General features: G+C 40.8%; 4 protein-coding genes, 3 long non-coding RNA genes and 1 pseudogene across 14 annotated transcripts; 4 read left to right on the top strand and 4 right to left on the bottom strand.

Annotated features, from left to right (window-relative positions):
- Positions 1–2,843: 2,843 nt before the first annotated feature.
- LOC146572808 (ubiquitin carboxyl-terminal hydrolase 12-like) lies at positions 2,844–10,098 on the bottom strand. The gene is made up of 19 exons (XM_085277231.1): positions 10,038–10,098; positions 7,813–7,893; positions 7,559–7,614; positions 7,175–7,247; positions 6,982–7,065; positions 6,436–6,491; positions 6,026–6,116; positions 5,878–5,940; positions 5,668–5,768; positions 5,488–5,544; positions 5,256–5,387; positions 5,040–5,163; positions 4,802–4,953; positions 4,597–4,696; positions 4,380–4,456; positions 4,091–4,199; positions 3,424–3,481; positions 3,097–3,254; positions 2,844–3,010 (listed from the first exon to the last, which is right to left on the bottom strand). The coding sequence occupies exons 2-19, from the start codon at positions 7,837–7,839 to the stop codon at positions 3,005–3,007; spliced, it is 1,524 nt and encodes a 507-aa protein (XP_085133357.1). The 5' UTR covers positions 7,840–7,893; positions 10,038–10,098; the 3' UTR covers positions 2,844–3,004.
- A 2,561-nt stretch (positions 10,099–12,659) lies between these two features.
- On the bottom strand, positions 12,660–19,970 carry LOC146572807 (uncharacterized). Of its 2 annotated transcripts, none has more exons than XM_085278687.1 (6): positions 19,560–19,970; positions 17,053–17,153; positions 16,484–16,816; positions 14,514–14,612; positions 13,787–13,917; positions 12,660–13,221 (listed from the first exon to the last, which is right to left on the bottom strand). In XM_085278687.1, exons 1-6 carry the CDS (start codon positions 19,574–19,576, stop codon positions 13,075–13,077), a joined length of 828 nt encoding a protein of 275 aa, XP_085134813.1. In that variant the 5' UTR covers positions 19,577–19,970; the 3' UTR covers positions 12,660–13,074. The 2 variants fall into 2 exon arrangements, with proteins under 2 accessions (XP_085134813.1, XP_085134815.1); XM_085278689.1 differs by having other exon boundaries at positions 19,709–19,970.
- Positions 19,971–27,582: 7,612 nt separating this feature from the next.
- LOC146572806 (uncharacterized) lies at positions 27,583–28,999 on the bottom strand (annotated as a pseudogene).
- A 51-nt stretch (positions 29,000–29,050) lies between these two features.
- On the bottom strand, positions 29,051–31,163 carry LOC146572805 (uncharacterized). The gene is made up of 4 exons (XR_014892932.1): positions 31,122–31,163; positions 29,734–29,859; positions 29,484–29,617; positions 29,051–29,377 (listed from the first exon to the last, which is right to left on the bottom strand). It is a non-coding gene; the product is annotated as an uncharacterized LOC146572805 (long non-coding RNA).
- A 235-nt stretch (positions 31,164–31,398) lies between these two features.
- On the top strand, positions 31,399–32,684 carry LOC146572804 (uncharacterized). The gene is made up of 3 exons (XR_014892933.1): positions 31,399–31,525; positions 31,972–32,108; positions 32,338–32,684. It is a non-coding gene; the product is annotated as an uncharacterized LOC146572804 (long non-coding RNA).
- A 5,872-nt stretch (positions 32,685–38,556) lies between these two features.
- LOC146572803 (uncharacterized) lies at positions 38,557–40,637 on the top strand. The gene is made up of 3 exons (XR_014892758.1): positions 38,557–38,994; positions 40,363–40,431; positions 40,531–40,637. It is a non-coding gene; the product is annotated as an uncharacterized LOC146572803 (long non-coding RNA).
- A 1,563-nt stretch (positions 40,638–42,200) lies between these two features.
- Positions 42,201–47,859, top strand: LOC146572802 (ubiquitin carboxyl-terminal hydrolase 12-like). Of its 2 annotated transcripts, none has more exons than XM_085277223.1 (18): positions 42,201–42,297; positions 42,496–42,551; positions 42,850–42,919; positions 43,029–43,112; positions 43,603–43,658; positions 43,978–44,068; positions 44,154–44,216; positions 44,326–44,426; positions 44,547–44,606; positions 44,707–44,838; positions 44,931–45,054; positions 45,141–45,292; positions 45,398–45,497; positions 45,638–45,714; positions 45,894–46,002; positions 46,612–46,669; positions 46,832–46,989; positions 47,076–47,859. In XM_085277223.1, exons 1-18 carry the CDS (start codon positions 42,271–42,273, stop codon positions 47,079–47,081), a joined length of 1,524 nt encoding a protein of 507 aa, XP_085133349.1. In that variant the 5' UTR covers positions 42,201–42,270; the 3' UTR covers positions 47,082–47,859. The 2 variants fall into 2 exon arrangements, with proteins under 2 accessions (XP_085133349.1, XP_085133350.1); XM_085277224.1 differs by having other exon boundaries at positions 44,550–44,606; positions 47,076–47,854.
- Positions 47,860–65,841: 17,982 nt separating this feature from the next.
- Positions 65,842–139,844, top strand: septin9b (septin 9b). Of its 6 annotated transcripts, none has more exons than XM_085277217.1 (11): positions 65,842–66,055; positions 98,015–98,692; positions 123,348–123,524; positions 127,104–127,232; positions 127,397–127,478; positions 127,947–128,084; positions 131,422–131,539; positions 133,582–133,677; positions 133,925–134,021; positions 137,361–137,412; positions 137,873–139,844. In XM_085277217.1, exons 1-11 carry the CDS (start codon positions 66,028–66,030, stop codon positions 138,087–138,089), a joined length of 1,812 nt encoding a protein of 603 aa, XP_085133343.1. In that variant the 5' UTR covers positions 65,842–66,027; the 3' UTR covers positions 138,090–139,844. The 6 variants fall into 6 exon arrangements, with proteins under 6 accessions (XP_085133343.1, XP_085133344.1, XP_085133342.1 ...); XM_085277218.1 differs by lacking the exon at positions 65,842–66,055 and adding an exon at positions 84,416–84,525; XM_085277216.1 differs by lacking the exon at positions 65,842–66,055 and adding an exon at positions 90,617–90,791.
- Positions 139,845–144,179: the final 4,335 nt, after the last annotated feature.

The raw sequence follows: 144,179 nt of genomic DNA, 5'->3' as shown, positions 1-144,179 counted from the left end.
ATTCTGGGGGAGTGGAAATCTGCCTCCCCTCCCTGCTTCAAGAGGTGGCTCGAGGAGATGGTCTCCTGTCTATACCTGGAAGAAATTCGGTTCTCTACGTCTGATTCCATGGAGAAGTTCAGGAAGATATGGGGGCCCTTTATAGACCACATTAAGAAGGACAGTCCACGCCCTGGGTCCTGACCACATTGTTTTAACTGCTTTCATTCTGAGCTGTTGCCCATAACTGTTTTTGCATGATTGTTATCAGCTCCTCCTAGCGATCTTTGGATTTGATCTTGTGGATTGGACTCACTAGATTGTGAGTTGTTTGACATGTATACCAGTTGCTTTGTTTGCTTCTCTGCTGTTTTTAATAAGTGCTGGCCTTGTACCCTGTTGTGTGGTTTGTTGCTCTGTTTTTTTTGTTTGTTTGTTTGTTTTTTTTGGTTGTTATTGTCTTTATTGTCTGTGTTCTTCTGTCCCGCTGTTTGTGAATGTGTAAAAAAATTTTGAAACTTGCATAAATAAATACATTAAAAAAAAAGAAAAAAAAAGAAAGAAGAAACGAGTCAGGGATGCATAGCAAGCACAACAAGACACCAGCAGCCCAGACCTTTCACCAACTGAAGACATTTGCAGCACCATAAAACATGACAGAGAAGAGCTGGGACTATGTGAAAGGGTGAAGTGCTGCAGTAAAGTTGCAATGGTCCTATCTTTTATACAGTCTATGGTTCACTCTATTCGATTACCCTTTTCTCATGTTTTTGTTAGTTAGGGAGATAAGACATTGTTATTTGGTTTTATTCTTTTCATAAATAAGTTTTGTACATCCTTTAGATACGGTCCCTTTTGTTTGTTGTTTTGGGGTCCACCCCGAAGCTGTAGTTCGCTCCTTTCCTTTGTTAGAATTCAATCACTGTGAAAAAAAATCACCATCAAAATTGTACTGGTTGTGTGATGTGCTGCTTGGGGTCAGACAGGGGTGGATCACCCTTATATTATGGTCTGGCCACCCTTAGACAGGCCATAACACTAACTAAAATGAAAATTAAAACTAGACTTATAACTGGCTGGCTGGTGTCCTTACCAGTGTCCTTGGGTCTGAACTGTGGGCTCCTCTTTCCAGGTGTTCGTACTGCCTGAGTGGCACCAAGGTGTGCTGTCTTGCCTCTTTTGGGTTTTCTCCATGTTTCTGGCTCAACATGCAAGTATCCACTTCTTGACGTTCGCTGTTGGTTGCAGCCACTTGAGGTTTTTGGGCTCATTTGGGTTCTCAACACTGGGCGACTTTGATGGGAGTGAAAGCATCCTCACAACATAAATCACCACACTACCTGCTTTTGTTTCAGGTTTTTTCTTTATCCTTGTTAACATGTTTGGGTACTGGGTTTACCTGTAATGCATTTTGTGCTCCAAAAGCTGTTATTTTGTGCAGCTGTGCTCCAAAAGCTGTAAGCATGACCTTTCTTATCATTAGATTGTGCCACACCAGCACCTGAGAGAAAAGCTTTGAGTTTGATTTTGTGTTTGTGTTTTGCAGGCACTCAGGAGAATAAGTCATGATGTTTCTTGTGTTTGTCATGTTAGTATCTCAGTGCTTGTCAATCACCAGTCAACAGTGTCACCACTGTGAACAACATCCTGCGACTGTTTGAGCCAAAACCTTCGAGAAGTCCCTGCAGCTGCTTCAAAACTCATCACTGAGCTCGATCTCTCTTTTAACACGCTGGAGACAACAATGAAAGATGACTTTCTTTCATATGCTGCTTTGAGGGCTTTGCTGATGAAGTTCAGCCAAAACAGGAAACATGCAGCAGGAGACAGTAACTTGTTAAAATGTTATAAAAGGTACAATTAAAGATTTTCACCCTACAGGGTTGTCAATGATCCAAGGATAAATGTCTAATTTGGTCAAAAGTTTATAAGCCATTTCTGGAGAGACTGCAGTGGAAATGTTGTCACTTTTGGACTTTGCTACCTGCAGCTAAACATTTGCAGCTAAATCATTTATTTAAAAGCAGAAGCTGCAACTGATCGAGTGAATGTTTGTCTGAAAACTTAAACTGAACTCCAAGCGTACCATTGCTCCAGCTTACCATCTTTACCTGAGTGAATCAGTTTGTTGAACAATCTAAATGATTCAGAAACTTCTGTGACATCAACTTAACTAAGGCTCATTACAAATTTCACAAAACACTGCTGAATACTTTTAATATTTTTTTTATTAGTTATTTTTGTTTTGTTGTTATTTTGATTTTAATAAAACAAAATAACATAAAGAATCAAATTGTTTCTTTGTTTTTTTAAATTTAATTTATTTTACAAATAAATTAATAATAATATTAATAATAATAACAACAAATTAGTGCTGTCAGCGTAAACGTCATTAGTTAAAATGACGTTAACGCTGACAGCACTAATTTGTTGTTCCAGAGAGCAAGCCAAACACTGGTCTAGAAAAGGACGATCTCTAGTAGTGCTGCACTACTAGTAGATTTTGTTTTAACCTCCTAGGACCTGGTGTCCACATATGTGGACATAACATTTATGAGACCAAAATACAAAATTTTGCTCTTCAAAAACCTGATATCCACTTATGAGGGAGGACATTACACTGCCCCTGTTCAATCGAACTTTAAAATGAATGTCCTCATATGTGGATCTCATTTTTTTGAGAAACAAAAAAAAGATAGTCCGAATCTGATGTCTTTGTTTTCACATTCATCAGGTCCCAATCAACCCAAATGGCACAGAGAAATTAAAAATGCATGCCATGAAAGAGTTCAGGTCTTAGGATGTTAAAAATGTCCCTGCTGATGAGACCAGTGAATGTGGGGCGACAGTGGCAAGAAAAAACTCCCTCCTGGAGGAAGAAATCTTGGGAGGACCAGGCTCTCTGGGAGGACCCTCCCTCCTGAGGGCAATACTTACCAGTACTTGTCCTCCAGTGTGCGATGGTGGGCTGGGACGAGTGTTGTTTCTTCTCAGCATGATGATGACCTTCCTTCCATTTCCTGTTTCAGAACTGAGAATGAAGACAAAACTGGTTAACAAGGTAACAGGACATTTAAAAATTCTCTCACTTCAGGATGAGATGCTGTGTCTTCTTACGTTTCTCTTGTAAAACAGCATGTAGGCCGAGTGCTGCTGTTCCTCACAAGCTGCCGATCCGGTTGTGTGGAGCACCTGTGCGTCATTATAGGTGAGCCAGCGATCTGATGTAGAGTGCTGACTCTCCTCAGGATGGACAGAACTACAGATGTAGTGTCCTGAAATCACATTAAGACAAATGAATCCAACTTCTGGAAGTCAGCTGATTCAAGCAAACAGTGATTTTGACTTAGTGCGTCTTAGAACATCAAAAGCTTTTGTGTGTGAGTCCTTCACTGAAAAGTAGAAAGTTTTCATTTTCTGTTTGTAACAAGTCTGTTGTTTTACCTGACTCTGTGCCTCCATAATGACTGATGATGCTGACAAGACTATAACAGCCACCACCCTGAGAAGGAACAAATCCAAAGAGTGTTAGTTTCACAAAGTCTCACATCAGAGCCATAATTAAGCTGATTTGCTGAGGCTACGTCCACACTAATGCGTTTTCGTTTGAAAACACATCGTTTTCTCTCCGCTTTGACCTCCCGTCCACACTGAGATGGCGTTTTCCTCAAGGAAAAACACAGCATCTTGAAAACGCTCTCGAAAACGCACACATTTCAAAACGGAGTTGTCCCGTCGCAGTGTGGACACTCGAAAACGCAGACTTTCTAAAACGATGACGCATTTTAGTCATGTGATGCAGTCATGTGAGCAATTAAACAAAGATAGCCGAGTGCATTATACAGCGGTTGTTTTGATTGCTCTCAACTTTGACAGCCCTAAAAAAGATTAATATCAGTTTGTACATGCTCCGGATAGCTTTTCTTCAAATTCTGTAATCCTCACTCACTTTTGCGCATGCGCAGGACTGGAACGTAAGCGTTTTCGGCCGTTTCAATGCAGACGCACAACTATTTGAAAATGACTGAAAACACTAGTGTGGACACGGAGTTTTCAAATCTATCAGGGCTAGTGTGGACGTAGCCTGAGACGTTCTGCAGTCTGTTTTTACCTGATTGGATGGCACCACCAAGTCCCTCTGCAGCCTGACGGGGTCATCCACCTTCTTAATGTTGTAGGTTTGTGTAAAGCCAAACCTCTTCAGATGCAAGATCAGGACTCTGGCAGAAAAGAAGAAAAAAAACACAAACAAGGTAGAAAATAAGAAGAATGAGTGTCAAACACAAACAGAAGATGGGAGAAAACGACTGCTCAAGTATTGTCTCGAAAAACTCTGATATTTGATGCGCCACAGTTTGGAAACCTGGTCAGTCGATCAATTCTGATGTGACCTTACTCACCTTGGCAGTGTATCAAAAGACGACTTCAGTTCTGAGGCCGTCCCTCCACAATCACAGCGAAATTCTATTTCTTGTTCCTGAACAACAGCACAGAGAAAACAGGCTTTATGGTAGAAAGAAATCTCAACATATGCACACACACATACGCACAAACACTAACAAAAAAGGTGTGTTAAGATCGCTGACACTACAACTCTATTGGAATTTGTGATCTTACCTTCAAGTATGTCTCTAACATGTTTATAATAGACCCCTCTGGAACAAGGTCAAGAGACAAGCTGGTGAAGTCCTCGTGCTGTGATGATTGGTGACCACAGCTACACATTTCAGGAGTAACGTAGTTAAAGTAAAGATCAGGTAGGTGGAAAAGAGGTATATGAAAATATTGCAACCAGCTCTGCGTTTCTGAAAGACAGGCTTACCTCTTGCATGTCCTCATGTTTTCCATTTTAAAAATGTGATGCTCTTCTACTGGGCAGGTATAACTTTGGCCCAGGAGAGCTGCGTTCCTCTCCAGGTGAGGTGCGAGCCTTTTGACCTCATTGAGGAACAATGTTAGGAATTCATGAGCGTCCTGAAAGAAAAGCAGAGAGATTTAAAACAGTACATCAAAATCAGAAGGTAAAGCAAAAAAACAAAATGTCCAAATAGCTGACGCACTTTCTGTGCACTGCCGGTGTATTCAGGAGCTTGACTGCTGAATGCCTTCTTAAAAGCTCTTAGGTGGTGATCTTTAAGGCCATAATCTGTTGACTCATGACAGTCCCTGACATCAATGAGCCTTCTGTAGAAAGGAAAGGGTAAACAGACATTTCTGCTGTTAGATCTCTTTGTTCTTCAGGTTTTTGAAGAAAGTAGAAGGTTGACGTAGCGCACCTTAAGAGCTGAGCTTCTGGATCTGTGCTCCACAAAACCTCCTGACGCCTGATGTCTCTTATGAACTCCTCAATGTTGAGGAGGCTCTGCAGGCAGGAGTTCATGTAGCAGGTGTTTCCGATGTTTGGAAACCTGACACACACGCACAACGTTTACAGTATCAGTGTAAAAGAATTCATTTTCTCCACTTTGACAAAGTGAGCTTTGGTCTTTGTGCACCACGTGTACTCACCCGAAGCAGTCTATAGTCCCAGTTTGACTTTCTATTATTTCTCCACCGCATGCTACACTGCTCCAAAAAGGTAAAAACACAAACACAAAATTAGGAAAGATGTCAGGATGCTGAGCAGTGTATGTGCATGGATGCATGAGCTTTGAAGTTGAAACATTTTGGAGGACGTCTTTCTCTTACCTGTTAAACACATGCTCCCATCCACTCTCTTGGTCCAGAAGCTCCATAATCCAAGTGTCCCAACTCAGGTCTGCTGGGATCGTTTCCGTGGTGCTTCTTACCTGATATAAATATATAGGACATAGCTGTGTGCCTCATTGCTCTTAATTGCTCTCATTTAACTGTGATGAGTAAATGCTTGATGACAGTGACTCTTTCCATAAAACATACCTTCCCGGATTTAAAAAGAGTCTTCACAGTGTTGCTCTCTGCCTCTGCATCGCTGTCAGTTTGCTGCAGAGGACGAACAAACATAAGTTTATTAAAAAGTACATTTTAAAGAGAATGTGTATTTCATATGTTTTGTGTAAAAGCAAACCGAGGAACAGCAGAAGATGTGTCTCCATTTTCTCTTCTTTTGGCCATTTTCAGGGTTAGCTGGTGTGGCAGCAACAGAAGCATCCGGGATGCTGATGAGGACAAAAGTGTAAATGTTGTGGAAATTTATAAGAAGGAGTACATTTTGCTAATACAGATTGCTAATAAAAGTGAATAACTGTAATGGAATACCAACATGAACAAAATCATGTATTTTATACATTTACACTCTACATTTTCAAACGCTAATCTCTGCATCCATATAAATAATAGACAAGACTAGAAGGAGTAAAAAAGATGTAAATACACAAGGTGGAAGAAAAATGCCAATAAAAGGGAAATAAAAGAGCTCCAACCAAACCACTGCTATAAATATCTCCAGCAGCATTAAAGAGTGGCGCATTTCTTTACCTCTGATGAGACGTAGAAGGAATTTCCTTCTCTGCCACGTTTTGTTTGTGTAATTTCTGTTTAGAAACAAGAAAAGCAACATCAGTAATGGCATAAAACAAACATACCAAGTGGGTCTCTCCATGAAAAGTGTCCAGTTAGAGAATTTGGTATTATTTCATATTATTTATCACTTTAGTGAGCTGTCAGCTCATGAAGCAGATATATAGGAATATCTTTAAATAAAATAAAAACAATTTATTCATGCCTTAAATTGAGTTTTAAAGTTTGTCCTATGAAATACAAAATCCTTCATTTGGTTCTGATCAAAATTCAGTTTTTACAGAAATCATCCATGAAGCTTCAAAAATGCTTATTCACCATAAAAAATATTTAGAGAAACATCCTGCAAGTCTCTTCGAACTTACCTTTCTGTGAAAAAAAAACGTTTAAACATCTTTGAACTTAATTTGAGGACATGGCTGTGTGCTAAATTGCTCTTAATTCTTCTCATTTAACTGTGATGAGTAAATGCTTGATGACAGTGACTCTTTCCATAAAACATACCTTCCAGAATTTAAAAAGAAACCAGCGACACTTTTTTTGTGTCTTCACAGTGTTGCTCTCTGCCTCTGCATCGCTGTCAGTTTGCTGCAGAGGACGAACAAACATACGTTTATTAAAAAAGTAAAGTCACTTTAAATTAACAAGTGCAATTTAAAGAGAATGTGCATTTCATATGTTTTGTGTAAAAGCAAACCGAGGAACAGCAGAGGTGTCTCCATTTTCTCTTCTTCTTTTGACCATTTTCAGTAACAGGAGCATCCGGGATGCTGATGAGGACAAAAGTGTAAATGTTATTTTTCAAAGTGCAAATTTTTAACAAGGAGTACATGCTGGAGATTGCAGATAAAAATTAATAACTGTAATGGAACAAAATCATGTATTTTGTACATTTACACTCTACATTTTCAAACGCTAATCTCTGAATCAATATAAATTATAGACAAGACTAGAAGTAGTAAAAAAGATGTAAATACACAAGGTGGAAGAAAAATGCCAATAAAAGGGAAATAAAAGAGCTCCAACCAAACCACTGCTATAAATATCTCCAGCAGCATTAAAGACTGGCGCATTTCTTTACCTCTGATGAGACGTAGAAGGAATTTCCTTCTCTGCCACGTTTTGTTTGTGTGATTTCTGTTTAGAAACAAGAAAACCAACATCAGTAATGGCATAAAACAAAGTATATGGTATGAAAATACAAAATCCTTCATTTGGATTCAAAATTCAGTTTTTACAGAAATCATCCAAGAAGCTTCCTTAAAAGTTTCAAAAATGCTTGTTTACCATAAGAAAATATTCATAGAAATGTGCTGCGAGTCTCTTCAAACTTACCTTTCTGTGAAAAAGAAGTTTAAACATCTTTGGACTTGATGTGATCGCAGCCAAAATCTCCTCAGCTTTGCAAAAGTTCAACTGAAAACAAGCAGTCAAAGGTTGTATATTTATAAACTTTCAGCATAGAACGTTCATACCCTGAACAGCAAACATCATCATTATGATGTATGGGGCAAATTTGCATATTTTGGAATGTATGCTCATTTGAACTGTATGGTGCTCGTCTCCAAGCAACTGCTACACAAAACAGGTCAAGTCAAGTGGCTTTTATTGTCATTTTAACCACGTGCAGAGGTGCTGTACAGAGTGAAACGAGACAGCGTTCCTCCGAGACCCTGGTGCTATATATGACATATACGGACAAACCCAGGACTACATAAAGTGCAGTGTGCATAAATTGCAAAAATAAACAAGACAAAACAGTGCAAAACGTGACAGAACAGGACGAAACAGACACAAGACAATGGAAATGTGCAAAATGCTGAGTATTGTGCAAAAGTAACTTGGTGTCTGTATGTATGTATATGAGTGTGAGATACTGCAGATAAGTGCTTGGTAGTGACATGTGTGAAGGTGTGCGTGTGCCAGTGCAGTCACTGAGTGTTCAGGGGTCTGACGGCTTGTGGGAAGAAACTTTTCCGTAGTTTGGTAGCGAGGGCCCGGATGTTGTGGGACCTCTTTCCAGAAGGCAGCAGGGTGAAGAGTGTGTTTGAAGGCTGTGTGGGGTCCTCCAGCAAGCGGGTGTTATAAGGAGGGGAGAGGGGCTCCAATGACCTTCTTAGCTGCTCTCACAATCCGTTGTAGGGTACTGCGATCCAATACGCTGCAGTTACCATACCAGACAGTGATGCAGCTACTTAGGATGCTCTCATTAGTCCCACTGTAAAAGGTGGTGAGAATGGATGGTGGGAGACGGGCTTTCCTCAGCTTCTGCATGAAGTAGAGACGCTGCTGGGCCTTCTTGGTTATGGAGCTGGTGTTGAGGGAGCAGGAGTGGTTCTCCGCCAGGTGGACACCAAGAAATCTGGTGCTCTTGACGACCTCCACAGAGGATCCATTCATGTTAAGTGGGCAGTGATCCCACTGTGCTCTCCTGAAGTCAACGATCTCTTTTGTTTTGTTTTGGTGTGCTGGGGGAGCAGCACAGCAAAGAAGGACTCATCCAGGCTGGAGAAACTGATCAGGAGGGCTAGCTCTGTGGTCGGCATGAAGCTGGACACTCTGGTGACAGTGGCAGAGAAAAGGACATTAAAGAAACTGATGGACATTATGAACAATGCTGGGCATCCTCTGCACATGGCCATTAACAACCAGAAGAGTCTGTTCAGTGACAGGTTGCTTCTCCCAAAGACAAGAACTAACAGACTTAAAAACTCCTTTGTCCCACACGCCATCAGACTGTTTAACTCCTCTCTGGAGGGGAGAGGGAGGGGAAACAGGAGGACAAAGGAGGGGGAACAACTAAGCTGTAGTGCCTCTTCACCTCACTGTGCAATACCTTTTGTGCAATACTTTTGTAAATAGTCAACAGTGCAATAGACTCAATACTTGAAATGTGCAATTCACTTGTATTTTTATTTTTTATTCCTATTTATTCTATTTATCCCCTTCGTATATTTTATTTATATTGTCTCTGTATTTATATATATGTGTGTGTGTGTGTGTGTGTGTGTGTGTGTGTGTGTGTGTGTGTGTGTGTGTGTGTGTGTGTATATATAATATTCAGTAACTCTGTAACTTCTGTCGGTGCTGTGCTTTTTTGGAAATCGAATTTCCCAGAGGAACCCACCCGAGGGATTAATAAAGTTCTATCTAATCTAATCTAATCTAATCTAATCTAAACATTCAGAGACAGGTTGTTGACTCTACACCTCTACAGATGGCCCGCAGTGCAACCCTTCAGCTTCCTAGTAAATGCACCTATATACAAATTTAAAGACCTAGGAGACTTACTTCTCGTCACAGAGTTGTAGCATTCACAACATTTTCAGAAAACTTGAACTCAAGGTCAAAGTCACTGATATTCAAACTGACCCCAGAACTTTAGTAAATGCACCAATGGCATCAATTCAAAATCCTGCCCCTCGTTCTCGACCAAGCTGAGTATACAATTATGAAACAATCATTTCCCATTTTATTTCACTATCTGTAACTAAGACAAATAAACAGTATTTGGGACACAAGTCACTATTAAAGTGGTTAGTGAGACTGTGTCTTCTTACGTTAATCTTGTAAAACAGGATGTAGGCTGAGTGCTGCTGTTCCTCACAAGCTGCAGATCCAGTTGTGTGCAGCACCTGTGCATCATTATAGGTGAGCCAAGGATCTGATGTAGAGTGTGGACTCTCCTCAGGATGGACAGAATTACAGATGCAGCAGCTGTTTCCGATGTATGGAAACCTGACACACAAACAACAGTTTACAGTATCAGTGTAAAAAAATGTCCTTTGACCTTTACTTTTGTCAAACAGCGGCCATATGGACTTGTACTGAACATCGACAGCACGAGAGGTAACGTGGCAAAGTAACAGAATAACCGATTAAACAAAGATGCGCCAATACAATACGAGGAATAAAATAAATGAAATGAAATACAAAAAACAAAAATACGGCAGTGGCCCCTGTCTGTGCAGAACAAAATACAAAGAACTAAATCACACAAGGCTCCTTTAAAAAATGTGGAAGTGTTACATACATTTTTATAAATACTTACATTCCACAGAAATCTCAGCTCACTTGCAATACTGCAGCACACAGACGATCTCGCAGCTTATCCCTTGCATGGAGAAAATGGCCGCTCCACACTGCACATACAGGTCCTTTGCATCATACATTTAAGAAATACATCATCTTGTTAAAATACTGACATTTTGCCACTGCACTACAATTATAACAATATGTTTCAATGAGTTATGTGCATATTTAACAATTCCCTACCAACAATTTAACTCCTTCACAACATTCCCGTTCCACATCCACAACAAAAAGAAAGGTAAACAGGAAGTCCCAAGATGCATTTCTTGTTAAGTTTTTTTGGAAAACTGCAGTTAACCCTTAAGCACTGCCCCCCCCCCCCCAGTGACCACAATATGCAACTACACAAACCTATAAAATTAACAGCTTCAAGTGCACACAACATGCAGATAACCCAAGAAATAGCACAAGCAATAACATTAAATTACCCAACAACATTCTTGTCTTACCATACATGGAAACAAAGAAAAACATTTTAAGACCCCTTTTTGAACCTTAAATGGATATTTGGTTAACTGAAATGGAAAATATTATTAATTTACCACTCGGCTACACTCTCCCCTGCAATCAGTCAATGCCCTCGGTGGCTACTAAACCTCGACTGAATGGAAGTGCTGCTCTCTTGTGGTTAAAAGTGAGACTATCAGTAGCCATGTGACTGGCTTTTACTCTGCAGGAGACTAAATAAATAAAACAAAACTAACTGATGAATGAATGAATAATCTAAGAGTTCAAATAGATCGTGGCTTTTATTGGTCATATTCTTTTTTTCACTCTGGGACTGCCATTAAAATGTATATTCACAAATTACACTGTTTGCCAAATTTGTGTCAGTAAAACCAAACCATAGCAGGTCTCACATTCACTCCTCATCCTATCCCTTTGTCACAAATCACCCTTCACAGTGGTCTTCACACACTCCAACCTGCCTGCATTATTTTCTTCACCTCTCTGCATTGCCCGTTGTTTTGAATGGCACGCACCAGATACATAACACAGCTACCTTCACTACTTATACTTCTGCAGCTCTGTTGTTACACCTTTCTCCCACTCATTCACAAGTATTCTGTCTTCCTTCTACTGACTTTTATACCTCTTCTCTCCAGAGCACACGTCCACCTGCTCCCTGCTCTCACAATGTCGCTTGCAAACATCAGTTCATGGAGACTCCAGCCTGACCCCATCAGTAAACCTACCCACCACTATTGCAAAGAAGAAGAAGCTCAGAGTCAATCACTGATGTAATTCCACCCTCACCTTAAACCCATCTGGGACTCGTACTGAAAATCTCACCACTCTATCAAGGTACAACTCCTGACAAAGTCTCCTCTCAAAGCAAACATTCCTCTCAGTGCAGGTGATATGAAGAAGACACTGCTGAAAATAGCCCAGTAACCTGAAAAAGTGGGGAAACAATGCCTAGGAAATATGCTCACAAAACCCTAAATCAAAACAAATTTCACTCTATGAAAGTGCAAGCACCACATAATGCAGGTTTTTATTGACAGCAATGACAAATGAGTTTAATCCAGAACATACTGTACACTCTCCCCTTTGAACAATAAAGATCTTGCAGCATTTACTTAAACCAGATATACTGTTTGTATGTGTGTGCGTGTGTGTGTTTGTGTGTGTGTGTGTTTCATTGAATATTTTTCATTGAATGTTTTTTTATTATATACCTCAGATTACTGTTCTTATATTCCAGAGCACAGAGCACAAATTATGGAGAAGGTTTGGAATTAACAATAATAAAGCATACAAGCCAAGAAACAAACAAACAAACAAACAAAACTACAACTGTTTCAAAACATGTCTGTTATTTCCATTCTAATAAATGACTGGGTGTGTAAAGCGCTTTGGGGTCCCTAGGGGGACTAGTAAAAGCGCTATACAAATACAGGCCATTTACCAATAAACAGTCTAACCAGTTATCATCCAGTCTCATCTCCACTTTCAGAACTCTAATTACATCAGTTATTTATATGCGACTGTTATCAAATCAACATTAATAAACCATGTGAGATATCTGCATGTAGAAATATAAACCACTCATCCCCATCCCCACCCTCCCACCCATCTTCGGTGGTTTTTGGCCACAAGTGTGTTTCACATGTCCTCGCATGCACCCTCCAAGTTATAATACATAAACAAGAAACACTCACCACGTGTTCATTTGTGCTAAACTAACAGATGAATAATCAGGCTGCTGATGTTTATTATGGTGTCTGAGGTCTAGGTCCACACAAGCAACAACCCAAACCTATCCCTATGATATCACAATATATATTTATGCTTTTTTCAAATGCCCTCTCAATTCTCGAATAATCAGGGAACAGAGGCAATGCAACACTATGAATGGTCACTTTGAGTGTATCATTGTGATTTATATCACTTCAAAAACAAAAATCAACCAAAAGCAGTGAAACAAAAGAAGAAGAAAAAACACCCCATCAACAGCTTCAAAAGAAACCCTCCAGAAGTGAATAATATTCGACTACATATCTAAACAAGCTCATAGGGGTTTTGTGTTGGCTGCTCTGGAGCTGCTGCTGGGCACCTGTTGGTCTTCATCATAACTTCATACACATAATCATTGGATCCTTGCAGGGAAGGTCTTGCTTTTCTTTCATGGCTTTTCATTTTTCTCGCCTGTCAATAGTAAAATACCACTGTATCAGTTTTCTGTATAAATAGTATGATGGTTTAAGCAGATTTCAAAAAAGTACATCCAGTTAACTTCTAGAAAGTTTTCATTTTTGACAAATGATTTGACACATGGTAAAACAATAAAACAGTGCTCACAGTGGGTACAAAGCCAAGTGGAGTTCTTAAGAAGTGGAGTTTACAGAGGACAGGTGTGTTAGTGTATTATTAACGTTGGGTTTTGTAACAAAGAAAAATTATTTTCATCTTGAGCTAACAGAGCGAAAGACGTGAACAGTGTGATGCACTTTCCAAGGAGCTGCAGCCCTTTCACAGCTGCACTTCAAGATCCAAACAGATAATTCAGTGGTTTCTGATATAATCAGCAAGTCAGCGCAAGAGCGTTTACAGTGTTTACAGCAGTCATACTTGGTTGCGGTGAGGCTAATAAATGTGTACATTTACATGTCTGCAGACAGAAGATAACCACTGCTGCACACCATAGCTGCAGGGCTGGATTACATAACAGTACCTTACATAGAAAGCTTTAAGTAGAAAGAACTGAACTCACCTTCTGGATCATCAGTAGGATTAAGATTATGATGAACAGCAGGATGATGGTGGAAATACTGATGATTAACACCAGAGGTAGATGTCTCTCCTCTGCAGTGGACAAGAGCGCTTTTTGTCTGGAACATGGTTCTGTGTGAAATACAGGGAAACACAAGTGATGTCTTCATTCAGCTACATAAGAAGTTTACCATCCTGGTGCACTCCTTTAATTACACTGTTCTAACTTTAAATTTGCAATGTAATACAGAATTCTCCAAAAGAAAACTCAAGAAGAGCTCATCTAAAAATAAAAGGAAGATTGCTCTTCTCTTTGTATATCATATAGGAAGAGGAAAAGTAATTAAAAGTAATTAAAATCTGTGTTGTCACTGTTTGTTTAAAAAAAACAATAGCCTTTTATATTACTTTTATTCAGCATTACTGTTGAGGGTGTCACCAAGCCCAAATGGCACATCAGTAATTGTGAATTATGGTCTATTGTGTTTTATATCTACTGTAAGTTGAGTTCAGCCCTACTGAAGACCACAACCATAAGAGATATCACAATTGTAAAACTTAACATAAAATCGTTTTCTTTGTTATTGCTACTTCTTTTTTTTATAGCTTCATAAAGTGTGCAAGCTAATTTGTGGCAATGGAAGCATCTGTATGCAGTGCACCTCACTTGGCTGATAACAGCACTGGGAGTTAACAGACAGGCTGTTAGTTGAGAGAATCAAACTGACCTTTGGGATGCTCGGTAGTATTATGCTCACGATTACCACCAGGTAGACGTCTCTTCTCTGTGGTCGTCTGGAGCTCTCTGTTAGGTTTGTTTGTTATTTCTGTATGGAAAAAAATGTAAATACAAATTTAGAATAGCTTTAACTGTACTTTAACAGCAAAAAAAATTTTGATACAAAACCCTTCATAGTCAGGAAGGACAACAGAAAATTGGTATTTTTTGTATATGTCACCTTGACAAGAAAAGTGGATTAGGTCACATCATTTACAAGCTGGAGTAATGAAACATATAGAAGACACATTAAACAGGAGCCCTGTGTTTGTATACGACCAAAGAAGTTGTGTAAAGTGTAAATTAAAACTGAATGTAATGATCTGCAAATCTCATAAACACAGAAAACATGTCAAATATTTAAATTGTGAAATTTTACTTTTTCATGAAAAATATTAAGTCATTTTTCATTTGATGGCAGCAGTTTGTCTCAAAATGATGGTGGAGGGCAAAAAAAGACTGTAAAATAAAGTAGTAGCAAAAACAAAGCCCTGCAGGAACACTTCACCTCTTGCTAATTAGGTTAATTGGCAGGAAGTCAGCGTTATAACAAAGTACAAAAAGAGCATTGTAGCGAGGCAGAGTTTCTAAGAAGTAAAGATGGGCAGAGGGCCATTAATTGGTAAAAACTATAATGTTCCTCAATGTAAAACCATTAAGACTGAATATCTCATCATCTGTATTACATAATATCAAAAGATTCAGAGAATTAGTATTGGATGCCAGTGATCTTTGGGCCTTCAGGTGGTAGTTCAGTAAAAACAGGTATGATTTTACCTTGGAAATCATTGCATGGTTTCAGGAACACAGCCATAAATCACTGCCTGTGTTAGTTGACCATGCCATCCTCAAAAGGAGGTTAAAGCTTTATCATGCAAAGAAGCCATATGTGTATGTGATCTAGAAACAGTGCCATCTTCTCTGGGCCAAAGTTAGTTTTAAATGAAGTCGAAAACTGTTCTGTGGACAAAAAACCCGAAATTTGAAATACTTCTTGGAAAACTTGGACTCTTTCAGACTAAAGAAGAGAGGGACCATTAGTGAGGATGCATTAGTGCCTGTGGAACTGAAAGCCTGTACATTTGGCACCATCGATTTTGAAAGGTATATGCAGGTTTTAGAGCAACAAACAGTAGGTTCCAATCTGGACAACACGGTGCCGAGCTCTTCAGCCTGTATTCCAAACTTTCACCAACTGAAAACATTTGGTGCATCATAAAAAGAAAAACATGGCAAGGAAGACCCTGGACTGTTGAGCAGCTAGAGTGCTATTGGACAAAAATGGGACATTACTTTCCTAAAAGTCCAGCAACTGATCTGTTGTTTAAAAAAAAGTAGGTATGCTGCACAGTACTAAATGTGACCCTGTCCTAATGTTTTGTAGATGTGTTGACCTAATTTTTTTCTTTAAATTGTATATATTTTCAGTTTAAATATTCTGTTATGAATAAAATGTGGGTTTATGAGATTTGCAAATCACTGTGTGCTGTTTTTAGTAACATTTTACAGTGAACTTTTTTTAAAAAATGAGGTTATATTTTACAGATTCAGAAGTGCAAAAGTATTAAACTGAAACAGTTGTTGCTGGTACAATAACTTTCTTAAATATATTTTTCAGCAACAGTGGTGTTTATAGAGTGCTATCCTGCCTAAATACTTCATAAAAATACTACATATTGGAGTTTAGGGTTATAAAAAGCTGACTTTCCTGGAGCCCAAATAACCACATCCATGTGTAATGTCACCACTGTGTAGGTAAATATAAACCAACTTCCTATACTGTTGCTACTTCGTAATGTAAAAATCACATCCTGAATTTGTAACTGTGTACTGTACATTTACAGTACACTGTCTTTAGCCCCTCTAAAGTCTTTTAGTTACTGGACAAGATTTTGGAGTTAAATGGAAGAAAACACTCACCTCTTACAAAAACTGTGTAGACTTTGCACTCAACACTTTTGTCTACTGATTCTTTGTAGACACAAGTGTAGACACCAGAATCATCCACAGTCAGATTGGTCATGGTGATGCTGTGGTTCATGGGAGCTCCGTTTGACTCAATCCTGCCTTTGTATCTCGATCGCACAGCGACTTTGCTGTTTACATGGTTTCTATAGTAATACACCTCATTCTGTTCAGTAAACCTATGATACAGATACATCCCAACATATCGACCATTGTTTTTGGGGCATTCTTCTGAGGAACACTTCAAAGTGATGCTCTCACCAGGCTCTGTGATGATTATAGTGCCTTCTGTTATAAAAGAGACAAAGTCTCTGATTAAAGACATGTCAAAGACACCTGCATTAACAGTGGCTGAATACCAGTTGTTCTGGAAGCACTTTAGACACATATCAAAATGTAATGTGACATTAATTTAAACCAGAAACAAATTAAGAAATGGTAAAAAAGTCCTCTCTCAGCTAGTGTTATTTCATGCAGACATAAACAAAATGAAAACCTCAGAATAGGAAAGTAAATGAACATACCTGAAGTGGAATAAGAAAAAATCAGTACTAGGGCCCAACACAGTCGCATCATCTCTGCAGCAGTGGCAGCATAAACTGCTTGTGTTTCTAATGCTCTCTCTCTATTTACACACACACACACAGACAAAAGAGACAGTGAGTAGTGTTTCCTGTATGTATGGTCTGGACTGATGATTAGCGCATCTTGTAGGATAAAATCACTGGTTTCAGTTTTAGATAGTGAAGTTGTGTTTAGCTTTTAAATCTCGATGCAAATGTGTTCATGAGAAAAAATACAGTACAAGTATGTCAATAACTTCTTTAAAATGACTCAGATTTACCATTTAAAAGCAAAAAGCAGATTGCCATGCGCAATCTGACAATGAAGAATAAGACAGCAATAAAAAAAAACCCAACTCATTTCTGTGCTTTACTAACAAAGACACAATGTCTGTTTTTTTAAAAATTACATTTTTTTAAAGCATATAACCTAGTTTACCTCAATATTTTGTAAATAATGTAGATGTAAATCAAATCACCTTTTACAAAAGTTGACAACAGACAATAGCAGTAGATTTTCAACTGGTCTCACGGTTCACATTCCTGCTCATCATCAGAGTATCATAAGTATTAAGGAATATATAACATACCGTAAGATGAAGAAATACTGTTAAGGTCAAGGTGCCTCAACCAGATGATCCACTATGAGTCTCTGATTGTTGGACTTAGACCTACACAAAAGCCAATTTTGGCTTCTGATAAATGAAGGCTGGGATGTATTAAAGAAGCATAGTTAATATGTAATGATTGGGAAGTATGGACAGTTATTTCATTCAGTTATTTTTTGGCTATATTACATAAATGTTTGGAGATGTTTCCCTTCCACACTGCAACATTTGAGAAGTGAAATGTTCACTTTAAGCAAGTCCGAATGTCTGTAAAACTTCTTTATTATTTTGGGGATTTCAGAACCATCTGTAACATCTGTGTGTTGCCATATTGTAGTTACTTCACGCAGGTAATGAAACGGCAGCTTTTTTTTCCAGCCACTCCATTTAGGAATCAACATAGTGGGACATCTGCCTCCATCTCACCCATCCTCCACTGTCACATCGCCCTTCTGCATGTCCTCCATCACAACAACCATGAAGGTTCTGTGTGTTCTTCCTTGCTTTAAAGCTGGTGTGCTCCAAATGGCAGCAAAACTATGACTTTGTGGAAAGGCTTAGGGTACTACTGTTGTTCCATGTGCATTAATGTGGAAAACTCTGATGCTTTGGGGATACTCCCAGAGATCTTGGGTCCGTATCCAAAGTTCTTGAGCTGCAGGGATTTATGACTTTCAGAAGAAATAATCTTAATTGAGAGCAGCCTAAGCTCACATGCAGTTGTATACAAACAAAAGCCATGTGCTGCTCAAACCCAGTCTGCCACAATACGCTAAGCAACAACTCAGGTTACTTCCTTCTTAGACAGGTGTGTAGCTTGGTACGGCTGTGGCTGCTCTGTGGTCTCTGTGTCTCAAAATTTCAGCCTGCTAAGTAAAAAGGAATGGCTGATTAGAAGATATGCAGCAGCTGTACCATTCAGCTCAAGCTGGCACTGCTCTCTGAAATGCTCTGCCCCACCTCTGCAGCTAAGCTAAAACCACAGTGTACATCTACAACATTTTGTGTGGTAGTGGGATGTGGCTGTCTTGTCAAAAGACAAAACACCAAATGTTCTTCTCACAGTCACAATCAGAGAAATAAAAGTTTTCCAGGTGTGTGAAAGCACACCAGTGGTTATGTGGGTGCACAAACTGCAATAAAGCTTTTATTTTTAATATTTCCCTGATGTCATTTAAGATGTGTGACATTATTGTATACAACACACACAGCAAAATGTATCGTGCCTACTGCATGTTACAGGCTGGGAGGATGCACAGTCATGCACATTAACCAGCTATGTGGTAACTAAGAGTTCTGTAAAAAAAAAAGAAAAGGGAAGTTAAATTTGATTTCAAATAATATTTGTTTGTTCTTCCTTCATCAGACAGTCTGTCGTTAACGAGCTAACTGCGCTAACGCACTAGTTCCCACCAATTGAGCATTGCGTGGCACATCCGACATACTGTTTTACTTTTGTCCATGACGCGCTTACCATCAGGGTCATGCTTCACATGAAAACCAAAATAGTTCCAAACGGCAGATCTGAATGAGGGTGGGGGCCGTTCAATTTCGGGTAGCGTTGAGGCAGTTGCCATGTTGCAATGAGCTTAGCTTCTGTCTTGCTAGCTTGTGCTGCGACAGTGCAGCCTAGGCGGAGTAGTTGAACGCAGATCCACTGAGCGCTCGACACAGACAGCATCGTCAGAAGAAAAGTTGATAAAATAAATAAAAAATGTGTATTGTTCAATACAAATGCATACCGAACCGAAAGCACTGTATCGAACGGTTCAATATCGATACGAGTATTGTTGCACCCCTAATATAATATATTAGCACAGGTATCAATAAAGGACTACCGTATTAAACACTTTTACTAACCGCAGGAAGACAGACATTGGTGTTTAGGCGGGCGATGCTGGGACCCACGCGGGACAGCAGCTCCTCAAACTGGGCAAGGGAAAGACGGTGGTACCGCTGAAAGCGGCCATCATCCATATGCAGCTCCTGGAGCAAGTGGTGAAACTCACCAAACTGCTCATGCTTCTAGAGGACCAGATGGACCCAGGTACGGCGAGGACATCCTTTACGCCGCTGCTCTGCTCTCCACAGTAAATAGAGAAGGAGACTCTCTCTTCAAACGCTAGATTAACAGCTGCCATCTTGCAAACATACCGTCTGGCACTACTTCCTCCCACATTTCCGCTTCACACGCGTGAAAATTGCATATTTTGAAGCGCGACCAATTCGTGTTGGTCCCGCGTCGAGGTGCAAATGTGCACGCGACCAGCTAGGGGCGCCATTAGGGCAAGCCATTAGAGCCAAAATTCGCCACTTTCCTAACCCGTTTGGTTAAGAAATGGCGTAAAAAACGCCGTTTAATTATTCAAAACGCCGAAAAAAACGGCGTTCTGTTCCGACAAACGCCGCTTTTCCCGCCACTCGGATGGCGCCCTGAACGCACCATCCGAGTGACGTAAAAAGCGGCGTTCAAAGACAGACGGAAACGTCGTTTTTACGCTACTCGGCACAAAACGCCGTTTTTATGCATCTTTGAACGGCGTTTTTTACGGCGTTCTCTGCCAGCTGTAACGGCGTTTAAAACGGCGTTTTGTTGAAATTATGCAGGGCACTCCCCATGGTTCCCTCATCCAATTACTTTCAACTCATTTCACCCAATCAAAGAAGAGGAAGTGCAGACCACACTAATGCATCACCGATTCACCTTGCTGCTAAGTGATTGCCTATTCAGTACCAGTGCTTGTCACAGTATTCACTTGTATTATAATCCCACTATGCATTTTGATGTGTTTAAGGCATGATCGAGCAAACAAACGACAGAATACTTTTTCTGAAACCTTAACTGTGTTACCTGTTATGGCAGCTAACAGGTAATGAGCTGAGCTTCTTTCTTATTTTCCTCTTTACTTCTCTTAACCTTAAACTTATGTCTTAGCAATCAGATCCTGCCATCTTGCATTACCGCTTCGTGCTAGTTATGTTGACTTTTCTCTTCTTTTTACTCCACTTTTTTCACCCGTGTTTGGACACTCGGGGCATGGCTCCTTTGTTTACATTAGGGATCAGCTGTTAGCGCTGCGCCCTGCAGCTGCGCTACCGGCAGACAGACCCTACATCCCCAGTGAGGGAAGAAACGGGGGTGATGTCTCCCGAGGACACCTCACACACCATCTCTCCTTCCTGTAATCACTTTAAATGTGAGATCGCTCCCTGATATGATTGAGGAGCTAATGACGCTAACCCGGTCACAGTGGCAGTATCCCGGCACTGCCCGGCACTCCCTCTGTGAGTAGGCTGCCCGGCTTCCAGCTGCTGCGGGCGGACAAGACGAGAGACAGCGGTGAGAGGAAAGGAGGGGGGCTGGCGGTGTTTGTTAAAGACGGTTGAGGTATCTCTGGGCACATCGCTGTGAAAGAACAACTCTGCAACACAGACATTGCCGTTAGCGTTAGCCGTTAGCATCCGTGGAGGTAGCCTGTGACTCTGTGGTCCGCAGACTGCAAACGCAATCTCCGAGAGCTCTTCTTCTAATATCAGGGGACTTTAATCATGTCTCGCTGGACTCCACACTGCCCACCTTCACCCAGTATGTGACCTGCCCCACCGTAGGTGTTATGTTGTGGCAAGGATTTGTCCACCAGGGGGCAACAGTGGTTGGGGAGCTTTCAGTCTGTGGGGGCGCATGCCCCGGTTCTCTTAATAAAGAAGCAACTGTGAGCTAAACATGGTCTCCGTGGTTCCTTGGTCTTAGGATATCACATATGGCGACGAGGGTAAAAGCCAGGTTTTGCTGTGAAGTTACACCGTGCTAAGTGACTTATGAACTGAGGTTGGCAAGTGGTACAGCGCTAGCATCTGTGGGAAGTGGAGCGTAACCCTCAGTGTGGAATAATGGCTACCACTTTGGGCTCGGTGGCACCGTTCGACAGCGAGCTGCAATCCTGGGAGGAATATTGTGAGATTTTGGATTACTTCTTTGTGGCGAATGATATTAAGGAGGAGGAGAAGAAGCGAGCGGTACTGTTGAGTTGCGTGGGCGCACAGACCTATGCCCTGATTAGGAACCTACTCAGTCCGGTCAAGCCAGGGGATCGTTCTTATGCTGAGTTGGTGGGATTGTTGAACAATCATTTTCACCCTAAGCCGAGTGAAATTGTGCAGCGGTGGAAGTTTAACACACGGAATAGAAGGCCGGAGGAAAGTGTGGGCGATTATGTAGCGGAGCTGAGGAAGCTCGCACAGGACTGTAACTTTGGTGACTCCCTGACGGTGATGCTGCGGGATCGTTTAGTATGTGGAATAAGCGACGACAGAATACAGCGCAGATTGTTAGCAGAGGATTCGCTAACATTTGAAAAGGCGCTGAAGTTTGCTCAAGCAATGGAGGCTGCTAACAGAGACATTGTGGATTTGAAGAGCATGACAGAACAGTCGCGATTCACTAAAGGATTAGGAGCCGTGAACAAGATGGAGGACGGCGGCTCGACGTCACAACAGGTTGTCAGGAAGTGCTACAGATGTGGAGGACTAAATCATGTGGCCAAGGACTGCAGGTTTGTTTCAGAAAAATGCCACAACTGTGGAAAGGTGGGACACATAAAAAGGGTTTGCCGAATGAAAATGGAACAAAAAGGAGGGCGTGGCAGACAAGGTAAACAAGCCCATTTCTTGGAAGAGGAGAATGTGGAGAGTGAGGAAGAAGGAGCTGAAATGCACCACATAAAGGCAAGTGTGACTATGTATAATGTGCATGAGGAGATTAGCATCCCAAGGGAAGAACCCATCAGACAGAAGCTAAAAGTAAATGGACAGAATGTGACATTTGAAGTAGACACAGGCTGTGGTTACACTATCATGTCGAAGGAGTCATTTAAAAAACTTTTTGAAGGCAGTAAGGCGCCCAAAGTAAGCAAGTGTGGAATCAAACTGAGAACGTATGGAGGCCACAAGGTACCCGTGTGGGGAGCAGCCCAAGTGCAGGTGGAATTCAGAGACAGTAAGAAAACACTGGATGTGGTGGTGGTTGAAGGGGCTGGAACTAGTTTGATGGGTCGGGGATGGATTAAGGCCCTCCAATTAGACTGGCAACCTGTACATAAGATCGAAGGCGGAGAGGATGCCTTACAGCGGATACTGGCCAGACATGAAACAGTGTTTAAGGATGAGTTGGGAACGCTGAAGGGGTTTGCGGCAAAGATACATGTAGCTAAGGATGCTAAACCGTGCTTCTATAAGCCCCGATCAGTTCCGTTTGCTATGAAAAAGAAAGTGGAGCAGGAACTGGAGAGACTGTTGGAGGAGAAAATCATCCAACCAGTGAAATTCTCAGAGTGGGCCGCACCCATTGTACCCATACCAAAGCCAGACTCCAGCGCCAGAATTTGTGGTGACTACAAACTGACTGTTAACAAGGTGTCGCCTGTAGAACAATACCCCATTCCACGAATGGAGGACATGATAGCGGGGCTGGCGGGAGGAGAAAAATACACCAAGTTAGATATGAGTCACGCATATCAACAGGTTGTACTTGATGAGGAATCTAGAAAGTATGTCACAGTGAACACACACAAGGGTTTGTTTACATACACCAGGTTGCCATTTGGTGTGAGTTCAAGTCCTGCCATTTTTCAGCGCACCATGGAGAGTGTGTTGCAAGGTCTGACCAATGTCGCAGTGTATCTGGATGACATCATCCTGACGGGAAAGAATGACAAAGAACATCTTCAAACACTGGAGGGAGTGCTGCAGCGCTTGGAGGAGGCGGGCCTGCGCTTAAAAAGGAGCAAATGTCAATTCATGGAGAAGGAAGTGACATTTTTAGGACATCGGGTGGATAAGACCGGTTTACATCCAGTGCCGGCAAAAGTGAAAGCAGTGCAGGAGGCGCCACCCCCAAAATCAGTGACAGAGCTCAAAGCTTATTTGGGGTTGTTGAACTTCTATAATAAGTTCTTGCCAAACTTGTCCACACTGTTGGCCCCACTGCACAAGCTTCTGAGAAAGGGGGAACCATGGTGTTGGGGACCAGCACAGGAGAAGGTTTTCGGCAAATCAAAGGAACTGTTGCAGTCAAGCAGTGTATTGGTACACTATGATGAGCAAAAGGATTTAATTCTTTCTTGCGATGCGTCCCCCTATGGAGTGGGAGCAGTACTAGCTCACCGCATGCCAGATGGTCAGGAAAAACCCATTGGGTTTGCATCGCGTACCCTGAATGCAGCAGAAAAGAACTACTCACAGCTGGATAAAGAAGGATTGGCTGTGATATTTGGTGTACAGTATTTTCATAAGTACCTGTACGGCAGGAAGTTCATGATTATCACGGATCATAAGCCATTGATAAGTTTGTTCCATGAGTTGAAGGCCGTCCCTCAGATGGCGTCACAGAGGATCATGCGATGGGCAGTGTTATTAAGAGCCTATGAGTATGTCATTAAATACAGAGAAGGCAAAAATAACAGTAATGCTGATGGTCTGAGTCGTCTCCCTCTTCCAGAGAACCTCCCTAAAGAGGTGGCAGCTGAGGACCAAGTGTTGATGGTAGATCAGGACCAGGAGGGCGTGATGACATCTGAGCAGCTGCAAAGATGGACAACCAAAGATCCCATACTCTCCAGAGTGCGTGAGTATGCTATGAGAGGATGGCCCACTACGCAGCATCCTAATTTTCAGCCCTACAGACAGAGACAACAGGAGCTGAGTGTGCAGGATGGGTGTGTGCTGTGGGGGGCGAGGGTGGTGATACCAGAACAAGGTCGACGCCCCCTTTTGGAACAGCTACATCAGTCACACCCAGGAATGAGCCGCATGAAGGGCCTGGCCAGAAGCTACATGTGGTGGCCGCATATGGAGAATGACATTGAAGACAAGGTGAGGTCCTGCAGTACATGTCAAGAACATAGACACAGGCCACAAGAGGCACCGCTACACCCCTGGGAGTGGCCAGAAAAGCCCTGGAGAAGGATACATATCGATTATGCGGGCCCGTTTTTGGGTAAAATGTTCTTAGTAATAGTGGACGCCCACTCCAGATGGTTAGATGTGTATACAGTTCCATCCGCTACAGCAGCTGCAACCATAGACTGCCTGAGAAATTGTTTCAGCACGCACGGCCTTCCTGAGATGGTGGTCTCAGATAATGCCCAGTGTTTTGTAAGTGCACAAACTAAAGAGTTCATGGCAAAGAACGGAATCACTCATGTCACCTCCGCTCCATATCACCCCGCCTCCAATGGGTTAGCAGAAAGAGCAGTGCAAACGTTCAAAGAACTCATGAAAAAGAGTACTGGAGACACACTGGCAACCAAGTTAAACAGGGCTCTGTTTAGTTACAGAATCACACCACAGTCCACAACAGGGAAGTCTCCCGCTGAGTTGATGATGGGCCGGAAGTTGAGGTGTACTCTTGATCTCATACACCCTGACTTGAAACAAAAAGTGACAGCAAAACAAGATAGCCAAAGACGGTATCATGATAGACATGCCAAGGAGCGCATGTTTGTTATTGGAGACACAGTATATACCAGAAACTATGGCAGAGGACCCAAATGGATACCAGGACTTATACAGGAGATGACGGGGCCTGTTTCCTACTTGGTGATGCTGGGCAATGGGACAGTGGTGAGGCGTCACGTCGATCAGCTGTTTGCCCGCCTGGAGCCGTACCTGGCAGCAGGAATGCCTGAAGGCCACCCAGGCGAGCCCCCAAAGGCAGCCCCAAACATCAGCGCTGAGACAGGAGACGAGGATGAGAGACACATAGAGGTGCAAGTTACACCAGTGGTGAAGCCACATATGGAGAGTAGTGATTCGCTGGAATCACCTGCCACTGGGTTACGGCGATCGCAAAGGACCAAGAGAAAGCCGGAGCACCTGAGAGACTTTGTGCCGTGATTACGGTGAACTGTTATAAGTTAACCTAAGACTGTTGGACTAAAGGTTCACTATTCCGGAGTGAAATTTCAATAAAGGCTGGGGACGGGGTTGTTGCATTTTTTTTATAAAGGTGAAGTTTTTGGTTATGGGTATTTTCTGTAGTGATTAAAACTACAGAGTAGTTCCAGTTTAAGGGGGGAGGAATGTTATGTTGTGGCAAGGATTTGTCCACCAGGGGGCAACAGTGGTTGGGGAGCTTTCAGTCTGTGGGGGCGCATGCCCCGGTTCTCTTAATAAAGAAGCAACTGTGAGCTAAACATGGTCTCCGTGGTTCCTTGGTCTTAGGATATCACAGTAGGCAATAAAACATTGTACTTAATGTATGCCAATGAAAAAGTGGCATACAGTTCATCACCTCCCCCTGCCCAGGGAAGATCCGATCGTAACCGAGTGCGTCTTGTCCCTGTGTGCAGCCCTTACTGTGCAGGGAGCCACTAATCACCCACGCAGTGCAGAGATGGTCCGCGGAGGGCATATAAATAAATAATAAAAGCAAGTAAATGACAGTATGCTCTTTCTGAAACAAATGGAGACCTTAACTTTTATCAAAATACCGTTTTACTCAGTTTAAAGTAATACCACTGTATAATAGCCTTCAAATTTAATAATGTTAACAGTATCTCAGGAATATTTTTGCCCTTTCAACATGCATTAAAAAAATAGATATACAGTTTTGAATCAGACCTGTATATACGTTTTCTCAAAAGTGATGTAAATAATCTCAAGAACCTGAAATAATAGTTTCCCATGTAAACTGGAGATGTCCTTGTCAATGTCATCAGAGTACTCTGGATGTCTTACACGAATTTGAAACATAAAACCAGAGTGGCACATGACAGTGTTGCACATAACATAACTAGTTTATATGACATGAAGTTATAAAAAAAAAAAGAATCCATGTAACATGGTAATGACATCTTTCTGATAACTGTCGGCTGCAGTGTGCATTATCTTGACAAAAGTATAAGATACTGAACCCACTGATATCATGTGGTGGAGGAGCACAAATACCTGGACACCCACATATATACATTTGCTGAACTGGAAGATCAAAACAGAAGCTGTACACAAGCAGTGTATGGGCAGGCTATATTTTGTGAGCAAGCTTGTGCAGTGCACTTTGATGTGTTCTTCTTGGATCAGGAGAGCAAGCTCTGTGATTGGCTGCACTTCGGAAGCTGTGGTGGAGAGGAAGTGAGTGAACAAACTGCCATGCATCATGGATATTCCTCTCAATCCACCTCACCAGGTACTTCTCTAAAAGTGTGACTCAGGTCTGTTGCCCCAAAGGATACAGGAAATGCACTGATTTCCATGACAGAATTCACAACAACACAGACACAGGTCGGTTCTTTGAAACGGGCGTTTATTACTTGGGCCTTCTCTCCTCGGCTTCACCATCACCAGTACGCCGATACACCATGAGAACTGGTCACAAGCGAACAGTACAAATCAATTAGCAACTTTAGAGTACACATATTAAGTCCAAACACAAATAACAACATTTCTCAAATGACAAATACCTCGTTGGCTGCTTGTCCTGAAAAGAGGTCCTTATGTCCTTGTGTTGCTTTTTCTTTTAGTAAACTTTTAACTTAAAATCGCTTCATGAGAGACATCTGCTCCCTCGCAGTCCATGCAAAGTCTCGTGTACTCTCGTTAAGGGTATTCTCACGAGACACTAGCTCTTACACTTTACACATGTACATTTCAAATAAAGACATTTCAACACAAACTATATATATTCATGATATTATGTAACTTATTATAAATCAGTCATCTACATCATGAAATCCACACAGAACATTTTAACAGCATTTACACCACTACTCAATGGTACATAGTAAACACGTATCATAACTTTTCACATTGTATGTATCCAGTCACCTAGTTATTTTGAAGTCTTTCCACTTGCTGCTATTATGTTTCAGTCATTAATTGAACTGTCTCAGTGATATGTGGAGTCCAGAAAGTATATTAAGCCAGTGATGAGCTCAATACCATGACTCCCTCTGGTGCCACTTAGTGGATTAAACAGTTCTACCACTTGCTCCATCACCATTCCGTCCAGAGTAAATTCAATGTCTGGCACAGTAATCCTCTCAGGCCAGTCGACCAGCAATCCCAGCTCATCTGTACCATGAGCAGCAGCACCACCACCAGAATCTGCACCTGAGCCCTGAGCAGCAGTCGTCTCACTCTCAGTGGCTGTCACACCACCATCAGCTGTCCCACCAATAGTCCCATCAGCAGCAGCTGCTCTGGTCTGAAAGATGTCCTGCATGGCAGTTGAGAATCGGCCCTGTTGCTGGAGGCTGCCTCGGACAAAAATCTGTAATGGGCTCAAGTGTCTCTCTGTCCGCAAGCCATGATTGTTCCACTGTTGAGTGAAGTCTTTCAAATCTCTGTTGATCCTTGGGAGATAGATGTAATGGAGAGCCCAAAGGTGCATTTCATTGTCAATGTCAATGATGCCTTCCTCCTCCAGGTGGTGAAATAAATCACAGTACACATTGGTCATTCCTCGCCACAGATCACCCCAGAGCCTCTCAATTCTCTGATTATGGGTACTCCTTCCTCTTAGGGCACTTCCACGATCAAAGCCTCTGAAAATGTTCATCATCAGGCAGACAGCATTGTTTTCCCCTCCTCTGTCTGTCCGGACCCTCGAGGGTACACCATAGGATACCACGGCTCTGATGAAACTTGATAAAACAGTACTGCTTGTTTGAGGCATGAAGGAAGACCACAAGACGACTGTATCCATCAATAGCCCCATGAATGACTATCCTCCACCTAAAACCGTGGTCCATAAGAAGAAAAATCTTATTTCTGCTTTGTTATTGAAACAATGGAAACACACACTCTTAATTGATTTACATGGCACTATTGCATGTCAAGTTTGTCTGTACGTTGCTTGCGATGTCTGTGTTCTCTCATTTTCCCCTTTAAACATAACCAGTTGTGTTAGAGGACTGCCCATCCCAGGGCCTGGCTCTATTGGATGTGTCTTACTGTTCAACAGTTATATTTGATGTAATGCTGAATTTCACTTTGGTCAAAATAGGTGTTCAACAAATCAGTGTGCTTGGTTACCTTATCAGCTTGTGATTTCCATCAATGTGCCACAATGAGTTTGGACCTGCAACCTGATATGTTCTTCGTTCTGGTCTCCGCAAAACTGCTCTTATGGCAGCTGCTCCAGGATTTATCCGTAGCATGCTTGCTCGAACCCTCCTTCGCTGTACACGTAGTCCACGTACTCGCAGGGAGGCTCTGACAGCCTCAGGACCAATTTGTTCATTGCCAGCGACAATGTCCTGCACATGTTCATCCAGCGCACTGTCAGTCAGTTCCGCATACATTGATGCACGGGTGAAATGATACTGTCTGAAATCAGACAAAAAGAACACGAGTATTTTATCACTGCCATAACAACACACATCATTACTTGACTAGTTAGTGCACATTCAAATATACTAATTTTTACAATTTCACAATACCATTTAATTTGAATAAACAGTGGGTGTGTGTCACAAAAGAACTGAAAGTCACACTGGTTTCAAAAGTCACTGACCGCAGACGTCTTCGAATTGTACGAAGTGAAACATTCAAAATATCAGCCATCTGAGGTGCAGTGAATCCACATGACTTCAGGAATGAAAGCTGTTCCCGAGTGATAAGGTAAAGGGATCTGCCTCTACCTCTGTTGAAAACCACTGGTGCCTGGTATCCAAAAGAGCCTGAAAATATATAAGCGTTTGGTGTATTTGGAAAATAGGTTAAGACAGAGTCATAATTTATTTCACACTTTTGATCAGTCAAGGAATCGACACAATATGTGCTTACCTTGTTGGCCATGCTGAGTAGACAGTTCGACCTCCTGAATCAATTCAGCCAAGTCACGCAGAAGTTGATCTGCTGCAGTTACACTGATCAGTCTTCCTCTTGCCCACCGAAGGCTTCTCTGCATTGTCTCCAACCTCAAAGACATCAAAAAATTACTTCTTAATTCATGTTATATTTTCAGGCCATATTCCCCTTAAACATTTTATGCAAGTTAAAATGTTAAATGTTTTCCATCATGCTTTCATCATACCTCCTTAACGCTAACTGTAGCACATCTGGCCCAACATCGTCCATCAGCAGCCGCCGTGTACAGTCATTATGAATGTTCTTGCACCTTGAGATGAAAATCCTCCAGGCCATACTTTGTACTGTGATTCTACAAAGACAAAAATTTAAATTATTGCTTTCAACAGGTTTATATATTTAAATAAATCAAAAAATTTCATGTTAGTCTTCTGAAAATTGTGACTGAGCACTTTTGGAAACACTCTGTCATCACTAAGTATTGGGACTGTGAACAGTTACAGAATGCATCTGAAATAAATGTCACATTCTAACAGGTTATAGTTCTGTTAATAGAGCTTTTGAATCTACGTTTCATACATATTCCTATCTTTAATAGCAGTATGTCAACGATGTCAACCAATATTTTCATATTTCAAACACACACCCAAGTTAAAAATTTGAATCTCCGCATCTTCTACTCAGCATATCTGAAAAATCATTTTTGATAATGTTCCAATTCCATTGTCAAATGTTCCCATCCATGTTATTCATCTTTGTTTATTTTAAATGCTGTCATTAGTTTTTTTTTTTCCAACTAATTACCAAAATGAACATGGTCTACATTGTTTTGCTCACTTAAATAAAACGACATTTTTGTATTGTACCCTGGGTTCATGAAGACCATGCTGTCTTTTAACTTTATTATTTATTTTCTGCATATACTGACTGTTCTTTATTCATTTCTTTACTTTCTCCTCTCTTCTTCTTCTTCAGTCAAGTTTAACGGCAGCTTGCATCCACTTTCTCCTCTCAATTCCGCTGAGATTAATTCCCGCTCTACTGTACAAGACTTGTGAATGGTTACCTGGAGGGATGTACCACTGTGAGAGGGGTGATACGGAACAGTCCAGGTGATCGCTGCTTTAATTTACCGGTCAGATATACCTAAATTGCACGTCGACATAGCTAGTGAACTGTAACTAGACCATAAATCAGTGATAACAAAAGAACATTCAATCTACTTTCTCCGGTACTTTATAGAAAAAATCAACATCAATTCAATGTCGTCTTGCTATCTGGGATGGCAGTGCAGTACCGTGTAGCCTAATCCGGCTAATGTAACAAGTGATATAAAACCGTATTTTAAATAATATAAAGTGGCTAAACGGAGTACCATATTAAAGACCTTATTAACATGCCTCACCTAAAATGGCATGTTGGCAACATTCCTAACGGACAAAGGTTAGCATGACTTGTCTGTGAAGGTTCTCAGCATGACTTTTTTTTCCGCCTACTACAATACAAAGCTAACATATAACATGTGCTTAAAAGGACAAAGCAATGTTTTTGAATCATCGCTTCGCTTTTAGTTAGCAAAGTCGAACAATAATTGAGATTAACTAGGGTACTTACGGTGTTTTTTGTTGGCGCAGAGATTTCGCATGCATTCATCTGTATGTAGTTTGTCGCACATAGCTTGATTGAGACAACACAAATATGAGGTTGACTGTGATTGGTTAACACAAATTCTGATCACAGGTTGTGGTAAGGGGTGGATTAAAAAAAAACACAACCTTCAGTCTTGCTGATCCAATCACAAACAATGTACCTTCTCCCGCCGTACTTTGAATTTTAGGGATGCTATATATATATATATATCTGCCCAGCCTTTTGGCGAACTTTTTGTGGACAGTCATGTCCGAACGGAGCGCTGCATTTCGACGGAGAGTCACTGATATCAGAGACAGAATGAATGCCCAATTTAACCGGCTACTGAATCAAGATGACAGTGAAGAGGGGACATCTCTTCTACAAAGGTGAAATGCTTTGGTGGTGGTTACTCTATTGGCAAGCTTTTAGCTTTGCGCCTTTTTTGTTTTTGCAAAAGGAAATAACTTTTACATTTTTAAATAATAAATGGCTCGTTTACTAATTATCTGTTACAATTCAACAACAAATTCTGTAATCATAAATGTCTATCCTAGATTGACGACTTCAAATGACAGTCATTTTAATCCCTGTTATGTGCATTTATGCATAAAGATTTTAGTTTATAAATGTAGCATATCCCATATTTTCAGGGAGCATTTAATTTGCGAGACAATCGAAAAATGCATGCAATAAACACCGATGTGTTGAACACTCATTCCTTACTCTGAGTGTGTTGGGTGGTTTTCTTTTTTTTTTCCTTTTTTTTTCTTGGGGGGGGGGGGGGTGTCTCTGTCATTAGTTTGACTAAAATTATCTCATGGTCTAATGATAGCTTTGGAGTTTTCCGCCAACAGCACGGAGGTGGGCCAGTGCGCAGACCAAGAGGCGGGAGAACCAGACATCGCCAGTTAACGTTTAAGGTGTCAGTACTAAGGAATCCCACACTGACACACTACCGATCTCATAGGGGTAATCAATATTTATATTAATATTAATTATTTGGAGTGATGGGTTTGAAAAATGAGAATTACATCATGGTGTCAGTTGTTTACAAATTGTAGAATTTGGCATTAGATTTTTAGCACCTTTGTAATCTTTATTTCCTTGCACCAATAAGTTGATGTTGAGACACTACAATGTGACAATTTACCCTTTTCCGTTTTTAGGGAAAGCTAATTTGGTTTAAATTTGATTACAGATGCCACTCCTGCTACTCGGGTGGTCGTTCCTGTAAACCTAAATGCAGCTGAATTCAGGCAGGCACTACGGGACAATATTGCAGACATACCCTTGCAGTTCGATCTATGCAAAGTGAATGGTCAGCGGCTCATTCTTCCTCTTTTTTTTTCTTTTTTTTTTTTTTTTTTGTGTCCCGTTTGGATCTATAGCCATGAGAATTGTTGTCTTGAGGCCAAGAAAGATGCCAAGCGGATTTATTTTACCAAGTGGATCATCATGGCCTTGCCATATTGGTCCATTTGATTGACCTTTATTATAATTATGAATTTATTTTATTTTCAGTTGCAAACGGGACAGACATAACTGTGGGATAGGACAGGGGGAAAGAATGAAAGAAAGAGGGGGAGAGAAAGAAAGAAAACCAAAGGGGAGAAGAGACGGTGAGAAGGGGGGGAAGAGAGAAAAAAAACAAAACAAAAAACTCCTGGGTCACCTGTATGGAGAAAAAAAAAACAGAGGAGACAGCAAACAACAAAGAGCAACATAATAATAGAAAAAAAAAAGCACCATCACAATAAACTAGCTAGCAGTAGATATCAATAGTTACTAAATAATAAACGATATTGTGCAACACGCAAGATGGACAGCGCACAATGTGCCAAGGCACTTGGCACTAATTTGTTGTTATTATTATTAATATTATTATTAATTTATTTGTAAAATAAATTAAATTTAAAAAAACAAAGAAATTATTTGATTCTTTATGTTATTTTGTTTTATTAAAATCAAAATAACAACAAAACAAAAATAACTAATAAAAAAAATATTAAAAGTATTCAGCAGTGTTTTGTGAAATTTGTAATGAGCCTTAGTTAAGTTGATGTCACAGAAGTTTCTGAATCATTTAGATTGTTCAACAAACTGATTCACTCAGGTAAAGATGGTAAGCTGGAGCAATGGTACGCTTGGAGTTCAGTTTAAGTTTTCAGACAAACATTCACTCGATCAGTTGCAGCTTCTGCTTTTAAATAAATGATTTAGCTGCAAATGTTTAGCTGCAGGTAGCAAAGTCCAAAAGTGACAACATTTCCACTGCAGTCTCTCCAGAAATGGCTTATAAACTTTTGACCAAATTAGACATTTATCCTTGGATCATTGACAACCCTGTAGGGTGAAAATCTTTAATTGTACCTTTTATAACATTTTAACAAGTTACTGTCTCCTGCTGCATGTTTCCTGTTTTGGCTGAACTTCATCAGCAAAGCCCTCAAAGCAGCATATGAAAGAAAGTCATCTTTCATTGTTGTCTCCAGCGTGTTAAAAGAGAGATCGAGCTCAGTGATGAGTTTTGAAGCAGCTGCAGGGACTTCTCGAAGGTTTTGGCTCAAACAGTCGCAGGATGTTGTTCACAGTGGTGACACTGTTGACTGGTGATTGACAAGCACTGAGATACTAACATGACAAACACAAGAAACATCATGACTTATTCTCCTGAGTGCCTGCAAAACACAAACACAAAATCAAACTCAAAGCTTTTCTCTCAGGTGCTGGTGTGGCACAATCTAATGATAAGAAAGGTCATGCTAACAGCTTTTGGAGCACAGCTGCACAAAATAACAGCTTTTGGAGCACAAAATGCATTACAGGTAAACCCAGTACCCAAACATGTTAACAAGGATAAAGAAAAAACCTGAAACAAAAGCAGGTAGTGTGGTGATTTATGTTGTGAGGATGCTTTCACTCCCATCAAAGTCGCCCAGTGTTGAGAACCCAAATGAGCCCAAAAACCTCAAGTGGCTGCAACCAACAGCGAACGTCAAGAAGTGGATACTTGCATGTTGAGCCAGAAACATGCAGAAAACCCAAAAGAGGCAAGACAGCACACCTTGGTGCCACTCAGGCAGTACGAACACCTGGAAAGAGGAGCCCACAGTTCAGACCCAAGGACACTGGTAAGGACACCAGCCAGCCAGTTATAAGTCTAGTTTTAATTTTCATTTTAGTTAGTGTTATGGCCTGTCTAAGGGTGGCCAGACCATAATATAAGGGTGATCCACCCCTGTCTGACCCCAAGCAGCACATCACACAACCAGTACAATTTTGATGGTGGTTTTTTTTCACAGTGATTGAATTCTAACAAAGGAAAGGAGCGAACTACAGCTTCGGGGTGGACCCCAAAACAACAAACAAAAGGGACCGTATCTAAAGGATGTACAAAACTTATTTATGAAAAGAATAAAACCAAATAACAATGTCTTATCTCCCTAACTAACAAAAACATGAGAAAAGGGTAATCGAATAGAGTGAACTATAGACTGTATAAAAGATAGGACCATTGCAACTTTACTGCAGCACTTCACCCTTTCACATAGTCCCAGCTCTTCTCTGTCATGTTTTATGGTGCTGCAAATGTCTTCAGTTGGTGAAAGGTCTGGGCTGCTGGTGTCTTGTTGTGCTTGCTATGCATCCCTGACTCGTTTCTTCTTTCTTTTTTTTTCTTTTTTTTTAATGTATTTATTTATGCAAGTTTCAAAATTTTTTTACACATTCACAAACAGCGGGACAGAAGAACACAGACAATAAAGACAATAACAACCAAAAAAAAACAAACAAACAAACAAAAAAAAACAGAGCAACAAACCACACAACAGGGTACAAGGCCAGCACTTATTAAAAACAGCAGAGAAGCAAACAAAGCAACTGGTATACATGTCAAACAACTCACAATCTAGTGAGTCCAATCCACAAGATCAAATCCAAAGATCGCTAGGAGGAGCTGATAACAATCATGCAAAAACAGTTATGGGCAACAGCTCAGAATGAAAGCAGTTAAAACAATGTGGTCAGGACCCAGGGCGTGGACTGTCCTTCTTAATGTGGTCTATAAAGGGCCCCCATATCTTCCTGAACTTCTCCATGGAATCAGACGTAGAGAACCGAATTTCTTCCAGGTATAGACAGGAGACCATCTCCTCGAGCCACCTCTTGAAGCAGGGAGGGGAGGCAGATTTCCACTCCCCCAGAATCAAACGTTTGGCAATCACCATACCAAACATGAGGGCCTGTTGAACAGCAAAGGGAAGTGCTAAGGAGTCGCCGGAGCAGCCCAGGATCACCATAAGACAGTCAAGATACAGTTGCCTATCATAAACAGTGCTATAGAAACTAAAAATACTAGTCCAAAAGGCTGTAAGCGTAGAACAGGACCAAAAAAGATGCCCAAGAGTACCGTCCACAAGTTTACATTTATCACATTTGGGGGAAACGTTAGGAAAAATCTTGTTCAATTTGGTTTTGGAATAGTGCAGTCTATGGACAACCTTAAATTGAATTAACTGAAGCCGGGCGTTAACAGAGCATAGTTTTATCCGACTTAACACTTCAGCCCATAGATCGTCAGAGATAACCAAACCAGTGTCCCTTGTCCAAGCCTCTTTAATATGGCAAGAGGGGGCTGCCGAAGAAAAAAGGTTGACAAGCCGAGAAATTAAGTGTTTTGAGGTGGGAGGTTCGTTCATCATATTGTAAAAGACATGCTGTATGGGGATGGTATCTAAATTTGAGAATGCTTGCTTGACATAATTCCTAATTTGTAAGTACCGAAAAAAATGACTTGTAGGGAGATTGTACTTTGTCTGAAGCTGAGCAAAAGAGGCAAAATGATTGTCAATATAAAGATCCTTTATAGCAATTAACCCTTTGACAGGCCATTGTTTGAAAGCAGCATCCATTGTACTAGGCGTAAAGCTAGGATTGTGGCAGATCGGGGCAAAAGTTGACACTACCGGGAGGTTCAAGATTCTCTTAATTTGATTCAATATTTTTACGGAGTTGCAAAGAATAAAGTCATCACATGCACTTTTAATAACCGATTTTGAAAATAAGATAGCTGGCAAGGATGCTCCAGTGTGCTCGATAGCAGTGCTAAGCTCCAATTCGAGCCATTTAGGGCTGGACCTGCATCCCACAGCATCACCAACTATAGGCAGATTCCAGAAGACCCAGGCTCTGGCATTACAGGCCCAGTAATAATGTCTGAAAACTGGAAGGCCCAGACCACCCTCGTCCGAGGGCTTTTGCAAGTGAGACTTCGAGATGCGGGGGGGCTTGTAGGCCCAAACGAAAGGCATGATAATGGCATCCAACGCTTTGAAAAAGGAAGACCTGAGAAAAATAGGAACGTTCTGGAATAGGTACATGAATTTAGGGAGCACAACCATTTTGATTATATTGATACGGCCAATCATTGAAAGTGGGAGAAGTTTCCACCTATCTATCATACACTTGAGCTCATCAGTTAGAACCGAATAATTAAGCCTGAAGAGGAGTTTTGAGTTCCTAGGGATGTTAATACCCAGGTATGAAAAGTAATCCTGGGAGACCTTAAAGGGCAAACTAGACAGGAAATCAGGGCCCAGACCAGACGACAGCGGCATAAGAACAGACTTCTTCCAATTTATGGTGAACCCTGATAGGTGGCCAAAGCTGTCAATCAGCTTAAGAAGTGGAGGAAGGGAGATCTTTAAATCTGAAAGAGCCAATATGATATCATCTGCATACAGACCGATGGTGTACTCTGACGTGCCACAATTTATACCAGAGATATGGGAATTGGCTCTGATGGCAATGGCCAACGGCTCAAGAGCTAAAGCAAAAAGCATTGGAGAGAGGCAACAACCCTGCCTTGTCCCACGGTGTAAGAGGAACGGGAGCGACCTCTCATGGTTGGTAAGGACCGAGGAACGAGGGCAAGCGTAAAGCAACTTAATCATATTCAAAAAATTCGACCCAAAACCAAATTTTTCAAGAGTAGCAAACAAATAACTCCATTCCACTTGGTCGAAAGCCTGCTGGGCATCGAGTGAAATCACCGCAGAATTGGGCAGTGTCGTTGAGTACATCGCATTTAAGAGACATCTAGTATTAGAAAAAGAGAATCTATTGGGGATAAAACCCGATTGGTCAGGATGAATTATAGAGCCTATGTGCTTATTTAACCGGTTGGTTAGGACTTTAGCAATTATCTTTTGGTCTGAGTTGAGAAGACTTAGGGGACGATAGGAAGAAACATTAGTTTCGTCTCTGTCTTTTTTCAGGAGGAGACATATATGGGCATCGTAGAAAGAATGAGGGAATGAGCCGTTTAACACTGCGCAATTTACCATCCGAAGTAGCAGGGGAGCGATAACGTCAATATGTGTCTTATAAAGCTCTATCCCGAAACCGTCCGGACCACATGCTTTTCCATTAGGAAAGGAGCAGATTGCATTTCTAATTTCCTCCAGCGTAAAGTCTGCATCGAGTAAGCCCCGTGCAGCCTCAGGAAGAGTCGGGATGTCTAAAGCATTAAGAAAATTAGTGATTTCAGCAACTGTGGCCGTAGTACTAGATGTGTATAACTGACAATAAAAACTGCGAAATCTGTCATTTATCTGCTTGTGATCGGACAGCAACTGGCCAGTTGCAGAGAGAATTCTGTGTATCGCCCTTTCAGCTTGAATGCCCTTCAGCTGTCTGGAAAGCACCTTGTCAGCCTTTTCACCAAGCTCAAAATGCTTCTGTTTTAATCGACGAATACAATTCATGACCTGCTCCCCCAACATGTGGTTGTAGTCATATTTCAATTTGAGAATGGTATTAAGTGTGTCAGCAGCCCCGGTATCGCGATACTTCTCCTCCAACACAGACAGCTCTGCCTCAATATTAGTACGCAGCCTGAGTTTGTCCCTCTTCTGAGAAGCTTGATAAGCAATAATATGGCCTCTAATAACGACTTTAAAGGACTCCCACAAAACAGAGTCTGAAACTACACCATTATCATTAAATTGTAAAAATTCTGCGATTTTAGTAGATAGGTAAACCGTAAAAGAGTCATTTAGATATAAAGAGGGGTTAAATTTCCAATTGTATTGGGGGGTATATAGGTTGAAGTCAATTACCGTTGAGAGAGGTGCGTGGTCCGAAACTAAAATACTGTGATAAGTGGAACTAACCACTTTCGAAATAAGCCTGGAATCAATAAGAAAATAGTCAATTCTACTGAAGCTGCCATGGACAGGGGAGAAGAAAGAGTATTGCTTTTCTAACGGATGCTGGTGCCTCCAAATGTCAACCAAGTCCAAAGATTTAGTAAGAGTATTGAGTACAGAAACAGCTCTCAAGGTTGGGGCCAGCGACGCAGAAGACCTATCCAACAATGGATCGAAATAACAATTAAAATCACCACCGATAATGATATTATGGTCATTGTATTGTGAGACAAGATTGAATATTTTACTAAAGAAGTCAGGGTTGTCAAAATTAGGGGCATAGATGTTCAAGAGGACTACAGGGGTGGAGTTGACTGTACCTGTAACAAGTATGAACCTCCCACCTGGATCACATATCTGAGTTTTGAATATAAAAGGAATAGTTCTGCGAACAAGAATGGCAACCCCTCTCGCCCTGGAAGAAAAGGCGGACTGGTACACCTGTGACACCCATACCGATCTTAATCGCCTCTGCTCTGAAGGTTGGATATGGACTCGTTTCTTCTTTCTGCATCAAGTAAGGAATGTAGTGAAAGTTCCCAAGAGGTTAAAAACACCACTGAAAAAATGCCATCAGACCTGAGTTGGGACACTTGGATTATGGAGCTTCTGGACCAAGAGAGTGGATGGGAGCATGTGTTTAATAAGTAAGAGAATAACGTCCCCCAAAATGTTTAAATTTCAAAGCTCATGCATACATTAGTGATGGGCAGATGAAGCACTGAAGCTTTTCATCCAATTGGTTCACCCCAGCGCAAAGCTTCTTGAAGCTTTATTTGCTCTAGTAGGACACCTACTGGACGTAAAAATATTAGTTGGCATGAATTTGAAGAGTGTGGCCTTTTGCACACAGCCTGTAAATGTCAACAACAAAAGGAGTGTGTAAAACATGTATATTGTAGTGATGCAGTATACTGTGTATATTTATACTGGCAGTATGGAAAATGATTATTTGGAAATGCTTAAAATGGAAATGATCATTTACTGTGAGGTGAGGTGTGGTTGGGGTGTGGACAGTGGTTGTGCTTTTGTAACGTTGAGGTATGGACAGCTACACACTGAGGCGTCAGTCCTGCCCATATTTTATTCAGTAAAAACTAAATTTTCACTGCTTTTATGACCTTTTTAGTGGGGAGAACATAGCTAGGATTTAATGATTTAACAAATCTTATAAATCCTTTGTCCTCCACAATGCTAAATGGCTGGGAGTCCTCAATCACCATGCTAACCAGGTCTTCATCTATTTGAGATTGTTCTCCTGAGGAAAGACAATAAAAACAAAGCACAAATATAAATATCACACACGTAACTTATTACAGTTGTATAATATTGTTATATCATTTAGTAACATTACGGCATGCTATTATTATCATGGCATTTGATGGCTCACCTGGTCTTGCTCAACAATCGCTGTTCCCCTTATTCTCATGCAAAGCTCTGTAGTGCCTAAGCATGGATGAGGTGTTGTTGTTATATCCCAGCTCCCTGGCACATAGCAAACACTTCACCTTGTACAAAAGTAAATACAGCTTAACATAAATTGTATTGCACCATCAGTATTATGAAAATACATCTTCTGTAGAAATACCTTGTTGGGAGGAATAAGATCAAAATGTTCCCACACAGGGGAGGACATCCTCCTCTTCTTAGCTGGCTCCATTCTCTCCTGAGTTTCTCTCCTCACTCTCATAAACCTCCAAACTGCCTCCCAGCTGTCTCCAACTCTCACTAACCGCAGCTCTCCATCAAACACCCACATTTTGATTGAAGTCTGAGGGGTTTGTATCGCTGTCACATCTCGCGGCAAAGTTCGAACCACTTCATGAACCAGTCACGTGGTACAGCCGGGCAGCGAGGCTTCGGACGTCATCATTTTCAGCTCCTCCCATAAATGAAGCAAGCCTCGATACGTGCATCGCGGAAACGCCCCCTCCATTACTCGACACATCACTAGCATACATGCACATCTAGTGCTCAGCGTCTAATTGTGTGTTTGTGTTTTTACCTTTTTGCAGTAGCGTAGTGAAACATTTGGGCGGTGGATAAATAATGGAAAATAAAATTCAGACTAGAGACGGCTTCAGGTGAGTACACGTGGTGCACAAGGACCAAAGCTCACCTTCTCAACCTGGACAAAATGAATTATTTTACACTGATACTGTAAACTTTTGTTTGTGTGTCAGGTTTCCATACATCGGAAACAGCTGCTGCATCTGTAATTCTGTCCATCCTGAGGAGAGTCCACACTCTACATCAGATCCTTGGCTCACCTATAATGATGCACAGGTGCTGCACACAACTGGATCTGCAGCTTGTGAGGAACAGCAGCATATACGAAGGGGATAAATAGAATAAATAGGAATAAAAAATAAAAATACAAGTGAATTGCACATTTCAAGTATTGAGTCTATTGCACTGTTGACTATTTACAAAAGTATTGCACAAAAGGTATTGCACAGTGAGGTGAAGAGGCACTACAGCTTAGTTGTTCCCCCCTCCTTTGTCCTCCTGTTTCCCCTCCCTCTCCCCTCCAGAGAGGAGTTAAACAGTCTGATGGCGTGTGGGACAAAGGAGTTTTTAAGTCTGTTAGTTCTTGTCTTTGGGAGAAGCAACCTGTCACTGAACAGACTCTTCTGGTTGTTAATGGCCATGTGCAGAGGATGCCCAGCATTGTTCATAATGTCCATCAGTTTCTTTAATGTCCTTTTCTCTGCCACTGTCACCAGAGTGTCCAGCTTCATGCCGACCACAGAGCTAGCCCTCCTGATCAGTTTCTCCAGCCTGGATGAGTCCTTCTTTGCTGTGCTGCTCCCCCAGCACACCAAAACAAAACAAAAGAGATCGTTGACTTCAGGAGACCACAGTGGGATCACTGCCCACTTAACATGAATGGATCCTCTGTGGAGGTCGTCAAGAGCACCAGATTTCTTGGTGTCCACCTGGCGGAGAACCACTCCTGCTCCCTCAACACCAGCTCCATAACCAAGAAGGCCCAGCAGCGTCTCTACTTCATGCAGAAGCTGAGGAAAGCCCATCTCCCACCATCCATTCTCACCACCTTTTACAGTGGGACTAATGAGAGCATCCTAAGTAGCTGCATCACTGTCTGGTATGGTAACTGCAGCGTATTGGATCGCAGTACCCTACAACGGATTGTGAGAGCAGCTAAGAAGGTCATTGGAGCCCCTCTCCCCTCCTTATAACACCCGCTTGCTGGAGGACCCCACACAGCCTTCAAACACACTCTTCACCCTGCTGCCTTCTGGAAAGAGGTCCCACAACATCCGGGCCCTCGCTACCAAACTACGGAAAAGTTTCTTCCCACAAGCCGTCAGACCCCTGAACACTCAGTGACTGCACTGGCACACGCACACCTTCACACATGTCACTACCAAGCACTTATCTGCAGTATCTCACACTCATATACATACATACAGACACCAAGTTACTTTTGCACAATACTCAGCATTTTGCACATTTCCATTGTCTTGTGTCTGTTTCGTCCTGTTCTGTCACGTTTTGCACTGTTTTGTCTTGTTTATTTTTGCAATTTATGCACACTGCACTTTATGTAGTCCTGGGTTTGTCCGTATATGTCATATATAGCACCAGGGTCTCGGAGGAACGCTGTCTCATTTCACTCTGTACAGCACCTCTGCACGTGGTTAAAATGACAATAAAAGCCACTTGACTTGACCTGTTTTGTGTAGCAGTTGCTTGGAGACGAGCACCATACAGTTCAAATGAGCATACATTCCAAAATATGCAAATTTGCCCCATACATCATAATGATGATGTTTGCTGTTCAGGGTATGAACGTTCTATGCTGAAAGTTTATAAATATACAACCTTTGACTGCTTGTTTTCAGTTGAACTTTTGCAAAGCTGAGGAGATTTTGGCTGCGATCACATCAAGTCCAAAGATGTTTAAACTTCTTTTTCACAGAAAGGTAAGTTTGAAGAGACTCGCAGCACATTTCTATGAATATTTTCTTATGGTAAACAAGCCTTTTTGAAACTTTTAAGGAAGCTTCTTGGATGATTTCTGTAAAAACTGAATTTTGAATCCAAATGAAGGATTTTGTATTTTCATACCATATACTTTGTTTTATGCCATTACTGATGTTGGTTTTCTTGTTTCTAAACAGAAATCACACAAACAAAACGTGGCAGAGAAGGAAATTCCTTCTACGTCTCATCAGAGGTAAAGAAATGCGCCAGTCTTTAATGCTGCTGGAGATATTTATAGCAGTGGTTGAGTTGGAGCTCTTTTATTTCCCTTTTATTGGTGTTTTGTATTTACATCTTTTTTACTACTTCTAGTCTTGTCTATAATTTATATTGATTCAGAGATTAGCGTTTGAAAATGTAGAGTGTAAATGTACAAAATACATGATTTTGTTCCATTACAGTTATTAATTTTTATCTGCAATCTCCAGCATGTACTCCTTGTTAAAAATTTGCACTTTGAAAAATAACATTTACACTTTTGTCCTCATCAGCATCCCGGATGCTCCTGTTACTGAAAATGGTCAAAAGAAGAGAAAATGGAGACACCTCTGCTGTTCCTCGGTTTGCTTTTACACAAAACATATGAAATGCACATTCTCTTTAAATTGCACTTGTTAATTTAAAGTGACTTTACTTTTTTAATAAACGTATGTTTGTTCGTCCTCTGCAGCAAACTGACAGCGATGCAGAGGCAGAGAGCAACACTGTGAAGACACAAAAAAAGTGTCGCTGGTTTCTTTTTAAATTCTGGAAGGTATGTTTTATGGAAAGAGTCACTGTCATCAAGCATTTACTCATCACAGTTAAATGAGAAGAATTAAGAGCAATTTAGCACACAGCCATGTCCTCAAATTAAGTTCAAAGATGTTTAAACGTTTTTTTTTTTCACAGAAAGGTAAGTTCGAAGAGACTTGCAGGATGTTTCTCTAAATATTTTTTATGGTGAATAAGCATTTTTGAAGCTTCATGGATGATTTCTGTAAAAACTGAATTTTGATCAGAACCAAATGAAGGATTTTGTATTTCATAGGACAAACTTTAAAACTCAATTTAAGGCATGAATAAATTGTTTTTATTTTATTTAAAGATATTCCTATATCTGCTTCATGAGCTGACAGCTCACTAAAGTGATAAATAATATGAAATAATACCAAATTCTCTAACTGGACACTTTTCATGGAGAGACCCACTTGGTATGTTTGTTTTATGCCATTACTGATGTTGCTTTTCTTGTTTCTAAACAGAAATTACACAAACAAAACGTGGCAGAGAAGGAAATTCCTTCTACGTCTCATCAGAGGTAAAGAAATGCGCCAGTCTTTAATGCTGCTGGAGATATTTATAGCAGTGGTTGAGTTGGAGCTCTTTTATTTCCCTTTTATTGGCATTTTTCTTCCACCTTGTGTATTTACATCTTTTTTACTCCTTCTAGTCTTGTCTATTATTTATATGGATGCAGAGATTAGCGTTTGAAAATGTAGAGTGTAAATGTATAAAATACATGATTTTGTTCATGTTGGTATTCCATTACAGTTATTCACTTTTATTAGCAATCTGTATTAGCAAAATGTACTCCTTCTTATAAATTTCCACAACATTTACACTTTTGTCCTCATCAGCATCCCGGATGCTTCTGTTGCTGCCACACCAGCTAACCCTGAAAATGGCCAAAAGAAGAGAAAATGGAGACACATCTTCTGCTGTTCCTCGGTTTGCTTTTACACAAAACATATGAAATACACATTCTCTTTAAAATGTACTTTTTAATAAACTTATGTTTGTTCGTCCTCTGCAGCAAACTGACAGCGATGCAGAGGCAGAGAGCAACACTGTGAAGACTCTTTTTAAATCCGGGAAGGTATGTTTTATGGAAAGAGTCACTGTCATCAAGCATTTACTCATCACAGTTAAATGAGAGCAATTAAGAGCAATGAGGCACACAGCTATGTCCTATATATTTATATCAGGTAAGAAGCACCACGGAAACGATCCCAGCAGACCTGAGTTGGGACACTTGGATTATGGAGCTTCTGGACCAAGAGAGTGGATGGGAGCATGTGTTTAACAGGTAAGAGAAAGACGTCCTCCAAAATGTTTCAACTTCAAAGCTCATGCATCCATGCACATACACTGCTCAGCATCCTGACATCTTTCCTAATTTTGTGTTTGTGTTTTTACCTTTTTGGAGCAGTGTAGCATGCGGTGGAGAAATAATAGAAAGTCAAACTGGGACTATAGACTGCTTCGGGTGAGTACACGTGGTGCACAAAGACCAAAGCTCACTTTGTCAAAGTGGAGAAAATGAATTCTTTTACACTGATACTGTAAACGTTGTGCGTGTGTGTCAGGTTTCCAAACATCGGAAACACCTGCTACATGAACTCCTGCCTGCAGAGCCTCCTCAACATTGAGGAGTTCATAAGAGACATCAGGCGTCAGGAGGTTTTGTGGAGCACAGATCCAGAAGCTCAGCTCTTAAGGTGCGCTACGTCAACCTTCTACTTTCTTCAAAAACCTGAAGAACAAAGAGATCTAACAGCAGAAATGTCTGTTTACCCTTTCCTTTCTACAGAAGGCTCATTGATGTCAGGGACTGTCATGAGTCAACAGATTATGGCCTTAAAGATCACCACCTAAGAGCTTTTAAGAAGGCATTCAGCAGTCAAGCTCCTGAATACACCGGCAGTGCACAGAAAGTGCGTCAGCTATTTGGACATTTTGTTTTTTTGCTTTACCTTCTGATTTTGATGTACTGTTTTAAATCTCTCTGCTTTTCTTTCAGGACGCTCATGAATTCCTAACATTGTTCCTCAATGAGGTCAAAAGGCTCGCACCTCACCTGGAGAGGAACGCAGCTCTCCTGGGCCAAAGTTATACCTGCCCAGTAGAAGAGCATCACATTTTTAAAATGGAAAACATGAGGACATGCAAGAGGTAAGCCTGTCTTTCAGAAACGCAGAGCTGGTTGCAATATTTTCATATACCTCTTTTCCACCTACCTGATCTTTACTTTAACTACGTTACTCCTGAAATGTGTAGCTGTGGTCACCAATCATCACAGCACGAGGACTTCACCAGCTTGTCTCTTGACCTTGTTCCAGAGGGGTCTATTATAAACATGTTAGAGACATACTTGAAGGTAAGATCACAAATTCCAATAGAGTTGTAGTGTCAGCGATCTTAACACACCTTTTTTGTTAGTGTTTGTGCGTATGTGTGTGTGCATATGTTGAGATTTCTTTCTACCATAAAGCCTGTTTTCTCTGTGCTGTTGTTCAGGAACAAGAAATAGAATTTCGCTGTGATTGTGGAGGGACGGCCTCAGAACTGAAGTCGTCTTTTGATACACTGCCAAGGTGAGTAAGGTCACATCAGAAGTGATCGACTGACCAGGTTTCCAAACTGTGGCGCATCAAATATCAGAGTTTTTCGAGACAATACTTGAGCAGTCGTTTTCTCCCATCTTCTGTTTGTGTTTGACACTCATTCTTCTTATTTTCTACCTTGTTTGTGTTTTTTTCTTCTTTTCTGCCAGAGTCCTGATCTTGCATCTGAAGAGGTTTGGCTTTACACAAACCTACAACATTAAGAAGGTGGATGACCCCGTCAGGCTGCAGAGGGACTTGGTGGTGCCATCCAATCAGGTAAAAACAGACTGCAGAACGTCTCAGGCTACGTCCACACTAGCCCTGATAGATTTGAAAACTCCGTGTCCACACTAGTGTTTTCAGTCATTTTCAAATAGTTGTGCGTCTGCATTGAAACGGCCGAAAACGCTTACGTTCCAGTCCTGCGCATGCGCAAAAGTGAGTGAGGATTACAGAATTTGAAGAAAAGCTATCCGGAGCATGTACAAACTGATATTAATCTTTTTTAGGGCTGTCAAAGTTGAGAGCAATCAAAACAACCGCTGTATAATGCACTCGGCTATCTTTGTTTAATTGCTCACATGACTGCATCACATGGCTAAAATGCGTCATCGTTTTAGAAAGTCTGCGTTTTCGAGTGTCCACACTGCGACGGGACAACTCCGTTTTGAAATGTGTGCGTTTTCGAGAGCGTTTTCAAGATGCTGTGTTTTTCCTTGAGGAAAACGCCATCTCAGTGTGGACGGGAGGTCAAAGCGGAGAGAAAACGATGTGTTTTCAAACGAAAACGCATTAGTGTGGACGTAGCCTCAGCAAATCAGCTTAATTATGGCTCTGATGTGAGACTTTGTGAAACTAACACTCTTTGGATTTGTTCCTTCTCAGGGTGGTGGCTGTTATAGTCTTGTCAGCATCATCAATCATTATGGAGGCACAGAGTCAGGTAAAACAACAGACTTGTTACAAACAGAAAATGAAAACTTTTCAGTGAAGGACTCACACACAAAAGCTTTTGATGTTCTAAGACGCACTAAGTCAAAATCACTGTTTGCTTGAATCAGCTGACTTCCAGAAGTTGGATTCATTTGTCTTAATGTGATTTCAGGACACTACATCTGTAGTTCTGTCCATCCTGAGGAGAGTCAGCACTCTACATCAGATCGCTGGCTCACCTATAATGACGCACAGGTGCTCCACACAACCGGATCGGCAGCTTGTGAGGAACAGCAGCACTCGGCCTACATGCTGTTTTACAAGAGAAACGTAAGAAGACACAGCATCTCATCCTGAAGTGAGAGAATTTTTAAATGTCCTGTTACCTTGTTAACCAGTTTTGTCTTCATTCTCAGTTCTGAAACAGGAAATGGAAGGAAGGTCATCATCATGCTGAGAAGAAACAACACTCGTCCCAGCCCACCATCGCACACTGGAGGACAAGTACTGGTAAGTATTGCCCTCAGGAGGAAGGGTCCTCCCAGAGAGCCTGGTCCTCCCAAGATTTCTTCCTCCAGGAGGGAGTTTTTTCTTGCCACCGTCGCCCCACATTCACTGGTCTCATCAGCAGGGACATTTTTAACATCCTAAGACCTGAACTCTTTCATGGCATGCATTTTTAATTTCTCTGTGCCATTTGGGTTGATTGGGACCTGATGAATGTGAAAACAAAGACATCAGATTCGGACTATCTTTTTTTTGTTTCTCAAAAAAATGAGATCCACATATGAGGACATTCATTTTAAAGTTCGATTGAACAGGGGCAGTGTAATGTCCTCCCTCATAAGTGGATATCAGGTTTTTGAAGAGCAAAATTTTGTATTTTGGTCTCATAAATGTTATGTCCACATATGTGGACACCAGGTCCTAGGAGGTTAAAACAAAATCTACTAGTAGTGCAGCACTACTAGAGATCGTCCTTTTCTAGACCAGTGTTTGGCTTGCTCTCTGGAACAACAAATTAGTGCTGTCAGCGTTAACGTCATTTTAACTAATGACGTTTACGCTGACAGCACTAATTTGTTGTTATTATTATTAATATTATTATTAATTTATTTGTAAAATAAATTAAATTTAAAAAAACAAAGAAACAATTTGATTCTTTATGTTATTTTGTTTTATTAAAATCAAAATAACAACAAAACAAAAATAACTAATAAAAAAAATATTAAAAGTATTCAGCAGTGTTTTGTGAAATTTGTAATGAGCCTTAGTTAAGTTGATGTCACAGAAGTTTCTGAATCATTTAGATTGTTCAACAAACTGATTCACTCAGGTAAAGATGGTAAGCTGGAGCAATGGTACGCTTGGAGTTCAGTTTAAGTTTTCAGACAAACATTCACTCGATCAGTTGCAGCTTGTGAGGAACAGCAGCACTCGGCCTACATGCTGTTTTACAAGAGAAACGTAAGAAGACACAGCATCTCATCCTGAAGTGAGAAAATTTTTAAATGTGCTATTTCCTTGTTAACCAGTTTTGTCTTCATTCTGAGTTCTAAAACAGGATACGGAAGGAAGTTAAGGTCATCATCATGCTGAGAAGGAAAAGCAGTCGTCTCAGTCCACCATCGCTGACTGGAGGACAAATATTAGTAAGTATTGCCCTTAGGAGGAAGGGTCCTCCCAGAGAGCCTGGTCCTCCCAAGATTTCTTCCTCCAGGAGGGAGTTTTTTCTTGCCACTGTCGCCCCACATTCACTGGTCTCATCAGCAGAGACATTTTCAACCTCCTAAGACCTGAGCTCTTTCATGGCATGGTTTTTCTCTGACGTGCCTTGCTTGTCTTTTGAGAGGGAACGCCCTGTGGGTTGATCACTGTGATTGACTCCTATACACTCAAATTCAAAACTCTGGTAATCTATCATTGCAGTAAGATATTTGAGATTTGAAGTTAAATAGGTGGAAAACTGTTGAGAAAGTTGAACTCACAAGTTTCTGCCAAACAGAATCTGTTCTAGCTGTTTGAAACTGCGTAAGACAATTAGTGTCTCAGTGAGATGGCTTTTTTGGTCAAGGAAAACAGAGTAGTGTAAAATAATCACTGAAAACAAAAAAAACAGCTCAACAGCAGTGAAACAAAGGCTACGTACACACGTATTTTTGAAAACGCAGCTTTTTCTATGCATTTGCACCTTTCATCCACATGTAAACTGCGTTTTCAATCACTGAAAACTGAGATTTTTAAGAACTCCTGCCACGGTGGAGATTTTCGAAAACTCAGTTTTTGCGAATGGATAAATTTAATTTTTTTAAATTAAAATGTATGCAGTAGCTGCTCTACCAGGCATAATAATTAAGTTTAAAATCCAGGCATCCGTGAAAACAGAACTTATCAAATTTAATGTAGTTAGAAGTTAGCATGCAGTTAGCTTACTAGTTTCCAGTTAAACATATACCATGTTCTGCCTGAGGGATTTCTGAAAAAATTAAAACATACAGCTCTGCTATCACTTGTGAAATAAATGAAGACAGAAAACTTGTCAGTTTGCCCCCTCCCCCTCCTTTAATATTGACAGTTATAGCACAAACAGCACTACTATATGGTACTATTCAAGGTACTCATTCATGCTAGTTATTTTATGTCTCCGTCAGACTCTCCCACATATATAATATTTCTTTGACACAGACTTGACAGGTCGATACTGCAGATGATTGAAAAAAAATGTATAACATTTTATTAATATCTAAAATATAAATTATATTTTCAAAAATATATAAATACTTTTGCATTATTAAATGTTATATTCTAAAGGTTCTTTTATGATATACATTTGGGTTGATTGGGACCTGATGAATGTGAAAACAAAGACATCAGATTCGGACTATCTTTTTTTTGTTTCTCAAAAAAATGAGATCCACATATGAGGACATTCATTTTAAAGTTCGATTGAACAGTGGCAGTGTAATGTCCTCCCTCATAAGTGGATATCAGGTTTTTGAAGAGCAAAATTTTGTATTTTGGTCTCATAAATGTTATGTCCACATATGTGGACACCAGGTCCTAGGAGGTTAAAACAAAATCTACTAGTAGTGCAGCACTACTAGAGATCGTCCTTTTCTAGACCAGTGTTTGGCTTGCTCTCTGGAACAACAAATTAGTGCTGTCAGCGTTAACGTCATTTTAACTAATGACGTTTACGCTGACAGCACTAATTTGTTGTTATTATTATTAATATTATTATTAATTTATTTGTAAAATAAATTAAATTTAAAAAAACAAAGAAACAATTTGATTCTTTATGTTATTTTGTTTTATTAAAATCAAAATAACAACAAAACAAAAATAACTAATAAAAAAAATATTAAAAGTATTCAGCAGTGTTTTGTGAAATTTGTAATGAGCCTTAGTTAAGTTGATGTCACAGAAGTTTCTGAATCATTTAGATTGTTCAACAAACTGATTCACTCAGGTAAAGATGGTAAGCTGGAGCAATGGTACGCTTGGAGTTCAGTTTAAGTTTTCAGACAAACATTCACTCGATCAGTTGCAGCTTCTGCTTTTAAATAAATGATTTAGCTGCAAATGTTTAGCTGCAGGTAGCAAAGTCCAAAAGTGACAACATTTCCACTGCAGTCTCTCCAGAAATGGCTTATAAACTTTTGACCAAATTAGACATTTATCCTTGGATCATTGACAACCCTGTAGGGTGAAAATCTTTAATTGTACCTTTTATAACATTTTAACAAGTTACTGTCTCCTGCTGCATGTTTCCTGTTTTGGCTGAACTTCATCAGCAAAGCCCTCAAAGCAGCATATGAAAGAAAGTCATCTTTCATTGTTGTCTCCAGCGTGTTAAAAGAGAGATCGAGCTCAGTGATGAGTTTTGAAGCAGCTGCAGGGACTTCTCGAAGGTTTTGGCTCAAACAGTCGCAGGATGTTGTTCACAGTGGTGACACTGTTGACTGGTGATTGACAAGCACTGAGATACTAACATGACAAACACAAGAAACATCATGACTTATTCTCCTGAGTGCCTGCAAAACACAAACACAAAATCAAACTCAAAGCTTTTCTCTCAGGTGCTGGTGTGGCACAATCTAATGATAAGAAAGGTCATGCTTACAGCTTTTGGAGCACAGCTGCACAAAATAACAGCTTTTGGAGCACAAAATGCATTACAGGTAAACCCAGTACCCAAACATGTTAACAAGGATAAAGAAAAAACCTGAAACAAAAGCAGGTAGTGTGGTGATTTATGTTGTGAGGATGCTTTCACTCCCATCAAAGTCGCCCAGTGTTGAGAACCCAAATGAGCCCAAAAACCTCAAGTGGCTGCAACCAACAGCGAACGTCAAGAAGTGGATACTTGCATGTTGAGCCAGAAACATGCAGAAAACCCAAAAGAGGCAAGACAGCACACCTTGGTGCCACTCAGGCAGTACGAACACCTGGAAAGAGGAGCCCACAGTTCAGACCCAAGGACACTGGTAAGGACACCAGCCAGCCAGTTATAAGTCTAGTTTTAATTTTCATTTTAGTTAGTGTTATGGCCTGTCTAAGGGTGGCCAGACCATAATATAAGGGTGATCCACTCCTGTCTGACCCCAAGCAGCACATCACACAACCAGTACAATTTTGATGGTGATTTTTTTTCACAGTGATTGAATTCTAACAAAGGAAAGGAGCGAACTACAGCTTCGGGGTGGACCCCAAAACAACAAACAAAAGGGACCGTATCTAAAGGATGTACAAAACTTATTTATGAAAAGAATAAAACCAAATAACAATGTCTTATCTCCCTAACTAACAAAAACATGAGAAAAGGGTGATCGAATAGAGTGAACCATAGACTGTATAAAAGATAGGACCATTGCAACTTTACTGCAGCACTTCACCCTTTCACATAGTCCCAGCTCTTCTCTGTCATGTTTTATGGTGCTGCAAATGTCTTCAGTTGGTGAAAGGTCTGGGCTGCTGCTGTCTTGTTGTGCTTGCTATGCATCCCTGACTCGTTTCTTCTTTCTGCATCAAGTAAGGAATGTAGTGAAAGTTCCCAAGAGGTTAAAAACACCACTGAAAAAATGCCATCAGACCTGAGTTGGGACACTTGGATTATGGAGCTTCTGGACCAAGAGAGTGGATGGGAGCATGTGTTTAACAAGTAAGAGTATAACGTCCCCCAAAATGTCCCTAACTAACAAAAACATGAGAAAAGGGTAATCAAATAAAAAGGCCGTCCACCCCTACATGCTCCTGTATAAAGAAACAAGTAACACAAAGCCTGCTGGTTGAGGTCCATGGCGGTGTCATCTTATATGTTGTCTCCAGGTCAAGCAGACAACATATAAGATGGATAGACAGACAGATTTCAAAATAGCCAGCTGGAATGTTAAGGGGTTGAATAACGGGATTAAGAGGAAGAAAATATTAACATATCTAAAGTTATCAAGAGTTTATATAGCCTTTATTCAAGAAATGCACATGTGCAAGTCAGAAGCCTTAAAACTTAAATGTTCCTGGGTAGGTAAAGTCTTTTACAGTCCTGGAACTGGTAAAAGTAGGGGAGTGTCGGTTCTGATTCATAAAGCAGTTAGCTTTGCTGAAACAAAAGTAATAACAGATAAGGGAGGTAGATTTATATTGGTTTATGGACAACTACTGGACACACCAATAATTTTATGTAATATCTATGCACCTAATGCGGACATACTCGCCTTTTTTCATAACCTGTCACAGTATCTTTTGGAATTAGAAGGTGCACAAATAGTGGTAGGAGGAGATTTTAATCAAATACTGGATCAAGACCTAGATAGATCACTTCCTAGGAGAGGCACAGAGAGTAAATCTGTAGTTGCCATAAGGCAGATGACCTCAGATTTAGGTCTGAATGATATTTGGTGGACAATGCATCCAGAAGGCAGGGAATATTCCTTTTACTCTCCGCCTCATAATGTTTATACTAGAATCGACTACTTTCTTATTTCTGAAGCCTTAGTGAATAACTCTATAGATTCTAGTATTGGTAATATAGTATTCTCGGACCATGTGCCAATTTTTCTATGTCTTGGAAATATTTTACAGATACCTCAAAGCCGCAGATGGCATTTAAATGTGTCCTTAATTAAAGACTCTGGGTTTATTAAATTGATAAGAGATGAAATACAATTTTACAAACAGACAAATAATCGAGAGGACACTACATTGGCTACTTGGTGGGATGCTATGAAGGCATACTTAAGGGGGAGGATAATTTCTTACGCTCCCTTTAAAAAGAAGGCAGCTAACAAGAATATCATTACGTTAGAAGCCAAATTAAAGGCACTTGAGGCAGTACATTCCCATACAAAAGACAGAGTTACGTTGAATAAAATTGTTAAAGTTAAATATAAGTTGAATGTACTGTACAACAGAAAGGCAGAATACGCTTTATTTCGCATTAATCAAGCATATTGGGAAATGGGAGAAAAGCCGAGTCGTTTATTAGCATACCGTCTTAAACAGAAAGACAGTATGAACCATATCCCAGGCATACGACAATCACATGGGGTTATTTCAGCTTCTATTAGACATATAAATGATGGATTCAGGGCCTTTTACAATAATCTTTATTCTACACAAGGTAGTTTAGATGAACAGAAATTCGAAGCATTCTTTACTGATTTAAACCTGCCACAGCTTTCTACTACTGACCAGCAGATTATAGATGCTCCAATTACAGTGGAGGAGATTACCCATGCAATTAACAGTATGCCACTTAATAAATAATAATAAATTCCTGGTATTGTATTGGCGCATCTTTGTTCAATCGGTTATTCTGTTACTTTGCCACGTTACCTCTCGTGCTGTCGATGTTCAGTACAAGTCCATATGGCCGCTGTTTGACAAAAGTAAAGGTCAAAGGACATTTTTTTGGTTTATTCAGTCGTCATTGACAATAAAACTGCACATTAAGAACCCCAGTAATTGTGTCCTGTGTGGCTAATCATTTCCCAGGCTACATAATTTTGGTACCAGGAGTGGGGTGTGCAGCAGAAGGAGAGTTTTAGTTCACTAACTTATAACTGGCAGCACAGTGGCATGTTATTTCCTTTTTATTAAAAATACAAAAAAATACGGCAGTGGTGAAGACTACAGGGACTAACCATCACTGCGGGAGGACGTGCGGAGGTGGTGATTCTGCAGAGTTGCTGGTGCGGCGCTTGGAACAGAACCCATCTGGACCTGGCAATCTGATAGCAGCAAACAAGATTTGTCTTGTTCCTTGAACTGGACTTTTCCCATAGTATCCTTATTATAGCTAAACTATACTTAAGCTTGGACTGTGGACTGAATTAGAAGCGCCATTTCAAGTGCTCCAGATGCTGGGGATAAGGCCAGTGGTGGGGATTTATCCAGTCAGGGCCCATTAGAGCCGGCAGGACCAAGTAGGGCTCCAGATGATGAGATACAAAACCAGCTTCAGGAGCTGACGAGGTTGAGGGATGACCTTATCAGATTAACTGATGAAACAAGGGCTCAAAGGGACAGTGCTGGTCGTGCCCTTAACCGTTCATACATTTGTGTTCCACGTGAACGCCAGGTCCAAGTCTTTACAGGGGAATTGGGAAAGGACGGGAGGTCTGTTGAAGAATTTATTGAAGAGGTTGAAAGAGTGACGAGGTCCAGAGAACAGAGCACCGAGGAACAGTGTGATTTTATACTCTCATTGTTGCGTGGACCAGCACTTGAGGAAGTGAGGTTATGTATGACCCAGACCCAGGACCCTGACACTGAGTGCTTCCAAAATAAATAAAAATGTTGTCACCGTTAATGCAAATGTATGTGTCTTATATTACACACACTCTTTTTTTTTAACAGAGGGCACTATAATTGTCAAAGAGCCTGCTGAGAGCATCACTTTGAAGTGTTAAACAGAAGGAAGTCCCCTGAGCAATGATGGATATGCTGGGATGTATCTGTATCATAATTTTACTGAACAGAATGAGGTGTACTTCAATAACAAAACTGTGGAGCGACCAAGACTCAAAGTCAGAATTTGGGTAAATGAAGCTTTCATGAATTACGAGATCACCATCATTAATCTGACCGTGGATGATTCTGGTGTTTACACTTCTGTCTACAAAGAATTGCTTGACAGGAGCGTTGACTCCAACGTCTACAGAGTTTTTGTGAGAGGTGTGTGTTTTTTTCTTCTATTTGTTAAAAACTCCACAATCTCATTGAGTAATTCACAATGCTTCAGAGTTGGCTAATTGCAGTGTACTGTATGCATGCATACAGTCCCATTTCCATCTTCAAGACATGATGCTTATCTTTTTCCTCAGCTAAGAAAGTGAAAAGTGCAGAAATGTCTAAGAATAGGAAGGAAACTTCCTTTATGCTTACCTACACAGTGATGATATTACACCTGAATGTGGTCATTTGATCTACAAGAAAGTCAGTTTCTCATAAGCCTAAACCTAAAGCTCACAACGTAGTCAATAATTATCCCCCTTGGAATGGGTTAAGGTCTATAAAAAGATTAAAAAGCATATAAAAAGTTACTGTATTAACACAAGTTTGGCACACCTACCCCTGTAGGTGTAGGACTCTTCATGTTAACATAATCTATTTATTTATTATTTTATTACTTTTTACAGTTTGTAAAATGATCTAAAAAGAGAATTTAACAGGTGGCATAGATAGAGGTGGATGGTATACACCCTTCTAGCTATCTGTATGACACATACAACGAGAATAGAAACATTTTTTTAGCTTTAGATGAGTTGTTCTTCAGTGCACATTGCATATTTATTGTTACAACATTCTAATAAAAGATGTACCCCAGAGTTATAGTGTAATTACAGGAAAACAACTAATTTGTTATAACCCATGTCTTCCTATATTTTCACAGGAAATGCATGTACAAACCGAGAAGAGCTCCAGACCACCGCAAAAAAGCGTTATCTACTACTGGTCTTAATCATCAGCACTGGTGTCCTCGGCATGCTGTTAGTCATAACATTCATCATATTCATCGTCCAGAGGGTAAGCTCATGTCCTTCTGCTTAAAATTAATCTTTTCTGGAATAAATCGTTTTGAAATCTGTTAAAATTGTTATACTACACACACACAATCACTGCAGTCTTGTTTTACTATTGACAGGTGAAACAATGGAGTAGCTGCAGGGCAATCCACTGATTTTGTAATCAAAGTTATACGAACACTGGTGTGCAACCTCCATCAGCTCCAGAGGAGTTTCCTTTGCAGTGCCGTTAAATCTAAGGATTTTCTTTTTGTTGTTGTTGATGTTGTTTTAACAATGTAGTAATTTCAATCAAAATAACTGAGACAAAATGTCAAACATTATCATGCTTAAGAGCTAAACAATCAATTCACTCCATGTGCACGACAATATCTGAATGGTGCAGAGAGATGACTACATTTAAGGATTTATAATCCTTTAGTTTGTATCTACCTAAAAGTTGTATGCCCTCCACCCCTATCAGAAATTATACATTAGCTCATTTATCTTTATATTATTACAGCAATTTATTTAATATGCTTATTCTTACTGGAAATTACTGCACTCCCCAGGAGGGAGCTCAGGCGCTCTGTAATCAGTCATCACTAAGTAATCAGAGATGACTCTGACATTAGCCCAGATCCTTTGCTTTGGGGACAAACAAAAAGACCTGTTTTAAAAGATTTTGGTGCATTGTAATTATGATTATTTTGTCACGATCCTGGGTCTTTTGACCCTGAGTTTTGAGTTTTAGTTTATTTCTATGTTTAAGTCGTTTAGGTTTTCTGAGTTCATCTCTATTATGCTTAGGTTGCCGTTACAGTTCTTTGTTATTAGACTCCGCTTGTGTCTTCAGCCCTATGTTAAGTCTCCCTTGCCCTTCATGTGTTTCATGTCTGCATGTCTTTTGTCGTCAGGTTCGTGTAGTCATGTCTGCGTTTCATTATGTTTCCTGTTTTATTTTGAAGAGGTCCTGTGTTCAGTGTGTTTAGCTTTATGTTTCCCCTGTGATGTCGTTATTTTCATGTGTGTCAGCTGCTTCCCCATGTGTACCTACTTCCCTCATTAGGGCGGGGCCATCTGCTGCGACTGGTTGGGGTGAAGGACGACAGGATGAAAGACATGCTGTGGAAGAGAGCCAGAGATTAATAACAAGTGTGATTCATCAGATAGGTCTGTTAACACATAGTGAGTGAGAAAGGTGACTGAAAAGGAAATACTCAATGCATCATGGGAATTCTCCAGCAGTCTACACCTATTGCAGCATAACTAAGGGGAGGATTCAGGGTCACCTGACCCAGCCCTAACTATATGCGTTGGCAAAAAGGAAAGTTTTAAACCTAATCTTAAAAGTAGAGATAGTGTCTGTCTCCCAAATCCAAACTGGAAGCTGGTTCCACAGAAGAGGGGCCTGACCTGAAAATGCATGGATTTTTTGCACGATCGTGTAAAACTATATCTTCAGTTTTTGCTCCACTTTGCCCACAAGAGGGCAGAGTTGTCATGGCAGCAAATATACAACATCATAACCACTCATATAAATGAGTGTAGAAACAGAGATAGTGATAGATAAATATGAACATAAATAGATAAATATAGGGATATAGGTATAAATATACATATAAATATAAAAGGTGTGTGTTTATGATTCCTTTTTTGGTTTATGCCTGTTAAACATAACAGAGAAATCTTAACTCCATCTCAGATCAGCTCTGTGAGAAGGATGTTGCTGTTTTTCACTAGTGTATCAATTAATGTACTCAATATACCAAATATTTGGGCACTAGTATTAACCACATGTTTCCTGCTTTTATAAGTCTTTAATCCAGGAATAAAATCCCAGGGATTCATGTGGCTAAAATGACCATTTAATCCACATGAATCATTCTGCTAGAGAGGCTTTCTCACTAGCAGACTATACTGGAAAGCAATATTTATGAGTTGGTGTTCGAGTTAGACAAGGAGGATGAATTCAGTACTTTGTATCAATCCTGGAACTAAACGTAAATGTATCTTCTGGCTCCATTATGGCAGAATTCATGGTTTATACATGAAAAGAATTCCTACATGAATGAATAACTAACTATATGAATAGTTTTATTACTTTTTGGGATTCGTAGTAATAGCATGAATTAAAACTATTGTTGATGAATTGAGTTCCCCCTCTTTTGCTTTTTAATGCTTGGCATATTTACGTGTCTTATTTGTTTTATTGAGTTCTTTATACATTTGTAAACCTTTGTTTTATTTGTACACATTTTCAGAGTGTTACATAAAGCTACACGCTGTCTAAATGAGTGAATGTAATGAATGATTTAATCTCACAGGATGCACACATCATTGATCTACATCAAAAACCATACAGGAAACACTGCTTGTTGTCTGAACTGGTGCATAAGTATGCGCATTGTGTTTGAAACAGAGACTTTATGCTGTTAGTGCTGCAGAGATGGTACAACTCTGTTGGGCCATATTATTGATTTGTTATTATTGCTATTCAGGTATGTCCATTTACTTTTCTTATAATATTTTCTTGTGTTGGTATAGTTCAAGACTGCTTGGAACAATATTTACAAAATCATCAGACAAAGATATTTTTATCCATACTGACTTATTAATGTTGACGTTTATATATTATATTATATTATGTTATATTATATTATATTATATTATATTATATTATATTATATTATATTATATTATATATTTTTACACCAACTAATCAGATATTTTGTCTTTTTTTTTAATAACAGAGAGCACTATAATCATCACAGAGCCTGGTGAGAGCATCACTTTGAAATGTTCCTCAGAAGAATGCCCCCAAAACAATAGTCGATATACCGGGATGTATCTGTATCATAGGTTTACTGAACAGAATGAGGTGTATTACTATATCAACCAGGTAAACAGCAAAGTTTCTGTGCGATCGAGATTCAAAGGCAGGATTGAGTCAAACGGAGCTCCCATGAACCACAGCATCACCGTGACTAATCTGACTGTGGATGATTCTGGTGTCTACACTTGTGTCTACAAAGAATCAGTAGACAAAAGTGCTGAGTGCAAAGTCTACACAGTTTTTATAAGAGGTGTGTTGTTGTTTTTTACCCTTCTTCTTAAAAACTCTCTATTTTTATCCTGTAACTCGCATCTCTGTAGAGCTGGCCAAATGCAGGACATTGTCTGTTGAATATGCAAATCTATGCAATGTTTTGTAATCTTGAATTTTGTGAAGGTGAGAAATTGCAGAAATATCCAAGAAAAAGCAATATCATAACCTATGCAGTGGCGACATTACACTTGAATGTGATCTCAGCTTCTTTACAGCCAAAATTTAACTCCAATGGGCTAAATTATATAAATAAAAGACTCTTACTTTTATTATTGTCTTTCATATTGTTTTAATATTTCTTTCAGTTTTTAAAATGATGTGAAAAAGAAAATATCACTAGTCTACCAGTATTTTAATAATTTTTAATGTTCTTCTCTTTCTGGGTTTTTTATGGTTTCTGAGAATTATTTAACAAGCAGAAAATTTATTGATGGAAAAGTACAAAAGATTGTCGTGTAAATATTTTAAGGGCAGCTGCAAGATTTGAGACATTTGGTGTAACCTGCATTTTCCTTCATTTTGCACAGGGGTACATGTAGTGGAGAACTGTTCCTGTGAAAATACACCCAAGATAACCACGAGTGAGTTCAGTACACCGTTATTGGTTTTAAATAGCCAAATTTCTATGATTTTTTGCAGTTGGCTGCAAAATAAACAGGAGTTGTGGTTCTAATTTGACATAAATTAGTCCACCCTTATTTTTATTTTACTGCTTGCCTATATGATACATACAGTTTAGTTTTAGATGACCTCTCTTCAGGGTTTCAGAGAATTCTGTATTGCATTGCAAAGAGTAAAAACAGTACATTTAAAGACGTGCGACCAGAAAAAAAAAATTACAGCAAATTTCTTGTGTAGCTGCACTAAAATACCACAGCTTGTATAAGCAAATATCCAATTTTCCTATATTTTTCACAGCACATCCTGGACAAGATGACCAGCACATCTTGGTGTTGATCATCAGCATTGGTGTCTTGGGCGTGCTGTTAATCGTAGTCTTCATCCTATTGATCATTCAAAAGGTGAGTTCAGTTCTGTCTGCTTAAAGGTTTTAAAGTAAGGTCATGCTCTGCAAGCTATCATGTGCAGCAGTGGTTATTTTGTATAGCTGCAGATACAGTAAGTTTTCACATTTATCAGAATCACCGCAAATGCTTAGAACTGCTGTAATCATTATAAATCTTCTTGCCCTGAGTTCATGATAACATCTAAAACCACTGACTGCTCTGTTTGCATCTTAGAGTGCAGCTGCAGATGTTTGCACGCACACACACACACACACATATATATGTATGTATGTATACAAACTTGTATACAAACTTTTTTGGTGTTTTACTACCAACAGGTGAAACAAAAGTGTAGTGACAACATAAGACCAAGACGTTCGATGCAAGAATCCAATGACGTTTACGAAGTCATGACCAAGAGTGACCTCTCCCCTGTCTCAGGGCACTAATCAAACTCAAGTCCCTATGAGTTTGATTAGTAATGCAGTCAAATGTTGTTGGCTCACTGAAGTCTCATGAAGTCATTTCAATCACAGGTCAAAATGTCAAACATTAATTTGTTTTTGGTTTTTTTTACATTTTTTAAACACTGGTTAATCGAAACCACTTGAATTATTTCAAATCATTCTTAGTATTGATCAGCATTATTTTCACTGTCATATTTCATTGTATAGTATTGGTCTATATTTGAATAATGAAGCACAAGTACTCCAAATAGATAAAGGAGTTGGTACACACAATCGTTTTTCTTTTTCTTTTCTTTTTTTTGCTTATTTAATAGAAAATAGACTATTGTGTTTAAAAATATACACTTAGTGTGTAAATAGATCTTCGGCCAATTAATGGATTCTCATGATTAATTAGAATTAGTCCATTAAAAAAAGATAGGAATGGGTATAGTTTTGCAGCTGAGATGGACATTGTTGCTCTGCTTTTATATATGTGGCCAAAGACCAACCATATACGTAGTACACCAAAACCAGAGGAGAAAGGGACGCGTAGACAGTTGCATGCCATGGAGGTAAGTTTTTAGTCATGTCTGCACTTTCAGAAGATATACAGTGGCTTGCAAAAGTATTCGGCCCCCTTGAACTTTTCCACATTTTGTCACATTACAGCCACAAACATGAACCAATTTTATTGGAATTCCACATGAAAGACCAATACAAGGTGGTGTACACGTGAGAAGTGGAACGAAAATCATACATGAATCCAAACATTTTTTACAAATAAATAACTGCAAAGTGGGGTGTGCGTAATTATTCAGCCCCCTTTGGTCTGAGTGCAGTCAGTTGCCCATAGACATTGCCTGATGAGTGTTAATGACTAAATAGAGTGCACCTGTATGTAATCTAATGTCAGTACAAATACAGCTGCTCTGTGACGGCCTCAGAGGTTGTCTAAGAGAATATTGGGAGCAACAACACCATGAAGTCCAAAGAACACACCAGACAGGTCAGGGATAAAGTTACTGAGAAATTTAAAGCAGGCTTAGGCTACAAAAAGATTTCCCAAGCCTTGAACATCCCACGGGGCACTGTTCAAGCAATCATTCAGAAATGGAAGGAGTATGGCACAACTGTAAACCTACCAAGACAAGGTCGTCCACCTAAACTCACAGGCTGAACAAGGAGAGCGCTGATCAGAAATGTAGCCAAGAGGCCCATGGTGACTCTGGACGAGCTGCAGAGATCTACAGCTCAGGTGGGGGAATCTGTCCATAGGACAACTATTAGTCGTGCACTGCACAAAGTTGGCCTTTATGGAAGAGTGGCAAGACGAAAGCCATTATTAACAGAAAACCATAAGAAGTCCCGTTTGCAGTTTGCCACAAACATGTGGGGGACACAGCAAACATGTGGAAGAAGGTGCTCTGGTCAGATGAGGCCAAAATGGAACTTTTTGCCCAAAATGCTATATGTGGCGGAAAACTAACACTGCACATCACTCTGAACACACCATCCCTACTGTCAAATATGGTGGTGGTAGCATCATGCTCTGGGGGTGCTTCTCTTCAGCAGGGACAGGGAAGCTGGTCAGAGTTGATGGGAAGATGGATGGAGCCAAATACAGGGCAGTATTGGAAGAAAACCTCTTGGAGTCTGCAAAAGACTTGAGACTGGGGCGGAGGTTCACCTTCCAGCAGGACAACAACCCTAAACATAAAGCCAGGGCAACAATGGAACGGTTTAAAACAAAACATATCCATGTGTTAGAATGACCCAGTCAAATTCCAGATCTAAATCCAATCGAGAATCTGTGGCAAGATCTGAAAACTGCTGTTCACAAATGCTGTCCATCTAATCTGACTGAGCTGGAGCTGTTTTGCAAAGAAGAATGGGCAAAGATTTCAGTCTCTAGATGTGCAAAGCTGGTAGAGACATACCCTAAAAGACTGGCAGCTGTAACTGCAGCAAAAAGTGGTTCTACAAAGTATTGACTCAGGGGGCTGAATAATTACGCACCCCACTTTTCAGTTATTTATTTGTAAAAAAATGTTTGGAATCATGTATGATTGTCGTTCCACTTCTCACGTGTACACCACCTTGTATTGGTCTTTCATGTGGAATTCCAATAAAATGGATTCATGTTTGTGGCTGTAATGTGACAAAATGTGGAAAAGTTCAAGGGGGCCGAATACTTTTGCAAGCCACTGTACCTATGTTTCACCAAGAAAAGGCTAAGGAAAGACATAGCCAAAGTTAGCTTCACTGACTCCTCCAGAGAAAATAGATATAGATGTTTCTTACCTGGCTTATTAACAGCTGAGGTGAAACGTGGACTGACAGCCTACCCAGAGTGCCACCGTTTTTGAGGAGACTCAAGAGTAAAAGCATAAAATATTGCAAAATATTTAATTGACACATATTTTGTTTAATTTATTCTGAGTATTGATATTATTCAGAGTTAAAATATAGTTTGTGCTATTTGTTTTATTGATTTTGCAGACATTTTTACAGACCATTTTGAGGTACAGTCTATATTTACTCCCATCTAGCTTTGAAACTTTTACACGCAGTGACTTTAAACCCTATAGAAAATACTATGCTACAGTATCTTTTACCTACACTGCTACAGCATCAAGGTTATCAAACTATTTGTAACTGATTATGAGGCAAATACTTCTGAAGGCTAATGTGTAATAAAGCATCATTCTGATTATTTCATCTGTACAGTAACAAAGGAATGTAAATTCTATCTAATCTGTTTCTTTCACATCTTTTCTAAAAGTGTTATTTAATTCAAATATTTCATATGTCACTCTTTTATCTCTGTTTGTTGTCTTTGTTGCCACACAAAAATTAAATTTGTGATGCTCTTTCTAGTGTCCTTGAGCCTTCCTGTCCAACTTCAACGTGTATTCTTCTAACATGGGAGTTTCCCCAGTTGACATAGTTCACCTCAGCCTGTCAGACTATAAAAACTGTTCATGTGCTCATGCTGTCTTTCATTTCCAGCATCTGATATATACAGTGGGGCAAAAAAGTATTTAGTCAGCCACCGATTGTGCAAGTTCCCCCACCTAAAATGATGACAGAGGTCAGTAATTTGCACCAGAAGTACACTTCAACTGTGAGAGACAGAATGTGAAAAAAAAATCCATGAATCCACATGGTAAGATTTGTAAAGAATTTATTCGTAAATCAGGGTGGAAAATAAGTATTTGGTCAATAACAAAAATACAACTCAATACTTTGTAACATAACCTTTGTTGGCAATAACAGAGGTCAAACGTTTACTATAGGTCTTTACCAGGTTTGCACACACAGTAGCTGGTATTTTGGCCCATTCCTCCATGCAGATCTTCTCGAGAGCAGTGATGTTTTGGGGCTGTCGCCGAGCAACACGGACTTTCAACTCCCGCCACAGATTTTCTATGGGGTTGAGGTCTGGAGACTGGCTAGGCCACTCCAGGACTTTCAAATGCTTCTTACGGAGCCACTCCTTTGTTGCCCGGGCGGTGTGTTTTGGATCATTGTCATGTTGGAAGACCCAGCCTCGTTTCATCTTCAAAGTTCTCACTGATGGAAGGAGGTTTTGGCTCAAAATCTCACGATACATGGCCCCATTCATTCTGTCCTTAACACGGATCAGTCGTCCTGTCCCCTTGGCAGAAAAACAGCCCCATAGCATGATGTTTCCACCCCCATGCTTCACAGTAGGTATGGTGTTCTTGGGATGCAACTCAGTATTCTTCTTCCTCCAAACACGACGAGTTGAGTTTATACCAAAAAGTTCTACTTTGGTTTCATCTGACCACATGACATTCTCCCAATCCTCTGCTGTATCATCCATGTGCTCTCTGGCAAACTTCAGACGGGCCTGGACATGCACTGGCTTCAGCAGCGGAACACGTCTGGCACTGCGGGATTTGATTCCCTGCCGTTGTAGTGTGTTACTGATGGTGACCTTTGTTACTTTGGTCCCAGCTCTCTGCAGGTCATTCACCAGGTCCCCCCGTGTGGTTCTGGGATCTTTGCTCACCGTTCTCATGATCATTTTGACCCCACGGGATGAGATCTTGCGTGGAGCCCCAGATCGAGGGAGATTATCAGTGGTCTTGTATGTCTTCCATTTTCTGATGATTGCTCCCACAGTTGATTTTTTCACACCAAGCTGCTTGCCTATTGTAGATTCACTCTTCCCAGTCTGGTGCAGGTCTACAATACTTTTCCTGGTGTCCTTCGAAAGCTCTTTGGTCTTGGCCATGGCGGAGTTTGGAGTCTGACTGTTTGAGGCTGTGGACAGGTGTCTTTTATACAGATGATGAGTTCAAACAGGTGCCATTCATACAGGTAACGAGTGGGGGACAGAAAAGCTTCTTACAGAGGACGTTACAGGTCTGTGAGAGCCAGAGATTTTCCTTGTTTGAGGTGACCAAATACTTATTTTCCACCCTAATTTACGAATAAATTCTTTACAAATCCTACCATGTGGCTTCATGGATTTTTTTTTCACATTCTGTCTCTCACAGTTGAAGTGTACCTCTGGTGCAAATTACTGACCTCTGTCATCATTTTAAGTGGGGGAACTTGCACAATCGGTGGCTGACTAAATACTTTTTTGCCCCACTGTACTTTTCTAGTTCTAGTTTTGATTAGCTGACAGCCTAAACACTTTTTACAGCATGCAACACTCACACGCACACTCTCTCACACATTCCTGAGCTCCACACCGATTTATAGTTTTGTGTTAACCTACCTTTGAATAAAGTACATTTGTTTTAGGGAAATCTCTTGCCAGATTCTTACAAGATTCATGGTAGAACATTATACTGCAGGATTGTATATTAATAAAATGCTTTTATTACTTAAAATTGTATTCAGAATATTATTCAGGCCGCATTGCTTTTACTTGTAATAGACGCTTAATTATATTTAGGCTTATTGGGTTTGACTATGTGGTTCAACCAAAACTCCCAATGTGGTCCTAACACCAGCTGTGACACATCCAACCACAAGAGAGCAGCATTTCACAGCACTTCAACATACTTCTCATATTCATGGCTGATGTTAATGTATATCGTGTCTTCCTGAGTGATCGTTTAAACATGACTGCATTTAGACTGGTTTAACTCTACATAAAAAGGAGAAAATGTGAGTTTTGGTAGGTCAGAAAAATATGTGTTCATTTTCTTCTTTCTAATGGGAAGTATGTGGGAAATATTTCCTTAGCATCACATAAGCCTGTAACGGATACAGCCTACTAGCTTCCTTGGTGCTAAACTTCCACCCTGACAATAACCACTGAAGCAAAGCCGGTTGCTTATTTGTTTTTTGCCAAAGAAAATGGCTTCAGGATGAACTCCCTTATATCTCTGATGCGTTTGTCACATAGATTTTATATCAGTGTGACTAAGTAAACAAATTTCCCTTGGGGTAAGCTGCCCAACACTGGATAGATCCTGTTATCTCCTCTTTGGATACGTGCGTAAAAGCGCGTCAGTGGACCTCTCCACCCGCCCCCTCGTGCGCTCACGTTTCTTTTAACATGGTCTTGCGGTCTCGAGATTCTCAACATCCCACTAAAGTGCACATCATTGAGGCATATCTGCATCAGCACTGCCTGCAGTCACACAGTGTCGTCACGCACTCAGCTTTCTGCACAAGAACAAGTGCGGGGAAACTGAGGCAACAAAGTCAACTCCAGTTTCTTTGGTCGACGTGGTGAGAAGGACGACCGACAGTTGCAGCTTCTCTGCTTTTACTGACGAATACCTGAAGTGCACCAGCAGGAAACGCAGAGCATGAAGAAAGCTCAAAATTCGGGTACAGGTGAGTCACGAAAAAGCATCCTTTGAAATATCACGTGCACTAAACTCTTCAAAAAGTAATTACAAGAGTGATTTTTGTGTGTAATTAATGGCACAGACTGGGAAAAAAAAGATTTATTATATACTTTTAAAGTTTTGCATATTGTAATACTGCAGTCAAGTACTTAAACGTACATTTCTGATATATCTTAGATAATTGTAGCTTTTTTTGTAGGTCTTACATCTTAAATTCTATAAATCCAGGTTATCTTTTTTATAGTTCTTCAACTACTTAAACTCTGACTTGGGATTTACCACATCTGTTGTTCTGGTCCAATCTGTTTTGTGGCTGAGGTAGCAGCACTCACGGGAGCACCTCAGGGTCTCCTGGCCTTTACAGTCTGATGTGCATCATCTGTCCTTCCCAGTCTGACCTTCTGAATGGATGGAATGGACCCTTCAGGCTGAGCTGCCTTCCTGGACTCGCTGCTGTCTGTGTGTCTGCGTTAACAATCATTTCTGACGTTTGCTTGCGCATGATGTCAGACTAAATGGTTTTGTGTAGCCTATATGTGGGACCCTGCCTTGTAAGTGCATGGCACAACATAGTGTGTGCGTGTTATACAACATGTCTCTGGCCTTGCTCAAGCCCCATCTGTGTGTTCACTCTCCTTTAACATTGGGAACTCAGGATGGGCTCTGGGGGGGAAAATAACATGCTCTAGATTAAACACGAAAATATGTGGCACAAGCTGATGCTGTTGGGGCTTGTGTTGAAAACAGGAGACAAGGTCCACACTGTAAGTGCTTGGACACTTAACGCTTCAGGCTCTGAAAATAAGAAAACTGAAATAAAACAATAGCCAGAACTTTATTTCTGTCTATGTGTTTACATTGATAAGGAAAGAAATGCATTGAGGAGTCTTCCAACTTCACAGGGCTCAATAATAAATTAGTGCTTGACTGTTTAGGGAATAAAGTTGTGGGAAAAGTGCATATGGATCTATTCATGGCTACACCTGCACTGACACAGTATTACTATACAATCACATTCAGTGATTACTGTGACTGTGTTATATTTAACAGCTTGTGGTTCCACTAGCTTAGTATATGGTGAGACTACTGAAGAGGCGGGCAGAAATAAACAGTGTCCAGTGTTTTTTCAAACACTTACCAGAGAAAGCAGCCTAGGAGGATTATCACTGCTGAGTGAATAACGCAAACATTTTCTCTCAAAGGTCTCTGTACACTTTGATCATTAGAGTGTCTAGTCTGCTCTCCCTCCAGAAAAAGAAAACCCATAAGACCTGGCAGCCGCACTCACCCCTTTTTAGCTCAAAGCTTGTAACTCCAGCGTTTTTTTTTCACGCAGCATCATGACCTTAAGGTGTCAGATTTTCTCCCAGGCTAGAGCATTCATGGCTGAACTGAGAGAGAACCCAATTAGTAGTATTGAAAATGCATTTCCCCTAATAAATATGCTTTAACGGGAAGTTTTTTGGTCTTTCTCATTTTGCATATCTTTTTTGCAAAGTTTTAGTTGAAGTGTAACATTACTGGGAGTGCAGATGTGTGAAGTTGTGCGGATGTATTCTGGAGTGTAGCTATGATCTGGTGCATTAGTTCAAACAGCCTAAGATAACAGACCATTGATGTGTAAAATCTTTCATTTTTTGTAATTACTTTAAACATACCTTCAAAGCTAAGGTTAAAAAGTCCCACTGAATATGCCTGAAAAATGCCAATGCTTTCAGAAAGAGCAACTTTTGGGAAGTGTCGGAAGGTTCTCTCATTTTCCTGGTACCTGATGCTGAATTTTATACTCTTAAGTGGGACCGTTGTGTTGTTCCTGGTCAGGTCACATATAAGATTATGTTATGTTGTTCTGATTTATTAAAGTCCGGTAAGACTAACAGTCTGTTGGGCTTGTTGAACTGGAGGTGCACATGTTGTTCTGTAGTTTCATGTAATGTAAACCTCAATGAACAGTGAGATCCAGCGGAGTCAAAGAAGCACTGTTGTCTTTTTTCTCTTGCTCTTCCTATGCATGAGAGATCCCAGTCAGCTGTGATATATATTGTCATGCTTTTTGAAAACAGCCTAAGCTTGAATGGACTTTTTTTTAATGGTGGATTTTTGCTGAGGGCTGGTTGTGTGTATTTGCTCGACTTGAATAGAAGATTTCACAGAAAAATGCAATGAAGCAGGAGATGTCGACTTGTGGACGAAATACAGGACACTGAAAAATGTGCAGCTGATAATTAATTTCACATTGCACACATGTTTTTATAGGAATTTTGTTTTGTCTCTCAAAATCTCTACTGCAGTGCTTTGAAGTTGATATATCAAAGGACACTGCAATGGGCACAGCTTTATTTTGAGTACACAGTCCTACCTTTTCTTATATTATAAGGAAATGGCAAATTATTAATGAGTCAACTTCTCTGCAGTGCACCAGCCCGATGATGGCCAGGATTTAGCCTGCTGGATTACATGTAGTGGGAGGCATGGCCCACTCACTACAATATACAGTAGAGTGAGCTGATTTTTGTTAGTACATGCTATACTTCTCATGTGAGTATTTGTATACCAGCAGTCAGACGTTTAGCAAATGTTTATTAAATGTAACTGTCATGTTAAAATGTTATTTTCCTTAAAAATTTTGTACATAATACAATTTAAGACAGAAGTACTGTCATTGACCAGAATACCTTTCTGTAAATATAATTGGCCTCTATTAAGTCAGTACAGACAAACAGTTATTAATATAACGTTTTGTTTTTTATTTGTCAGCAACCTAAAACTATTGATAAAGAATGGGGAACGTCAATCTATCCATGAGAACAGGTTGGATTTTGGACATTAAGACTGGATCTAAAGATTAATGAGCTTTAACAGCACAGTTAACATAAAAATAATAATGCGAAAGCATTTTAAACAGACATTATTAACACATTTACATTTAAATACACATTAACTGCACGGCCTAATCGTTTCTGGCGATGAAGGACCCTGGAATGTACTTCTTACCTTTTTTGTTCACTAGCGATCTCTTGGTGTTAAATATATTATCTCTCCCTGCTGGTAATGCAGCTTCTGCATGTGTGTCCATTTCATGCTTTGGAAAAGCAAAGCGTGAAATCTAAACATGTCACTTGCACATGGTAACAATAGATTTTCAACATCACGGTCTTTACCCACTGTTATGGTGATTGTACCACTAGCTAGCTGCTCGCTCCCTTTAGCTTATAGATATTGCTCAGAAGTTAGCACTATTGAGTCTAACTGATTTCTTTAAAAACCCATCACACTTTAAATTCCACATCATGCAGCCTCCCACTAAACCACACCAGTAGGTCCCCTAGAGAAAGAGCAGATGAGGGAAGTCAATGCAGCTCTTTATTTCTTCCTAACAATGGCTCTTTAGTGACAGCTAAGCTAGATTCCCTTCAGTCTGAGTCACATATTGGCCTGGACTGCATTCACTACTTCTCCCTGTGATAATAAGGCCGCCTTTGGAGACTTTGGTATTCATCGGTATGCGTCTGTTTAATTCACTACCTTAGAGTCAGGCTGCCAAGTTTTCCAGTTCATATAATCCTTATCACTTTAAAACCCCTGCTTTAGCGTTTGACTGCTTTTATCAGTCTTCTTTCATGACTGCCATGTACAAAAGCTCAGTTTTATCCCTTAGTGGCGCTCTGAGATAGAAGTTACTCAGCCAAGGTTTTACTCACTGAAAGGTCTGGACTTTTTCCTTCAGATATTAGCCTAAAGCATTCCCACCTACTGCAGAAAATGTCATTTGATTTTGCTCCGTCTCTTGAGGTTTTACATCTCACTTCGTCCCTGTTAATATCTGTAAGTCACATCTGAATAAAGTTGCTGATGAATAACCTGATATACCCTTGCATATACCCTTGTGCTTAAGTGTACGCGCATGGACACAGACGCACACATGCAAGTATGACATCATTTGCCACTGTGTCAGAGTTTGGCTATAAATAGAGAAGGCGGACGATGACGTTTCAGCTTAACAAAACCCCCCGTGAATAACATAAGGATGAAAACAGGCCATGTCACTGCTGCTTATCATGATGAGCAGCCAGCCAGTCATGAAAAATGTTGCTGCATGTTCATTAAAGAAACACCTGATGTTACAAGCACATGTCATTAGTTAAAGCATGGGATGATCATAATGAGGGCATCCACTGTCCCGTTACATGGTTATTATTAGTGTCTTACAGGGACATTTTTTTTACAGTGAGAAAATGTTTCCTCTGAGGTATCAGACAAAATTCCAATGATATAAGGTATCCGTGTCAAAATATTAGCCTGACCCCTTTCACAAAGTAAAAAGACAGAAAGGCATGAATGATGAGTTGTGGAGGATGATCAGTGACCACTTACAATCATCCATTTTTGGCCAGTATCTTTATTTACATCAAACTGAGATGCAGTTTCCATGAACATAAAGTTGAAATCATGTCAGCTCACTTATTGAGCTGCAGAATAACAGAATGCAGTTGCAGTTGGCCAACAAGCAGCTGCTCACAGTCCAGTCCGGTGCTTAACGGTGCTTTTATTTATTGTGGTCCTGGTCTTTGGAACAAGCTGCCTACAGACCTGAGATCAATTATAACTGTGGATATATATTTAAAAACAGACTCAAAACCTTTTTATTCACCCAGGCTTACACAATAGGTCCCATTCTTTTGTTTTATTTTGTTGCGTTCACTGCTTTATGGCGTGGTAACCTACACATGTTTTTATGTTTTTAATCTTCTTGAGTTTATTTGATTTGAGGCTTTTCTGTGTGATGTTTGTATTTTCTTCGCTTCTCTGCATGGCTTCCATTGAGTTACTTCAGCTTCCTTCCATTGTCTAAATGCATCCATTGGATTAAACTAATTGGTGTGGCCGATTAATGGTATGCCACAGCTGTGAATGACTGTCTGTCTAATGTTGTATTGCCCTGCAACACACTGACAACCTGTCCAGAGTGTACCCCACTTCTTTCCCTATGACAGCTACAATAGGCTCCAGCTAGCCTTTGACCCTCAATTGGGTAAGCTGAGGAAAATGGATGGACAATAAATTCTACCTTTATTATGTGAAAATGATAACATAATAATTTGCTCAAGATCGTCATTCTCATGAAGATCTTGTATCACTTCTTGCTACTGTAGCTGCCATTACTACAATTATAGGTATTATTTGTGACTGTTGTGATTATGTACTTAAATAAAATGAAATTCCAGCACAGATTGTTAAATGTGTTTAAAAACAGCAACTCCATTACGTCTTTCTCCCACTGCAGACCACTTGTGAATTTTTTTTTGGCCCACTCATATCTGGGTCACAGTAATTTAATAATAACTGAAGTCACTCTTATCCAAAAGTCGCACTGTAACAGTATCTGCCTCTAAAATCCAGCATGACTTGGGGTCTGTTAAAAATCTCACTAATCTTTTTTTTTTTTCTCATCTCTTTAGAAAAGTCAGAAAAATGTTAATGAATTCTCTTTAACCTCGGATCTGTGCAACACACAGCTTATGTAATTGAAACTCTGTCTTCTTGCATTTATTTGGGACGTACTTCTTTGCCAATCTCCACATGAACACCGCAGAGCTCATGTGTCAGGCACTCACTCTGTGTGCATCTGTGTGCATGTGCCTATGTGTATCTTTGCCTGTGTGTGATGAGTATGTGCGTGTGCTGTCTGGGTCCGAGTTGTGGATTTAGACATCAGGAGCTTGGCATGCTGATTACAGAGGTCTGAAGCCACAGGGAACCACAGGAACTCTCCTCTCTTTCTCCCTCCTTTTTCTTTCCAGCATTATCCCTCCATCAGTTCAGGCTAATTTGTAGAGATGGAGGTGAAAGCAGGAGGCCTGGGGCTTATGTGGCAGGATTCTGTGCCTTATGATAATCAGCCAAATCGCATAGCTTTGCTCCTCTCATCCGTGCTGTCTAAGCTTACCTTAGTCATTTACCTAATGCGCAGTTAACCACTGTGGACTGTAAGTTTATAATGCACAATGAGGTATATTACACACTGTAGCAAATGTAGCATTGCTGACAGACTGTTATTGTTAGAGCCTAACAAATCTCATATGGATTTGGGACGTCAGTATTTCAGGCTGTTTTTATTCTGGCTTCTGTGATAATCAGAACTCAAAATGAGCTTTTTAGAAAACAAGAAGTCCTGCACGGTTAATAACGATGCACAGCGGCTTCGGCTACTGTCTGCAGCATCTACTTAGTGTCCAAATATTTATCAGTTGCTGCAACAGACGCCTTATTTCCTGCAAGGGATCAAGAACTTTTAGGATATCCCATTTTATGCAGACTGCTGCCAGCCCACTATCACATCTAATGATTACCTTATGGTGAATAGGAAATAGCCAGCAGTGTTACCACAACCACGCTGGGATGGACAGACATGCAGACTGCACTACTAGCACTTTTACAGCCTCCGACAGTCCAAATGACCTGAGAATGGGATTTAAATTGTCAGAGAACTGGGAGAGAGGAGCCTGTGTGAGTTATAGCTTAAAGGAATGGGCTTTCCTGTGAACTGGATTTGGCTGGATGGACTGTGTGAGCGTGTTTCACTCTGTGTAAGTGTGTGTCATGGATTGGTTCACTTTCTGGTTCTCACAGAGGATTGCTTGAGTGCATCTCAACAAGGATGTACCAGCTGCTGAGTCAGCATCAGTAATTACTTCAGCTATGTGTTTTGTACTGCTAATATTATGAGCTGTGAAACATCTTCTCGGGCGGAGCCTTAACTGTCTTGAGATATTGGATGGCTTGCTTTGAAATTATTTACAGACCTCGGAGATACTCAAGGGATGAAGCCCACTAAATCTTGGAACCCCCTTGAACTTGTATTTAGCGTCACCACAAGTTCTGTTCAGGTTCATAAACACGCTAACATGCTTCAGTAAGCTGGTGATCATGGTAGACATTATACCTGCAGCACTGCTATATTTAATCACAGCCTCACCGTGCCGCTGGTGTGACTGCAAGCTGCTCTTACTTCCAGGCGGTGAGTGGTTTATGCCACGGCTGTTCCACTTTGTTGCCTTCAGTGGCCTCTAATGCATCTACAAACACTTTTCAGGTCAATCTGTTGCCTTTTCCTTCCTATAATCTCACCAATACAGAGGGTTGCGGTTTAAATAACAGGAAATACTTAGCAATACGACATGATTAATAGCGACTTTGCTGACTTACGGCATCGTCATTAGATCGGGAACTGCGCCGTGTCTCTTCTGTTTGTTCTTGTGTTGTTTCTATAGTTTCCATTGCTGTTCATTCTGTGATTGTGTCGTTCGCACAATGAGCAGTGGGAGCTTGTTGAAAAAGCGGAACCATCGTAAACTCCCAATTTAACACACAGAGCTGTGCACACTCACAAGAGTGCAGGCCATGTGGCTAGCCATAGTGGTTCTCATATCAGTAACACATCTGAGATTTATTTGTTTTTATCACTTTAGGTCATATTTGTTGTGTTAAATTAATTTACATCCAAGTCAATTATGACCTGTTTATTCTTCTTGCGTTTTTTTAATATGATGAAAAGCATGCATAAAAACATGTAACGACTCCATCATGATTGGATTATTACCACAAAATAAACTCAAATTTTGTTCTTTACCCACAGGAGCTCTAAACATTGTGACTTGCATGTTTTAAAAAGGTGGTTTACAGTTTCTCGTGGCTGATTTCTTAACATGGAATAAGACTGAGAAATGGAGCCCGTAGGTGTTTGTATTGCAGATTCGGTCGTGGTTTGAGACCTCTAGTTGCTGCTATATTTTTTCTCATGTTTTCAGTCTTTCGCACTAACATTTTGTAAATCTTTCTTTTGAACAACCCCAAATGTCGAAGTGGCTACATGGAAATCTCAAAGGGGGTTTCCCCACAGAGATTTATATGGTTCATATAAATGAAATGTTTACAATACTTAGACAGTCGTTTATTCTTTTTACTGAATCCAGCCTGACTTGATTCACTTAAGCCAACAGATCAGCAGTTCAAAATCTGCATGATGATGAATGGGAAGCAGGCTGGGTTGTTCAGCTTCCATACATAGCTGACATGTATTATTTCAAACATATCTGATGCATTGAATAGAAAAAAAACTTCACCCAGTAGATTGTCTGCAGGGCCGTGCAGCTGGGCCGGGAGTCTACGATCTAAAAACCTGGGATAAGATCTTCTCTCGTTCTTTCTTTTTCTAATTCCCAGATTGCTGTAACGATGAGCTCTCACGGTCTAAAAGTGTCTGAATAGCTCCTGGGCTTTTTGTGATTTAGTGACTTAGAAGGTGGATTGTTATTTTTAGTTCAGTACTGTAGCGTAGGAGTTCTTTTCTATTTACAAAAATGCATTTCCCGAGGTTTGTGTGAGCACATGGGCCCAGTTCTAAATTTGGCTTGTGTAGATGAGTGATGTGAAGTGTTGTGTCTTCCCTGTACATGCCCCAGGTTGTGTGTGTAGGCTGGAGCAGCAGAAGCAGCAGGGGACGTAAATGAGGAGGACAGTGCCTTTCTCTCTCTGTGTGTGTGTGTCTCACTGTGTATGTGTGTGGTGCACATGCAGCAGGGGGAAGATGAGTGCTGCGTAGCTCTGTGGTGAGGTCATCAGACTGTGGCTAACAGCACCACATCACTTTTTGTTATTACTGTTTTTTTTAGCTCTCCACCATCTCCTGAGTGTAGATGGGATTCTTGAATACTGAACATTTGGAGAAAAGAGAGGATTTGAGCGAGCTGTGCACGTGTGTGTGTATGTGTGTGCAGTTAGGCATGTCACTGTCTCTGTTATTACATATGAATATATGTGTTTGCACTGCAGCGTGAATGCGCAGCATAAATTGCAATGTGTTTCTGTATGTCTGCCTGTGTTTTGACAGGTGCTTGTCTGTTTACTTGAAGCCAGATTTATTCTTACGTGTAAATGAAGTGTAACAGCAGAGATTTATTTCTTTAACCTGGAATCCATACTTATAAAGTTTGCTCTGGCTAAAGTGCACTTTCTCTTAAATGTAGCAGAATTCATGGTCACATGAAGATCACAAACATGATGACTGGTTATTGTGGGCTGAGTTTGTTTTCTCCTACATGACTCTAAAGACACCAAACAAGTTCAAGACAGACTCAGTTAGCCAATCAGAAGCCAATCTCCCCTGGAAGGCTCGTCCGTGCGAACATCATCACTCTCACAAGTAAATTAACAATGTAAATAGGATAATTTGGCCTTTTAATAATCATCACATGTAAAGTAAATATGTGACATCTAAAGGTAATAATTCACTTTAGTTTGTAGCACAAGTGTCAGCAGGAACATTCATAATGGCTTTCTTGTTCTGTCCCTGTTAACCATGCCATTGTTACACTGACCAACCGCGCACAATGCCAAGACCCTGAAAGTCAAGCAGCCAAATGAAATCCAACCATCATTCATTTCATTTTAAACTGTTCTCCCCCATCTCCCAGTAAAAATATCTTCCCATGAAAGCACAATGTTTGTAGATTTTCTTTTTACAACTCTTGCATTGCAGCGGCTGTATAAGTAGCTGAAAATAAACACTCAACTACAAATCAGTTTTAATTTGCCAAGTTTAGTTTTGTCTGTAGAGTGTGCAGTCTGAGTGTAGATCCATCTAAAAGGTGTTTTTCACTCCTGAAGACACAAGAAGCTTTCAGCTCTCACCTTTTCTCCTCTCTTTCCCCTCAATTTGCCTCTTTCACCGCTTCCCATGCTCGCTCCTCCTCTTCTCATTTCATCTTTTATCTTCTACTCGCTGTTTCTTTCTCCTTCATTGTGCACCGCTGCCCTGCAGGCATCCCTTTAGTGTTGGCTTACATGCTGGTGAGCTTTTTTGCCCGACTGTTATATAACTAAATTTAGCATGTTTGAGTCACGTTTTGCCCATAGGTCGGGCTATGCAGTGACGGCTTACATTAATGTGCACCCCAAGGCTCTCCATCCACTCTTAGTCAATGTGTGATAACCTTGCGTTCATCTGGACAGGGTGGGTGGGGGTTGAGCTTGTCGCACATGAGTGAACGAGCGCACGTGCCTTTCTGTCTCATGACCATCTGCCTTATAGTGTTTGTGTATTTATGTCAATGAAATGACTTAAATTCATAACAGAGGCACATACAGATAATAGAGGCTGATTATGTGTGTGTGTGTGTGTGTGTGTGTGTGTGTGTGTGTGTGTGTGTGTGTGTGTGTGTGATAGGAGGTTATCTCTCCAGCAGGTGATGGAGAGGTGTTGAAAGGTATGAATGAGGGAGGCCTCTGTCTGTCTCCCAAACTGTCTGATTTATGTCTTTTACAAGCTCAAAGAAACAAATTTCCCATAAACTACGCACAAATTTTGTTTTGCAGCACCCAAAATAAAGTCTTTTGGTCTGTCACATACATCTAAAATGTTTGGGTTTTGCTATACAAAAGAGATTCTTTCTAGGACCAAGGCCAGTTTACTATGTATAGTTAAACAGAAGGCATATGCAAGAGAAACGAGGCCATAAATGTCATGTTTATTCACTGGGAACATGAATTCTCTCAAAACTAACACAGTTAAACCCCTTTTTATGAGCTGTTTGAAGCTAATAATGTCCCTCTTTAAACTTGTAATTTACATTCAAGCAGAAAAAGAACATTTAAATAAATAAAGCTGAAAGGTCAGTGTCACTTTAAATAAAGATCCAAAGCACTGCTGCGAGTAATCTTCCAGCAACACTTCCCCAAACTAGGTTATGTGAGATAATTAGGAAAAGAAATGGTAATTAAACTCATAAATAAAATGATAAAATATCTAAAATGTTATTTTGGGGTTTTTTTTTTATCTTTGTTTTCACTTTCATATTAAATAAGTAAACTAAGTCATGGAATGTCTATTTATCCTTAAGTTATAATAATCTTTACTAACCCTAGCTCCTGCATCCACATCATCGGCGCCATTTAAAGGATGTTTCCATGTAAATGTGCACATTCCTGTGTACTAATAGATACCTGCACACACAAATCAGAGAAGAAGAGTGAGACATATATAACAGGGAGAGAGTGCAAGAAACATGATTCTGGAGCATAACTTGTCTCCATCCAAAAATAAAAGAAAACAAAAGTAGCTCTTAATGTCAAACGTGGCATTTTAACACATTTTGCAGCATCAAAAACTACATTTCTGTTGTGTTATATGTGAGTGAGTCAACAAATGCACAAGCACATGTTGTGTGTTTGGTGTGTGTGTGTGTGTGTGTGTGTGTGTGGGGCGGGGGGGGGGGTTCTGACCTTGTGATTAACTGCAGCTTTGTAAGTCTGGAAAATCATCGTGGGGCAGAAAGAGCCAGTGGCCAAAACAGACATATCTCTATTTTTAAACGCACACTTTTGTCACAACATCGACTTCCTGCTTGCCATATGGATTCAACGCCAGGACGCTCACTCACAATTTGTCATGAATCGCTGTGCGGCAGGCAGGAGTTGGACCCAAAGTGCAGGACTCACAGCCCAAACACAACAGAAAAACAAAACCAAACAGAAAACAACCCAGGGCGGGCGGCGGGGGCCCAGGACGGAGGGCTCGGAACAGAAAACAAAAGAAGAGCACAGCAAACACCGGAGCCCAAGAAAACAACCCAAACACAGAGCAGTTCAGGGGGCCGACCATGCGGAAGGCAACGGCGGAGACGTGGAAACAGTTCAGGAGGCCGGCCGTGCGCAAGGCAACGGCGGCGACGTGGAAACAGTTCAGGAGGCCGGCCGTGCGCAAGGCAACGGCGGCGGCGAAGGAGACAACAGAGCAGTTCAGGAGGCCGACCGCGCGGAAGGCGGCGGCGAAGGAGACGACGGAGCAGTTCAGGGGGCCGACCGCGCGGAAGGCGGCGGCGGCGGCGAAGGAGACGACGGAGCAGTTCAGGGGGCCGACCGCGCGGAAGGCGGCGGCGGCGCCGAAGGAGACGACGGAGCAGTTCAGGGGGCCGACCGCGCGGAAGGCAGCGGCGGCCCTCCAGTCCCAGGCGAGGCAGGACCAGACGAGGCAGGACCAGACGAGGCAGGACCAGACGAGGACGAAGACTCGGAGGCCGGACCAGACGAGGACGAAGACTCGGAGGCCGGACCAGACGAGGTTGCAGAGGCTGAGGCCGGACCAGGCGGAGCTGCAGAGGCTGAGGCCGGACCAGGCGGAGCTGCAGAGGCTGAGGCCGGACCAGGCGGAGCACAGGCTGAAGCCGAAGCTGGGCCAGGCGGAGCAGAAGCAGAAGCCAAAGCTGGACCAGAAGCAGAGGCTGAGACCGGACCAGGCGTAGCAGAAGCAGAGGCTGAGACCGGACCAGGCGTAGCAGAAGCAGAGGCAGAGGCTGGCCCAGGCGTAGCAGAAGCACAGGCGGATGCAGCCGGACCAGGCGACGACGAGGCGGTCGCAGGTGGCGGCTGGACAGGCTCCTCGGGCCCTCCAGCTGATGCGGCGTGAGGCTGAACGGGCCCCTCGGACCCTCCAGCGGATGCGGCGTGAGGCTGAACGGGCCCCTCGGACCCTCCAGCGGAGACAGGAGGCTGAACGGGCCCCTCGGACCCTCCAGCGGAGACAGGAGGCTGAACGGGCCCCTCGGACCCTCCAGCGGACGTGGCTTGAGGCCGGATGGGCTCCTCGGGCCCTCCAGCCGGAAGAGACGGCTGAAGCAGAAAGCAGTCCGAGGCGGAGAGAAAGCTCACGCCATTCCTAGCAGGCTGCTTCCCAGCCTGTACAGCTGACGTGGAAGGAAGCTGAACGGGCTCCTCGGGCCCTCCAGCAGACGTGGCATGGTGCTGGACGGGCTCCTCGGGCCCTCCAGCAGACGAGGCATGGTGCTGGACGGGCTCCTCGGGCCCCCCAGCTGACGAAGCAGAAGGCTGGACGGGCTCCTCGGGCCCCCCAGCAAAAACAGTTTCAGAACCAGCAGGCCCGGGGACCTCTGGAAAACGCAGAGCAGGACTAGCAGGCGCACGGGCCTCTGGCAGGGACAGAGCAGGACCAGCAGGCGCACGGGCCTCTGGCAGGGACAGAGCAGGACCAGCAGGCGCACGGGCCTCTGGCAGCGTTGATGCTGACTGGGGCTGAGCAACACATAGGTTAGGCTCAGGAGGCAGCAGTTGGGTGCAGTCCTCGGCTGACTCCTTAGCCCCCAGGGGTCCAGAGTCAACTGCGGGTTGAAACTCGGACTCTGGGGAGGCCCTGGAGGTAGTAAATGTCTCTAATCGGGCCAGCTTTCGAGGGACGAAAACAGTCCTGTTGAGCATGTTTTCCTGCTTAATACGAGTGAGAAAAGTTGGCTGCTCAGCAGGAGACTGGGTTGAGAAAGACTGAAGTGACCGTTGTGGTGAGAATGAAACTAGTGAAGGAGCAGATGATTGAGCTGCAGGTAACGGAGTAGCTAACTGGGCAGCTGACTGAGCTGAGGGCAGCTGAACAGCGAGCTGGGCTGCTGAATGGGCTAACGGTTGAGGAGGTGTTTGTAGTGAGCGTGATGCAGGGGGTGGTATAGGCTCCCCTGAGCCTCTAGGGCTCGGTTTAACTAGCTGAACGAGTTCAGAAGAAACAGTTCTGCTTAGGCTTCTCTGCTCTAAGAGAACAGGGCAGAAACAGCCCGTTAAGTCCCCCTCCCCATTCTTGGGTTGCGAACCCACAGCGTCATTCATAGATTCAGCAGTACATGTCAAAACTGAATTCAAACTGTCCGGGGTTAACTCTGTATCGACAGAAGAGTTCTTAGCAGGCTCCAACAGAGGGTGCACAATCAGAGTTTTGCCCATGCATTCTGATTCTTCAGCGGAAAAAGCATCAACATAATTAGTCAGGGAGTCTTTTCTTTCTACTGGGCCGGGGTGAATGTCCATGGAACAAACCGCCTTCATCTCACTACTCTTAGCCGTGAGAAGAAAACAGTTCCCATTACTATTTGCAGGTGAAGCAATAGGGGTACAAGCAATAGGGGTACAGTCAACATCACTCACCATTGCCTGCTGTTCTGACGAGTGATTGGGCTCCGGTTGTAGTGAGGAATGACGGCGGTGGCGCCGCTTCCTCCTGGCGGCAGGGCCTGAGGCGACAGGAGAAACTGGTGACGATGGAGAAAAGACGTCCTCGTCCTGCGACCACATCGCCGCCAAGCAGGAGGCAGGTGAATTAAGCCCTGAGCGGCAAGAAGTGGAGCTCTGTGGCCGCGGTGCAGAAACGCCTTTCCCCTGTTGCAATTGCTGCTGTACGGCGGCCGACTCCGCGGAGAGCTCCTTGTGTTGCGGCCGATGCCGATGCGGCGGCTTCGGCGAAGAATACTGGGCGCGGACAAAGGCTGCAAGCTCCCGAGCCTGTAGCACCTCCTGGGCTTCATGCAGCTGGTCCATGAAGCCCATAAATCCCTTTAGTGTGCGCAAATGAGGATTCCCCTCCAGGATCGCTTCTATAGCGTTAATCCCAACTGCCATGGTCTTAGCGTCCTTAGTGAGGGAAACCCGCTCGATCAGGCGGTGGATGCGGGAGAGGTCATGTTCCCGGGATGAATCCGCTGGGTCCATGTTGTGGTGACGTCGTACTGTCATGAATCGCTGTGCGGCAGGCAGGAGTTGGACCCAAAGTGCAGGACTCACAGACTCAGGGAGGTGAACTCAAAACTCAGCTTTATTTGCTGGCAGGGAAAAAACATACAAACTAATCTAAACTGGGAACTTGGAAAACTCACAGAGAGACACACAGGGAGATCCACACAGCAAGAGGGACGACGTCACGCTGAACAGAGGGAGACGCAGACAGAAATACACAGAGGGTTAACGAGGAAAGTGGGAACACACGGGGAACACAGGTGACACTGATAATCATAACGAGACAGGGCGGGGTGAACTGAACATGACATGTACGGGCGTGAGAGTCACAAAGTAAACAGGAAGTGCACAGAGGTTCAGACAGGAGGAGAGAGAGCACGGGGAAAACACAGACATAACGGGCTGGGAAAACATGAAACAACCACAAAGGGAGACGAGGGCTCATAAATACATAGAGGGCACACAGGGGGAAGAGAGAGCACGGGGAGAACTTAGACATAATGGGCAGGGGAAACATGGAATAAAACATAAGGAGAGACGAGGGCTCACAGATACACAGAGGGGCACACAGGGGGTAAAAGCCATGAAGGGAAAACACTTAGGGAACAACACAACAGGGCAACTCAGAAAACATGGCCTAAGCAAGGAACAAAATACAAACATACAAGAAAACTAAGAACACTGGGCCAACATGGCCCAGACCATGACACAATTTGTCTGTGTTTTTATTCCGATTTGGGGTTTAAAAGGTCTCCTCCATCAGAATTTTATCGTCATCTAAACTCACCAGACGGGTGGAATTCAGAGCTGCGGTAATTGTTCTCAGCCCTTGAAAAAATGGCTGATCTGTGGCAGACTTTCCAAGGTAAAAACATTGCAATTTATAAATGCATATGGATGTTTAGAAATATAAATGGAAATCTTAATTACAACCAACTTATGAGACATAAGATTTTACCAGAATCTTCGGTCAGGTGTTTGTATTTAAAGCCCTTTGTGCGCTATAATCCATGTGTTTTTATTTTTAAAATAGTTATTTTGTTTTATTAACCTTGTTAATGATATATAAAATGATTGTTTTTATTCTAGGTATTATTAAAACTCTAATTATTGCAATTAGCCACAGAGCCTCCCTGGAGCTAAAGCTACTTAAATCCTCACATCGCACCTACACTTGAATATCCCTAATCTGTTTCTTCTGTTCTGCTTCTCCTCACTTCCCTTTTGCAGATGTCAAATGATGGCCCCCGGGACTACAGAAGAGTGGAAGCTGTGTATTTTTTTGTATGTTAGTGGCGCTTCCTGTTTTAGTCAGGATGATCCACCCCTCTACCATTTGTGTTCATTTCATGTGGAAAAGCGTGTTGAAAAATGTGAAATAATGGGAATAATCTTTCCCTTACTAGCCCTGAAATTTGAAACACAGACAAAGCAAAACAAACATTTGGTTACAAAAGACTGAAGATGAAAGTGCTCTGGTAAAAGTGCACTCCAAATAGAGAAAATCTTCTCATCATTACAGGAAATACAGTACTGTGCAACGGCGCCAGACAAAAGGAGCCAGACCTGGCTGTAATTTTTTTTAAAGTTGTCTTCTGCAATAATTCTCAAGGTTTTATGAATGTTTTTCTTTGGACATTGGCTGCTTTTTCACTCACTTTCAGTCCATTCTTTGACCATTTTAATGTGTTTTGTTAGTTCAGCCACTTAACGCTCACCTAAAAATCATCTAAGCATAAAAAGGCATCTAACTCAAGAGATGAACCGGTGTTATATTTATGCATAACCCATTTTAATTACATCTTTAGGCACTTTCTTACTATACTGATTGTCACTGTACTTCTTTTGTTTCTTGCTATATTGTTATTTGTTATATTTGTTGTAATGACCTGGCAGGACCTGAGAAATATATCTGACTCATCAGAAATGAGGGTGACTGTCCAGAAGTAAACATGGTGAAGGCTCTGTCATGGTTTGGGTTCTGCGTTGAGATCTTGTCAAAATTGATGGACTGAAAACATTTGGATCTACCATGCAGTACCATCAGGAAAGCTTGGGACTGAAAGCAGTTTCATTTGTTAGCATTACAGTGATCCCAAACTCACTGCCAATGCAGTGAATACATACCTGAATAGAAAAACACACAATGGAACTCTTTCAGTCGTGAACTTGTGTTCCAAGACCCAAGAGCTCAACATCGTCGCGGCAGTGTACGATCATCTTGACAAAGTACAGAGCAAAAGGCAGCCAACATCCAAAGAAGAGCTCTGAATGCCCTTCAAGAAGCCCGAAGAACTATTCCTGAAGACTGTTTAAAGAAATTACAACAAATCCTGTCTAAGAGAGTTCAGGCTGTGTTTGAAGAATGGAGGTGGTCATACCAAATATTGAATTTCAAGCTCATTACAATTGTATAAACTCTCTCTTTGCCTTGCATACTTTCCATTATGTTTGCACATGTTTCAGTAAATCGCTGCACGTATTTCCCATTTTCCTAACAAAATATAAAGAGAAGAAGAGCGGCTCAAGACTTTTGGACAGTAATCCTTACAGGTTATTTGACCACTTTGTCCAAGGTCTGAATAAAGAGAGATGTTGTCTATCCGCTTGTTTTCATGTATTTTTTTGTGGGTGATACAAAGACTGTTTTAGGTTTATGCTTTCTGCTGACGTTAGCTTTGCAATTTAAAGAAGGGATGTTCCTTCTAAGAAAGAGGAAGTGAGTCGTTGCATGTTAGTCTATTACTCCTCATTCTTTCCCAGACACAAAAACAAAGATGGATGCGTATGAGTTTGTTTTGCCAAGAGAGCAGCTCCCTAAGTGGCCCTTGACCTTGTTGAGCAGCAAGCAGAGGGTCAGGCATGATGTGTGAAGTATGTGTGCATGCTGCTCTGGAGCACCAGTGATTTCTGCTGCTAAATCTGGTTTTGGTTTCACAGAACAATTATGCTTTCAGACTGTGAAAAATGTTGTCATTTCCTAAATGCTGAGCTGAAAGACACAGACACAGAGGTCAACAAGCTTGTTGGTGGAGATCTTGTAATGACGATTATTAGCAAGTTGCAAAGAAGCCTCATTGAGAGGCTCCTCATTCATGAGTGCCAGGACTGAAGTGTTTTTAGATTAGGTTGGATGAGAAATCTCTTTAATCCACTTAGAGACTCATCTGTGGTTTGAAATGTTGGCCTTGGTGAATGTAGGGTTTGTATATCCTGATAGCATAATTAGTATAGCAATGATGACATGGAAACATGTAGTGTGTGTTCTTGGAGTAGTTCAGGGAGTCCTTGTGGACTGTTAAGAGTATTTCTCTTGAAATAAGCGAGTTTATTTTCACATGAGGACCTATGGCCAAGTGGGCTGAAGTTCTATTTGAAAGAGATAATACAGCCTCAGTGTCACGGGAGCAGGCGAGATAAAGAGAAAGGAGGACTCGTTTCGGTATCATGGGGATAATATAAAACACTGGAAAAAGAAAAGTGGAGGGAGAAAAAAGGCGACAGTGAAAAAGTGTCCGCTTATGATAAAAGTCTGTGAAATATGTGTGTAGGAGAGAAAATCAAGAAAGAGAGAAAGAAAAGAAAGCAAGAAAGAGGGACTCCATATGACTCGCACATGGCTGTGGTTGTCTGTTCTGTTCACTTGTTATTCTGACAGACTGAAGACATTAAAACTTGGAGGAAGTAAGAGCAAGGGAGACGGAGGGAGGAAGAGGAGGGAGGAGAGAGGGAGGGTTGGAAGAGGGGGACAGGGTGACTAAGTCAGGAGAAAGGGGAAGTCTTCAAGCAGAAAAAAGAGAGGGAAGGAAAGAGAGGAGAGAAAAGCGAGAGGGTTGCATGTGGCTATCTGAGGTAGCCATTGAGTTATGGAGCGAGACAGAATAGCTGGTAAGTTCAACGTTTTGTTCAGCGTAGCTTCTTTTCTTTTGGTTAGACTTCAGATGGAAGCAGCTTCTTAGCAGTACGGCAGCATTCAGCTATAGCCACCCCACTTGCGTTTGCATTGCTTGATCTGTTGCGGTGGGAGCCGCTGCCCTGTGTCTGTGTGTGTTTGTGTGTCTGTGTGTGTCTGTGTGTGTTTGTGTGTGCGCGTCCGTCTACAGGTCAACTTTAACCTTCTGATCTACGTCTCATAGATGTTGCATGAGCTACAAACCTTCAACTTTTCTTCTTTGTTTATCATTGATTGAACGCACAGCCACAGGTACAGTAGGCTGTAAAGTGCTCAGACTATTTCTATCAGCTCTCGCACACAAAGAGCCAGTGAGTAAATCTCATGTGATGAGCTGTCAAATATGACTTCCCAGAAAGAGAAATCTTCCAGTTGCTGCTGAACTGAAGCTACCAGCTTTGGGTACAGTTGATCCACATACACAGCCCATCAGTAGATAGACAGAGCTGAGTCTCCTTGCTGTCATCACAGCATTTTAAGCTGCACAGCCTAGTTGTCAGATTAGTTCTAGCTGGCACATGCAGTTTATTTTAAATTGAGGGGGATAGGAAGCAGAGCTAATATTCCTGCTAATACGATTTAGCTCTGGAAAGAAAACTCTTTCAACTTTCTTGCATCTGCTGCTACTTAGTTCTCTTCTATTCTATACTCTTTTTAAATGTATAGATTTGCTAAATCTCTAATCTGACTTATTGAGCTTTTTTTAAATAATTAAATCCTGGCATCAAGATGAGCAACAGTCTCTTTAAATCAGGTGTTTGAGCTCAGTGAGTGGCATTATGCATAGACACACATGGCACACCTATCTTTGTTTCCACTTGATGGCACTGTTGCAGTGTCATTTTATCTCCTGCACTGTAGTCACCATTTCTCTCAGTTTGTGAAATTTCCCTTGTGGATGATTCATATTTTACAGCTGAAGTGATTCTTATGGAGGTTGATGAATTTAGTAAAGACTGTCACAATAACTGGGAGGCGGTCACGGGTGGTGTTTTCGAGATATGTGACAGAGCATTGTTTTGCCAACAAGAAAGCATTGTAGTTAGATATGACTTCACCCTGGTCCATGCAAGACTTCCTCTTATTTAAGGAAGTCTTGCATGGCTGTTTCCTGGTTTTCCGTCTGTGCTGTATGGTTTAGTTTGGACCTGTTGTCTTGACAGCTGCCCCAGCCCTTACACCACCCATCGCTGATCCTCTCAGCCTCTGTTTTGTAAATGGTAAGAGCTAAGACTGTGATTGCTTAAAAGTGCAAAAATAATTCTTGTGTGCATTTGTAACACAACCATCTTGTTCCTTTTCTTCATCTGTTTGGGATTGAAGTAATATGTTCAACATGAGATGTCATCTACCATGGCTGTCCTGTATGGTGAACACATTGACTTGTTAGAATTACTTTGAAAATACAACTAAAGGAAAATAAATCAAAGCCTACGACTTGACATAAGAGATGTGTCAAGTTGCTTTATGTGGTAGCATTTAAACTGGAAGGAAATAGCCATCATGACTGTTGCGATTACATTAATTGCAGTATTTTGTGGCCTGTTTAGAATCAAATGACAATAATTCAGTAGATGTAAAAAGGATATTAAATAGGACGGTTAAAGCCCTCTTTGATAGTTTTAAAAAGACAAGTTGATACACTTCCTTTGGGAAATAAGGCAAATAAACATCTCCTCACATTTGTTAAGATCAAGAAGTTTCATCAAGTTCTTGTCTCGACACGTCTTAGTATGATGCATTATATAAACTCTAAACACAAAGTTAGTCTGGTCAGGTTTTGTTAACACAGTGATGACCCAGCAAATTCATCCAAAGCTCAGACTGTGCAATGCTCAGTAGAGTCCAAGCTGCATCTTAGACTCTGCAGGCCTCAGTTAGCATGTTAAATGTTAAAGTTCATGACAGTACAGTTAGAAAAAGACCGAACAAGTATGACTTGTTTGGAAGGGTTCCCAGGAGAAAGCCTCTTTTCACTAAGAAGATCAGGAAAGCACAGCTTGGGGTTTGGAAAGTTGCTACTGAACAAACCACACTACTTGTGTTCTTCTGAGAAGTGGAGATGTCTGGCCACAGTGCACAGCCCCATGTTTGGTAAAAACCAAACATAGCATATCAGCACAAACACCTCATACCAATTGTCAAGCACAGTGGTGGAAGAGCGATGATTTGAGCTTGTTTTGCAGCCACGGGATCAGGGTGCCTTACAGTCAGTGAGTTGACCATAAGACCACATCGGTCCGACAGATAAAGCTTGGGTCATACAACAGGCCAATGATCCCAAGCACAAATCTACAACAGAATGGCTGAAAAAGTATTGAAAAATTGAGGTGTTGCTATGGCCCTGTCAAATTCCAGACATCAGCGTGATAGAAATGCTGTGGTGGGACCTGAAGAGAGCTGTGCATAAATAAATACTTGAAACTTCAATGAACTGAAGGAACACTGTAAAGAAGAGCGGGCCAGAGTTCTTCCACAATGATGTAAGAGATTGATAAAGTTGTACAGAAAAGGATTACTTCAACTTATATCTGCTAAACGAGCTTCTACAGGCTACTGAATCATAGGATGTGCTTTTTCCCTCTGTTTTCAAAAGACTGTATCTATCATTAAAAATGCAGTCCACTTTGTTTGCAACTTTTTGGTTTATGTGAATACGATGTTTGCTTTTCTCCTCGAAGTTATTATATTCTAAAAATGCATCTTAGATGTCTAATTATGTTTGTGGCTATTTATATTCGTAAACATCAGCATGCAACGTTTAGCATTATTTTTTAATTTTAGCCTTCAGATGAATCTGAGCACACAGTCTGCAACTTCTGTCTTTAATTAACTGTTCACTCTTTTAGCACATGCATATGGGGTTGTAGAAGTGCTGTTGTGGTGTATCCACTCTGAGAGCTGTATACCCTCACCCTAAAAGACACGTGCACATAACCTCACCCACATCCACAAATACACATGAACCCAGAGTTGAAGGAAATCAAGGAAATCACTCAGCTCACCATGTTCCATAAAAAAGGTGTACAGGACATCCTCTACGAGTGAACGCCTCGCAGTTCTCCTCCCGCTGCTCTCCCAGTATCTCACCTCATATTGTTTCTTTTATTATTACTTAGTAATGATAAATGAGGGAGCCATGAAAACAGTGCATAGAGTAAAGGAAACTGATAGGGAAGCCCCACCTTCACTCCTCCTGAGAGAGGATTTCTGACAGGTGATGTTACTCAACATGATGGAAACATGGGTTATTATAAGGGTGAGAAAACAGAGATAAACAAACTCCTCTGAAAAGTTCATTCGGGTGCGAACAACTGTACAATAGTGGTAAAGTGTCAAAATATGAACAAAGCGATAGCTGTGTATGGGGAACTTGTGGGAACATTTCATGGACAAAATACTCAGGCTTGCTTTTCATCCCTCATAATGTATGTCTCACCCAAAAACTTAGGAGGCCAATTACTTACACAGGGACTAGCATCCAAGTCTGCAGACCACGACAGCCTCCTGCCACTATAAATTGTCCACGCAAATTTTAAGCCAATTTATCTTACTACGATGGAGACAACATGAATCATTTTATGTTCTCACTAGTTTTTCCAGTGAACAGTCATAGTTAAAGCAAGGCCTTATGTGCCAGTGCTACCCTAGGTGACTGCAAAATGTGCAACTTTGATCCAGGCCTAATGTCAAATCTATATAGAAAACAAAGTGATTAAATTATGTCTTTTTCCTAAGAGTATCTGTGATTTTGCTATGTTAGAAATGCTCTACATCTCCAACACTTCAAAGTAAAAATTGTATTTGTGTTCTTTGAGGCATTGATTATAATATAAATGTGCAATTAAATGCAATGTCTCTGGAAAATCCCATCAAGGTGATCTCAGCGTGAATCATTAAATCCCATTCAAACCCCGCTCGTGAAAACATTAAACTGCTCTGGGAATAACGCATTGCTTAAAGGGTTGAACACTCGCGCACAGGTAAAAGACACAAAGCAAACAGTTCTGGTGTCTTTCACTGCCAAAGAGACAGGACGCTGAATGATTCGGGCTCGGTTTATTACAGAGCTCTTTCAGGGACACGGACCCGCAGACACTCACAAACAAACCTGCGCCTGCAGTTACAGTCAGTTTACACAAAGGCACATTTTCATGTAATGTTACTCACAGATTTGTCACTCCAGATGTCACTCTGGATTTTTGAGCTCATGCTGTTGCCCTGCCTGGATTGTGTATCCATGTTTGGATAAATACACACAAGCTTAAATGAGGTGTGTGTTTCACAAGCCGTGTGTCCTTTAGTGCAACTGCTACAGAATCATGTTGCATATTGTCCACAGTGCAGCACAAAATCTACAGTCAGCATACAGAGAGAGCCCACACACACACACACACACACACACACACACACTAATATACACTATAAAGACCTGAACACACAGCTTAATCATTACTTTGCTCTGTCCTTTATTAAGGTGGACTTAAAGCTCAACACGTGAAAATAAATGTTAATATTTTACTATTGGATTTGGAATACACTGCATGTGCTGTGCTCTGTTTTTTGTCCTGAGACACCTTCACAGCAGTTGTATGAAATAATGACACTGCACCACAAACACACAGTGTTATTCTGTGTTACTGTTGACCTCTCGGGTGTTAGGGTTAGGGGCCACTGGGTGGGCTTGGCACCCAGTGCACCTTAAAATGAAGCTTTTCATTCAGATAGGATTCCGCGAATGCTTCTTAAAAGCTGTAAATGTGCCACGCAACACTTAAGCCTCTTTGTCCATTCTTGTGGTGAAAGACGCCATTTAATTTGTGATACCTAATGTGTGACACTGAAGTAGGAAATACCAGCTTCCTGTGGTTTATTCTTTAGTTTTGGGTTTCCCTTCAATGCCAGTCGGGAATCATCTGCTACATTAATGCTTATGACCGCTACCATTAGTGTGGAAACTGTAAAACTAACCCAGGATCAGAGTGTATTTGCCACAATTCTCATTTGCAGTCATTCCTGTCTCCAAACAGGAAGTTGTGATAAGCTGCTCACTCATGACCAATCATCAATTATCGTGATAGCATCACTGCTGCATTGACTCCGCAGTAGATTCCCGCATAAGAAATCCAGTAGGACGTCCCACAGGGAGACAGTGGAAGTGGTTAAGTAAACGCATGGCTAACTTTGATATTTCACCACTTTGGGTTGTTTTGTCAGCACCTTTTCAACACGATTTCTCTATCGCTACAAAGATCAGTCACCAAATTGGTTAGAGCAGCCTCAAGGACGAGCAATGTAACCATATCTACCACATCAAAAAGCAGGCTTTTCATCAGTGCCACTGCCAGCAGAAGTGCAGTAGTGCTATATTACCTGTGTCCACGGAGCTTGAATTCCCATGTTTCTCCTGATAACACAGTCACACAAGGCGGGCTGGTGCACAAATCACTTGCTGATTGCCCTGAGGCGCCATTGTATATCCCTAATGTCAACTTTCTCCAGGAAGTCTCTCAGGTTTTCGTGTCACAGGAAAGCAGCTACTCCTGAAGTGACTGCACTCTAATTAACATGTCAGCCAGTTTTAGAGGTTGTTTACCCAAAACTGAAACCTCAAAGGCTCACTTTAACTGTAGTCCCGCTCTAGCTGTGCCAGAATGAAGGTATTCTTTATGAAGGTGATCATAACAGCCACAGTTGTAACAAAGATGTCTGATCTGAGTTTAATTTGGTTTTTGACATGCTGTCCACTTCGGCTCTCAGAGCTGTTCAGAGGCTGACTGAGGAAATCACACCTCAGGTTGGTTGGTTGGTTGGAAAGGGTCTCAGAGTGACGTCTGTTGTCTACATGAGTGTGCATGTATGAGTGTGTGGGGGGCAGGGGAAACACACGTACACAGGACATTTGGGAGAAGGGTGGGTGTGTAACTACAGGGAGGAGGAGAAGGGAGGAGGCTTGCCTTTTCTCTCTCTCTCTGAAGTCTGAATGCAGCAACATAGAGAAGTTGGTGGGAAGTCAGAGAGAAACAGCTGATACTTTAAGAGAAACTTGTGGGCTCCGACTTGTTTCACACTGATTCTATTTTTGAGTTTGTTCAAAAGCAACAAACTTTCTTTAGAAGTTGAAAGAAAAGGTTTCTGCCTGAAAAAATGTCTGATTCTGGAGTCAACCCACACTTGGAGGGAATTATTTCAGATTTTGAAGGTTTGTTATGTATTTTTCTGCATTTCTTTCACTCCATCTGTAAGACATTTTCATTGGCTAAAGGCTAAAATTGATCAATAGGTGGTGTTAATGTACATTGTGCTTTTCTTAGTTTCAAATATGTTTCTGTGGGCGGGGGCACTTGTGCATGTATTTAAAAAAACAAAACAAAAAAACATAGCGCTGGATGGATGCTAGCTTCCTGTACCTTTTGTCTGTTATTGATTATACTGAGGTTACAGCAATAACAGAAAGAAACGCAGTATTGAGACGACACAATACCATCACCGGAAAGCCTTCAGCTGTAAACACTGAAAGGGAGACAGTGAAAACCTCAGCATGAAGAACTAACATCTGTCTAACCCCTCATAAAAAAACTCACAACTCTGTCTCTGTTTGTCAAGCCAGTGTGGAACTAGCACTGATTGCCTTTGTCCTCCTTTTCCTCTGCTATTCTGTCTTTCTTCCTTCCTCCTCGCTTGTTTCTTTCCTGTTCCTCCTCCTGTCAGTTCCTACAGCTGCTGTTTGGCCTGATGCTTACCGTCAGACGTCATGGGCTGATGCTGACTTCTGTATCCTTGAGATTGACCAGATTATTGAAATTACACTTGTGTTTGGATTGTTTAAGTAAAGCAACTTCTACCCAGTAATCTGGTTTACAGTGATTTGATACAGCTTTGATGCAGTTAAGCTGTAGACGGGGATAATATCCATAGATTCAAAAAATATAAGGCGGTATAACTGTTTCATGCTTATTGTGTGTTGTGTCCCGGCACTCTTTCAGAGGTATTTACATATGAGCTTGTTTTGGTCACATTCAGCTAAGGATTTTTTTTCTTTAAAACACTTTTTCAATTATATAAGAAAAGTCTCATCCACTGAATTGAATGCACCGATGCAGAAATTAGACAGACACTGGCAGCAGATGCTTTGCATTGGGGCCTCTGTGGATTAGGCTTGTTAGGACGCATCCCATGGATGCTTGATCAGATTGGGATCTGTGGAGTTTGGAGGATGGGTCAAGCCTGGGTGTTTCTCGTTTCCCTTCTTGAGCCTTTTTTGCTGTTTCACAAGCTGCATTCTCTTGCTGAGACCACTGCCTCTGGGGAGTGTCATTACCGTGGCGGGGTGTGCTAGGTCTGTAACAGCTTTTAGATTGATGAAACGCCTCAAAGTAACATCCAGATGAATGTGTACTTTGCATTGGTGGTTTTAATGTTGTGGCCATTCAATGTGTTATTACACTGACTACATTTTCCATTCAGGGTAGAGAAAGCTGCACAGCAAACACTTGACTGAGTAAATCCCCATTTTACCCCACATCATTATGCTTTACAGTGCATTGCACTCCACTATATTTCACACTGAGGAGGAAATGGGTACCGAAACAAAAAAGGCAATTGAATTGGTGAACACACTGAAGATGTAATAATTCCTCTTCGGATAGACCCAATAATGGAATATGGGTGACTGAAACCTCCATAGAAACTACACACTGAAATAATATTATGACTTTCTGAAAGGAAGAGAACGTATCTGTCTAACCTTAGGAACAAGTCCATATTTATATATTCACAGAGACGTTTGAACAGTGGGCCTCTCATGTTTCTTCCAGCCTAAACAGAGCCAAGACATTTAGGCACATTATCTGCTTACAGGTGCAACATTTTTGTCCCGCGTGACATGCATAGACAGAGAGGAAATTAACATCGAAATGAACAGAGTGTCTGTGTGTGGCACATTTTCCAAACTTGGCAGAGAGGCAAGTGTGTTATTAAGTTGGTATGAGTGGATTATGTGCATATATGCAACACATTCTTTACTGTTCTCTGTGGTCCTGTTCATTCTGAGGCAGACATATTACAGTGCAGGTGGTAAGTTATTGCTAATATGCCAGTTAGATAGAGCAGAGATTTCTTTAAGTATTGTATGCTTGGATTCTCTGACCTGCAAGGAATTCGATTCCAGCCCCGTGTTAGTGAATCTGCGTTTGCTGCTTGTGACATCATCACACCCAGAGGCTAGAGATACAGCTGACAGCGCTGGATCGTCACATCCTTTATCTGTTAGTTTAGTGGCAGATTCAGTGCACCTGCTTCGTTTAAAGAATATTTTTTTTGCTGAGGCATCTTCTAATGTGTGTTGTGTGATTCATCTTGCAAAAAGTTCTTCATTTGAACATCATCGTTTCTACTTTGAGGTCACTAAGCTCCAGTGAATCACATGTTTAATCTGCATTTTGTCAACCACTTTCTCTCCCCCTCACTCCCTTTATATCAGGACTTTAAGCCCAATCAGTTTGTTATCTGTCGGTAAGTGGAATGCAACAACTTTCTTTATACCTTCACTGATCACTGATGTAAATCGGTTTTATTTATCTCTCAGGTTACAGCCTTGAGAACCTAAAGCCAAGAACTGGGGTAGCCTTTCAACATCAGACTCCAATCAGTTTGGAAAGTGTGCGCATTAAAAAATCTAACAGGTGAAACTACCTCTTGGTTCTGATTAGAGCTCAGATCTTGGTTTTAAGCATCTGCTTCATCAACATTATGGCAAAAAATAAAAACTAAAAATGCAAATTTTGGTCATTTCTCCACATTCGCTTCTCCTCTAATGTCTTTCCACTTCACCACAACACCTATAACATTCCCAGAATTTCATTTTCCTCGGCCAGACCAGTGCAGACCAGTGCAGTAAATCTGACACAGTGAGATGTACTGCTCCCGGGCACCATTAGCTAACCCAACACCGTCAGTGGGCAGCTGAAGGAAGTGTGTGTTTGACAGTTTAGCATTAAGGTTTTGTCTTACCCAGCAGAATAGCATAGTGTGAAATTCTATCGTTTATTGTTTGGCCTTGTCCTGTCAATTAAAGCCTTGGTCATGTTTTTCCTTGCCTGACCACATCGATATATATTCAGTGGCTACTGACATCAGATAAACTGCACTGTGCATAAAATGGTCTTAAATAACCAGTGTGTGACAGACAGCAACTGTCTTAATCACTTGACGTATGACTCTGAGGCTAGAATTACTGGACCCAGTTGTGAGTTCAAGGCTATGTAAAATGAAGTACGCCCTCTTATTAATCAAAATACTGATGTACTGTTTTGTTTATGTTGTTGTTGTTGTTTGCACTGCAATATATGCAGTATATATGCAATATACTTTTATATACATTTACCATCTAAAAGGACGTTACCACAATACTCAAATGAATGAAATGTTTGCAGGTGTGCTGTAAAACTACGCCTTTTATCTGACAGTCCTTTATTTGTAATTCTCCCAGTTTTGTCATCTTAGTTTAAAAAAACATAATTTTCTAATCTGCTCCTGTTTATGGTGTTCATTTGCTGTTAAAGCAGTTTGCTGTTAATGCAAACTAAGCACTTTACCCATCTGTTCCACATTAAATGCCTTACAGCAGTTCAGATGCATAATCCCTTCCCTTTCCCAGCGGACCTTTATTGGGCTACATACATAACAAGTGGTGAAGTTCATTAACAGGAACTGAACATCAATCAATTTAAAAATAAAAAAATAAAAATCAGTGTTTTTAATCACTGAAATAAGAACCAGTCATCTCTAAAACTTGCCAGCACCATATGCAATATATTTCATGTTGTAAGATTTTTGTCAATTATATTATCATATTTCCAGTCTTACGACCTTTGCAATCTTATTGCAGCAATGTAATAATGTGTCAGCTCATCCCTTAACAAATGATGTGCGCCTTTGACATACCAAATCAGTGTGGAAAGCCCTCACTCCCAGCTCATGCCAGTAATAGAAGTGCTTACAGTTTTGTTTTGGCTTCTCCCACTTTCTAGTGTTCTGCCTTTCCCTCCTTTCTTTTGTGTTTGTTTTCCGCCCTCAAAGCCCTGACTATCTCTTATTAGTCCATCTGCACTGAGATGATACCGAATGTTTGCGTTCATTTGTTGGGATGTCCTTGAGAGTAAGTGATGACACTGATGATAAAGAGACAGTGTGGCTAGGCACCTGGGCTGCATATAGGATAAATGACAGTGAACAGCTGCTTCTGTTTTTGTGTGTGTTTTGTTTTGGGTTTTTTTTATAGTGGTAGTCCTGAGATACATTGTCTGAGCTGCATTATCTTCCCACAGGAGATAGTGTGAGATACTGGAACACTGGGCAGTGATAGGTAGTGGAGGGACGTGGGGAGATGAGGCCTCTGGCTCCTGTTAATGAGTTTCCTCTGGGGTAGACTGGACCTCTCATTTCTTGCTCATAGTCTGGGAATGCTCTTTCACAGGGAACTATGCTCTTTCATCCATCTGTCAGTCCTGCAGAAATACAATTTCTATTGCTATATGATCCTGTACTTAGGATATTCTTTCTTCCTCTTTTTTCTTTGGCTAAACAAGAAAACAGAACGAGGTATGACAGACTTTATGAATAAGAATATAAGAGTTGACTGATGAGTGAATGAAAAATGCCCCCGAATGCCCTTTTCCACTCTCTTTATTCCTAGAAAAAAAAAAAGCAGAGAAAGATTAAAATACACTTGTGCTCTTAAATTATGTACACTTGGCTGCACGGCCTCTAAATACAAACAACCTGAGAGCAAAGCACTCAAACCCTTTGCTCCAGTCACGTGCCTGAAGGCATATAATCACAAAGCAGCCAAGACCAGAAATACTAATCTGCAATCACTTAACAGGTCACTGGAAAACATTTTGGTTCAGCTCTCTGATTTTGGTCAGACTTGTGAATATATCCCCCAGGTTTCGCTTCTCACACTTGCAACTTCTCCAAAGTTAAACAAAAGTCTACAGCAAGTGTCAAGAAAAGTTAAGAGTGTGCACGGGTGTCTGCAGTCCTGACTGCAGAGGAGGTTAAAAAGAATGCCTCACTGATTAGACTCATGCATGTATCACAGCCTCTTTGCTTCCTGTGAAATGTGCAGACTGATTTTGGCACACCGACTCATTTTCTGGTCAGAGTTGAAAGTAGCCATAACCTTGGACTCCCTCTTAGGAATCATCAAAAACAAGACAGCAGGCGTAAGAAGGGCATAGTTCGGTTGCAGTGTGGGTTTGGACACCATTTACAGATTGCATATTCAAGTAATAGACTGTAAAGTTGGATATTGAACTTCAGGCAATAAGAAACAGAATTGTGAGAAAGAATATTGTTAAAGTGTTTATTAGTAGTTGTTAATGATCTTTTGTCAACGTTTCAACTTTTCTTAGTAAAACAGATGTTTTCCACACATAGCACAGGCGTTGCACAGCTACATTATATTCAGTGACTTCAGGTTTTATCTGCCTAATGGCTAAGACAACATTTATAAAACCAGTCTTCTACATAGTAATAGTGCCAAGGATGAAAGGTAACTGTACCTCAAGGTCCAGATGAGTGGTGTACAGGGAGGTGCGGGGAGTTAAAGGGATTTGTAAGACAAATCACCACGAACTCCAAGATGTGAGATCAGATTTATTTATTCCCGCGGTGCATGGGAATTTCCTTGGTGTGTCCAACTAACACAAAAAGGAGAACAAGACATCGGCTTTGGCCTGAATTTTTCTTAGACAGCAAATTGTATCAAATGTCCACCATGCTGCTAGGAGGCATCTCATGGCAGTAAATCAGATTAGGGATGCTGGCTGATGTGCAGCTTTGATGTGATTGTGTTGAGTTCCGCAGAGTTTTGAGAGCAGTGAAGCTGCAGCTCTGTGTCCTCCCTGTGTAGTTGCTTAAAAATAAACATGTATACATTCCCTCAACACATACTTACATGTCTTTACAAGCATTTTGAACAAAACTCCAAATAGTTGCATAAAGACATAGGCACACTTGGGAACACCGCAAGCCACAAACAGATCAAATAATCAGCACTGTGCTTTGGATTGTAAGAAACTAGAGATGCTCTTAAAGGGTGTGCGTGAGTGGACTAGTCTTACTAGTATATCATTATGATGCCAGCTCCTGGCCACTGGCTTGGCACAGCAACTCTGAGAGTCAAATTCAAGTTGACTCTCAGCCAGCACAGTCTTACCAGGGGGTGATTCCATCCTTCAGTGTCTTCTTGGACAGTGCTGTTATTTTCTCACATCACAACTAACCTTGGGGAACTATGTGCCTTTATCTGTGTGTTGACTTTGCTCAAAAACAGGGAGTCTTGGGACTTTTTTTTGCCCAGATGCTTGGCAGTCGATGTTTGACTGATTGCGTGCGCTATAACATGCCGTGAAACGCTTCGAGTGACTCTGTGTGAAAGCCTAGAATTTTATATTGTAGCGTACCACACACGTAGCAAGCAAGGTCATGACAAAGAAAGGCATGGACTGGCTTAAACATGTCAGTCCATACGGCAGCGAAAAACTTGCTGCTGGTGATTGAGAATGAAATTAGATACAGTACACGGCTTAATTACTAGCGCATGCTGTTTCTCTCAAGTGCCACCAAAACTGTTCCTACAGCTTCTCCACCCTCAAACCCCAGGCGCTTTACTACTTGGGTGCTGTTCATAATGCCTTTAGAAAAAACAGTTAACTTTTTATATTTCTCACTTAATTGGTTTGACCTTTTTGATGACTTTTTTATGACTTTGTTCCTGCTACTTGTAAATGTCACCGTTTATAAGCGAAGGATGTACTTGATTTATTTAAGAAATTGTACCAGTAAATTAACGAGCTTTCAACCAGTTGTGTTCTGTTTTATGTGAAAAGTAACCAAGTATGTTTAGTACAAGTTAGAGATACTGCTTGCATGCATTTGTCAAGCAGAAGAGTGTTTTTCCTCTTTTTTACTTCATTAACAATTCCACACTTGTTACAATGACCTGTGATATGAATATAAATATAATTTAAACTATTTTGATGCCAGACAGCAGTAAAAGAGCAAACTGCTACTTGTGAATTGAAGCATTTCTACAGGAACAACAATAGCTTAGTTATGTTGTTCATACATTTCTGAAGATTGTTTTTGTACTTATGTACTACTATTTGCTTACTTTAATTACATATGTAGTGGGTAACACTTTTACCAATATAGACCAATACTTTTGTGTTATTTAACCTGTGTTTTAACTAGATTTTGTGTTGTTATTAATCAGCGCTTTAATTTTCTATAATATTTTATTGTGAATCCACCAACTTTTTGCTTTTTTTCTAGATCACTTGTAAAGCACTTTGTAACTGCTTGCGTGCACTTGAATGACTGTATGAATAAAACGCTGTCTTGGTCTCCTTCATGCAGCCCTGAAGAGGTCCTTTGAGGTAGAGGATGTTGACACTTCATCTCACTCTTCACCCGGCTCCCGCCGGACAACCAACTCACCTCACCGTAACGCCATGTCTCCCACCAGCATCTATTATCGTGACCTCGGTTCTGCCACCCCGGCCACTAACAACAACAACCTCAACTATACCCAGCCCCGCTCTATCATGGGTGGAGGAGGTTCCAAGACTCCGGAGCCTGTGTCCCGCCGTTCTGAACTCTCCATCGACATCTCTTCCTCCAGCAAGCAGGTCGATAATGTCACCAGCCCTGCTTCCGCACGCTTTGTGAGCAACAGCGCCCTGAAACGCCCAGAAGTCCTGGGGCACTCCAAGACGCCCGAGACAAGCCACAAGAGGGAGGTGACTTTTGCCAAGACGTCAACTGACTCCCCGGTCACACGCCGCAATGAGAGCAGCATGAACAACAACGGGACCAGCCGAGCCCCTGAGCAAAATCACACCCGCAAGTTTGAGCCCCCTAGTCCAGGGGATATCCGTAAACCTGATATCAGCATCACTAAACCACCTCCCGAGAACAATGGCCACCATCCAGCAGTGCACCACCCGCACCACCCCAACCCTCACCACAACACCATCGTCACCACTTTCCGCTGCTCCTCGCCTAACCATGGACGCAAATCCCCCAACCCTGACAGTAAGTCTGCTTTCACCATATATCAGTCCAACCCACGCTTATTCCACTCATATTTTTCCTTCTAGTCGTGCCCTGAAATTATGTCTGCTGAACTCTTTTTGAAAAAACACGTCTGAAACACAGTAACTTTATGGTATCTCCATGAGATTTGTTAGGTTATTTGTTAGCCTCTCATCTGCTACTTGTATCACGCACCCTTAAGGCTGTTGTTTCAGATGGATGCTGTTGGTTGTTGATTTGGAAAATTCTCTTTGACAAACTGCTCAGATTTGTTAACATGCTATCTACTCATGCATTCTAACGTCTTTAGTAAAGTGGTGCTTTGGTGCATTGATATAGTTCACCAGCTTGTGTAATTGCTTTAGCATTGACTTACCATATTGATGTGGGAATATCATCAGTGGAAAAGAGATTAAAAGGATTATAAAAGACTGTCTTAAAGTCAAATGAAACCAATTACATTTTCTCATGTGATGAGAAACAGCAACTTTAAACTCCTGGCTGCGAGTTTACATTTGAAAATCCCCCAGTGAGAAATGTTGTCACATTTTCCAGATTGCATTTTATTTGATCTCTGGTGTTATTGGACTTCCATTTGGACTTTATTTTTTCCTGCTCCCTTCTGTACTCACACTGCACACTGCTCCATTCTGCACAAAGTGACCCAAGTATCAGATCTCTAACCAAGGAAAAAGCAGCAGTAAGAGCAGCTGGTTTGATTAATCTGATGTCTGCGTATCTGTCAGTAATACAAGGAAACTTATCTTTAGAGGCCTGTTTCTGGGTAGAAACAGTAGACTGGGCTGTCTGTGTTTGTGGTTATCCATGTCTCTCCTGAACAGCGCATTAGAGCCGGGGCAGTTTTGTGATACGATGAAAGCCTGACCTTTATAGTAATTATGGCAGCTAAATAGTATTTGTCTTAAGTACAAGGTAAGAAAGATGAAGTAAGACCATGAAATGATTTTATCCCACAGGACTGTGTTGTATTTCGAGCCGCTCGAAGCTCAAATGACTGATCATGATACAGAATATAATTTTTGGTTATGTTTATGTTCAGGTAAATGTGGTATTTGACAAACTTCTTTATGTATTGGGTCTCTCTATGGTAGAGCATCACTTCCTGTTCATGTTGCAGTAGTTAAACCGTTACTAAAAAAGTCATCATTTGAACTGTCTTAGGTAATTATAGGCCAATCTCCAACATTCCTTTTATCTCAAAAATTCTTAAAAGAGTAGATATAAAGAAGGTAAATGATCATCTGCGGAGGAATGGTTTTAATTGAATAGTTTCCTTCAGGTTTCAGAGCATACATTTTATTGATATACACATTTGACACCCAACTTTATCTTTCCATAAAGTAAGATAACACACACCAATTAGTAAAACTGGAGGAACGTCTTAAAGACATGAAGACCTGGATGACCTCTAACTTTCTGCTTCTAAATTCAGATAAAACTGAGGTTTTAAAAATCTTAAAATGCAGTTTCCAACCAGATTCTTAGTCTGGATGGCATTACACTGGACTCCAGTAACACTGTGAGGAACCTTGGAGTCATTTTTAACCAGGATGTGTCCTTCAATACACATATTAAACAAATATGTAAGACTGTTTTCTTCCATTTGCGCAATATCTCTAAAATTAGGAACATCCTGTCTCAGAGTGACACTGCAAAACTAGTTCATGCATTTATTACTTCTAGGCTGGACTACAGTAATTCGTTATTATCACGATCTCCTAAAAACTTCCTGAAAAGCCTCAAGTTAATCCAAACTGCTGCAGCAAGAGTCCTGACAGGGACTAGAAAGAGAGAACATATTTCTCCTGTTTTGGCTTCCCTTCATTGGCTTCCTGTTAAATCCAGAATTGAATTCAAAATCCTGCTCCTCACATACAAGGTCTTAAATAATCAGGCCCCATCTTATCTTAATGACCTTGTAGTACCATATCACCCTATTAGAGCACTTCGCTCTCAGACTGCAGGCTTACTTGTTGTTCCTAAAGTATTTAAGAAGCAGAATAGTAGGCAGAGCCTTCAGCTTTCAGGCCCCTCTTCTTTTGGACCAACTTCTAGTTTGGATTTGGGAGACAGACACTATCTCTACTTTTAAGATTAGGCTTAGAACAGTTTCTTCCTGTTAAAAGGGAGTTTTTCCTTCCCACTGTCACCAAAGTTCTTGCTCATAGGAGGTCATAAGATTCTTGGGGTTTTCTCTTTTTTTCTTTGTATTATTGTAGGTTCATTTCCTTACTATATAAAGTGTTTTGAGGCAACTGTTGTTATGATTTGACTGAATTGAATTGAATTAAATACCTTTGAGCTCTTTCAGCATAAGTGGCAGAAGTAAACATAAAGAATAAACCTTGTCTTCTGTACTTATGAGTAACTGATGATACTAAATTGGGCATGAGTGTGAAGGTCTGCTTCTCTGTATTAACACTGGGAGAGCCCAGCAACCTGTTCAGTGATGGATACAAATATGGATAAGGAATGTATGAATTGGTAGCTTTGTGTAGTTTTTGGTATAAAACTTAAACGTGACATTTTCTTTTTATTTCCTTGGAGTGTCGATTATTTGGATCTGCAAATTAATTTGCAAATGGCTTTTAAAGATCATCATTAGGATTAATTAGCAAAATGACCATAAATCTCACAGATTCAGGTGATGATTAAGTATTTTAATCACTGGGAGTAACCACTGTCATGTCACACTGTTTTCACAGTGTCATTTATTAAATTGTTATTATAGAAAAATTGGATTATGGCCACAGACTCTACAGCCATCTGCTTTATTTGTTAAGTTTTTGGCTGCACCTTTAGCCGCGAATGCCAATTATATATAAAGTATAAAAATGCAAAACTCTGCTGTACTGGATATAAGCTGGATATATCAGCTTTTATCAACAATGCCAAGTATTTTGCAATTATCACTTGATGAAACATAATGTGTGTGTTTTCCTGCTGATTTTAGACATTTAATTTTATATTTACCTGGTTTGAAATATTACACTAGTTTTACCATGAAAACTGCACTTTATCATCTGGCAGATTTTTTGTTGTTCAAAAGTGTCCCAGTGCGCCCATGTGCCTGTGCTGTAAGTATGTCACGTTGTACTTATAGTCTTTTTTTATTGCATATTACTATAAATCTCTTGACGGTGTGCTGAGAGTTTTAAACGGTTCTCTTCGAGATTATGTGAGCTGTAGCCACTTATTTGTCCACAGGGAGAGGCCCAAATAGGGGTCTAAATGAGGGGTGACCTGAATGGGCCCGCCCTCTTCGGCAGAAACGCAAAAGAGAACTGTGGCAAAAACACATCTGCAAAGTTATGCTTATAAATGCACTACTGTCACAGATTTGAAATTTCTGAAGTGTATCTGCCTCATAGATAACAGGGAAAGTTATTTGCAACACTTCAACTAATGATTATGATTTGATTATTTTTTCCATATTACTTTTTTAAAGTGTTTTGCCCTGATTTCCGGCCTATTCAGTTTTTCCAGAAAAATGACATTACACATCATATGAGTGCATATGCACACACGCACATGTGCGCACACACACACACACACACACATAGTGTACGCTGTGCTTGCTTCCTTCCGTGTTCTCTCAGTGTGATTGTTTCCCCTGCAGCTGACCTCACAGCAGAGCGCTTCCTCTCACAGGGGTCATGTGATCTAAGTTAGTCAGCTTCCTCGACAATATCCCTCCGTACTTTGATGTGAGCATTAAGGGGAATGAAATACGCCAGGATGTTTAGGTAAAAGGTCAGCATGAAAAGAAATGTGCACGCACATCCACTGCTGTGTGACTTACAATCACTGGTAGATCAATGAATAGCACATACGTCATCTGAAGAGGGTTAAGTCAACAGAGGCCGCACAATTCTGTCAAATTTTATTATACTGCACCAAATCATAGCAACAGATGTCATCTCAGGCAACTGTACATACTAAGTTCATTATGGTGTTTTAGCTAGGGACGTGGACGGCTGTTCTACTCCCAACAGATGCACAAAGACTCAAATGCACATTTGGACTTGACATTAACACTTGTTGGAGTTTTCTTATATTTATCTGTAAGCCACTGTCTTCAGTTTATTCACCCTTTTAGTCTATTAGGTTCCATAAAAAGTTTAGTGTTAAAAAACTGTTTCATTACAGAATTCTAGTCAAAATTTTGCTGATAATAACCAAGGGGTTGAGCTGAACAGGGAGAGACGTGTTTAAATCTCAAACAAATTCAGAATTTTCTATCTTGTATAATGTGGTGAAATATTAAAAGACCTCAATATTGTCTCGGTTCAGCTGTGATAGATGGCAGCTTAAGTACTTGAAGCAGAAAGAAGCAGCTTTTTTAAGTAACAGCTTTAAACTGATCCAGCACATCTAAGAAATGTAACAACAAAGCTTCACTTCAGGCCAGAGGCATTCTGATGGGTATCTGGTCCACTCGTTATCTTGACAGTTAGGCCTGCTATTCACCAGTTCATTGCAGAAGGAGCCGTAATATCTCTGGACAGAAATGCTTGAACCACCTGTAGTCAGAATTTTTTTAGCACTTTTTTTCTGACACATTTTTCAACTTTAATACAATTTCTTCTTGCCGGAAAAGCCTTTATTTTAAGATCAAGCATGGACTTTTATAGTAACTCATTAGAGTGGCTGACCATAAATAGTGTCTTTATCTGTGGGATGATGGGACTGGTATAGGTTATCATTGGGAAAGGGTAACATCCAGTAACCTCATTTGCTCACTTCTTTAGTATTTTGTTGTGATAAGGGTAGAGAGGAAATTCAGAACATCAGAAAGTGTAAACTGTAACACACTAAAAATACAATTGCAAAGGAAACCAAGGCTATGGCTTTGAGAGTAAATGTGTATTTAATGGGTGTTACTGAGGAGTCGCTTCATGTAGTGCCATTGTGTCCTGTCTTCCTGTTGTGATGGTACGGAACAAAAGTGATATCCTCATTTCAGCTGGACAGAATATGTCTGCCTATTGCCTTAATTGATTCCTATTATTATTGACATTTCTGTTCATAATTAAAATGTGGTCACTGTGAAAGAAAGACCAAGTGAGGCCATTTGTCTTTAGTTTGGACTGACCTTCTAAAAGTGAGGAGGAGGCGTCCACAGAGGGTGGAGGGCGATTTGTCTCTGCTTGTCCAAAGGTCAAAAAAGGCCACACACGCACACACACATGCACACACAAACAAGCATGCTTTCTTAATCTCTCTTTTTGTGTGTATGCGTGTTTTTGTTGTCTCTCATCGACACACACACATGCAAACACGCAGCCTCCGGCAGAGGCACATGTGGGGTCAATCCTCTCCCAGTGTAATTACTCTGGACTGATCCCAGACCATTACTCAGTGTGACCCTTCGGCTAATTGCCAAGGGAAAAAATGAGAGCGGGGGCAGGCTTTACCTATGCGCTTGTGAGGAGGAGCTGTTCCTTAATGGGAATAAAATCCTACTTTAGTTTGTTGTTCTTTCATTAACGCGAGAATCATTTTGTTTGAATTGTTTGAAAATCCTCTCTTCTGTTGGATTATAATAATATTTTTTTAGATAGAAGTACATTTTTGCCAAATAATTCAAGATCCTTGATCATGATGATGAGAAATTTGTGGCTTAAAATGACGCTCTTGCGCTGAAGGGGAGACTCTTCGTGTCTGCGCCTTTGGCTGTGCTGCAAATTAATGAGCACTTTTGCTCATGTGAAGTCAGCGAGCCTCGAGTTTACATCTATTTTTTCAGTTCAAAAAACGCCCTGCAGTGACAGCAGTGACAAGCGTCAGTTCCTATTATCTTGTGCATGACTTTCACTGTCACTGTGCTTCCCTAACAAGCCAGCAGGAGGCAGTGTGTGATTAGTAAATCTTGAGTAACCCTATGTAAATAAATTATCTTTGAATCTGACAAAAACGAAATTCATGATATTTGGCAATCGTGTAAAGGAGGAAGAAGTCATTATGTCCATTAATGGAGAATTGATTTCTGAATTTTGCTTTTTGGGTGTCATAGTAGATGAAAATTTGATGTGGAAATCACATATCGAGTATATTAGAAAGAAGATGGTTAAAAACATTTATATTTTGGGAAATGTAAGAGATTTATTAGAATACAAAACAATGCGCATTTTATATTTTTCATTGTTTTTCTCATACTTTAGTTACTGTGTCGAAGTTTGGGGGAATACATATGAGAATACTATAAAACCTCTAAACTTATTACAGAAGAAAGTGATATGAATGATTCATAATATTAAATAAAGGGAACATACAAATAAATTATTTATAAAATCGAAATTGTTAATTAATATAATTAATTATGTTTAATGCTAAAAGTAATATTTTGCCTTTTAAGTTACAAAGAGTGTTTTTAATGTGTTTGGGGGGAGAAGACAGCAGAAGGAAATTTTCTTTTAAGCATCAGCTAGCTAGGACTACACAAAGATTAATGAGTTCAACGGTTAGGGGTATACGACTGTGGAACTCTCTTCATTATAATTTAAAGAATTGTATAAATTTACATTGTTTTAAAAAGTGTGACATGCTTAAAACGATAACTCAATATGAAGAATGTGAATGAAATTGGAGTTCATTGAAAAAGGATCCATTGTTTTTTGTTTTATTTATTTTATTTTCTTATCTTTTCTCCTTGTTACTATGTGGAGTGGTATATTCTGATTGTAAATTTGTTGTTTGGTTTGAGTCAGGACCGGAGATAAATGTTAATGTTAGTTTGTTCCTTTATTTGTGGTGCCCACTTGCAATATAAGTTGGATTGTAGATAGGGGGCAGGGTTTAATAAGAATATTTTCTTCTTCCTGCTCCTTTTCACACATTGTTGCAGTGCTTTACTGACAGAAAGTGTGGTTGGTTTGTCTGAAAGAACTAACTGTGGAAACTGTTGTACCAAGTGTGAAATAAATAAATAAATAAATAAATAAATAAATAAATAAATAAATAAATAAATGAAATGAAATGAAAAATGAAATGAAATGAAATGAGTCTGGGTGGCAGGTAAAATAAAGCTGTGTTTCATGCTTTTTCAGACAGTTTAATTTTCAAATGAAAAATGTTATCATACAACTGCGCTTTCTCTCATGGCTGGAGCTTAATGAAGAAAAAAGCTCCAGGGTCAGAAATTTGAACCATGCTGGTGCAGAAAAGAGATGTCAGGCTTTTCCATTCATATGTTATGAATGTTTTTAATACACCAACATATCAGTGGGATAGACATTTTTTCAATAAACTGCTTTGCAGTTCTTTGAAGTGTGCAGACACTAAAAAGACTTGACATGAAATGTTTTCCTTATTTACAATGAACATCTTACACTGGAAGGTGGAGCTGAATAATGGGAAAGGGACAGCCCTTCTGCCTCAGATAAATAGTCCCACATACACACGCACACACACAGACCACAGACACACACAGTTCCCCTCTCACCCAGAAAAGGCTTTCGGAAGTTAAAGTTTACACTGAGCATCTGGGGGAAGTCAAGGGTTAAAGAAGTTTCCCACCACTGCAGAAAGACCTCTGTCCTGTTAAGTCATTATGCCAAATCCCCAAACTGCTGTAAACACCCCCTTCTCCATTCAGTTACCCCTGCATGCTGTGAACCCAAACATGTTCATATAGTTCTCCTTCACTTATATTTTAAAGCATATGTATACCCAAGCATTTACTACTTTGAATATACTAAACTCATCTGACTAGGAAATTAACTTTTGGCAAAACGTAAACAGCTCAGCTTTAGACTTTCACACACGCACACACATCACAAAGAAGCAGCGACCTTGCCGTAAGAGAAAAAGACAGATAGTAGGATATGGGCCATCAGAGCCTAATGAAGGAAGGCAAGATAGCATTTAGTCTGTTGACATTATCTTCATTTATCTGGCCTTCCGGCGTATGATTCTTCCTTGTTATTTATCTAGATATGGGGCTAGTGATTCATTTGTCTTGGAAAAGCTGATGAGAAAATCATACCTCTTATCTTGGTCATGAAATTAAAGAGGAGGTTAAAATGGAATATGGCATGCTATTATCAGCCATTGTTTTGTTTTTTCAGTAAAACTTTGATAAATTTAAAGAACTGATCTTCAGATATGTTCAGGTGGTGAAACTGAGCATTAAATCCACTATTATCATATCAAAAACATTTACAAACAAACCTAAAACGTGACCAGAATGACGATGAATTGCATAATTATGATAGTAAGCAGCATTACACGTATATAACTCCAATTCTAAAGTTGACAAAAACAGTTTTTTCCCACTTTTAAATCTGGTGAGCTCGTTTGGTTAACGCCTCTTGCTCACTCAAGCGTGTTTCATGGATCTGTGTGAGTCGGGGTAAAATACATTTCAGATATTGATTGTTTAGAGTCGTTTCAGTGCAGGAGAAAAGTTCATGTGTTTGTCTCCACATTTTCTACTAATGATGTTTTATCCACTTGTTGGCTGATAGGGGGCTGTTTTGTGCATGGACAGACAGATGGCCTTTTGCATCACAGACTTACCATCTGCTGAAACGAGTAAAGCGGAGGGACTGGTGTGTTAGTATGTCTGAAGTGAATGTGCGTGGAAAAGAACCCAAAAATAAAGATGAGATTGTGCAGTCTCGTCCCTCATTGTGCACCAACAACAGGTGATTATCTTAAACCACTTAAAGACAGCGCAGTTATAAAAAATGTGATCTTGCTGATGCTGAACTGTGCAGACTCTGCACATGTGAAATTTAAAAGTATAAAATTTCAGTGTCAGTAAATGACATTTCATAACAGAGAATGAAGTTTAGAAAAAAAACTGAAGTGCTACATAACTTTTTATATTAATAATCTTCATCGCCTCTTTTGCGCTCTTACCTTCACCCTGCTGATTAATGTGTTAGATTAGCTTTGTAAGCCTGATTCAGACATGCTGCGCTGCTGACTGATTGGTTTCTCAGTTCAGAAAGGGCAAGCATCATTACTGATGCTCAAGTCTTTACTTTCCAATAATCAGCACAGACTCTAAAAGCAGTGATCTGGATCTTTTGCTATAAATGGGATTTACAATGATAGTTTAGGGATTTAGATAATATGCCTGCAGCTTTGTGGTTTTTAGTGCAATTACCTTGTTTGAAGAACCCCGTCATCTGTTGAGAAAAGAAATGTACCAATTGAGCTTGAAGGAACTTTGGGTGAACTTTCACGTCCAGCCTCGATGGTGTGAAGGATTTGCTAATGGTACACAGCCAACTGTAGTCATCAGCATCACTCAGCGGCAGAGCGGGCAGATGAGGGTGGAAAACACAACTGCACAGAGAAATGACAAGTTTCCTCAGATTCATTCGTCTCTCATGCACCATCAAACTGAGGTTCAATGTTCAGTGGAAGCCTTATGTGGTATTTTTGTCCTGTCGACAAACGAATGCTGACACCAGTTACAGAAGAAGGATATTTATAATGTCAGAAGCTGAACTTCATTTTCCATCTCTATCTGCTTCCATGTCTGTGCACATCCCAGGTTTCTGTTTAGATTTAATTAGCATCATAACATAGTTAGATGTTTCACGAAGACATGCCGTGACCGCACAAACAGTTTAATCACAGAGCTCCTTCCGTCCTGTTTTCATTTTTAGAATTGAGTCATCCCCAATCCTGGCCCCCGCAGACCTAGCAGGGGGCTAGGGATTCCCCAGAAGGCCAGTTCTCTGTAGTTTTTCTGCTTGGTGGTCAGCAGGGAAGACTAGAGGACATTGTGAGAGATCACACACTGGCTTGTATGGACTAGAAGTTTAACTCCTGGTCTTTCACTTGTGAAAGTAAGAAAGAGGTGCAGAAGGAAAGGCGCTTTGAGGAGATATGACTTCTACTTGCAGCGAGATGTACAACAACCACAAGACAGAACCCCTGTGTGAGTATCTGTTCAGGCATTGTCTTTTTTGTATCTGTGGGAGAGCTTGGCTGTTTTGGACTATCTCCTTACAGAGGCAGAATAACTGTCTGGTATCCATTAAGGACAATCATGGAAAAGGATGAACAATGAATCCTCCTCAGATGGGGATGCAGGGAAATTGGTGCAGGAAAAGAGCTTTTTTTTCAACATTTTTTCAATTCACAATTTTGCAAAGATCAGTGTTTTAATGTCTTATGAGACACCATTCTGCACTTCCTCCTTTCATTCCTATGAATTGGAAAAACATGTTGTTCTTACCAGAATGGTGATGTGGTTACATTTGAAAGAAAACATCGTTATAGAAGAATGAGTGGGATTTTTTTTTTAAATATGGTAATTGAAAGTGGAAGAGGCTTCTACTTCTCTTTGTCTTTTTAACTCATCTCTGTATTAAGCAGTCCAGCTGGGAATGCTTTAGTGGCTTTTTAAGAGAAACAGTAAACCACAAGCAGACACATCTCTTTAAACAACTGCTCGGACCACAAAATCACTTTATCTTCAATGGTTTCATCATTGTTAAAAACAAAAAGAAAGAAAGAACGAAGCACATTCTTTTCTAGTTTGGTACAGTGAAAAGCTAATAAAATACAAGCATGAGCATACGTCATAGTAGCCTTGAGATAAATTGTCCAAGCTGCAGGCTGAAGAAAAAAACCTGGAGCAGTGAAATATTTTACTGTCAACATGTGAAGTAGCTGGAGATATATTTGCAGACTAATCCAGCAGAACTGTTAATATATGTTTGGCGATTTTAACCAGAAGTTGAGTCTTGCGAGAACACTTTTGGGTGTCCTCGCTCATCACACATGCTGTCTCCATTTGCACCACAGGAGAGCAGAGCAACCACAGCAAAAAAAACACAACAGGAAGTCTCCAGCAGACCCAGCTATCTTCCCCATAGATATCTAGGCCAAGACAGATGTTCTTCTTCTTTCCCCTTCTCTGTCTTGTTCCTTACTTTCCCAACCACCCCCACCCGCTACTTTTCCTGCTGCTATCTCTCTTCTCTGCCTCCTCTTTCCCTCCCGGCCTTCCTTCCCTTTGCTTTCTGCTCTCTCCTCAGCTCCCCAACCTCTCCTGGGGAGGATGTGTCACTGAGTCCGCTGAGTCATGGAAGCGACTCTTTTAATCAGCTCAGTATGTGCTCTGCCCTGATTGGGTAGCCTTCAGAAATCAGCTTTGGCCTTAAGGCAAAGCTCGTATTCCCCTCAGCCATCCCTACATATTAGCATTCGGTTACCACAGGTTTTAATGGCTTGATGTATTTGAGCTGAAATTAAAGTGAAAGAGGAAACTCTTTATTTATTTAGATTTACAGTGAAGCAGCGATACGTGGATCAGGCCACAGATAGCACTGTGTGGCTGAAGTAGAGGTGATTGTTGGGTTATTTTGGCCGTCTGAATCACTTATTTGTTGTGCAGATATGAGTCATAGCATTTTAGCATGGGATGCATACTACACTCTAAATATACATTGATAAGTAAGGAAATGTATCTATAATACACAAACACACATATTGCACCCCCGCCTGCTTTTTCTGAAATCCGTCTTTTAGGCTCTTTGCAGCACTAATAAAATGTCTCCTCTCCTTTGATGTTTGTTTCCTCCAAGAGGAAATGGGAACTTCAGACACTGGTGTGTCGCAAGGTCCATACTGACAACATTGTTTATTGTCTGGTGACAACTGAAGGGAAAATATCTTCTTTGATAAAACAGAAATTTGTCAGAAAGCGTGTCACCCAAAAAGGCATGTGGGACAGTGAAAACATTTATCTTTTTGGTTTTTTTTTCCTTATGTAGCAAAAGTTCATTAGATTTATATTCATAATTGAATCTGATGACAGCTGTGATACAAGCCCAGGACATAGCCTAAACTGAACCTTGGAACTGCTGCATATAGCTTAAAGTTGTTAGATGCTTTAGTCATATAGATCACAGGAGAATTAACCATAAATGATGTCTCACAAAGTTATGCTGGTGTTCTAGATACAGACATCAGATAACATGGTTGATCCGGTCCTGTGGTAAAGCTAATCTTTTATCATGGTCCGAGTGAAGGAAGTGAATGTAAACTTTCTGAGCAGTTGCTCAGTATTAAATCGATTTGCTGTTTCTATGTTTGAGATTTCTTAATAGGTGTATCTTAAAAACTCGTAGCTTGTATATGCAAACTGATAACAGCAGTGAATATGTTTGGGTACCTGATACCCACAACACAACATATTGCACGTTTGCTTTGGTTTCATATTCACAACAAAACCGCTGCCAAGAGTCAGATTCAGCTCCATTTTTGACAGGAAGGAAGTATTTCTGCTGAATGTTATGAAAACCTCTGTCAGACCTTCAGCCTGCATGCTGATGGAAAAAAAAAGCAGAGCCAAGTCAACAAAGGAACAAATTAATCACGCTCTTCTTCCAGTAAGTTAAGATTAAATCCACTTTGTAGCAGAAATCTTTCTTTGTCTTTATTCATAAAAATCTGTTCTCAGAAAACAGCTCCTCGCACGCTGACTGCACTATTAGTATTTCTCAGTCGGAGGGATGGATTTGATCAATGTGAACCTCTATGTTGTTGGAGAGGAGGGACACAGGAAGCAGGAGCACAAGGCCTACACATTTCCAAGGAACATTTGGGATTTGGAAATACTTTCTGCTGTTTCGCAGCCAATGCTTACTTCAGTGCAGCTTCACACAAGTACAGTCTAGTTCTTACACGACTATTTCATACACTGAGCGGTGCTGGGTTACCACAGCAAAATAAAAACAGCATGTGTAACAGGGGGAACATCCAGGACATACGTTTTCTGTTGGAAAACAAGTAGTTTGGCATCACTGGAAATAACCGTATTGGGTTTTTGGTTGCAGGTTAAAACGGCAAAGACTTCTCTTACGTCTACCAATTAAGAGTGTACCTAAAGCCCACTGAGGCAAAGCTAAAGCCCAGCTGGCTAAGCATAACAACTGAAAGGAGAAGAAAACAACTAAAGTTAATCATTCCTTGAGTCTTTATATCAACCGCCTTGGACCACAGGAAGCCACTATACCTGGTCAACACATAACCCTCCAAAACAACACTCACTAATTGTTTGGTAAGCTTTACTGGGGGTGGGGGCGTTCTTACAAACTATGAGCTTATTTCCTTGTTGCCAGTTTTTAGAGGGAAATCGAAGCTGAAAAGGGAACGGTGCATAAAACAAGTAGATCCTTTTACAGCATTTTTCGCAAAATATTCCTTTATGTAGTTTTATTTTTATAAACTCTGAAATGTTCTGAATTAGTCATGGTTTTGGTCATGAGTCAGCTACAGCTGGAGGGAGAGGATGCATGTTGGTGTGTGTGTGTGCTGCCTATTATTTCAGAAAGAGGCGCAATGAGGACTGAAGGAAAGACCAAATGCTGTTAGTGTGCACACACAGATAATCTGTTACACTTCTTGCTGTGAAGCAAAGCAGTTGGGGGTGGTAGAGAGCATATGGGCACACATAAGGACAGGGAAGTAGGTATTGCCTGTTGTATTGTGCAAACACACACTCTTCTTTTGTAATTTCCTTTTCCCATAAAGACATAAAACTTTATCTATAATAAATGTGGTTTAGGATAGCTCGCTATATCCACAATATTCCTCATTCACTTTCTTTGAATGAGGGGTGTGACTGCCGAATGCCTTCTTAGCCACTTGGGATGGCAGTCACATGACCACGTGTGGGCGTGGCCGGGAGGAGAAGCGGCAGCCTGGCCTCTACAGCTGAAACTGTGATTGAGAGGAAGAAAGAGAGGAGAGGAAAGGGTTGGGTGAGTTGTGGATTTTTATGTTTACCGTGTACTTTTCTGTTTCGCAGTAACAGTGGGGAATGGTTTTAGAAAAAGTATAAAAGGGGGCAGGCTGTAAGAGGGAGGGAAAGGGAAACAAAAGGGCGGTGTGTCGGTGTGTGGGGAGGGGGTAAATGTGTCCTCTGGGGCTGTTTGGTGTCAGAGTTAGTTTGCTAGGTGCTTCATGTGTGCTCAGAAAGTAAAGTTTTGAAGCTGGGAGTAGATTAGATGGGGTTTTTTTTGCAGGAGATCTGTACAGCTAGCCAAATTTAGTGTAAATACCTTAATTTTTCTCCCTTTCCCACTCTTCTTCTTCTTTCCTATTGTTCAACTATCGGGAAGAGTTTGGGGGGTCAGCATTGCTACTCTCCCCCCTCCTTACTTTCCCCCTCCTCCCACCCTCTCCCTTTCTTTCTTGCTTTCCCTCCCCATTGTGTCCTCAACTCTGAAGCATGGATGGGTAGTCAGCCTCGCATAAAGAGGCAGAGTGATTGACCAATCAGGGTAGCCCGTATTCCTCTTTAAGTTGCATGCCTCCAGGGTTCTCTGTAGTAAGGATCCCTTCTTTTAGCCTCAGCTCTCCTCACATCACAGTTTCAAGGCTCTGTTTGATCCAGTGCAGTGGATTAGCCAAGGACCGATGGACCTAAGCTGTTGTGATGTGATTTAATTTTGTCAATCCCTTGTGTCTTCTCTCCAGAGAGTTTGTTGCCAAGTTCAGCTAAAGTTGAAGAGTCAAACAGGTCATGTTGTGAGTTTGAGATTTGCCTTGAGACTTTCTCAGGGAAGGACTTATCTCTTCCTCTAACTCCTGTCAGTTGCTTCAAGCAGGAAGAAAATTGTGCAAGGATGTGATTAGTCACTTTAGCTGTGATCTCATACTTTTGGTGTCTCCGATGATCTTCTCTTACCCATTTTTTTAGTACAGTAGCTGAACAGTTGCTTTGTTGGATACGATGCCCTTGAATCCCACTCATCTCATAGCTAATGTAGCAGATAGATCTTTCCGTTCCATTTGCTCTCTTGTTGTGTTATTGGAAATGTTCTCGTTAACCAACACGAACCAGCTGCATTTCATCTTAATGTCTGATAAGTAAAGAGATGCATTCATCCTTGCGTATTGCGTCTGCATGAATAAATGCATGCATTTTGTGTTGCTACCCTGAAGTCACTGTAGCGCCACAATACCACCAGAACATTATTGAATTAGGAAATTAATTTAAATGTTTTTCCCCACAGCAGTCGTGCTGCTGTCACTGTTACAGCTTATCACACAATACATTTGATATTACTTACTCCTAATGCCTCACGTCTGATTTACATGAAGCATTATTACAAAATCCTTTGGTTAAAGTCAGTCATCCATTGTTTACATGCTACTAATCAGATTACTGTAGCTGGATAATAAGTAATTCAATCACAACAGGTAAACGCTTCATTAGGATTGTTTGGGGCTAGCAGCCCAAAATAAATGAAGGGGGTTACTTCCCCTTCTGTAATTAAGTCTTGCATTATCGTGAGCTTTGGCAGATGGATCATTTTCAGAGACGTATTGTTGTTTTGCGAGCGCATAAAGACTTCAAACCTGATCCTTTAAAGGTATAAATCCACCCCTGTGGACACATAACCCACTGCTGGTGTCATTTTTGACATTCAACACACTTTTGGTGTTCTTGACCAAAGAATTTTCCCCGAAGGAAGAAGAGCTGAGTGGAGAGGAGTAGTGTGAACTTGTTTTACTATTAAGAAACAGGCTGACAATATGTTTTCACACATTAGCGTGCACACCTTTTACCCACATGTTAAAAGCTTGCTTGTCTTTCTTGTTCGCCATTGTGAAGTTTTTATTCATTCTTGTCTTTGTCAGGTGGTGGTAGGAAATAAAAATGCACGAGTCATAAATGTCACATTTTGTTTAAAAATGGCTTGTTTATCTGCCCACAGCTGACATTTTCTGTCTGTACGTATGTCAGTGCCTGGAGGAAGTCAGACATGTCACGTCCTGTCAGAGGTGACAGTTTGAGGACCTGCCGACACTGGGTGGGTGGAGGGGGTTAGAGTGGATTATTATTTGCGGTGGTCTGCTCTACAGAACTGCACCAGTCTATAATATTATGCTCTGCTGTGGCATCTTGACTCTAAACTGGTAATAGAAAATGATACAATTTGGTCTATGGCTTGCACATAGATACCTCATGGTTCTTTAAATTAGAATCAGTTTTTAGCTTTGGCTCACTCTGAAGTCTTGACTTGTAGCTTGTCTATATAATTGCATTGAAAAGGGTCCGTTAATAGACCCGATTAGCTGGATGTTTTTCTGAACAGATAAAGGGTACAACAAAACTGTGTGCAGAAGAAGTGCAGAAGCCATTTGTGCACAGCGAGTTGCTTCTCATTTCCCCCAATTAAGTGCTGCCCATTGATATATGCAAACAAGCCAGCCCCTTTCCCACTTGATGCTTAGTGGTTGCTTGATTTATTCCTTTATGGTCTTTGTTTGTCCTTTGCCCTATCCTACTTCCCTTATTGCAGCTGTGGATGGTTCTGTGGTGAGACCCTCCTAGTTCCCCTTCCATGTTTCTCAGAAACGCCCGGGCTTCTGAGTTACAGCTGTGGTCTCTCAGTCTGCTGAGTGCTGCCCAGAACAGCGGGCTCTCACAGTGGTACACAGCACCACAGTGTCTGCCCTGCTGCGCTGGGCTTTGTATTCTCCTATTGTTTTTCAGCTTGTCACTGATATTGTTTCATTTGGCTCATGTTTCTTTTCCTTTTTTCTTTTCTTGACTCGTCCTTCACCTAAAGGGTCCTCCATTTACAGCTTTCTCTGGTCATCCACTCTCACTCTTTCAATCTTTGTGAGGTATTTTGTTAAAGGTCCTTAACAGACGTTTACGAGTGACAAGCATATCAACACCATCTGCTTTTGCTCCACACCGGGACAGCGGCTGCGTTCTCAGTGGGCTGTCATGTTACAAGACTGAAAGATGAAGTGGGCCAGTAGCCTTTTCCAGACCTTTTCTTGAGTTCTTATTTCAGTTTGTGTCAGCTCTTTCCTTGACTGACCTCACAAAATCACGCCATTTTACGGAGAAAGGAGAACCTTTAAAAGTGGATCTGTTAGGGGTTTCCCCCCCCCAATTTTTTTCTACTCCTGGATCATTATTATGCCACTGAGACATTATACAGCAGCTGCTCAGACTTGCTTTTGAAACCTTCAGTTAATTAGAAGAAAGTGTAACAAAGTGTAGGCAAAAGAGCTAAAACAGCTTGTTTCAGTGTGAACTGAGGGGCTGCAAAAAGGCCCAGCAGATAAATAAAGATTATTTTGAAATAAGAATCATGCAAAGCTAGTCTACTAGAATGCAAAGGATAATAGGTCCCTTTTTAATCATTGTGTTCCTGTGGTTTGAACTTACAGATTGGGGGGGATTATGTTTGAGGGATTTCCTCTGTCAGGGATACACATGAGAGCCCAGTGAGAGGCTCCACTACCCTTCCAACTTTGAGCTGTCAGCCTCGCTCTGTCACTGCCTTCTGTAAACATGTCATCATGTTATCTCCATCAAACAGAACACAGGGAAGGATTAAGCTAGGGGCCTGTGCTGCTGTCAGCTTCACCAGGCAAAACCTGTCATAGGCTTTCATGAGGATTTAAGAAGGACTTGTGGATTGAGCGTTTACAATATGGATAAGATGATACAAACACCACTTGGAAATAGACCTTGACGGAAAAAGGAAATGTGAGCTAGTGCTGTGGAGAAGAATTCGTAGCATTCTCACACGATACGCAGTCGTGTTATTTAGACTAGTCGACTTTATAGCTTTTGTGTGTTTAAACTTCAGACCTGTGTTTGGCGTATGTGATCATTATGACTGGAGTCCTTCACAAGAATTCGTTCATGCTTGTGTGATTTAGGTGATTCAGTTTTATCTCATTTCTTTGAAGACAATGTTGTACGCCCTTGTAGCAGGAGTTGATGCTAATATAGGCATATATTTGAAGTGTAAGTGCAATATTGTATGCTCTATTTGTTTTGTTTTTTTAATTGCGTTATTTTGTCTGTGTCACAGTTTCTATAGGATACTTTTGTCTGATATTGCAACTATTGGTGAAAATGGTTAAAAAAAACAGCAGCTTTGAGTAGAACTGGGTTTTAATGCAATTTTGCCTGAAGATGAAAATCTTTTTAAATTCTTTAACTGATATTTGGCATAGAAACATTCCATTAAATTATTAGAGGATGCTAAATTGTGCGTATATTAACCCCACACTTCTATTACTGTGTACTCTTGTGGCTTCCTTCTTCTCTCTGGTCTATCTATTGAACTCTAGACAGCAGCTGGCATAAAATTTAACGATCTCTTCCTCTCGAGAGCGAGACGCCACCTCTGGAAATGTAATTTCTGGTTTAAGAAGAGAGGAAGGGATGAGGACAGCAACAGAAAAACACAAACACACACACATGGGAAAGGAAAGGATCAGGGGATTTGACTCATGGGAACCATGACTTTTAAAAACATAACAGAGCATTCAGAAAGCAGATGATGTTAAAAAGCTGTGTGAGTGCGACAACAAACCTGATCTTCCTTTTACCCAGGGTTCACTTCCCCTCAGGAGGGACTGGAGAGGTTTTGAACACAGGAAGAAAAAGGAGAATCTCAAACTGTAATGCACATTTACCCTCATTATTAAGATTAATTGAATGAAAGTGGACTTATCAGTGATTTAAGTATAAGAGCTAATCAAGATTTCCCAGAGAATTTTTCTTTTTTCGTCAACAGACATTAAACGCTTCACTTAGAGTAAAGAATCTGACTCTTTAACAAGTAACTTTCAGGGAGGTAATCAAGATCTGAAAATGTAAAGTTCAGTAGATTTTTAAAAACTCAAGTGAGTCCAAGACATAAACCAAGTCTTGTGTTTGTATTTTATTATAACAGAGATGCTGCTTATTAACATTGCTGCATGTAAACAAAAATTCAACCAATGCAATATATGTAGGAATTCTAGCCACGAGTAATTTGCAGACCATGTCCTTGGTTATTTTGGCATTCTGATGAGCCTCAGTGCAACAAAGTTAAATACTCTCTGACTGCTTCGGAGGATACTAGCAAAAAGTTTTTCATAATTCTGTCTTTCCTTTCTATGAGGCTAGAAACTTTTGTAGCTTTGTAGCTTCATGCACTTTAAACCATTTATCTGATGAACTGTTTGAATCCAGAAAAAAAGAAAGTTATGTCCAGCTGTAAAATCCTCAGATACTGGGTTAAGCAGCATATTGCTTTTGCCGGGGCCCAGGTTTGAGTGCATCTTGACCATTTGCTGCTCTCTCCCCAACCCCCACTCTTTGTTTTCCTGTCTACTCTACTGTCGTCTCAAAAATAAAGGCTAAAAAGCCTCACAGTAAGTCTTTAGGGGGGTGCTGTAAAATCCTCAAAATGCACAAATTTCAAAGTGTCAGTCATCGACCACAGCGTTTAAACAGTTTGGCTCATTTGCGCTAATTACATGCTGTACACGCACTGATTCATTTTACTCATTTCTTCTATCTCTCCTTCACCTCCTGCTTCCTTTTCCCTCTGCAGCATTGTCAGGGTCTTGGCTGTAGTCGAACAATAACAGAGAAAAACTTTCATGTAATTTAAAGCAGGGCTGAAAAGTGGTGATGTGGCGTCCGCGGATCGATGGAAACTGAATTTCTTTGGTTTGAGGAGGCTTTTCGAGAAGACAATAAAGGCTTTGTTTCTTGGGAAGGCATGTTCAAGTTTCACTTGGTGAATATTAAATGTAGAGTTGGATATGATATGCCTGATGGGATTTTAATGAAGGGCTTGGGAGGGAGTGTTGAGTTATGTGTGAATGTGGAATGGGAAGGGGATTCTCTGTTACAGCCAAACAGAGTATTATATCTGACGGAAGAGTAATACTGTGTGTTAGTTTTCCAGGAAGGTTATATTACAATGCAGTGGGTTTGGTGTCCAGGATTGCACTTTTTGATCTGTCAGCTGTATGCAAGTTTTGAAATCTCAAAGTGGTCTATCTTTCTACTCTTATGATATAAGAATTGCTGCCTGAAAGCCGTTCTGTGTTTTTGTCTACAAAAAACTGCTGGTGTTGAAGATAAACGGCAATCATTTCTGTTCTGTGAGTCGTGGATGTTGAGCTCTCCTCACTTTCACTCCCTCCGCAGTCCTCTGAGGACATTACCTGATGGAGATTAAAATGTCTTTAATCTGCCCCCTGACTGGTACGAAGTCTGAGTAATGCCCATATGGGGCCATGTAAGAATAGGGCAGATAACTTTCCAGTTAATTACCAGTGAGCGAGGGGTTGTCACGCGTCCTTGATAATGCACCTTCACCTAAACCACCCAGCTAGGGCAAACTATCAGCAGCCGTGTGCTACATGTGTCAAAGGGCAACTGCATGAAATTCAACAACTTGGTTCTCCCAGAATAGTTCATATTTTTGTATGACATAAATTTAAGTCAGAGACAGTTTATTGCAGGCTTTGTGAAAGCTTTTTCATATAGTAGATGCAGATAATTATCTATTTTAAACTGAGATGTTCTGTAGCACTGTCACCTAAATCTAAGAGGTTTTCAGATTTCACTGTCCTGATCGCTACGGGACTTTATGTACAAAGTTTGCAAGCTGTCTCTGTAATTGCATGGGCTTCCTCCATGTCCTGCACCAGCTCATAGACATGCACGTTAAGTCAGTCAGTGATTCTAACTTGGTTGTCGATTTAAGGCAAAAGAAGTCTATAGACCAAAGCACTTTAGGAATGTATGGTTAAATAGGACTTGTCGTTTCAGGCTGGAAAAGCACGATCTACATGTCAGTCCATTTCTATTACATTAGGTATCAAATGGGATCGCTATGGAAAATGATAAGAAATAATAGTTCATTAAACAATAGTCGGTTTATTCAGTGGTACATTTCTATAAGATAAGGCCTAAATATCCTTTGCAGTATCTGCATGTACAAAACTCTGTAAGGCTAAAATATCCCCGATGACGTGTCTAACAACCTCGGGATTACTTTCACAGACTTGACAAGGTTAAATTCAGAGAAATGGAGGATACTGTACAAGTGCTAAGTGATATTTCTTGTGGCAAATTAATTGATCCTCATGAGTACAGTTTGCTGGTGTATGCCTTTAAGCTGTACAAACCGTTTCAGTGCGGATGTAAATGCTGTGGTTTGTCTGCTGTGAGGCCCTCTGTGACAAACAGGAAATCTTTTAGAAAACGTGCACAACTGAAACTCGTTTTAATAGAGCAATTATTTTGTAGCATGCAACTCCTATTAAATAAAGACACATTTCGCCATTAAGACAACATAAAATATGTTTGTGTGGAAAACTGTGTCGACTTCTAAAGAGCAAGAGCAAAACAGCAAGATGCCATCTTGAGTGCAAATGAACGTCAGCTTCCCATAAAGTGCCCTCATTTGAAAATAACTAACAAGAGATTGGAGTAATCTCTTTGATGGGATCTATCCATTCATGCAGGGAAAAGGCTTGAACTCCTCTCCATTCATTAAACAGAGCTCTGAAATCAGTTAATCCCAAAGTGCTGCTTTTTCATATTACGAGGCAAAACATCCTCTGTCTAGTGGGGGTTTTTTTTCTTCTTTTGTCCTCTTCAAAGTGATCTTAAGACAGAATATTTTTGCAGATTAATAAAGCTGTTTTCATTTGAAGTAAGATTCAAGGGCGGTAAAATAAATGTAGTGTGCTTTATCGGTATAGGTGCTCGCTGAGGCTCCTTGATGCATCGTTGTAGTCCACTGCACTTTGCCATCAATTGCTTGCATCTCACAGTTTGATATGTTGTTCCATTATGATGACTCTGCTGAGTCTCTCTCATGTAGAAGCAGTCTTTATTCAACGGCTGTGGCAGCCAAATCATGATCTGAGTCACAGCCTTTGTTTCTGTTCATTTATGAATGAGGTTTGGCGATTAATATGTTCTGCCACTAGCAAGCGTTATTGGTGCTTTTCTTGTGGAACTTTACAACATTATAATCAAGATCTGATGAAGAAATGGTTTTAGCAGAATTGGCTCTTATGTACGTGAAGACCACAAATAATTCTTAGTAAAGTAGATGCCCGCTAGTGGTCAGTTAATGTATAGCTCAGTGATTAATTATATTAATCAATTAGCTGTGGGTTAGCTCAGAGATTAAAAATGAAAGTTCTTGGTTCTCCTTGGAAAAGGAGAAGTGACTTTAAAAACAGTTTCAGTATGCTTGACAGCAGAGAGCTTTCAGGCACTTTCCTGGTATTGATACTTGTTCTCCTTTTTCCCTACGTGTATCACACATTTGTCTGTTTTTGCAGGATTTCAGTAGCCTGGCTTGTTTGCCCCACCTAGCTGGTGGCTGTCCATTATTAGAAAGCAGACTTATAACGTAGTAGGTGGTCTGGGGCTGGCATGGTCAGGGTGACCAGAAGGCAGTTTGGCAAATGCTCTGGATATCGTCATTAAAGCGATCTTTCATTCTGTCATTCAAGAAGCTACTGTTGCATTCACGTTTGATGTCATTGTGCATAGTTAGCCAAACAACAATTTGTAAACCTGTACAAATATTCTGAAACACAGGCTAAAGAAATACCAATCCAAAAACCTTATTGTATCATGTCCAACAGACAGCAGTTATGTGTTGGGTTTCCTGAGGACAGCTGTGCTGCTCGAAATGATCACACTGTGCAGTATTGCCAGGAGGTTTACATCACAGCATGGGTTAAACTCCTGAATTGTTGTGGTGGATGGATTTTCCCCCCATCGAATTGAAAAAGAAATAGCATTTTAATTTCAGTTGAGTGATTTCTCAAGAGAAATGCATTGTTTAGTGATCACTTATTGCCTGATGATTGATTTGTTGAATTTTATCAAGCCACATGAGTAGTTCGTCCACTAAACATTTGGCCATCAGAGTCTGAAAGTCAGAGGTCTGATGGATACCACAGAGACTGCTGAAGGTGCAATAACCTTACTCGTGGTCCAAAATTGTGGCTCTTTGTCTCGCTCAGAGAAGAAGCGGTCATTGATTTCAGACGTACTCAGTATTATGCAAGTGTGTAGAAGGTTGAAATTATGTTATGTTAGTAGACATTCAGTTCAGTTCAGGTTTATGTATATCGCACAAGCTCACACAAGCTTCTCAGGGTGCTTTGTATTATAAATTGAAGCACCCATCTTTGAGACAGAACCAGTGATGGTCAAATGCTCCCCAATGAGCAAGAACTTGGAGACGGTGGGGTGGAAGAACTCAGTTTTAACAGGAAGAAACCTGCAGCAGGCTCAGGAAGGGGCAGCCGTCTGCTACACCGGTTAGTTGGTTGCTAAGTGGAGGAACGTAGAAAAAAAGATGACACAGAGACACCATGAACAGGAAACAACACAAACTATGGGACAATGTAGACAGATGGTAATGACATGCATTAGTGACGCATGAATGCGCAGGGAGTCGACAAAAGTGAGTGGAGAATGGGACGTCCCCCAGCAGCCTGAGCCTATAGCAGCATAACTAAAGTTATGGTGGTTAAGGGCCAACCCTAACTGTAAGGTTTAACCAAAAGGAAAGTTGTCAAGGTAGTCTGATAGCACTGCAGCCATTCCTGTTTGAAAACTCTTATTTAACTTCCTACCTTCTCATCATGCATGTAGTTTACCTACTTTTTGTGTTATATCTATTAAAATAACTGGGTATCGGTGAACATGTGTGCACTGTTTTTCTAATCTTGGCTAAGGGAAGCATGCATGACTTGTAAAGTAGAAAAGTCTGTGGTTTTCAGGCTTGTGCTGACTAATGGTGTCCACTTGAGAGTGGACACCCACAATCTTGTGAGTCTTTGACTTTCAGCCTCTGTGGGTAAATCTCTGTTTTCTATGCCTGTAAACAACCAGCATGGTATCAATATAAAAACAAAACGCTCACAAAAAAATGTTTTTGTCTTACCCATACCCAGGAAGAGAGAAACTCTGAGCAGGGAGCAGTATCAGAAAGTTCATTGTCATAACTGCTTCATTTATATTTATAGCGTTAAAAGGCATGATGCTGCAGAAAGCACTTTATGGACAAGCTGTTGTTTTAGCGTGCCTCATATAAAGATAAATCCAGGATGGCTGTAACAGATTCAGTTTCAGGTACACGTCTGTGGTTTGTAGTGTCTTTGACTGCAGACCTCACGCAGGCATCGGCACACGCTGTCACAGTACAGGAAATGATATCTCCTCCTACCATAGGAGTGAGTCTTGCTGTTGATGCAAGCACATACTAGTACAGTTGGTAGGGTTGAACTGTTTTTTTTTATTTTCCTGTTGCAGCAGTGCTTTGGCACACAGCCTTCGCCTTCAATTGATCCGCCTTAAAGTGAGGTAAGCTGTGATTTATATTTGGTCGCTTCTTCCACCGAGGTCTGTTTCTTTTGTCTTCCTTATTAGTTTATCTTTACTGCAAAACACAGCTGCATTGTTTGACTGTGGCTCCAACTTCCACATCATTATTTTTTGAAAAAGTCAACAGCTTTTGTGCAATGGGTTGCTAGCGTGAGGTGGTTGCTGGAAAGTTTCTTGTTCTTCTATAATGTCTCATTTACACAGTAACTTGTAAAAGGGGGTTGGTGCTATGAATTTTGAGTCTGGTATCCTGTTTCACACAGGAAGTCAGCCTCTCAGATGAGTATCGTGTATGATTTGCACTCCTAACTTGGTGTTCACTGCAGTTAATAAGGTTTCACTTGAATTTATGTTGCTTGTTCAAATGTACTAAATTTAAACGTTAACTTCATAAACTAATGTGCTCAAACATCAAGCTTTGGGGATAAACACCAACAAAATACACTAATTTGTCCCCCTCTTTGTGTCCCTTAGGGTCAGAGGTCAATCTGAGCCATAGCAACATGTCTGAAGCCACCAAGCCCCAACCTCAAGCTAAGGGGGAGAAGACCCCGATCAGCGACACCAGCTATGTGGGCATCGATGCCATCCTGGAGCAAATGAGGAGGAAGGCCATGAAACAAGGCTTTGAGTTCAATGTCATGGTTGTGGGTGAGTAAGACACACAACATTACCCAGTGAAAACCTGTGCTGTTGACTCTAACCCTGTCTTGTCAAATTAAATGGCCAGAGGGGCCGATGGCGCGATATGGCAGCCTCGCTTCTGTCAGTCTGCCCCAGGGCAGCTGTGGCTACAACTGTAGCTTGCCTCCACCAGTGTATGAATGTGAGAGTGAATGAATAGTGGTATTGTAAAGCGCTTTGGGTGCCTTGAAAAGCGCTATATAAATCCAATCCATTATTATTATTAAATGGAGAAGCGGGGGATGCTAAAGATGCTAAATTATGGCATATAAAAAAGATCATTACAGTGAGTAAAGGTGGTCGCTTTCGTACAAATCTGTGGAATGATGTAAAGGCCTAATTCTAAATGTTTTCCTCCCATCTAGTCTGACCTCACACTTTAATGTTTATTATGCCTTCATGTTAGATTTGAATATAACTATGTATCCAGGTTAAACTAGCACAGATGTGTCCAAGAAGGCTTGAAGCTGTAATTGCTCCCAAATGTGGTGTGTTTGCAACAGATATTGTCCCAGTCCTGATTTCAGCAAAGCAAAAAAAAAGGGGGGGGAATCACATGGGAGTCATTTAAAACTTTTCAGTTTGTGCAGCAACAACTCAAAATGCAGAACAAAGCAACGAAAGAAGAGTTGTGGTTCAAGTAACACATGAGTCAGCATTTAACTGAGACGCAACACACATCAGGAGCACACATATCGCCAGTTAAAAGAGGACATGCTTGGTTTGCTTGCTGTCGATTCAGAAAATCGCTTTTTATATCTATTACGAGGCTGCCGTAAAGAGCAAAGGCAGGACGAACCGTGCGTGTTTGATAGTGTGGTTCTACTTCCCTTGTTCTGGTAACAGTCAGCTAACGTGGCGACTTCCTCAACAAGCTCTCTTTTTGAGTGTCCACAGTTTATCAGACAAACACTCTCACTTGAGAGGATAAACTTAGGCTGTCAGGCTGAGTAATTGCTATAATGATGGCGATTACTCTGACAAGCTGCAGCACACACTCTGTGTGAGACTTCACGTCCTCAGAAAGCAGCTACGCACCTCCAGTTAAGCCTCACCATCAAAGTGTCAGTACATCTATCCAATCCTGCACCTGTGTGCATACATGCATACAAGAGACACAGACCTATGCTAATGTTGCTTATAAACAAAGGAATGTTATCAAGCTACATAACAATCAGAGATTTTATCTGTTTTGTTTGTTGGTACTGGCCTGTTGGAAGTAACTGTAAAACTCTGATTTGAGGCTCTTCGGGGCTATGTTTAGTACGGTGGCATGTCAGTGCAGCTTCATGGAAATGGATCATAGCATGGCAAATGAGGGCTGCTGCATAGTTACTGTTTATTGCATTGAGTGTGAAGTGAGAGTGTCAGATTTATATTGAGAGCATGATGGTGGAACATGACTCACCGAACGTTTATTTTCTGAGTAAACACAAAAAGCTCCCGAGTGAAACAGCAGCGTGTTTCAATCTCTGTGAGATTTGCATCCCTGCTTACACATTTGTGTTGTTGCAGGAAAACTGCAGATTTCTACCCAACATTGACATGTTTGCTTGCAGCGCCCCAAATGCATCAAGGATAACTGAAAATTAACTGATAAAGTCTATCGCTGTTAAATAACGCTCACTAGGAAAAGAAAAGGCAAGTTTCAACCGGCACGAGGCGTCTTGATTGCCAAAGGGAGCTTTAAAGTACATCACTATAGCAACGTGTCAAGTTCCTCGGGCAATGTGTTAGCAAACACCTAGCACATGATTGGCATCTACTTCTTACTTTCCGTTCAGTGCTGGCCTGCCGTTGGGTTCTGACTGTTTTGACAGCAGGGTGTGCATCATTTTGGTGATAATTGTGAGACTGTCTTCAGCTCTTGCTCAAGGCCATGAAACACAGTAGGAATCTGGCTACCGTGTGTAGTCAGATTACTACTGTTTTGTTGTTGTTGTTGTTTTTTTCTGTAGTTAGATTTGTTAGATTTCTTTTAGTTAACGTTAAGAGATAATCTATTCCCATTCTAATAAAGTTCCTGCTGGCTAACAGATTTGCTATTTGAGTGGTTAGTTGAAATGTAAAAGGTTAACTGGTGTTGGTCTTGTCCCTTGTGGTCTTGTGGTATTCAGAGAATGCATTTGACCCTAATTTCTCCCCTCAGCTACCTAGTCCTGGCCAATGTGTCTAAGTGTGTATGTCAGTAGAAGAAGGAAAGAAAATGGGACCATGTGCTTGTGGGTGAATGCATACAGCAGGGCAGACTGCATGTGAAGTGTGTGCTAAAGAGGCAGTGTGTTTATGTAAGGTGAGAGAGAGGCGGTAAAGGCCACCAAGAGGCGTCACAAAGGGACTGGCAGCTTGGCGACTCTCCATATGCCCTATCAGATACCCACAGAGTCTACATTTAGGACAGGAAATGTGGGACATGGCACACAGAGTGGGTCTGTGTGCAGTGACCCGTTAATCCGGTTACTCCTAATGTTTCAAAATGATGCTAGTATCAAATCAAGATTTTCGCTTCCACCTTGTATTATTTTCGTCCAGTCAAAGGAAACCAACTCGTTGTTGTTTCAGCACAAGCACGCATTTGTTTAGTCGATGTTTCCATTGGCTAAACAAGCAATGAATAGCATCACAGTATCGCTGTAAGTCACCTTTAACTTCATAGACTCGCCATGTTGGCATCCTCTGTCCACAAGTTCGACATATTTAATATCTGACAATCGTGCGTGTCATGGTTTTAAATAATGATGTCGTCAGGCATACAGCTAATGCTTAAGCCAGTCAGAGTAAAGTTGAGCTACAGGAAAGGGAGCTACAGCAACTGTGAATTATGCAAATCTACCTCAGTCTTTAGAGTAAAAATGTAGAAGTGGAAATGAGCAGATTGACTAAATTTTAAATTCATTTGGAAGTCAAAAAAAGAAACGTAGCCGAACGACTCTGGATACCATACTATGCAGGTGCACATTTTTTGAGGCTATTAGATGTCGGAGTATAACTCTTGTACTGATTAATAAAGGCTAAATGTAATGTATTGACAAGTATGATAAGTATACACTGTGGAAGGGGAAATTGCATTTTTATTCATGGTATCAACAGCAGTGGACCTTTTTTAATTAAGTAAGAGAAATGACACTATAATATTGTATAATAAGTATATATGCACTTTCTACTTAGTTTCCACCCACCCCATCTCACTAAGACCATATTCAGTAGAATTATATAATACTGGAGACACAACGTAAGAGGATTCAGCCCCTAGTGGGTGATGTCTGCATCTCTGTGTGTGGTCTGTACAATACTGTGGCGTCCAAAGGTGGCTCTTCTGGGGGCTATAACGAGGCTCCCAATGCAACTACACACCCACCACACAACCCATGCAGAAGAGCGTAAGGTCCTGTTATAAGATGTAGTTTTCCCCACTCTGAGGTTTTAAAAAAGAGAAGCTGAATTGTGCTTTTGTCTTCAGAGGGATTTCCCTTCTGACCGCCTAAGATGGTTGTTTTCCTACTTTTACTAAATGTTGCATGTTCGTCTGTTCGTTTTTCGGATCAGGGCAAAGCGGCCTGGGAAAGTCCACTCTGATGAACACGCTGTTCAAATCCAAGGTGAGCCGTAAGTCTGTGCAGCCCAACGTGGAGGAGAGGATCCCCAAGACAGTCGAGATCAAGTCCGTCAGTCACGGTATGCCGTGTTTTGTAGCCTACCACCTGATGCAGCACATATTGCATTAATAATATGAAATATGGGCTTTCTGTCTAATCTGTCATTATAAATATATAAACGGTACATCGTTCTGGCAAAAGTGAAGTGTCCTAAATTACACGAATCACTTTTTCTTTCTGTAGATGTTGAAGAGAAAGGCGTTAGGATGAAGCTAACAGTTATTGACACTCCTGGCTTTGGGGATCAAATCAACAATGAAAACTGGTGAGCCCAGACTTGATCTACCTGCCTACAATCACTTCCTGTACTTATTCAATTTGTCTCAAAGCTGAAACTCAATTTCTTTCTGTTTTTGTTTTTTTTAAACACTTTTTCCATTTTATTTTGTTTAATCAAGACGGTGGATTTCATGTTATTATTTTATAATTTAAGTGTTGAGGAAATGTGATTCAGTTTTTGTGTAAGTAAAATATGCATGATTTAATTAGAAGTTATAATGTCTTAAAAGTGTCTTTAGCATTACAGGAACATTTGCCTCCCTGGAGGCAATGCTGCATGTTATAATATCGCTATATCACCGAAAAGGAAAAAAAAATCCGTAGTTTTTTCTTTACAAATTTCTTTGGAGCTTATAAGTTAATGTTGCAGAACAAAAGGAGTCACTGTAGCAGAGTAACTGTTTACAAGAGGTTTTGAGGTAATAGTTTCTTTCCTTAATTTTCTTTGTTACAGCTGGCAACCCATCATGAAGTTCATCAATGACCAGTATGAATCCTACCTGCAAGAGGAAATCAACATTAACAGGAAGAAAAGGATCCCAGACTCCAGGGTGCACTGCTGCATATACTTCATACCTCCCACTGGCCACTGGTAAGAGCCTGTATTAAAATGATACAAGCTCCTACTCCTTTTTTCTCACCACAACTACAGAGGGTCTTCAGGGGACCTCCCCCGACCTATTGTCTCTTTCTAGCTCTTTAACCACATCGCTTTCCTGGTCTTTTTCATCTCACTCTCTAATGACCACATGTGGAACTCGTTCTCTCCTCAAAGACACGTAAGAGTCACTCGAAGGGTCACATTTCACAAAGAAACTGAACTCTGCAGCTTCCGCTGTATTCCTTTCATTCTGAGCCGTCTCTCTCTTAAATATCTCTCGGCTTTATCATCTGTGACTGAATAGAGAGATGTGATATCGAGCAGTTGACGGAAACTTGATGATGAAATCCAGTGCGACAGTGGTCGGAGACGAGCGTGTTTCACTGAGCCGCCAAATGTGCAAAAGACGTGGTTGGAGGCTAAAGCAGAAACAAAATGGTGTGAATGATTCTAACATACCAAAGTGTGGACCAAAAGAGTGCAGGTGTCTCATTTAGCAACTAATGCTAGTGTCCTTGTGTTACCTCAGGAGCAAGAAAGATACTGTCTCTTGAGTGTGTGTGATTGATAAAGCCACCTTGGCTTTAAAATATTGTACATATGTGAATTAAAACACTCAAAGCTTTAATGCGCACCAACTGTAAACACCCATTAACTGGCTTTCTTACCGCAGATCCAACCCAGTCGCATATTTCTGTGCACCAATAACTCAACAGTTGTTCCACTTAAATGTTTTTCAAGGATCGAGGGATGACATGTGCGAGCCCCACAGTTTGACAGACCCCCTCATCATCTGCTCATGTCACCACAGCTGTTGCTTCAGCGAGTGTGTGTTCGTGTGTACCCTTGTTCTTGTAAAGCAGGGCGCAGGGAGTGGACTCAAGTGGGCAGTGGGCATGCTGAAACTTGCACGGGTGCGCATATGTGGATACCCTGAATGTGTTTGTGGATAATTGTGCTTACAGCTGCAGAGTTCAGTCCACCCTCTTCTATTGTGACTGTGCATTGCTTCTCTTAGTGCCTAAATCCTCCAGCGTCATCTTTGTAATCATAGTATTGCTGCAGGTCAGATACTGCTCATAAGCAGAGGTGCCCGCTTTGCAAAAATTCACACCTTTTTTCTTAATCAAAAGTTATAAACATCTGTCAGGAAGTGATCTTCCTTACAGCTATCCAGAGAGTTGTATGCAAGAATAAAGGAGACATCTGCTGGGGCTACCGTTGGAGTATGGCACGTGGTAGAGAGTTCCTGTTTGGTAGTTTCATACGTACATAAAAGGATACTTACAAACCTACGGCAGATCTTTGCAGTTGTTTTTTTTTTTTTTAACTTAGTAGAAGTGATTCACAAATAAAATAAGAACATAAGTCCCTGAAAGAATCACAAAACTCTTACCCTATTATGCTCTGCTTGCTTATTTTCTCATTTTAAATTCTCACAGTAATGTTAGCTGAAGGTTTTTTAAATGAGGCCTGTTACCAATTACCCAGACACAATGCCAAAGGCTTCTGGATGCCTGCGCCATGTGACCAAGAATGACAGGAAGCAAAATGACGACAGATTGAGCTTTCATAAGCCTCTATCGTTGGAGATGTGCATTTCGGTTGCTACTGTGGTTTCGGATCGAAGAGCAGCGCTCAGTGAAGCAAGACACAGCCTTGGCATCAAAGAAGCCATTTCCGATAATGGCAGCATCAGGCACATTATTTTCATGTTGTCACGAGAAAACAAAGACTCCACTTTGGCTCTCGTCAACTCCGAGCTGGTTTTCTGACCCGTTGCTGAAATGGTGGGAGGGGAGTGCTGCTCGCAGTGTGGTTGGTTGTTTTCTCCTCATTTCATTTGACCACCGAGCTAACCATTCTCAGTTCATTTAAACGTCACTGCTATGTTCTTCGACTTGCTAGACAGAAGGATTTATTCATGCATGCACAGACATACAGTTGTACGTCTGTGCATGCATCCATGTTTAATTTATAAAGACTGTCCATGCTGCATATGTTGCGGTAAGAGTGCATGTGTACATCTGAAAGTGTGCATGTATGCTCTGTCATGCATGTGATGCTGCACACATGTACATATAGCCCCAGTTTATTTATGCACTGACACACATGGATCGTGAGCCACAGTTTTTCTTTTTTTGGAGGGGGGGATATCCTTCCTGTCTGCGTATTTATTTCACGTGACATTTTGCCCCCTGAGCATTTGATGCCTCGCTTATTCTGCATCGCTCCTCTCTCTTTACCTCTGCTGCTCTGTTTCTCTTGTCCTGTCTCTGTGCTCTGTGTAGCAGAAGCTCATCCCATTTTGATGGTGACATGTCTGTCAGTTGCTCTGGAGAACTTGCCTGGCATCCTTCCTCCCTCCAGCTGCCTCTGGGTCTTTGAACCAGGCTGGCTGAGGTTAATTGGAGGGCAGAGCAGACAGCATGAAAGGAAACTGTGTGCAGGAGCAACTGGAGGCAACATGGAACAACAGTGTGCACACTGACGGTCCTAATCATTGCTACGCTAGGCACGATTACAGGCTGCTAAAGGAGAAACGTAAACAACTTTAATCAAACACACTGTTAAGATGTGAAAGATTCACAAAGCCAGTGAGGAGGAATGCTTTTATCTAAACTGGCTTTGAGTTAGGCGAAAGCAGGATATTAAGGACAAATGGGGAAAATGGTGAACCTGTCAAAATGAGAAAGCCCCTCTGTGTGTTACAGCGACATGGTTTCAGGGCGAACAGAAAGACTGCAGTGGACCATGACTGCTCTCTAGTGGTTGTTCTCTTTCCTTACAGTCATGTCAGTTCTTAAATATAACTTCCAGTTGCCTGTTTGGAGCAGTGAAGTACATGTAATTAACCACGTTTGCTATTTTTGGTGCAGTCAACTACTGAAAAGAAACAGTTTGAGTCTTCCCCCCCCCCGTTCTTCTCTTTTACTGCAAGCCAGGCATTGGTCAGTGCTCACACTGGAGAACATCATCAGGCGCAAGCTCCTGGAATTATTGATTATTTCATATTATTAGCAAACATTTGGAATATTTTATTTAGGTACGTGCCTAACTGATTGATCCTGTATGTGGCGATTCCTGTATACAATATCTAAAACCTAAACTGACGTTCCTGCACTTTTAATTAAATTATTATTACTATTCACTTAAAAATGAAACAAGGTGTTTACATCTTGGTGTCTTTTTATCTGTAGTATAAATTGCTTTGTCCTTCCATAGTGTAAGACCTCTTAATTTAGAACCTCCTTGCGCATTTATGTGTAAAATATGAATTATTTTACTTAAAGTAAAATTGAATTTTGTTGTCTTTTTCATCTTCCAGTCTTAGGCCTCTGGATGTGGAGTTTATGAGGCATCTCAGTAAGGTGGTCAACATCGTTCCTGTCATTGCCAAGGCCGACACTCTCACCCTGGAGGAGAGGGACTCCTTTAAAAAGACGGTGAGAGAAGTGTGTTTGCATGCATTGCTGGGTCTTGGTAACTGCATCGTGTTAGCTGTGTGCGAGACCTGGCTTGCAGTAGCCTGTAGGAGCGCTTCAGAGTGTGCTTAAGATAAATAAATGCAGTGCGTTGGTAGATCGGACGACAGAGTGTGTTCATGAACACAGGTGTGTTCAGTAACCAGTAATAATCATTAATCACTGGTGTATAGAAGCTGCCAGGCTTAACCACAAACTGAAGCCATCTGTGCAAACTCACACTCCATCCATCCTGGGAAATACTCTATTATCTCTGTGAACTGTGAACATTTTAAGCTCTTATTAATTACAGATATTTAAGAACTGTTTATCTAAGCAACAATCCAAGAGATTTAAGCCCACTTTCCAGCTAAGCAGACAGGCTCTTCGTTTGGCTACCACTGAATTATGGGGTGAGCATACAATACAGCCAAGCTCAAAGAGGTCTCCACTGTGCAATAAAACATGACTAGAATTAAATGAGTTCAAAATTAGCATTTTAGTAAACCCTGAATATTCATCAGTTTCTCTAAATAATCTGAGATAATTTGCCCGTTTTTGATACGTGAGTTTATTTTTTCATTGTTAAGTCCCATACTGTTTTTTTTTTAACGCCGCAGAGCTTTTATACATGCAGTTACGGTTCCCAAACTAAACAACATAATGAATTTTATGATCTCCTGGCTTTTCCTCTATTTCAGCAACATGATGGGCATTTTTTATTTTTGGCAAATGGCAAGAAATCTTTATTGTCACTGAAGTTTTTTAAGCACATTTTAGCAAATGCATCCAGGCTAACCACTGTAAATCTGTGCAGGCTTTCATCCACAGAGTGTAATTTGGGGGTATATTTGGCTTTACAGTCAACACTTTGACTTGTAAACCTGACAATCTGTAGCCTCACACCGCTCACCTTCTTATCATGGCTTTCCCTGCTAAACAGATTCCTGCTTCACCTGGGTTGAGTCCCTACGTGATGCTGAATCTCTTCCTCGCTGCGTTTCTCTGCTGGATTATTTTCACTCCACAGGAGGCAGACAGCCACCTGCCTTCCTCCATCTTTTTCTCTGTGTCACATCCCTTGTTTTAAGAATGCAGACTTCCCAAAAGCTTTATTCATTTTAGAGAGGTGGAAGCACAATGGGTGTCTCGGCTACCAGTCTCCCCTCTATCCCAGTAACACAGTCCAATAAGTACAAAGCAGAGTCTGCTTTCTGGTTTCTGTGCCAGGCCCTGGCAGAGAGTCGAAGCCTCGGGGCTTGTAGCTGGATTGTTTTGGTTGGCTGCACATGCTCTGTTTGACCGTGAAGATTATTGACTAAAAGCTTCTCGTGCCAGTTTTTTTTTTCCCTCCCATTATCCCCGCAGCAACTTAACATGCAACCAGAACAAGCTGAATTTTTTTTGTTTTGTTTTTTATTAAATGTTGGGTCTCGGTGTGTTCAACTATGAATGTGTGTTCACATAACCACCGCTGATGTGGCTTTTTTGTAGGATTTCACTTGGTTCGCATCCTTTAATGTAACCCTGAGAAAGCTTCTAAGGATGCACAATAAAAATGTTTGATCAAGGACCAAGTGGAAATTGTCAGAGTAGTAATTGTGGGAGTGAACAGTCATTCATTAAAAGGACATTTCTCTCAGAAACTTTCCTGCGCCCGTGCCCGAGTTTTAGTCGTTTTAAAAGCATGCTGAAATTGAGGGGTGGAGATTTTATGAGCTGTACCTCTGTCTGGATGTCAGACTTCTCAAGAAAGTCTGTTGTTAACCAGCGTGTCCCTGCCCCTTTCTGTCACGGGTATCAACAGCTAGCTTATATTCTGTTATACTGGTTTGACAAAATGCTCCAGGACACAGTCAAGTGAGTTTGTGCACAACTGCCACAGTCTCACTCTCCGTTTGTACATTTTTATCTGCGTAGACTGAAGCATCTTCATTTATATATTATGTGCCGGTGTGACTTTTTTGCATTTTTTGTCATCTTAACTTTATTGTTTTTGTGTGTCATTCTTTACTTGTGTATAGATTAGGGAAGAGCTGCGAGCCAATGGGATCGATGTTTATCCTCAGAAAGAGTTTGATGAGGATGCAGAGGACAGGATGATCAATGACAAAATCAGGGTAAGTTGATACTGCTTTGTTCATTCACTTCGAATTTTAACAGCAAACCTAAAGAATAGCATCCTGTGGCTACAGCATGGATAATGTAAGCCTTTGTTAGATGCAACTTTTTTGATCTCCGGTATGTGTTTCTTTGGAAAATCCATGATAACTGGGGAAATTGCAACAAGTCAACCATGACCTGAAAATGAATCGGTGCAAACACTTCAGCGTTTTCTCTTCATGTTTGCATGTGTGCACTCAACAGGAGATGACCCCTTTTGCTGTGGTGGGCAGCGACCAGGAGTACCAGGTGAACGGAAAGAGGATTCTGGGAAGGAAAACAAAGTGGGGCACCATAGAGGGTAATACACACTTGCAAATAAAACACCACAGCTGGTTAGTTTCCCTGCCAGATAATAGAAAATGAATAACAAGGTAGAACAATGTGATCATTTATTTACTGTCTCGATGTAGATCGGCCATGTCGACATGTAGCTGTCACTGCCAGTGCCACTAATTGCTCCAGCAAAGCAGTTAAAAAAATACTTGGCTTGGCCTAATAATGTTATAATGTCCATCTGGTCAAATGTTAAAACGGCCCATTTCCTGTACTCATGACTGGGTCGCACCTGTCCAGACGACAGTGCCAAAGCCATCTGACTTCACCCAATAAATAATACAGCAGCATGCATGCTACAGTTACTAACTACAGTTGAGTTGTCTCACCTTGCTCATTCTGGTATTTGTGGTGGCAAAATGACCAGCAAAACCAGCAGACTGATTTTGGTGAACTTTCAGCATGTGGAAAGTTAGAGACTGCTGCTTGAAAACGTGGCCAGCTAGTTTAACCATCTGCTGTTTGAATCCTTGTTTATATAAGTTTCTCTGAGTCTGTAACTTGGGAGACGTAGGAGACAGGAGGAAAAGATTTGCAGACACTTTCTATGTCCTTTGAGATTACAGGAAGAAACATAAAACACACGCACACTGTCTCACAGACACACTTGCATGCAATAACTTCTGTGATGTGCTTTACATTTGTTGGCCGGTGCTGCACGCTCACAGTGCCAAAGAGGTTCTTAGCAAGTAACTGTACTTGCATTACTCACAATTGTGCAAGTGTGTGTGTAGAGATGGAGAAAGAGCGAGGACATCTCTCTGGACACGTAGCAAAAAGACAAAAAGCCAACGGAAGGATAGCTCAGCAGGGACCTATCACTGTTTAATAGTGTCTCCTGCTAAGGACACCCTTCAGCACAGTCCTTGCAGAGCATCTAGTTCATTTGCTGTCCTATAAATGCATTGTAATGTATAAATCATTCACCAAAAAAACCCCTCAAGCTATTTAATATCATGTAAATGATAAATGTAAATGACTCAGACTATGTTTGTTTTGTGATTCAGTGTAGCTGGGGAAACGCCCAGTGTTCACTATGAAATATGACCTTGAAATACTGTGTCTGAAACACAACAAATGTTCAGATAAACAAGAGCATTTCAATCACACAAGTATCTAAACAGTATGGTAGCATGCAAGACTTGGCGTGACGCTTCGAGCAGAAAACACTGGGATAAAAATAAAAAAATGATTTCAAAGATAAGGATTCAAATGCAAATAAACAAAATGCAGTGATTTGTAAACCTGTATTTTATTCGATAGCACATAGAAAACATATCAAATGTTTAAACTGAGAGACTCATGCTCATTTTGAATGTGATGGTAGCAACTGAAGAAAAAAGTATGGACGGAGCAACAAAAGGCTGGAAAAGTAAGTTGTACTAAGAGGAAACAGCTGGAGGAACATTTTAGATTAACTGAGATCAACTGGCATCGGGTCAGTAACATGACTGGGTATAAAAAATGGATGGATGGGTTCAACCTGCAAAAAGCTGTCTATACATTGTAGAATCATTTCAGAACAGTGGATATAAATTATTAATGAATAATAATTGCAATGACTTTGAATATTTAAAATCACTTAAAATGGACTGAGGCAAAGTGGGAAACCGTTCGGTGGTCAGACGGATCAAAAGTTGAAATTATTTTTTGAAAACACCATGTGCTCCAGACTAAAACAGACGGCCCATCTGGCTTGTTCATCAGCTCTCAGTTCAAAAGCCTGCATCTCTGATGGTGTCGGGGTGCATTAGTGGCTGTGGAATTGGCAGCTTGCACATCATGAATGGCATCATCAGTGCTGCAAAGTAAATACAGGGTCTAGAGCAACATACGCTTCACTGAGATGACCTCTTTTTCAGGGAAGACCTTGGATATTTCAGCAAGACGATGCTAAATCACATACTGGATCTATTGTAAGCACTGGTTCTGTAGTAGAAGAGTCTGGGTGCTGAACTAGCCTGCCTGTAATCCAGACCTTTCACCAAAACATCATAAAGCAAAAATATGACAAAGACAACCCAAGACTGTTGAGCAGCTATAATCATTTATCAGACTAAAATGGGACAACATCCCTCCCCCAAAAGTCCAGCAGCTGCTCTTCTCAGCTCCCAGATGTTTACAGCTGTAAACACAGCACTTCCTCATCTTTTATGAAACATTTTGCCATCAAATTCAAACTGACCTGAGTTTGGACCTTGGTGGTACATTTTCTTAGTTTAAACATTAAATGTTTTATGATAAATACAATATAGGTTTATGAAATTGCAATCATTGCATTCTGTTTTTAATGTACATGTCGCACGGCATCCCAATACTTTCAGGTTTGACTTTGTACTTCTAGTGTATAAACCTGCTTTATATTCAGAGGTGCATGCAGACTTTTCTTCCTCCTCAAAACATGGTACTTTGGACTTTTAACCTTTCAATTTTACATTCTGAAGATGTCCAGTCTACTCATACGAAAGCTTACAAATGAATTCTGTAGAACCGCAAGGTGAGGGAGATAGAGTACAAGAATTTCAGGACAAATGCAGTCTTGTCTGGCTAAGAGAACAGTGGCTCAGTTCTGGTTAAGCCAAGTAGTAAGAGAGCAGGAACAGGGAAAAGAAAGGGAGAGAAAGCTCCCGGACATGCCGGCACCATCATCATAAATTAAGCCTCAGAGGAGGACTAAGTCTCTATACTATCACAAGCACTGAAAATACTGTTTATTTTCAGGGGCTGTGTTGGTAACGGGTATATTAGACATACATATCGATTGATATAACAGCTCCTCACTGCTAGTTGAGGAGTAGAGCGTCTAGACACCAGCAGTTCAGCTCGTTACAAGTTGGTATCTTGTTCCCTTGATGCCGTTAATCAGCGCTCACAGGCCCAGCAGTTATTCCACTCTCCCACTTTCAAAGAGAATTAAATTTCCTGCCCTAGATTTCAAAGCTTTACTTAAGTAGTAGCCTCCTTTACTTCATTTTCACTAGACATAATCTATAATTCAAACATGTTAGGCCTACTAAAGGCACCACAAGCTTGTCATAGGGAATTTGTTAAAACGTCTTACTTAAAGTTCTCCAATACAGTGAAGAGCTCTGATGTGTTAAATTGCTGGAAAGTGGAGGAGGGAGTTATCATGGCTTAAGAAAATTGCTGTAGATGTCATGTTAGAGGACGCCCTTCAACTGGATTGTGAACGGCACTGCCATCTTGTGATCTTTTTAAGGAATTGCAAGAAAGCAGGATTGGAAAGGATTTGGGATTGTTTTGTGAATTTAGTCTCAGCGATTTGCTCTTTCTCTCTTTGCAGTTGAGAACATTGCACACTGTGAGTTTGCTTATCTCCGAGATCTCCTAATCAGGTGAGCATCCATCACACTTCTACATTTATTTTAATGTTTTTGTTTTTTAGGGGTATAGTGTGATTTGAATAAAAACCCAGCTACAGGTTCACCATTTTGCTAAATCAGAGCTCACTCTGTCTTTTAGATGTGCTGAAATGAATTGGAGACAGGAGTGATTCTATAAAGCTTCAATTTCCGACTGAAATCAATACCAATGAAATTCCTTTTGATGTTTTGAGTGCTTCCCTAGACAGTGGTAGAGCAGGCATTTCTACTCAGGTTCTTCCAATGAATCTGTGCATTTAAGCTTGTTAGTGTAGGACTGACTCCTCGCACACAGTATGCAAATACATGCGATTGTTTCCACAACACATGACCATAAATATAGAGTGATACCTGTTGTAGGCATTTCCTGTTAAGCTTGCTTTGCGGTATTTTCTCATTAGATGTAATACTCTCTTCTTCGTCTTGTTTTCAGGACACATATGCAGAACATCAAAGACATCACATGCAGCATCCACTATGAGACATATCGTGTTCGCCGGTTAAATGAATCCAACATCCTTTTCACCTCTAACCCGCCTGACCATCCTGCTGTTCAGCCAAAGGCCAATGGCCAGCCCGAGGAGCAGCCCGCCACCCCGCAGCCAAACGGAGTCGCTGCTCAGCACGAAGCCTTGTCCCACGAGATGTAGAGGGTCTAATGTGGAGCCAAATTGCCAATTTATGATATCAGGACACAGCTTGGCACAAAGCGTACATTCTCTTGCATATATTCTGTTTACAAAAACAAGCCCAGATGTACACAAACACACACACACACGCATTCATGCTGTGAAGATCATTTTTATTACCAAGAAGGACTACCTAACTACATCTTTTAATTTATCAGGAAGTTACAAGAAACAGAGCGGAGAGTAAATTCCTACATTTTTCCATCCATGGAGCTGTTTTCTCATCTTTTTACATCATTACAGTTGAAAGCAAAATCACATCCTCGCTGTGGGCCACAATATCATACAGTGATCTATTTCTTTCTTACTTTCTTTTTGTTCGTTTTCCCGTCATGATAACTGTTAAGTCCAATCTACATTCAGGATTGTTTACAGAAATCCACAGAAGTCATCCACACACACAGATAATCGAAATTATGGGTCGACAGAAGTGTTGGCGAGCCAAGGCTGCACGGATGAGGAGAAATGTCATGTTGCAGAGTACAGTAGAGCTTTTGAGATGCCAGTAGATTAGCTCTAAACTACACCTAACTTAGTGCCACTGACCCAGTAAGACTTGTGTTGTGGTGTATAGTATTGTATAGTCGCTAGGGTTAAGTAGGGATATGTAGGTTAGGCTTATAGTGTTACAGAGAAAGTAAAGATATTGTTGACACCTCCGCATTGTAGAATTAAACAGACAAGCGGTAGCAGTGTGGAGTAGCTTTTGGAAACAACGAGTCTTGTAATTTTCCAGTGTTTTTAGGATGTTTTTTAAAACCCTCCCCCCTTTTTTTGCCAAACAATATTGTCTCTTTCCATATAATGCCAATGTTGTGTAATACAGTCATTTTGCATTGCTCTTTTACTGTTGTATTTTAATTGCTAATGTTCTAATTTTATTGTGTAAGATGGGGGTGCAACTGTTATCCCATGCAGCCGTTTTGTCCTTTTTTTTCTGACCAAATAAAAGTCCATTTTCTTTTCTAAAGAGAAGCACATACAGTATACAGTATAGATCTGATTTTATCAATAGGTATTTATGTGTGTGTTTAATGTAATCACTTTAATTCATCGTTGATTCCAGCTGTTGGCTTCCGGTTTGTTGCAGGTCTTAACCAGTGATGATAATTTAGATTTAGAATATGTTTGGGTTTTTTGTATCATGCAGTATTTTGTACGCTGTTTGTGAGACTTTACCGTACCTGGCAACCAGTAACTTTCCAAGAATTGATCATTTTGTACATTGAATTTTATTATTTACAATCAGTCATGCCAACAAATAATGGGAAGACGGTGACTTTTACATTGCAAGCTTACATCATTTCATCAGAGGCAGATGTCCCTCGCAGTTGTGGCAGAACAATTTGTACCTAAAAGCCTGAAATGATACCTCTAAATGTTGCCTGTCATATCATATGATATACATCACGTGATTATATTCTTTGGGGGGGAAAAGTATTTTTAAAAGCTCGTGGGATATTTTATAGAGACTACATCTAAATATACCATTCTAATTTCCAAAAGAGAGTCAACAGTATAATTGAAGTCAAAGATATTTTCATTACTTAAGAGTAAAGAAAAGAAAAACAAAACTATTGTTTATCAAGAGAAAGTTATTGGGTTACACTGTTTACCGTTGTATAGTTCTTGTGTAATTTGTCATGGTATTATAGATCAAGGTTTATCTTTGATATGCTATCTCAAAGAATAAAGATTGATATTTTTATTGTTTAATAGTTGTTTATTTTTTTTTCTCCAAAATGTACAAATGAAGAAGGGTAGAGGTCATTTTTTACTTTGCTTTTCAAAAATGAAATGAATGGCCCAGTCCTCACAGTGTTTACACTCCTCACAGCATGCTAGTATCTCATCACTTACCGCCTACGGTTAAAAGGATAATCATTTCAAAAATTCTAATTTCAGTTTACCGTATTTCCCGGACTACAAAGCGCACCTGAATATTAGCCGCACAAGCTAAAATCAGGGGAAAATCCTGTTTTGTACATACATTAGCCGCACCTGACTAAAAGCCGCAGGGTTCAAAGCTTGTGCAAAAAGTAGCGGCTTATAGCCCGACAATTACGGTACTCCTTTTTTCATATTTAAGACTACACCTCATATACCTGGTTTTTGAAGGCAGATCTTTTTCCCCCCAATCAGTTAAATGAAAGTCAAACGTTAATTGAGCAAAACTTATTTTGGGTACAGCCGTTTAATTCAGTTCAGTTTTATTTATTTATATGGTGCATAATCCCCATTCATAATTATAGAAAGAAATCCCAACAATCAGGTGATCCCGTAAGAGCAAGAACTTGGCGACAGTGGGAAGGAAAAACTCCCATTTAGGAAGGCAGGAACAGACCTCCAGAGTCAGGGTGGGGCAGCAATCTGAAGCGATCGTTGAGTGAAGATGAAACACTCAGGGCATCATGAGAAGCCCCCAGCAGCCAAGGCCTAATGGTGTGTAACAAAGTGAGGACTCGGGGTAATCCGATCGAGCCATAACTTTAAGCTTTATCAGAATTGAAAGTTTTGAGCCTAATCTTAAAAGTAGAGAGGGTGTCTGTCTCCTGAATCCAAACTGGGAACTGGTTCCACAGAAGAGGAGCCTGAAAGCTGCTTCTCATTTTACTTTTAAATCCCCTCAGGAAGCACAAGTAAGCCAGCAGTCTGAGAGCGAAGTGCTCTATTGGGGTGATATGGTACGATGAGATTTTTAGGATAAGATGGAGCCTCATAAGTCAAGTCCTAATATGTGAGCAGAAGGATTTTGAATTCAATTCTGAATTTAACAGGGAGCCAAGAGAAGAAGAGGGGAGACGCCAGTATAGGAGAAATATGCACTTTCTTTGTAATCCCTATCAATAATACGTTGTTAACTCAAGATCAACCAGGCTACTTTGAGCTGATAGAACCAAGGCAAGCAGTAGAGCATCTCTAAACCTTTGAAGCAGATGGCCTTCGGTAGCAGACCACCCTGGGTAACATTTCTGTCAGCTAAGAACTGGAAACTAAAGCTGCATTTCACATGGGCCCATCAAAATTGGACATAAGGAGATGGAAAAAGTTTGCTTGGTCTCATGAGTCTTGATTTCTGCTACGACACTGATGGTAGGGTCAGAATTTGACATAAGCAACATGAAAGCATGAATCCAGCCTATCTTGTATCAGTGGTTCGGGGTTGTGGTGGTGTAATGGTGTGGGAGGTATTTTCTTAGTACACTTTAGACCTTTAGGGCAAAATGATGAGCATTGTCTAAAGCCACGGCCTGAGTTTTGTTGCTAATCATCCCTTTGCAACCACAGTGTATCCATCTTTTGATGGCTGCTTCCAGCAGGATAAGACACCACATCACAAAGCTCAAGCCATCTTAAACTGGTTTTGAACATGATAACGAGTTCACTGTACTCAAATGGCCTCCACAGTCACCAGACCTCAATCCAGCTTTGGGATGTGTTGGGACAAGAGATTTATATTATGGATGTGCAGCCAAATCTGCAGTAACCACGAGGTGATGTCACGTGACTATGAATCAAAATCTCTGAAGAATATTTCTGGCACCTTGTTGACCCTGCGGCAGTTCTGAAGTCAGAGTTAAATATATCACTAACTATATTGTTATATTGTTGTACTGTTGTTACTGTTTTTCACTTATCAAACTGTGCAAAGCAAGAATAAAAAAATCAAAAAACTCTATTTAAATTGAAGAAATGACACTGAGTGTTGTTAATGAAGTAATCTCTAAATGACTAACTTTTTTCTGGTGGATATAAAGCACACCAGGTCGCACATATGCTTTCTGAGCCGAGTCAGTCATTGCGATGTTATGATAAAGGTACTGACAAAAAGAAATAATTTCCTTTTCTGAGTGCAGTTCCTAATAGCTTTCAATCATGTAATATACTGACCATCAAGCACCGCATTCACAAAACAAATCCAACTGAGAGGAAATATGTCTTTGCAGCGGCATCACACCATGCCCACATAGCACCGGTTTAATAGGGCTTTTCATTTACACCTCCTTTCACACTTTCTCAACTATTCTGTCGATTGTAACGTGTTGACACCGTTGCTTGTCGAAGGTCATTGTCATCCTTTCACACGTTGCAGCTCCTGCTGGGGCTTTTGCAGCCGTCTCTTGTGTTAGATCCAGTCCTCGGTTTGAAAGTCCTCTTTGCCGAGGACGACGCCGCTCTGGTGGCAAATGACAAATGTGAAGGTGAGAGACAATGAAATTTGCAGAAAGATCAGTATCTACTGAAAACTCGCGTAACTTTGACACCTCTGTCTAAACAGTTTCCCTGGCAGCCACCCAGAGCCATGAAGGTGAGTGATAATGACATCTCTGACACTGCTATGACAGTGCCAGATTCACTGGCTAGCAGAGGCAGACCAATTTATTGGTGCATGTAAACTGACATCTGTACTTTCTCACTGCTGCCGTTCGTCTCCTACAGTTAGCCGTTCCAATGGAAATCGTACATCAGAGCAATAAAGTGGGCAAGAGGTGGCCTTTCACAGACTGCCTAAAACTAAACTTTCAGAATCACTAAGCAGCAGTTACTAAGCAAGTGTAAAGCAGAGTGTTTACATTTAATGACACCAGAGCAGATTTGCTGTGAAGCCAAGCTGGTTATTTTATGTCACAGAAATAGACTGTCTAAGCCAAAGATATAAACAACTTGGCAATGCCAAGTGCCTTGCTAGAAGCATCTGCACTTTAACAAGCTGATATGTTTCACCACATGGCCTTCATCAGGATTAAGAAACCAGCATGAAAACATAACACACAGAGCAATATATGTTAATGGAAAGGAACCAATCATTTCACTGTGCTGATGATACTTTAGGATATATACATTCAATTTTGGGATATTTTTATGAGATATATCTTACATGTTCTGTGTGCCTATAATAAATATTATGAAATCAAAGTAGGTTTTTATCACTGTTTTGTGTTTTGATCTCAAATTCACCAGCATAAACAAGCAAAAAAAGGCCTGTCTCTGCTCTTTTGGGAGTGGAAATTATCAATATCCAATGAGGTCCATGATACATATTTTATATTGTATAGTGCAAACACATTACCAAAGTGCTGCTGCTGCACACAGCTGTTTTTCTCCTTTGTGGCTATTGATAGGTGCAGTTCTCCAGCAATGTTTGTATGACAGCCTTGGAGACAGGAGGACAGCTGCCCTCCTCTCCCACTGCATTACTGCAGGAGTGCCGCTAGCAGGCAAACCCAACGTTAGCACGGTTAGCTGTTGGCACTAATGACAAGAGAAACTGAATGTTGCTAATGCAGTTTGGTGCAGGTGGATTAAAACTTTTGCCAACTTCTTTTCAAAATATGAGTAAGATGACGAAAACATGGTGTTAATAATGACCGAAACACTGTTGTGGCCTGGTTGGTTCGGAGGTTGAGAGGAAGAGTGGCAGGATGTGGGAGGAGAGGGAGGAATTTCATCTGAAGTCTTGTCACTGAAAAAAAGAAAAAAGGGAGTTTCTGCATCAGGTATGTTTTTATTTATTTCTCTTTTCCATCTTAAGTTTTGCCAACCATCTAATTTATACATTTGCGCCATTGTATGTGCAACAGACATAAATAAAAGTAGACTTCTGCTGTACTGTTTGTGATTAGACTATTTCATACACTGATATAAGGATCATTTGAACCAAAATACATAAGCTTTGTACAAAACAGAAATATATATATTTATCTGTGTCATTTCAATTATGCTAACTGGCTGCACGAGGGTTATCCAGCGACCTAGCTTTGTGAAATGCTGTGCCTGCCTAGGGTCTGAAATTAGGTAGTAGCAAATGTTGTTGTTATGAGAGTCACTTTTCTTATGCATGGTCCTGGTAAAAATAAAGAATAAAACTAAACTGAGAGATTAGTGAATGGATAGGTAAGTCAACTCACTTTTACACATCCAGCTTACAAGGTTGTTTTGTTTTTGTTTCTGTATCCGTGGGGAATTTATAAAACCTGACTTTGCTCTACTTATTTGTATTGTATTGTACTATTATATAAAATGCTTAGCTGAGGATATCCTTATTGCTCC

This window comes from Mchenga conophoros, linkage group LG6 (genome assembly GCF_057382185.1).
Source record: "Mchenga conophoros isolate Kocher_MC1m ecotype Shallow Benthic linkage group LG6, M_conophoros_male_GT1.1, whole genome shotgun sequence".
NCBI lineage: Eukaryota > Metazoa > Chordata > Actinopteri > Cichliformes > Cichlidae > Mchenga > Mchenga conophoros.
The sequence above is the reverse complement of the archived record's forward strand: the minus strand, read 5'-3'. Positions and strand labels throughout refer to the sequence as shown.

Bases quoted from the DNA above. Each gene is read 5' to 3' on its own strand.
- LOC146572808 (XM_085277231.1), bottom strand. From the start codon at position 7,839: ATGTTTAAACTTCTTTTTCACAGAAAG. The intron at 5,941-6,025 runs GTTTGCTTTTAC...CGTCCTCTGCAG, and splicing joins ACATCTTCTGCTGTTCCTCG to CAAACTGACAGCGATGCAGA. The intron at 5,164-5,255 runs GTGCGCTACGTC...TCCTTTCTACAG, and splicing joins CCAGAAGCTCAGCTCTTAAG to AAGGCTCATTGATGTCAGGG.
- LOC146572807 (XM_085278687.1), bottom strand. The intron at 16,817-17,052 runs GTATGTTCATTT...CTTTTATAACAG, and splicing joins TTTTTCTTATTCCACTTCAG to AAGGCACTATAATCATCACA. The intron at 13,918-14,513 runs GTCAGTTTGATT...TATTTCACACAG, and splicing joins TACTACCGAGCATCCCAAAG to AACCATGTTCCAGACAAAAA.
- LOC146572802 (XM_085277223.1), top strand. From the start codon at position 42,271: ATGTTTAAACTTCTTTTTCACAGAAAG. The intron at 42,920-43,028 runs GTTTGCTTTTAC...CGTCCTCTGCAG, and splicing joins GACACCTCTGCTGTTCCTCG to CAAACTGACAGCGATGCAGA. The intron at 46,003-46,611 runs GTAAAAACAGAC...GTTCCTTCTCAG, and splicing joins TGGTGGTGCCATCCAATCAG to GGTGGTGGCTGTTATAGTCT.
- septin9b (XM_085277216.1), top strand. From the start codon at position 90,737: ATGTCTGATTCTGGAGTCAACCCACACTTGGAGGGAATTATTTCAGAT. The intron at 127,233-127,396 runs GTATGCCGTGTT...TTCTTTCTGTAG, and splicing joins GATCAAGTCCGTCAGTCACG to ATGTTGAAGAGAAAGGCGTT. The intron at 134,022-137,360 runs GTAATACACACT...CTCTCTTTGCAG, and splicing joins AAAGTGGGGCACCATAGAGG to TTGAGAACATTGCACACTGT.